The sequence below is a fragment of the Diadema antillarum genome, unplaced genomic scaffold (genome assembly GCF_040938485.1).
Source record: "Diadema antillarum isolate AM-2024a unplaced genomic scaffold, OU_Dant_1.0 seq00001138_RagTag, whole genome shotgun sequence".
In the NCBI taxonomy this organism is placed as follows: Eukaryota; Metazoa; Echinodermata; class Echinoidea; order Diadematoida; family Diadematidae; genus Diadema; species Diadema antillarum.
Genome location: NW_027271950.1, coordinates 13,225 through 145,728, shown reverse-complemented (window position 1 = coordinate 145,728; position 132,504 = coordinate 13,225). Strand labels below are relative to the sequence as shown.

Here is a 132,504-nt window from a genome sequence, read left to right as displayed (position 1 = left end):
GGGGGATATCCCCCTCCCACGTTAGGGACTTTTTTAAAAAACAGAGTATAAAAGCTGCGTTTATAGAGCATTTTAATTAAACATAGTAAAAAAATGCGAAGGAATTTGATCATAACTTATGAAAACTATTCATTTCACTACTAGCAGCACCCGTGGAAATCCACGGGTCTGAGGGGTTTTATTTTTTTTTTCTCATAATACGATTTTGCACATTTTTATTGAAGAAATAAAAAGAAAAGTCTTCTCATTCTTTCGTTAATTGTTCTGTCTTCTAAATGACCACCCTTCCCAGAAATTTTATAATACATTTTTGTAGTATATGCCAGGCGATCCGGTCCATTGGTAGGGATCATTCCCGCCACTACTTGCTTTTATTATAGAACTTGAGTTTCGAGGGGTTATTTGCACCCGTTGAAGTCCAACAGTTGTCTTGTTGCCCCTCACCCCTCCCCCCACCCCCTCACGCACACACACATTTCCACCTCCGCAGGGCAAAAACCAAAAACATTCAGGGAAAAATTACCAAAAACGCAAATGAGATTCCCCGAAAGTTCTGCCCACAGGTTGTTCCCGTCGAAACGGGAAGATATTAACACTATGACTTTGATTACCCCCTGCTCTTGCATCCACGCGGGCACCCGCGGGAATCCACGGCTGGTCTCAAGGCCTCGGTTTTTTTTTTTTTTTTTCATGTTTCTTTTCCCCACGTAATGAGAGAAAAATAAGATATTTTCGTCTTCATAATTTTGCTCCATCCTTTTTGTTTTTAATCACCAAAACTTGGCTTGATATATCATATTAATATAGAACTACATTTGCTTCAGATTGTACATTATCATAATTAATATTAGGCCTACAATTATTGCTCCTATTATTGTTATTATTATATCATTACTATCATTATCCTTATCATTATTATTATCATTATTATTATTATCATCATCATTGTTATTATTTGGGGAGGGGGAGATCATAGTCATCAGGTTTAATAGGCACCCGTGGGAGTAGGTTCTCACGACCTCGTATTGTTTTCTTTAATATTTTTCCCATGTTATGGAAGAAAGAAGAATATATACATCACTGCATTCGTCTTCATTTGCTCCCTCTTTTTTTTTTTTTTTTGTCACCAAAACTTGGTTTAATAGACCATAGAACCACACATTCTATTTCCACTTGCAATTTTAAAAATAGGCGGTCGGCAAAGCGAGGTTTTCCTCTACGTCCGCTCATCTTATGAATATGTATGATTACAGCTACAGGGCAGCAGCTCTGCAGTAAACGAATGGACACAGCTGCGCGTGTAATCTGATATGTAAGGGTACGATCGGCAAATATATTTAGCCGCGTCCTAAACAGTCTGCGTACAATGACACCGGACTTGAGAGCAAACGGCGAGCAAACTAAATGACGTACCTGAGCTGCATATAGTATTCTGCAGTTGTGCAAAATACAATTACATAACCAACGTTCGTTGTTTTCATTTGGGGACGCCAATAATGGCGAACTGTACGTAAATGCCCTTGTAGTCCATATCACGTACACACGTACACAGATTCGTGTAACCATCGTCAATACATTCAGTACACGTAACAGGCGGAGGCAAAGGTACATCACAGAACTATATACACACAGTGTAGAGTGTGTATAGAGTTCTGCGAGGTACATTCACAGAACTCGCAGAGTTCTGTGGGTACATTGTGTGTGTGCGTGCGCGTCCGCCGGAAGATGTCAGAGATTTCGCTGCACCATCATCTTTAGTATCCCCCAGTGTCTCTGCAAGCTAAAAGATGGAAGATCGAGAAAGCAGGAGGCCAGCGCAGGTTCTGTGAATATTGAAACGCTCGGCTCTTTCGTCACGCACAAAAATGCATTATGCATGTAGCTAATTAATTTTTCTTTTTCGTCCTCGACGTCGACACGGAGGCGGAGAGGGGACGAAAGCCGCGCCATTCGATGTAGGATACTCTCCTGCGGCCGACGGCACCGGTCGCAACTGCCCGGAGCCGACGGCTCGGGAGGAGATAGAGAAACCAGCAACGCCGAAATAAAACAGGAAATACATAAGGCCGCGACAACAACAACAACTTCGAGTATTATAGTATAGGACTAGCAGCACCCGTGGAAATCCACGGGTCTGAGGGGTTTTATTTTTTTTCTCATAATACGATTTTGCACATTTTTATTGAAGAAATAAAAAGAAAAGTCTTCTCATTCTTTCGTTAATTGTGCTGTCTTCTAAATGACCACCCTTCCCAGAAATTTTATAATATATTTTTGTAGTATATGCCAGGCGATCCGGTCCATTGGTAGGGATCATTCCCGCCACTACTTGCTTTTATTATAGAACTTGAGTTTCGAGGGGTTATTTGCACCCGTTGAAGTCCAACAGTTGTCTTGTTGCCCCTCACCCCTCCCCCCCCCTCACGCACACACACATTTCCACCTCCGCAGGGCAAAAAACAAAAACATTCAGGGAAAAATTACCAAAAACGCAAATGAGATTCCCCGAAAGTTCTGCCCACAGGTTGTTCCCGTTGAAACGGGAAGATATTAACACTATGACTTTGATTACCCCCTGCTCTTGCATCCACGCGGGCACCCGCGGGAATCCACGGCTGGTCTCAAGGCCTCGGTTTGTTTTGTGGTTTTTTTTCATGTTTTTTTTTCCCCACGTTATGAGAGAAAAATAAGATATTTTCGTCTTCATAATTTTGCTCCCTCCTTGTTGTTTTTAATCACCAAAACTTGGCTTGATATATCATATCAATATAGAACTACATCTGCTTCAGATTGTACATTATCGTAATTAATATTAGGCCTACAATTATTGCTCCTATTATTGTTATTATTATATCATTATTATCATTATCCTTATCATTATTATTATTATTATTATCATCATTGTTATTATTTGGGGAGGGGGAGATCATAGTCATCAGGTTTAATAGGCACCCGTGGGAGTAGGTTCTCACGACCTCGTATTTTTTTTTCTTTAATATTTTTCCCATGTTATGGAAGAAAGAAGAATATATACATCGCTGCATTCGTCTTCATTTGCTCCCTCTTTTTTTGTCACCAAAACTTGGTTTGATAAACCATAGAACCACACATTCTATTTCCACTTGCAATTTTAAAAATAGGCGGTCGGCAAAGCGAGGTTTTCCTCTACGTCCGCTCATTTATGAATATGTATGATTACAGCAGCTCTGCAGTAAACGAATGGACACAGCTGCGCGTGTAATCTGATATGTAAGGGTACGATCGGCAAATATTATTTAGCCGCGTCCTAAACAGTCTGCGTACAATGACACCGGACTTGAGAGCAAACGGCGAGCAAACTAAATGACCTACCTGAGCTGCATATAGTATTCTGCAGTTGTGCAAAATACAATTACATAACCAACGTTCGTTGTTTTCATTTGGGGACGCCAATAATGGCGAACTGTACGTAAATGCCCTTGTAGTCCATGTCACGCACACACAGATTCGTGAAACCATCGTCAATACATTCAGTACACGTAACAGGCGGAGGCAAAGGTACATCACAGAACTATATACACACAGTGTAGAGTGTGTATAGAGTTCTGCGAGGTACATTGTGTGTGTGCGTGCGCGTCCGCCGGAAGATGTCAGAGATTTCGCTGCACCATCATCTTTAGTATCCCCCAGTGTCTCTGCAAGCTAAAAGATGGAAGATCGAGAAAGCAGGAGGCCAGCGCAGGTTCCGTGAATATTGAAACGCTCGGCTCTTTCGTCACGCACAAAAATGCATTATGCATGTAGCTAATTAATTTTTCTTTTTCGTCCTCGACGTCGACACGGAGGCGGAGAGGGGACGAAACCCACGCCATTCGATGTAGGATACTCTCCTGCGGCCGACGGCACCGGTCGCAACTGCCCGGAGCCGACGGCTCGGGAGGAGATAGAGAAACCAGCAACGCCGAAATAAAACAGGAAATACATAAGGCCGCGACAGCAACAACAACTTCGAGTATTATAGTATAGGATAGTATACTATATAGCAGAGAGAGCGAGCGACTTTCACGTCTTATCAACTAAATCTTTTATTACGCTGTATATAGTTATTCACTCAAAATAACGCTTACAGTTACACACGGTCGGGTCACAAGACGGATTTGATCCGAGTGAAAATGAGCCGGATTAGTCCCGGAATGGAGGGTATATGCCATGGGCGTAAATCCCGGGGGGATGGGGGGGGGGGGGGGAATATATCCCCCCCCCCCCCTGAAATGGAGGAGGGGGGGATGGCCTGTACAATCATCCCCCCTGACTTTTGAGGAAAAAATGGAGGAAGCAGAAATGTGATTGTAACAATTTTGACATAATTATTGCATGACGTTTGTACGCCGGCCTTCAGACAGGTAACATAGCTGAACAGTATTCTATCTTGTAGGAAAATGTATACATAATTTTCTCAAGCGCTCGCTCGCTTCGCTCGCTCGCGAAGAAAGTAACATCGACATACAGTCACTGTAAGGTATGGCTCAGACGTTGACAACGTCAAATAGTATAGGCAGGGCTCGACACTAACGGTGGCCCGGTGGCCTCGGGCCACCAAAAACGCACGTCGGGCCACCAAAATTTCAGAAATGAAGCATTTGGTGGCCTGATCGGGCCACCAAAAAAGGTCGGATGTTTGCCTTTGGGCCACCAAAAGTAAAAGTTAGTGTGGAGCCCTGGTATAGGCCTACATGTAAACATGCTATGACGCGAGTAACTGGGGACCATCTGCAAAATATGTACGAAAACAAACAAACAAACAAACAAACAAACAAACAATAACAAAAACTATATCGTAAGAACCCCCTCCATTTCCTGAATCATTCCTGAGAAACGACAGTGACTGATTACTCAATCAGGATATAAGGGGCATTTGCCCCGCCCCTTTGGAAGTGTTTAGGCAGACAAATCATTTATCCCCCAAGCAATTCCCGAGATGAGGACAAATCTCGAACTTTCTTAATGGAAAATTGTCCAAATATCCCCAGAACTATGCACCAGATCGTTGTATTGCAATCATAAGCATGCAAAAGCTCCGCTATACAGGATCCCTTTCGATAAACTTTGTACACTTTTGACATTGACGTATATATCCCTAATTCAACAAAGAGTGTGCAGCAGATCTTTCACTTAACAAAAGCACCCTCATATGCAGAGGCGTCGATCGGGGGGGGGGGGGGGGGAATGGTTCTCCCATAAAAGTGGGACAAACAAAAGCGAAAAATATAGCTACAAACGGCAGTTTTTGGAGTGTAAAATATCAAAATTTTAAAGCTCGCTCGCTCCGCTCGCTCGCATTCAACCATAATGCCATTCTCCTGATGTTGCTGCCAGTGACTGACAGCAGTTTTCGCCCGGTGCGCCCCCCTTAATTTCCAAAGCGAAAAATACAACGGCAGTTTTGGGACTGTCAAATGTGAAAATTTTGAAGCTTGCTCGCATTCAATCATCATGCCATTCTCCTGATGTTGCTGCCAGTGATTGACAGCAGTTGCGCCCGGTGCGGTCCCCCTTAATTTCCAAAGCGAAAAATATAACTACGAACGGTAGTTTTTGGACTGTAAAATGTGAAAATTTTGAAGCTCGCTCGCTTCGCTCGCTCGCATTTAATCATTATGCCATTCTCCTGATGTTGCTGCCAGTAATTGCCAGCAGTTTTCGCCCGGTGCGCCCCCTTTATTTCCCAAGCAAAAAAATACATCCACAAAGGACAGTTTGGGGGACTGTAAAATATCAAAATTTTCAAGCTCACTCGCTTCGCTCGCTCGCATTAATCGTTTATTCGTTATGCCATTCTCCTGATGTTGCTGCCAGTAATTGCCGGCAATTTTGCCCGGTGTGTCCCCCTTAATTTCCAAAGCGAAAAAATACAGCCACAAACGGCAGTCTTTGGACTGTAAATGTCAAAACTTTCAAGCTCGCTCGCTCCGCTCGCTCGCATTTGACCGCTATATGCCATTCTCCTGATGTTGCTGCGAGTGATTGACAGCAGTTGCGCCCCGCGCGGCCCCCCTTAATTTCCAAAGCGAAAAAGTATAGCGACAAACGGCAGTTTTTAGACTGAAGAATGTCAAAATTTTCAAGCTCGCTCGCATTTAATCGCTATCAAATAGCGGCCATTCTCCTGATGTTGCTGCCAGTGATTGACAGCAGTTGCACCCGGTGTGCCCCCCTTAATTTCCAAAGCGAAAAATATAGCTACAAACGGCAGTTTTTGGACTGTAAAATGTCAAAATTTTCAATGCAAAAAGATTTATACCCCCCCCCCGTTTGCTTCACTCCCTCACATAACCGCTCCTCCTATAGGTCAAATCCTGTCTACGCCGGTGATAGGCCCCATTATGTAGTAGGCCTTCACAGTGATGTCGCACAGGCGGAGCAAGAGCTGAAATACCACGATTTAGTCTTTCAATAATATATTGTGATTATTTCATTTTCTTATTTTTCTTTTAAGAAAAGAAAAGAAAATTTTCACCAAAAGTGTGCACCAGATCGCTGAATGTCAGGTCTGAAAATGCAAAATCTTCCTCGTGTGGGAGAGGGATACCCCCCCCCCCTACACACCCTCCCCCCCGTTCGGTCGCTCCGCTCCCTCTCACAGGTATTCTAAAAAACAAAAAAAAAAATGTCTTCATACTTTTAAGGTCTGATTTTCCGCCGAAAGTCATCTGACAAGCAAAAAAAAAAAGCAACAAGAACAAAAAGTCTTCATATTTTTGCTGCCACTTTCCTCCCACTTTATATTTCATGCGAAAGAGTGGGACATCCGATCCCTGTAAAGTGTGTGTGTGTGTGTGGGGGGGGGGGGGGGGGGGCACAAGCTTCTCTCCCCCCCCCCCCCTCCCCCCCAAGGCTGCGCCGGTCCGGTTATGGGTTTGTAATTGTGGTGATGGTGACCATCCCCCCCCCCCCACTCCTCAGTACTGATTTACGCCGTTGGTATATGCTACAGTCACACACGGCCGGATTTCGAACGGGGTCCATAAGGAATTAAAACCGTATTGGCCCGGTTCGAGTCGTAGAGACCCGTATCGAACCGTATAAAAATCTGCTTTTAAATCCTCAACTGATTCCTTTTCGACCCCTATCGACCCGTGTCAACCCGCTTCAACCCGTATTGACCCGGATGTAAACCTTGTCGTCATCATCCGTTGCAGGAAGGCAATGCGGTATACGGCAAGGGTCCATACGGTTTTACGCCGGGTTGCAGCAGGTCGATGCGAGTCAATGCGGTTCGAACCGGGTCAGTTCGGATATCCATACGGAACTGAAATCCGTGAGAAAATTTTGAACATGACCAAAAATTTTTCACCGCCGTATCGTAGCCCCTGGAAGCCATCAGGAATTGACACTGGTTACGATGCGGGTCAATGCGGGTCTCTACGGCTCGAACCGGGTCGATACGGTATTAATCCCTTATAGACCAGGTTCGAAATCCGGCCGTGTGTGACTGTAGCATAACAGAAGTCACATTTGTCATGCAATATCCTTTCAGAAACATATATTTACACACATTTATATGCGCGAACGACGAGAGCGAAAGCTCAGAATCATCGTAAATTTTCGTTCCTCATGAACTTACGTACACACTGATAGCTGCTTCAAACGATACACTGTAATCCATTATTAATGAGCTGAAACTGTTGGAAATGTTCATGGTATCACTCAAGTCACTAGAGTGTTACTCGTTCACTATCTTGGGATTTGCCATCACCTCTCAGATTTTTTAATGCAGACGAGCCGCTGGGTGCATTGCGTGCATTCTGTATGCTAGGTCAGCACCAGCATGCATTGCTGAGCCACTTTCACTTTGCCATTCGGTTTTAGTCTGAAATGTAGTCATTAAAAGTTCAAACGTGATCGCATTGTTCGAGCAATGGAAATTATTCTTATATTGCTAGAAAGCATAGAAGAAAAGGAATAACGAAAGGGTTGAGGCTACCATTTTTTTATGCACTAGATTTATTTATAAGTGAATATTGATGTACGGATAAAATAATGTAGACTATTAGTGTATTATAATTTTCAGTTTTGAAATAACTGATTACTTATTTCTTACGGGGGCACATGGGGGGGGGGAGTGCCTCCTCTGCACCTCCTCCCCCCCCCCCCCCCCCCCCCGCTTTCGGCGCCCTTGCTCTCATATCAATTAGAAAAGCGTACAAATGGCTCAATAATTATTCCAGAATATTACGTTAAAGATTAAGAAGAAACGAAATATAGGCCCTATAGAATGTTATTAATAAATATTAAAATATTAAAAACCACGAAATAGAAATTTGGATAAAAAAAACTAAATGAAAAATTGATATGAATAAATGGGGGAGATTTAACTTAGTGCAACATAATATCTTTATGTTAATTGAATTCGAACGTCAAATTGCGAAAGTGTGTCCCAATAAATAAAGTTAAAATTGTATTTGGGACGAAATTAAACGTCCATTTTGACAGCAGCTGGCGCTAGCTAACATCGAACGACATATTCGCGTCATTAAATTTGATAAATTTCTTTCAAGTTTGATCACATTATTTCTGCATATTGCAAATGCGTAATACATACTATTTTCCCTATATTGTGAAAGGACTGGCCTTTACTAGCCTGTTTGCTATTGCTGTTTTGTTTTTGTTTTGTTTTTAACCGTAATTTTCTTTTACTTTTTTTAATTGTTTTATGTTTGTCATCAATGTTTTCATTGCAACTGATTGACGAATTGCCCTACATCGACGTTCGAATCCTGCTCGAGTATGTGCGCCCATGATTTTTTATCATGGCTACTACTAAAACACTGATCAATAATTCAGTGCTTATTTACGTCGATGTAGGGCAATTTTGTCAATCAGCTCTGCAATGAAAACATCTCGACGGAGGAATTTCATGAATTTGAATAATTACGCAGTACCTGCTGCATGCTATAAGGATTAGAACCAACACTTGCTTTCGGGCGAAAGCTCGGTGGTCTGGTGGAGATGACGCCTGTCCGGTGATCAGGAGGTCGTATAGGTTCGAATCCTGCTCGAGTATGTACGCCCATGATTTTTTATCATGGCTACTACTAAAACACTGATCATGCAATATTCAGTGCTTATTTACGTCGACGTATAAAGGGCAATTTGTCAATCAGCTCTGCAATGAAAACTTCTCGACGGAAGAATTTCATGAATTTGAATAATTACGCAGTACCCGCTGCATAATACGGATTAGAACCAACACTTGCTTTCGGACGAAAGCTCGGTGGTCTAGTGGAGATGACGCCTGTCCGGTGATCAGGAGGTCGTAGGTTCGAATCCTGCTCGAGTATAACTTTTTATCATGGTTACTGTATACTAAAACACTGATCAATTCAGTGCTTATTTACGTCGATGGAGGGCAATTTGCCAATCAGTTGCAATGAAAACATCTCTACGGAAGAATTTTATGAATTTGTCATCAGTGTTATTGTTTGGTACATAGATTATCGGAGAACATAAATTTCGAAAGTGAGAAGCGTCGGAATGACGAACTTTCCTTCGGAATAATACAACAAGTACTCTGTCCAACAAACCCTATTTCATTTTGAAAACTTTTGATTGTTTTATGCTTGTTCTTGATGTTACCGTAAGTTCAGCAAATTATTATTTTCTTTTCATTTCATTTCATTATCGGAGATCATGATTTTCAGAATGGGAAGACGCCGGAATAACGGACCTTCGACCTTCGGATTAATACAACATAATAAGTACTCGGATCGATCTTGTACAACACCTCGTACCTGCGTGTACCATATGTTCGTCAATCCTGAATGGTCCTCTAAAAACTATGACTGAAAGTTTAACTTGGGGTATGACGAGAGTGGAGTTTAAACAACCTCGTAGTTTTACTTGTTTTTGAAATGCAGATTTGAAAGTCATACTGGGTTTGATGTCCACAGTATTATGTTTGGGGAGATCATTCCAGAGTTTCACAACTTATGGGAGATGGCAGGGGCGGAATTCCGTAAGGGGAGGCGCCTTTACAAAATCAAAAGGGGCGCGCTGCGCCCCACCCCCGGATTTTTTCTTTTATTTCTTTTGTTGTAACAAAAAAACAATAATAATAAAGGGGGCGCTCGCCCGGTGCGCCCCCGCTTGGATCCGCCAATGGATGGGTTGTGTAAATGATACTAAATGAGCACGGGAAACAGCTAACTTATTGTCATGTGTTCGCCTACTTCTTTAGCTTTTCCTCTGCATGGAGATAGTCTTCTAGAGGGAGATCCAGTTCTTGAGTATCGTGTGAAGTGTAGTTAGCCTTTGTAGGACCTATTAGGCGTCTCGTCTCTGGAAGCGTTCTTGTTATACATTGGACTGAGGAGTGAGGTCTCCAAGGACAAAAACTCCTGCCCTCCGCTGTACTTTCTGCGGGAGATCCCTGGTTTTCTTGGTTCCGGTGTTCCATGATGCCAAGCTGCTGGCATATTCCAGATGGGGTTGAACTAAGGACTTAAGTGGAGGTTTCTTTTTCTTTCGCTCTTTTGTTTGGAATAACGAACATTGTCGAAATAACGAGCATCATCCATTCCTAGTTCATTGTGTATCTTTATGATGCAGTGCAGTGTGCTGAGATGGCGTTTTTGCTTGCACATAAAATTGGTTTCAACAACTTTTGAGGCAGAACAGACAAAATACCTGGTCGACGTTTTAGACATTGATCACCACAAAAAAAAAAAAAAAATCAAAATAGACATTCTAAAGCTAGGTATAGTCGAATAATCAGAGACGGACAGGTTGATTGCCAGACACTGATTACAGAGAGACAGGAATAGATAAATAGGTATGAATAAATACAAAGATTTACATAGATGGATGTGTAGATAATAGGATACACAGATTTGGAGGAAGATCGAATGTTTTCCTTTTTATGCTTCCAGGGGGTGTTTAACGAAGAATTTAAAGGGATAGTACAGTATTGGTAGTGATGCGAATTGGGCTTTTAACTTTTTGCGAGATACCAAGAAAACACTTATGATATAGTACAGAGCATACCACTTCAAGAGGAATTCAAAGTTTATTTGATGGAAATCGGGTTTGGAATGAATGAAACATCCAAAAACAAAGTAAAACAAAGCGATCGTAATAAAGTGTGGGTCCCACACTTTATTAGAATCGCTCTTTTTTGGATATCTCAGCCATTTCAAAACCAATTTTCGTCGAATAAACGTTGAATTCCTCATAGAATTACATACTCTTTCATATTTCATAACAGGTTTCTCATTATCTCACCAAAAAATGTTAGAAACCTGAAATTATGTCTCAACCAAAACTGTACGATCCCTTTAAGTCGAACTTAGAATTTAAGATTGACTAACTATTATGGTATGCTGTGTGCGTCTTCAATGCTGCCCAACTTTCTAATGAAAATGAAGATTTTGGAGACTTTTTTGATGTAGCTACTACAAGATGAAATAAATAATAATGGAATTATTCTTTAAACATTAATGATAATTAATTTTGAAGTGGATTTTACTGTTGATTAGGCTAATGAAATTGAACAGGGAAACCAGCGGCATACCATAATTTTTGGTATCTTGAATTAAGTTCGACTTCGTGAAACACCCCCAGTTCTGTTTTCTGACAACCTGCTGGTCGAAACTTGCATGGGATTACATTCCCATAGTGACAGAAAATAACAGATTTATAGTGATGATGAGCGTCTCAGAGCCTCCTGAGTCTGCTGGAGCGTCTATCGACAGCGCCATCTCTTGTCGATATTTGCCAACGCTAGTGATCGGACATGTACGAATAAATGCGTCGTCTCAGACCGTAAGTCGATCGCCGTCTTGTTTTTATTTTATTCGCGGAGAGGAGAGAATTATACGGAGGTTCAGTGGCGAGTGGTAAAGGTAGAATCGGACATGCATCTTCGGTACTAAATTGTGGCTGGTATGTGTGGTGACCAAGCACTGTTGCATGCATATGTACAGGTTTCATGAACGGTCGATTGGCTAGCTGTCTACAATAGTGATACGTTCGGCTGCTGAAGATTTCGCGGCATTTCACCCGTACTGTACCGGTGTACATCCTGTGCTCTGCTCCTACCAGTCCTCGCCTAGTATTATACGCATGTGCCATACTGATTGTCCAATTTAGCTACCGCAGCTCTCGCTGCTCCTATTCCCCATGCACCGAGCTAGCTGGTAAACTCGACTTGTATGATTATAGGAGGGACTGATGATTTGATAGCGTCGCCTCACGACTGAGTTGAACTAGCAGTTTTCACACCGTTTTGTTAATAACGAGGATACCTGACAAGCTTGACGAATGATTGATATGAGAATGGATATCGGAGTAGATTAACGTTGGAAGCTCCATACAGCAAAAATGGCTCTTACCGGAAAAGAAGGTAAGTTTGGATGTCCACTCTAGTGATACGGTCACCATCAACATTCCTTTCCTGCTGAATCAATGGGTCGATATTGACCCGGTGATAATGGATACGTTATGTTTCAACAACAGACGGCATGGACACACGGCTAGCTAGCAAGGAGACAGCTGTGTTTTGCTTTTGAGCAGGAATCCGTAGAACTGTAACGTAGACTAACATGTTTAACTCTAAGAGCAGAGGAAGGAGAAAGAAGAGGGAACTGAACGCGTATATGCGTGACTTTTTCTAGGCTTATGGCTCTAAACGTTCAGTGTTACTGGTAACTGTACACAGCCCTGTCGCTGTACACAAGTGTCGCGACAGGGCTCTACCGACTGGAGGCCGCGTAATCTTTAAATTCTGAATTTACTACACCATACTCAGACTATGTGAAATGAAAACTTTTACCTATTTAGCTTCCGTCTTTAGCTATCGATATTGACAAGCAGATATCACAACTTACCGAAAATGAAGCCTTTTTTATTGCATACACCGCAGAAATCATAGAAATCACAGAAATGATTCGAAATGCCGGCACAGCACTGCAAAATGGTGGGCAAAGGGGGCGCTGTTGACCGTCCGGGCGTACAAACTCTAGCAGCGCAAGTTGCATTGTTAAATCGCCCAGCGATGATCACAGCACTCCAGCCAACGCCTCCGGGTTAAGATTGGACTTTTTGCTCAGTGTACACGTTGTATGTTGCATGAGGGCTCACTACAATGGACTGGCCTATAAAATAGCCAGCGGATTTCAAGCATGGTAATTGGTCAAAACGCGTCACGTGGCATTCAACTTTTTCGCCGCACTGCACGGGAGTGATATACCACACTCGTGAAGTTGCGTTGCATTCCATCGCATCTAACGTAGTGTACAGTACAGTACGTGAGTATTACTGAACGCTTGCGATGCTACATGCATCGCAGTGTGAGGCGGCCTTTAGACTGCTGTTACCTGGCGTTATCGCGTTGCTGAAATTTGTCTATTAATAAACAATTCATTGCGTACAATGCTGTTTTTAAAATTTTTGTGGGGGGGGGTCATTCATAAAAACACGCTATTTAATAAAAGAAATAGCGCACTTTAATAAAAGAAATAGCGCACTTGTTCCGTTGTGAGACAATGTAAGTGCAGTGGACGCTCGGTTTCTTCAGATGGTGCGCACTGCGTACTCGCCTAGCGGCTCGTACGCAGAGGCGGCACCTATCTAAAGAAACCTCGCGTGCACTGCACTTACACTATCGCACTCTGAGCCGTGCGCTATTTCTATGATATACCATGCTCATAGTCCAAGCATTTCAATTCACGTGAGTGATTCATAAAATTTGTGATAAGAATGTAGAAATTTTCAACAGTTCTGTTGTTGTGTGGCCGTGTTCGAGGGTCTTTAGTAGATTGGTGTATCACAGTCCGTCTGGTTGGGCTATGTTACTGGAAGCTTACTGGCCCTAGCAGTAGTGTTTACTTGAGCGCGAGCTAGCACAGCCAAGCCTCTGCTGCACTCTCTCCCTGTAATGGTTACAGATTAACAGCAAAGGTTCACATGAGCGTACACTTGCTTGGGGAGGATAACATTGATTGGGGCCTGTCTGTACAGCTGTAGTATTGTTACATGTAAAGTCTACAGCTTACAGCCAACAGTTAACAGAAAATAGGTGCTGTAACAAATTGTACAGTCTGCAGTTTCTATAGATTTTACAACAGCTGTACAAATGCATGTATGGTTTGTTGTGTAAAATGAAGTCTAGAACCGCCTTAACTATTCGTATTACATAGTAAAAATCGCAAGACTCTATCTGGCTGTAAAATATCAGTGTTTTCCTTTTGTTTACCAACATGTTGCTATCATTAAAAAACAAAAATCTAATCTAGACCCTGAGCAGACAGCTATAATTTACAATTGATAAACTATTTTACTTTTACTTCTCCCAGGCCATAAAAAGTACCAAAAAATTACAGCATAGACTACAGTATGCTGAAATTTGCCCCTTGGGAAATCGTTTATGCAGTAGTGGCTTTCAATACTATTGAACTGTGATTAGTGTGAATGAAGTCAGACGTTTCTCCTTGATAATACTTTTTTTTTGGTCATTCTGACAGAGGGACCATGGAAACGGGTCATATCAATGTACTGTATATGCCTCTTAATTAAACAGTCTCTGTGGTGAATAGTTTTGATGAATGAGAATGAAAAATTATTAAAATGATTTAAACAACTCGTGGCTTCAAGTATCTATAATTTTCTTGACCTATTTACATTCAATACAAACTTAATTTCAGAGAGAGAAATTTAATTCTTGTCAAGTTGTAAACACTTGCTGGCAGTTCTTCATTCAAAGAAGAAATGAATAACAACTCTATCATATGCACATAACAAAATCCTTACATAAAGAAAGAATTGAGGTATATGTCAATGCCAGACCACCTGTGAAACTAGAGCCTGTGGAAGAGTCATTTGGCATGTCATACAGCTTGCTAGAGAGCTACTGTATGTACATTGTTTAATATACTCATTGATTTAGTGTAAATAGTACTTAATCAGTTGGCTTGTTTTGCCTGAGCAGCCACAATATTTTGTGTAAACAACTGAGTTGTTCTATTAGTGTAAATTTATGCCATTTGTGCTAGAATTGGATTGCAACAATTTAGAATCAAGGAAGTGGCTTATATTTGTCATTTTGAGAGATTATTAAAAATGTGTAGTTTATTCTCTACAATTAATATACTGTATACTATATCATTCAATATCAAGTAATCATCAATAGTGGAAAAGCGCTGGGACATACAATTGAAGAAAAAGTGAAAAATTACTGGAAAGGATGAAAACAATATCTCACTCTGACAGTATACTTCATTTGTAATAGCTTTGATGATCCCTGTCATTCAGAGATGGTAGCCAGTGAATATTAAAGACTGAAGGAACTTTAAATAAAGTTTCAAAGGTCAGGAAAGAAGTTGCACTCATCTTGTGAAAGTTGTGCTGAATAATATCCTTAAAAAACCAATAACAATAACAACAACAACAACAAAACATAACATGTCACTACGGTTAAAGTGCAATGCATGTATCTTACATATGCATGTTAAAGTTCTCAGACTCAGCAACACCAAAACTCATTCTTTTCTAGAACAGTTAGGTCTTGGAATGCTTTCCCAGACAATGTTGTGATGACCCTCTCAGTCAATGTCTTTCGTCACCTGCTAACGGAGGGAACCCAGCAGCAGCAGCAGCAGTACTCTACATGCAGTAGTTCTGAGGCGCTTTTCACTAGCACCTTATATAAAATTATTGGCACATTGTTATCCTACAGCTGCCCCTATGACAGACACTATACAATTTGTATGATCACCAAGTTCTACAAGAATCTTCAATGTTGAAGGAAGCAGACTACCAAGAAGAAGAAAGAAGAAGAAGAAGAAGAAGAAAAAGAAGAAGAAGAAGAAGAAGAAGAAGAAGAAGAAGAAGAAGAAGAAGAAAAAGAAGAAGAAGAATAGGAGCTACAACGTGTACAACAACAAAGTAGTGGTCTGGTTACATTACTGTGATATGATTTGTGGTGCAAACAGGATGTTCAGAATTGATTTGACCAAGAATGTAAATTTGCCCACTTTGAAGCCTAACTTGTGTTCTTAGTACTCGACTAATTTTTTTATCAACCTGAGAAGCCTGCGCAGCATGCTGTGTAAAGTTACGGTTGTGCAAGCATAGATTGTTATGAATGTCACAGATCACATTACAAACAAATTTGTGAATTTCGGGATCTGAAATACGTAGCTTGCATACCGAGTAAAAACCTTTGAGATAAGCTCACACTTTTTAGTTGATGTTAGATTTGTTTGTGTTTTTTTTTTTTAATTCTAGTGAAATTGCATACATCATAGTCCATTGTTTTTTTCTTGGGTAAATTATCGTCCAATTTATATTTCAGTGAATATAACGCAGAAAGTACGGAAAAGGCTGTTTCCTGTTTTGAGGTACAGGTAATAATTTTCCTGGGGTCGCTTCACAATTTGCAATGCATTTTAACTGCTGTAGACCAACTGTCTTTTATATAGCAGTTTTCTGCCATACGAGTGTACAGGATACCATTTTGAAATACATTGTATAATTCATCAGCTGAAATTGTTAATCAAATTCAGGTTGGAAAATTTTTCCCTGGGGGCACATACATTACAGCTGTAGCTTGTAGTAATACAAGCCTGTTGATTCATTTCCTTCATAGGCCAGTGGCTTACAAAGTACAGTTAGAAGAGTTTAGATATTATGCAAATAAAAAAATACAAACCAATTTTGTCGATTTGAGATACGTACAAATGTAATCAGCTGAAAACAAAGAAAAATAATATGTGATGACTTACACCCATTGAAGATGAGTCCCAAGAATACTCGGGCAGGTGTCTATGGGAAATGCGTGTAATAGCAAAATCAGTCCGTCCTCATCAGGTTAATTGTGTTTTACTTGGGTGTTTGTTATGACATGAGTATACACACCCATGTAGTGTCATTAGAAAGATTGTATTTTTCACTTTTTGATGATGATCTTCCCTTCAAAAATTTAAAAATGGCATTTAAATCTTTTCTTGCTTTCAAACTCTTCAGTTGTGCCATGTAATCCTCTAGAGACTTGTCATATCCTCATTGTTTTCAGCAACTGAATCAGTCACTTGCTAGTTGTCTTTGATTCCAATACAGTGTGCTGTGACTGAGGCCAGTATAAAACTATCATTAAGTGTTACCGATCTTTCACTAATGATGATAATATTGATTAAAAACGCACCAACCACCATCAAATAGTGCTCATCATGTGCAAAACAAATCATGCCATTGTGCATTATCTATTTTTGCAGCAATGTACAACTCTATATTTGAGTTGTGTTCTGAGACTTGTGTTTGATTGTAAATGTCAGAAACTACAGTGTATTATGCAACAGTGCCCTGATGATAATAATTGTAATAGATATCAAATGATGAGAATAATGATAATGATAATAATAATAATAATGATAATGATAATGATGATAATAATAATAATAATAATACACAGTAACTTACACTTTTACCACACTTACGTTGTACTATAGAGTTTATCATTGTACGTATACAATGTACAGTACCATCATACATTTGTATTACCATAACATGCATGCAGACACAGTGTAGTCTACATTACTAAACGTAACTACAATAATGATAATAATGGTAATGATAATACATTGAATTGTTATTATAATGATTTATCAAAGACAAGTATTGTACAGCTGTAGATCACCATTGCTATCGTATGTACATTATTGTACATGTACCTTACAGTACCATCATGCTCAAAATCTCTGTGGATGATACTGATTTGATTGTATTATGTGGCTTTTGATAATAATCATTGCACCATTTTCATGAATGAAATGCTCAAGGCACACAATGATGCCATTTTTTTTTTTTTTTTTTTTGGGGGGGGGGGGGGGGGGAAGGTCATAGCAGTGATAATCAGGGCCTGCGACACAAAGTTGACATTTTTCCTAGAAGGAAATTCACCAGACTAAGGAAATAGGTTTGCATTATAATGGTTATTTGGAAATGAACATTCTTCAAAAATTTACTGAATTCAAGCAAACACAAGGAAATTCATGGTTATTTCATTGCTAGTTAACCATTAAAGATTGCTTCCATACATGACCTTTAATCACTGTTTCAAGTAACAATGAATTTCTGTAGATTACATTGTACTTGCGCCTATCCTGAATTCTTATTCAACATGACTTGATGTACATGTAGTCTTTTCTATGATAGGTTTTAAAACAAACAAAGAATTGTGTGTGTGTGTGTGTGTGTGTGTGTGTGTGTGTGCATGTGTTTAAATACATGTGAAAGTTTCATAATTTTTTTTCATGAGAAAGAATGGAAGTGAAAGGATATTCTTTTTGAACGCGGTCGTGACAGGAATTTCAAAGAGGTAGAAGGACATTCAAAATATACTTTTACTTTGTCATTGCTCTGTAGGAGAGACAGTTAGATTTCAGAATCTAGTATCTTTTTTTTGGGGGGGGGCATGTAAATGTATTATCAGGGTCCTCTATTAAAACCGTGATTTTAATAAAGAAGCTACAATGTACCATGGATAGATGATCAATAGATTTATGCACTTGGAAATGAATGCACAGAACTGCATGTATTAAGCGCTTTATGAATTTATGTTTATAAATCATAATTATTGTGGTTACAGTTGTAAATTTATCTGTATTATCATTACGAAATTGTTGTATAAAAGTAATATTATCAATTTGTGGTTTTTGTCCGAAGGTTAAATTCATGGAAGCTGTGAGAGGCTGTAGAAATTGGGACCTTTAAAGCCAACCTCGGGAGCAACCTCTGCTTCCTCTTCCGTGTTTAGACTACATTGTTGGTCGGTAACCATGACAACTAGGAAGACTTGGGGGGGGGGGGAGATGGAGGATAGACCATATGACCGTGAGCACTTAATGAACAAGAGTTAGCTGTGGGGAGAGAGAAGGAAATTTATAATGCGTTGAGTGCATCAGGCTGGCTTACAGTTTGTGTCACTTAAATATGATCAAATACTGAGGTCACAGTAATCCCTGTTACAAGGATTCATATGAAATTAGGACACCTGACCCAAGAAGATCCACATGTCCTTCATTGTTTTGTTTTGCTTTCTTTTCATATCTTTTTTTTAAAACTCGAGATTATCTTTCATTTTCTTTCTCTGAGCAAGTTTTATTGCACTCTCCAGATACTGTAAGTTAACCATTTGATGTGCAGTCCATCATGGGTACAGATGACCGATAAATCAGCCTCTCGTTCGGTGGCCTCTTGTAAACTGTACTGTTGGCAATATGGTCAGCCCCTCACAACAGACTGAAATATATCTTCTACTCACTCTGCTGTGCTGTGCAGACTGTGTGATCTATCTGTGCACATGTGATTTCAGCGGTTTGAACGCAACTGCTGTGTCTTGTAGGCAGAGTTCGAAGGTCGTTACCCGATAAAGCACGCAAAATGTTGTATTTATAAGAGAAATTGTTCCTCAAGTGTATAAACATATTCATGCCAAGTTTTGTGATTTCTTATAACAGAAAAAGATAATTCTACCCCATTTCGTACTTGCTGTCATGAGGCAAGTAAGTCTGCACAGCAGAGTGAATGGAAGATATGCATCTGTGGTGTAAAGGGCCAACCGTATTACTGACAGTTCAGTTCGCCAGAGGCCAAAGAACAAGAGGCAGATATATCGGTGTAGGGTCCAGTGAAGAAGTTCTTTGCCATGAAATGAGTGTGCACGGAATGAACATTTGTTTGTGTGCTTGACTACAAATACATTTAGAACTGTACTTCTGCATGAAATTTGGGAATGATAACTTACTGTATGGGAATTGCATCCAGTTCCTGTTAACATACTATCATGACTATAAAAGAAAAAGAATGAAAGTAAGTTTCATGCTCTCAGTTGTATACAAGTAGGCATACATGTATATGTTGCATTTTGTGATATCACACTAGGCATGGTCTACAAACTGGTTGGTGGTTGGTCACAATGGTCATTCATGTGACTAATGCAGTGAGGATCGCAACTGTTATATTATTGGCAGCATTAACATCACATCTGGGCCCTGTTTTATCAAAAGATATGATTGATATTGTAAATTCCCTTACCACACAGGCTGCCGTAGACTTATGATAGAAATCAACTATATCATCAATTATAACTCTTCATAACACAGTGCCCAGGTGACATACAAAGTCTGTAATTCCAGAATTTGACCAGCTGCTGACAGGGCTAGAGTGTAATCATGTGCATTTGATATAGCAAGATTGCCTTGTCTATCATTGTAATACATAACACTCGACAGTCCCTTGCGAGATATACAATGTACCTTGTGACAATATTTGTTAACTTTCGGGGAATTTGTAACCTCTAATGGGGATGTCAAGTATTAACAAATATTGTAATACACTGCTAAACAGACAAAGATTTTGCATAAAATGTTGGATTTGGCTGTAACTAGATTTGATCAAAGAAGAGCTGCTAAATGGTTCATATTCTTCATCAGCTGTGGCCATATTGTACACTGTGTTTCACCATAAAGTATTTTAGATACACTCACATTTAAGCAAAATGGCCATGGTTAAATGGTATTAAACACATACATACAATTGAGGGGGTCGGTGCAATATAGTGCTAACCCACACAATAGTCATTTTGAGATAATCGCTGTTGAATGTTTGGAAAGTCCATACATTGTACATTAATAAAACATGAATGATTGCATTTTTTACCATCTTATTGGTTGAATTCAAATAATAATATTTTCACAGAGGTTAGAGTGAAGGATAAGGATTATGAGAATGCATGTAACTCAATTTTGACAAAAGTGTGGGTTACGTAGCACTATATTGCACCGACCCCCTCAATTGTATTTCTTACATGTGTTCTCTCTAAGAAAGTGGATTTTTCTGGTTGCACTTCACAGCATACCTTTCCCCCCCCCCCCTGTAATATGGTAATGAAAGTAGCATGATGAAAACAACAAAGTGAATGCTTTGAATACAATTCTATGTGTACTTTCCAATACAAAATGTGGTTTTTGTCAAACAATGCATTTGAAGTAGATTTCCTTTCTCTATCTCCAGTGATAGAAGAGACGCATCAGTCAATAAATCGCTCATTCAGTGGCTGTTAAAAATCAATCCGTGATTGTATTCTATACAGACAATCCGCAGCGGAAGGTGACCCTGCCCAAGGCACTCCATGACCTGGAGAAAGTGACCGTCCTTCCCAAGAAACAGGACCGATGGAACACCAATGAGGTAAGGAAGTCATAGCCCTAGAAATTTCGGTTACAGCTCGTTATTCCGAAGGTTCGTTATTCCGAATTTCATTTTCAGATTAATGAATCTCCGGAATAACGGCACACATGTTCGGATTAACAAACCCTTTTTCATTTTCGGATTAACGAACCTCTAGGTATAGGGAATTTGCGTGTTTCCGATTAACGAACCTTCGGAATAACGAACCTTCGGAATAGCGAACCTTCGGAATAACGAACAGCACCTGAAATTTCCTTGATCCTTCATAACCTTAGGGCCCCCCCCCAAGTTTAAAAAAAAAAAAGAAGAAGAAAAAAGGTTGAATCGGCGTAACAGGCCATATGAAAATAGGGATGGTAGGTTGATCTTTTTTTCTTTTCTTTTTTTTTTACCGCCGCACTTTTGCAGTGAAGCGAACAGTGTAGGACTCCATATGGTGAAGCAAAAATGAAACAACTTTAATAAGAAAACAACCCACTGTTCTAAGAAAAGAAATCATGCTACTACACATGCGGATTAAACAAGTGGATAAATCACAAAAAAGAAGAAGAAGAAGACTGTGCCGAAGCGATAGCGATTGCAGTATTGGTATCGAAATATTGTGCTATCATGATCGCGATAGCAAAGAATTTTTCTGGGAACTCTAGGGTCAGGGACATTTTTAGGGTCGGTCGCGTTACACCAATACTACCTTTTTTTTTCCTGGCCTTATGAATGAACGAGCAGCCTGCCCTAACACTAACAGTCTAGAAATGGTGGACAGGGAAACATCACCATTATGTTGGAATTCATGTTTCAAACTTCTCTAAATGACATGTCAGCCATGGAAATTTATCTGCAGTCTCGCTGTTAGGCTCCTTGGTAGCTCTCCCCAGATCAAGAGTTGAATACTCCGTGCATATTTTGGCTGCGTTTATACAATTCTCCCATGTTTAAAATGTGTTTCAATACCCACTTTCAAGATGCGTTTGCAATCGCCTTTCAGATCACGTTTATCAAGTTGTTGCGTTTGCCAACTCTGTCGTGAGCCAGTTGGGAGGCCTTGTCACTGCACAGCTCCATTGCGCAGTTTGACCCAAGGAGTAGAGATGTGTACGTGTAGTTAATAGTGGTTGCCATGGGCAGGTTTGATTTTATTATGATTTTAATTCACCACTGTGTGCATAAAATGCTATTCACACCATTGAACATAAAATCTTATGGACTAGAGATGACATGTGAGATTTATGACCCTAGAATACTTCAGATTTTCAGGACAATAATTCACATTAACTCACCATGAGTAGCAGCTTATACAGTACCAGAATAAAATTCTGCAAAACAGTTGTAATTACTATCATTGCAATTGTCATTGTTTTTGTTATTATTTTTATTAAATATTGTTGCTGTTGTTATGATGATGGTTCTTATCGTTAATATCATCAATACTCGTTACAAAATTTATTTTTGTCTCTTTTTAATCATAATTATCAACACGATTGTTGATAAAGATGCTATTGTCATTACAATTATGAGTAAAAGATTGGCTTAAATCTTGTTTTTGTCAAACATTCCTGCAATTCTTAGGTATTTATTTATTTCTTTCTTTTTTATCCAAGGACAAGAGATAATCATCTTATTTCAGAGTGCCAGACTGCTCTTTCCTCCCACCAAACTTTTGCAGATGATGTTTAGATTGATAATATTCGGAGATGTGAAGCACATTATTATTTCCATTTTTTTTTTTTACCGTATGGAGATGTCATCGCACGGTGTGGTACAGTCGTGACGGTAATTTGCAACAAAAAAAGTGAGATGGGGCTTGTATTGTGCTTGTGTGCCTATACTACTGGAGGCCTGGCGGCAAGAGAATGCAAGACGACGGGGGATAATGAGTAATGACATAAACACAGCGGCTGTAGATTACCCCAAAATTTGCTCTTCAGGAGGAGTTGATGAGATTCCTCTTGGACGGTTTTCGGGGAGTTAGAGCTGCATGCGAGTTCATGGAGTCTGCCATTATGACAGGCATCTATGCTGAAAGAAGATGCCAGTGGTATTTCATTGTAAATATCATTATTTTCGCTCCAAGCGGCTTAAAAGCATATTCGAGGGTTCTTGAATTCAAACTGCACAATCGCCTTAGAATTGCAAATTTACCAAAAACAATTTGTTTTGAGATTTTTATGTATGGAAATTAATGTACATTTACTATTTAGTACTGTGCAACATGCATACCAATGTACACATACCCACGCTTCAATTGCACAAATACACACATTTGACAGAACGTACACAAATGATCCATCACAGAAAGCTACTACATGTAGCATGTGTATACACATACAATGTTGTACCTGTAGTTACGATTTTATTGGCTGGCAAAATTCAGGATTCTACTCGTTCAAAATGTATAGATTTGGAAATTCTGAAGATATGTCCACTAGTTTTAGAATTTATGCTCGCCAAAAGTAGCACAAAATCCATGAATATCTCTGCATGTACGAACAGTATAATGGCTGTGATCGACTGATAAGTTTAATACGAGCAAGGTATAGTAGCTCACCTAAAGTTTACCTCGCTGCACTTATCTTTCTTGGGGTGGGGGGAGGGGGGATGATAAATCTTGTGTGGTCTGAAGACCTTCCGTATTTACTGTGAGTAATTCATTTGAGCTATGTAAAAAGTGAGAAATTATGCATTGTGGGATTCTTTTTGACAAAATGATGTAGGTAAGGTGTCTTGCTCTTGTTGTTGTTGTTGTTGTTGTTGCTATTCCTGGCAACCAAAGTTTGGATTGATTTGTTTTGTTGTTGTATTTTCAGCCAGAGTTATAAGGTAATCTTGAATAATGTGTATGGTCACCCGTCGTCAGGGAAAATGAAGCAAACTTCTATCATTGGTGGTTTATCTATAATACACGTTGAGCTATGCACTCTGGGCGCAGCGTAGTCTCTTGCTCACATTGCCTTAAATTCTCGTAACGACACTTATTTAATACAAAGCAACCAGCCTGTGTATATCATACCCAGCATTCCTTGTTAATGAGATCACTTGAAGAATCTGAGGGGACGGCACTTCTTGCACAACCGGGTTCGTTCATCAAAGCGTGCCGGACAGACGTCAGAATGTTAATATTTACCCGCTGGTGTCGAGACGGGGGAGCTGATGAAGATGAGTTGACGGCACGCGCGGCGTTGACGCTCGCGGGCTGGGGACCTCTTCACAGTGTACGCATGTTCCAGGAACAATTTGTCAGAGGGTGAAATGATTTCCTTGGAGACACAATCATCCAAACAAAGGAATGGAAGAAAATAGTTCTTTTTTCTCTCTCTCTCTTTTTCTTTGTTACCTTGAATATGCATTTTGGTCCAGTGCATTGCATGTGTTCTGTCTATCGTTGTGTTCAAATTTTTCAAAGTTGTGATGGAAAACGATAAATGTCATGGGGTGAAATGATTTCCTTGGAGACATGATGATTCTTGCAAAAGAGTTGAAAACAAAGTTTTCTTTTGCAACCCTGTTTTCAAACAAAGTGTACATGTATGGTCCAGTGCGTGCCCTTTCTGGTTTTGTGCCTAACATTTACAAAGTGGTGATGGAAAATGATAGCGTTCTGATTTTTTTTTTTTTTTTTTTAGATACACAAATATTATTCTTTCAGATTATGCTGTATGTTATAGATTTCCGAAAAAAAGTTTCACACTATTCTATAGCCATAGTCTTTGGAAAAGAATTTCTGCCTAATCTTAAAAAAACAAATAAATCATTGCCTCTCAGCATGGGTGTAATGCATTAGCATTATATTTGGTTTTAAATTTGTCTTTTTTTTTTTTTTGCATTTCTAGAAAAGATGCAAAGATCAGGTTTTCTCTACCTTCGTAAGTGGTCTGCATCTGATGTCCCCAAGTAGAAGGCTGTTTTTCAAGAAAATGCCTGGCCTTAAAGTGATAGGTTCCAATTATATTCTTTTAGATCTTGTGACAGCAGCCAGGTTTAATATGAATTGATTATTTGAATATCATAATATAAATGCTGTAAATTTCATTGCTGTGTGATGCAGTATAGTGGCCTCTGCTTAATTAATGGGCTACCACTTAAATGGTCACTCCTGATATTGTATTGGTCGGATTGTCCATAAACATCTTCAGTGAATTTAATAGTGCTTATTGTGACCTTTTCTGGTACATGTACTTCATGCTACATTGTGAATCAATGAAAATCTTCTATAGATGTGTAAACTGTACAAGTGTAATTCAATCAAGTGGAAAGTACTGTGCTTTAAGGCATCACTGATGATAGCACCCATCTGATGCTGTGTGTGCCAGCTAGTTAATCAGTTGTCAAATGAAAAACTTTGTCAAACTCATTTAGTAAATCTGCATAATGTGCACTCCACCAACCATATGCATCAGAACTTGATATGCATGCAGGATAGCATGCTACCGTCTGTGAGTAATAGATTAAAAGCACTTGCAGGGGGGCGTAGAATTTCTGCGAATTGTGAACTGTGTTTATTTTGATGTGAAAAGGAAATTAAACATTCCTTAATGGCAACTGATAAATTAGACACATATAAGAGATATTTATTGTACCAACGCAATTACAGTAGTTTGATTTAGGTACAATGTTCGTCGGTGCGAATTAGAAACGAGAGACACTTGACAAAAAAGTGATAAACATCATTGTATACGATATGCCATTGCTTATGGAAGAGATTTAAAAGTAGAACTAATGATAAATGGAACATCTTTTCAGGCAGAGGCATGTCTGTTACAAATGATGTCTTTTGTTTTTGTTTTTTACATTGAATCATTTGAAGGTATTCTCGCAACAACTACAGTAATAATCAATGGTAGATTAAGAGCCTTGGTGATACAATTTTCTTAGCATACCACAGAGGGAAGAACACCCCTAATGGTATCATATTGCTGCTTCGGTCCAGAATTAGATCTGTGATGAACTTGACCCAAAATTACTCCAGTAATCGGACGGCAACAATCAATGAGCGTGCACTCCGGCTTGACTACCAGAGCCAAGGAAACGAGCCGATGCGCAGCGTGCGGTCAGCCAAGGCTGACACGTGAGCTCACGGGGATTACTAATTGTGACCCACTCACGTTCAGCTTTTTGCCGGCCATGCGAACATTTCGTCATGCGACCTGGGGATTAATTGCTTGTGCTCATTGCATGTCGTCCCCCGAGCATATGGTGCATTGACTGCCCATGTCTGGGCACAGCCGTATGCATATTATGTACATTGTGTACACCTCATGAAGTAAAAAGTAATCAGCGTAATGTGATTTTAACACAAGGGCACATTTCAGCATTGCTGCAAATGAAAATGTCCATTGATCTTATATTGGCCCATCAATACTTTTATGTGAAAATGGAACAGTAATCAAACAGCTGCTTTCAACTGTGTGTGTGTGTGAGTGTGTGTGAGTGTGTGTGTGTGTGTGTGTGTGTGTGTATGTGTGTGTGTGGGTGTGTTTTTCAATTTGCTCTTTTATAGGGGTACCTTGTGCTGTAGTTTCTACAAGCATACATATTTGTTGTTTTTGTGTTGACATTTAGTATGTATTGACGTTGAATTATAGACTTGTTAATCTTATGATTAGAGGGGAACAGCAAGAGAGGGAAAAGAAGACAGAATGAAAAAAAAAATAAGAGAACTTGGATACAGAGAAGAAAGGGGTGGGCTGGGGAGCCCAACTTCTATTTGATTATCTACATTTACTTCCCCATTTTTGTCTGTTGTGATCATGAGTAGTTGACTCTTGTAGCTTTTTGTAAATTATCTACATTTACTCCACCACCTTTTATCTCTTTCGATTATGAATTATCAACTCTTGTAGCTTCTGCTGAATAATCTACATTTTCACCTCATTTTCTGTCTGTTTTGACCATGAATGATAAACTATTGGGCATACAGCATGTAGCTTTTGGTGAATTACATGTAGGTATGCACAGAATGATACGTCGTGTCCTAATTTCTTGTAACTTCAAGAATTCTAGTCTATTTACAGTATAAATGACGTGCAAAGATAGTGTCACTGCACATACCTTAATTCAGGTACAGGTATGTCATTGAAATAATCAACATTTGATTCTGAATTAACATACAATGTCATGAGGTAGTGTTCTTGAAACTTTATTATCATTTTCTGCTATTGAAGGTCTGGGTCAGATGGAGGATTCAGTTTTGAATTTGATTGCTCCCTGTTGAGTTGCTTCATGTTATTGCCTGGCCCTTTGATTGCCATTGGCGACTGGCTTGTATAGAAAGACAATGACATTTTGGGGATGATGGTCCCGTGAGAGTTAATCAGAAAATGAGCTGCTTGGAAGAATGGCTAGCGTGCATTAAAGGTACCCTCCTTAGGGCCCAATCATCAGGTGGTGTGCCCTGAATTTTGAGGGACTTCATTTGTTCTCTCCTATTTTTTATTTTTACCACCAGCAGAATGGTGTTCATTAGGATGCCACACGAAGGATGCCATGCAACAGTAGAGCGGGCTGCGAGATAGGCCCATGGGACGTACTGTTGCAATTTTAACACGAAGCTGCCAGGCCTACTTTCGGCCGTCAGTCTTATGACACAATGTACATGGGGGAGGGGGATGTGCGGAACTCTTTGCAATGGAATGGGTTGACGCTGTGACATTCACGACGTGCCGTAATGATTAAAACACCTTTCATCTCTCTGCCCATGTTCTCTGGTGAGCCGATCTGTTCATGTTGGTTCTCGTTCCATTGCTAATTATACCAGTGAATGCAGCCAGACACCGATTATATACAGAATACAGTCTTATCAGACAGATACACCGAGTACATGTATTTGGGACTCTTGAGACAATTTCACAAGTTATTATATTGATGGTCAATAACCATGGAGATAAAATGAGAAACAAACTTACTCCTTTTTAAGATGCAAAGATTGCAATTTCTCACCGTCGCAATGATGGTCAAGGCAGTGGTGTTGTGGGACCCACACGATGTTTATGTATTGTGATTTTATTCTATTTTCTTAATACTATCAGTCAACTTCTGAAAATTGTGAAAACGAAACTGCTTTGAAATGTTTTGTATTGATATTGCCTTTTTGGAGGTGTAGCATAATGCAATCACATGAGTAATGCAGCTAGGATTGACATCTTTATCTACATACAATTTTGTATTTCAAGCAGTGATGTCACATCAGATAATATAAGAATTTGACTGATTTTATCATTTATTTTTGGAAATCCTGCGAGAATGCATACTTTCCCATTTTTCGTAATTTTTGTAGAAGGATATGTGTACATAAAGCAAAGAATCCAATTCAAGATTCCTATTTCATTAAAGATAAAAGTTGATTCCATGTCTGAGTCTACTCATATTAGTGCAAAATCAATGAGGCAGGTTTATAGTAGAAGTTTCATGAGTATTGGATCTTAAGTAAGGACAATTTTTGTTTTTAATTGTAACCTATCTATTGACTTTCCCTTTCTACTCATTCTTGCCCCTTCAGACTTTTTCTGTCGTCTTTCATTCAATTTCAGCCCTTCAAATGCCCTGCATGTCCTTCCATTCCCTTCCCTGCCCCAATCACCCCTTTCCTTCTATATACAGTTGAACCTCTCGTATCCGGACAAGTCGGGACCGGGGCTCATCCGGATAAGGGATTTGGCCGGATACGGGAGACTCAATGCTTTATACATGTACATATACATACACATGTACTGATGTAGCCCATTGTAGTACCACATGTAGTAATGTGTATACTGCAACCTTTTCATTGTTACATTTGGGGATGTTTGGGGATGTTAAAATGTCTGAAGGTAAGCAATTTGGGAGGAAATTTGATGTAATGTATGTTAATCATGTTGGAAGTAATATGTAATTCTTGTGTGTTTGTGTAGGAGTTCTCAAGGAGTTGGGAATCCCCCTTTCCTCCCGTAATTATGTAAAAAAAATCACGGCGAGATTGCGTCCGCATAATAGAGAGATCCGGATAAAGGGAGGCCGGATAAGAGAGGTTCAACTGTATGTACATTCCCCTTTCCCTCTCCCTTCCTACAATTTTTGTATCTCTTTTGAACTCTATCCCTTTCCACCCCTTTCCCCACTTTCCTCTCTCTTCTTATTTTGTTTCTTTCTCTCCTATTAAAACTTTCCCATCATTTCCCCTTCATTTCTACCTCATTCTATCCCTGCAATCCTCTCTATCCCGTACACCCTATCTCCACCCCTTCTATGCCCCTTTCTGCCCCTGTCTAGCCCCCTTTTACCCTTTGCTTGCCCCTTTTCACCCCTGCTTGCCCCTCTTCCCACTCCTCCTTTATCTCTCTCCTACCGCCCTTTTCTTACCCTTCCAACCCTTTCTTGCCCTTCCCAGACATCCTCCACTTTTTCCCAAAATAGCAAGCTATTTCGAGGGTAGGGGGAACCCTTCTTGGAGGCTCTGTTCCAAATTGTGCACATGTACAGTACATCGCAATTATATCCACAGCCAGGAAAGTGTATGTACAGCATGTGTGTGTGTGTGCGGGTGTGCAAGAATGCTGATAGAAACAAATTGGGCTGTAATTACCCTGTTAATGACAGTGTCGGTGTTGCTGGCCATCAGAGAGTTGCCAACAGCCCAGGCCCAAGCCATCAGGGCCGCCGTCTGCTCCCGTGCATGAGTTCAAGATGCCAAGTCACAGACGTAATAGCACTCAATATTAGGTGTTGAAGAATTTTGAAGACATCTGCGTGAGAGACAACACGTCGGAACATGTATTAAAGGGAATTGAAGAACTAAAACATTGTAATCGCGCAGCAGAACAGTATGCATTAAATGCTATTGAACAAGTAAGACTTTGCAGCGAAAACAAGAATCCAAACAAAATCACTATTGTACAAAAGGCATGACCATATGAATTTCACCGGTTATAATCACACGTTTTTCATGGGCATATCCAGATGGTATCTTTCTTCTTTGGAATACCGCCTTGAAGTGTCTATCTAGGAAGAAATGAAAAAAAAAAGAAAGATAGATTCGTCATATGCATTCATTTTTTTTCCTATTTAAAGGTGAAGCTTCTATAAACATATAGGATTCAGCACATGCTGAATAATTAGTAGAACACTTTTATTCAGTTTGAGAAAATCTGAACTGCCTGGTCAGAAGTTTGGGAAGTTTTACATTTTTGGTTCAAATTCCACATGCTGCGTTTGGATCTTCAATTTGTAATGTTACAGTAGTATAGCGGTATAAAGAGACTGAAAAAACAACAACAACTTCACAATGTTGTAATCGTGTCTTAATTTTTAAACAAGAACAAACCAAAGCACATGCTAACATATGCCAGGTCCATGTTCCTATTCTGGACACATTGCAGGGGTGTACAAATACCAACAGTGAACAAGTTATAGTATATGTACAACAAAATATGGTGATTGGCAAAACTATAAGACAAAAATCTAATTAATCGCCATATATTTTTTCAATATACATATTACATAAACAGTGTAATTGTCTAAGTATCAATCCAACTGTACTAATTTTTATGTTTACCCAGGATACATATTAGATAATCTTTGATGTTTAAGTGTCTATAGAACCAATAAATCATCACAATATTTGTCCAGGATACAAACTGTACTTTCTAATTGTCAGGTGCTGCTCCAATTACTCGTTATAATTGTCTGGGATACAAATTGCATTTCCAAGTATTTAAAGGGGGTGGCTAGTAACCGATCAGTGGGAATCAGTGGGAATGCTGAGGGATGATTGTTCCAATCCTTGTGGGATTCATTTAAGAGTACATTATATATCTACTGTTGTGCGAAAATTATTTGCTTCAGAACGGTCTCATATTCAAGTAATGTGCAGATTAATGCCCCGTCACTGACCAGGCACGCTAACCTGGAAACATTAAACTGCACATTACTTGAATATGAGACCATTCTGGAGCAAATAATTTTCACACAACAATAGATATATAATGTACTCTTAAATGAATCCCACAGGGATTGGAACAATCATCCTCAGGCATTCCCACTGATTCCCACTGATCAGTTAATAGCCATCCCCTTTAAGTGCCAATCTAACTAGTATTTAATATATTTGTCCAGGATATGTATTACTTCATTTTTAAGTATTTAAATGTCAAACCAATTAATCATTATAATTGACCAGAATATTAAATTTTCTAAGTGTCAAAGGTCAATCCAGTAAATCATTATTTTTCTCCAGGATACATAATTATTACATTACTAGGTATCTTACATTCTTACATATTACATTTCTAAGTTGTTAACGCCCCCAATTCTGTTCTATTCTTGCATAGAATATTATGAAGGATGACACTTGCATGATTACTACTAATGTTTTTATTTCTTTATTATGAAAACTACACTTTTTTTAACCTGTTACTGAGACAAGTTTGCACAAATATTGTTCCACCTGTCTTCTGTAGGAGCTAGGTCATGTGCCCTGTCAATGTCCTAGAAAAATTTATCTTTGAAACTGCAATGGCATTTCAGTTTGAGACATGTGAGGCCATGGGGTGAGCTCCAGCATTCTGCCACAAAAGTTCAAGCAGCCTGGGGCTTGTATTGAGTTCATATAACATTATTGGCTGTTCCTATGAAGCAGTCTGTCCTTGTTCTTCTATCCAATGGAATTTTGTAGTTTGAAACACCAAAATGAGTTTGTAAATATTACACAGAAGACCAGTTGAAGATTAACTTGACCCTGCCACTACTATTCCCTTGAGAACAATCAAGCAATGCTTGTCTGATATACTGATTTTGAATACTTTTCATTTTGTTTGAACCAGTACGTGCCTAGTGAGGGCATAGACCTCTCTCTGTCGAGGCAACTCATTTCCCCCCAAATGTCATGCAACTACATTGTATAGTAGCAAATTTTTTTGCAAACCTAATAAATTCAACTGTTCCAGTTTTATACTCAAACCATATTATTTCCAATATCAAAATCAGAGTTGTGGTACTGTAGAACTTGTTATGATGTTGCTCTATTTTTATTCATTTTTTGTCAAACCAAGAACTCTGGGCATTCTTGGAGGAGGTACATTAGCCATATTTACCCAATCACGCTATCATTGAGAATGTGGGCAAGTTAGCTCCTCACTACGAGTTGCGTTCACACAGTGCTTATCATCATTGATCTGAATCTTAATTAACTATCAGCAACACGCTGCACTCGATGAAATAATCTGTGAGTGCAATGTATTGCATGTAATGACCCCCATTTCAGGCATGCCTATCTTCTGTGGGTGGGTGTTAATTTACGGCAAGTAATTCAACGGCTCACAGGGGTCAGGCCTAACAGCAAACTTGTTGTAAAATGCATGCACATGGGCCAGCAAACTATGATGCTTTGCAAGTGGTTGTCCTTATTTTTAATATGTGCGCATTCAATAAACTATAGCACTCTTTGTGAGTAGGATTGTCAAGCTATTAAAGTGAAAACTAAGTTTCGGTAAGTGCTTGAGAATCCGTCTAGCACCATTTCATTTTTTCTTGCAATATATCGAAAGAGTCCACTAAGTAACTTACCTGGCTGATGCGGTTTGCCGGAATGATGAGTCGGTTTGGAGTATTTTGAGAAAAATAATAATAGTAGGAAAACCGACTTTTATTCCAGAAGGCTCCAGACTAACTCGATCTCGGGAAAAATTCGACCCTACTTCAGACAATTCACACGAAGTTCAGGATCGCCACATTCTACTGGCCACTGCATAATACCAAATGAGGCCTAACTGAATGGACAGGAAAGTGCGTGCTAACATAATCCTGTACAAAACAAAACAAAAATGACAGCGCGCGGTCCTCAGTTGCTGAGACGCGCGGTCTTTGGAGTTTTTGTTGTTGTTTATCAAGCTTTTTGATTGTTTTAGAGGTGCTTGATCGGCGCACACTAATTCTGCATGCGCGCAAAAGAGGTTTTTGATGCGCGCGTTGTAACAACTCGGACCATTACTGCGAGTAGCCAGAACACGAAGCGCTAATTTATACAGGCCGCTCCCATAGGACAACACTGTACAATCAGAGGGACAACCTTTAAAACTCATCCCGCCGTCAAAGCGAAGCCGAGTTATCCCCGAATCCGAGTTTAGCCTGACCCCGTTCGGGTAAGTGCTGAGACTGAACTTTTTTGGTTAATATTTCGCATTTTCGTCGTTACCCATCGAATATCTTGTAATAACATCGTTATCCTGCAAATTTCCTAAGCATACGTTCACATTTGGGAGCGAAATTAGACAACTTTTGCAGGCGTACCAGAACTTAGTTTGGGCTTTAACCGTTAAGATACATTTTAGTTTAATGCCAGTTCCATTAACCCGGACCTACAACTGTATTCCAACCTTCCCTGCAATTTTTATTTTTCTAAATGTACTCACAACTTTTTTCAAAATTGCGAACAACCAATGCTCATATGGGCTTGTAAACAAACAGAGGCACCAACACCAGCATAATAGAAGAAAAAAGAAGTAAACCCTTTTGGTGTCGATAATGATTGAGATTATGACCAGGCGTATAATCACACCTGACTGTTTTAACACACACACACACACACACACACACTGTTTTTTAACCAGTCTTGATCACTTGATCTTGCCTAGTCTGGATATTGTATCATACCAATTACAACGAGTTGTACTGTTTAGAAGGTTTTATTATCAAAACTGTGTGTGAGTCAATGCCAAAATATTGCCTCCTGCAGCACAAAATGCAAAGTTTTTCATCTCTTTAGATGGGGAGTCTGTAATTTTGCTTTATTTCCTTTTTTAAAAAAAAAGAAAGAGGTAATCAGCATTTCTCATTCATTTCCTGTGTAGTTCTCAATCACAGAGTCAACCGCTTGTGAAATTGTCTCTGAGTCCCGATTCGCAAAGTACTTTGATGGCAAAATCTGCGGTTCACATGGTAAACTGTTGCAATTGGTTGTGGTGGGAGAAGGAATTACTTCTAACTGACTTCCCATAGGTGGCAAATTGAAATGGCGTAATCACTTCACCCCTTTTGTTCATCATGTGTTGACATTTGTATCAAGTGTCAATTTAGAATTGTGGCTGCATAATTGTGGTCGAGTAGAACTTTGTTTCAGTGGAAAATTGTCTTTTATTTGAGTACAACTTCATGACTCTGTTTACCCTGGTATTTCCTCTTTTCATGGTAAACTGATTTGAGCTGCATTGGTCAACTTAACCTAGTTACAGATTGCTTTATAATTACATGGGCCAAACTTACAATTTTTTTTCAGAACCAAAATGACTCTTTTCATAGTATGGAGCTCTGAATACTTGCACTGGTAATCAGCCCAAATTCCACCAGGCTTACAAATACTGTACTCGATGATGAGTCCATGAAAGCAAAAATGACACCAACAAAAATCTGCCCTGTGTGTGAGGCGAGAAAAATAATACACACCCGGGATGACCCTGTTGTCAGTAATGCTCTCTCGCGGGGAGGCTGCTCCCCCCGCATTGCATGCTGATCTGTCATCGCAGGAACTCGCGGCGGATCAGACACGGAACCTGACGGGAGAGAAGTGACAGGCGCACAAATTTGACTCGCTGGCTCTCTCTCTCCCGCCAATCGCTCAAATGGACCCGCTCTGCAATCAGAGTGTAGACTGACCTGCCATCTCAATTCGATGCTCCTCTGTCACCGGGAACAGTCTTGAAGATGTTTTAAAGGGAAACTTCATCCTGCTAACATTATGTTGCTTCGTATGAAAACGGGAAAATCAGAGACAAAGATCAAAGAAAATTTGGGGGGAAAAAAATTGGATGCAGAAACAAGAGTTATGTGTTGCTTGAATGCTTGCGTTGCTTGAAGCTTCGTAACAAGAGTTATGGAGTGTTCAAGTTTAGAGAACCAGGCAAATTGGCAGCTCTGTGCAACATAGGTGTTGAGCAGTTTTCCATCTGGTTTATATACAAAAAGTCACCAATTTTCATTTTTCTCCCAAGAAATATTTTCTTCCAAGAATGATTTTTCTCCAGACCTATTGTTGGTATATGATTTAAAGAATAATACTGTATGTTTTTGCATGTCCTCAGCATTTAAGTTCTGTCTCCCCAAATGTTTGAGAAAAATCAAGATGAGTGAAATTTTGTGTCCAAAACAAATGGAGAGCTGCTCAATGTTTATGTCACATGGTTGCCAATTTGCCTTAACACTCTCTATCAAAACTTTAACAGTTTATACCTTTTTCTGTGTGTCTGATTTTTATACTCCATTATTTCCATGATCTACTTCTCTGATTTTTCTGTTTTCATACAAAGTAACATTGTATCAGGATGGAATTTTCATTTGAAGCTAGGTATAAGCTGATTTTTTTTTTCTTTTAAAGGTGGTAGCACTTTCTTGCAAGCCTTTTTCTGGGGGGGGGGGGGGGGGAGGAGGGGAAGAACTCTGCTGCGTTACCGAAATGACGTTATTATATCTAGAACAGTGTAGTTGAAGAAACGCATCAGTGAAACTTTCATGTACATTTGGCTATTTGAAACAGACAGAAAGTTATGTCATTTGAAAGTGTCATATCAGTGACATAGTTATTTTTTCTCAAAACACTGATGTCCATCGCAACCATATGTATGCAGATTACATAAGGTTATAATGTTTTTGCCTCAAAATATCCCAATATTTTGTCTGTGAATACATTGAAAAATTACTTTTGTTGGCATTTGAGCAATCACAACCCCCTTCCATTTGAAAGTCAGCCTTTGGCAAACTTGTTTTATTCAATGCTGCTGGATTCATGTCTTAAAGAAAAGTTTGTGAAGATTCGTCTGGAAGCAAATTAGAAACTTGTTATGCCTTGATGTCATCAATTCATCTTATTTTCATTTTTGTGTAAATATGACCAGTATCATTATCCTGATAAACCATATGAAACCACACAAAAATTCAACGTCTTATCTATTTTTTGTGTGATTTGATTGAAGTTGTTGGTACTTACTTGTTATTTTTTTTTTCTAGTTGTGTACATCAAATAAACATGAGAGTTGGATAATTTTGTGTTCTTTCTTTTTCTTTTCTTTTCTTTCTTTTAAATCAATTCCTGTGTAGTCTGTTATCCATGTGAGTGCATATAAGACATGAGTGAATTTATTCAGGTCACATGCCTCCAAGATTGTCAATGAGAAAAAAAAAATGTGAATGAAAATTCCTGCAGATTTTGTGCGTGTGCATTACATCATCTTGCCGTATTTTCTTGTATGCGAGAACATGACTTTGTATCGATCTGAGGAATCGCTGGAGAAATTGCTTGCATTCTGCCATACTTCTGGATCTTTTCATTGAGTGGAGCTCATTGCTACCCCCCCCCCCCCCTGCCAAAAAAAGAAAAGAAAAAAGAAAGAAACTAGAGATTTAGAACTGATGATAAGTACCATATGAATGAGCTCATATTCAAGGAGCCATTTAACCTTTCATAGATGGTAGCTCTCATCAGAGGCGGCTGTCTTCGATGGTAAAAGTTTGCACGTGGACATACCTTTCGTCATTACCACTGGCGACACTACTTCAGAGGATGTCAGTAGTGTACATGGAAGCACCGGCCCTCGGGAGTTTAATTGGCAATGCTGTCCATGATACTCTGTTGACAGTATTGGGTTATTGTGATTTAAATGAACAGCCTCATCAATTTAGCTGTCAAATCATTGCCTTCATGAGCATAATGTGACATTTATGGAAGAAAAATGAACCCTCTATTGTGTTTCTTCCCAGCCAAAATTGACAACGCCCACTTCAATTTTTTTTTTCTAGTCCCTGTTATGCCTTAAAGGTCGCATATTACAGAGTTACCTGGACTGTGCACTTTGTGTCTTATTTTGCAGTAATGGTTTATTGTGGGAGCTTTGTTACGCTCTGTTCTCTGGCTTAAGCATGCCTTGACTGGGTTTGTTTGTTTTCACAATGCCTGAATGATGTTGGTAATATGATTAACTTTGAGAGAATCTGTCAAACATGTTTCCCAAGAGTTTGATAATGTTTGGATATCTAAACATTCAAAGTTAAAAAGCTGGTGAGAGGTATAGGATGCCTCAATCACTATCATTGACATCATCAGATTGAAAGGAAAGTACAGTTGAGCTTTTGTCTTTTAAATGAATATTTTTCTTGCTGCAATATTTTGATCGTTGAAATATTTTTCATGTAGCTTTCTTTACTAATTTATCCATTCCGTCTCAGCATGTTGCCTCTTTTTTTTTTTTCATGTCATTTTGAAGATAGATTAAAAGCCTTGCAAGAAAATGTTACTGTTTCCCTCAACAGTGAGCAGCCTACACAGGGACCTGATTTAAAAGCACAAAGAAAGAGAGAGAGAACAAAATATATATAAATTCTCTACCAGTTTAATCCTTTTAACCTTTTCTATGCCAGGGACTGAGGACAGTGTGTACAATTGTATGGGATTTCTGTATCAATCAGCACCCAAAAGCACACAAAGGATTAATACTGCTTGTACTACATTGAGAGAGGTACAGTGTAGGTAGTGGTGTTGCCCAGAGTGATACACACATGAAAGATTGTAGAGCTTGTAATGGGTGTTAGTAAATTATGCATGCAGTCCTTACACAGGTCAGATAATTGATGAGGCTTTTTGATAGAACTTGCACAGATTACACGTGTAGTCTGTGCATATTGTGCCCTCTGTTTCTTTGTGTTCATATGATATCTGTCTAACATAAAAAAGTATGAATTCATCCAACTTCAATCTCAGTTTGTAGGGCATCATTTGTTTGGAATTGTAGGAAAGATGTAAAGTCATTTGTTTTTGTTGGACATTTTAGAGCTGTGCAACTCAGAATATCAAAAATGAATCAACCTTGTACGCTCATTTACCATACACAATCTGTCATATAGTTTTTGATACAATGATAGTATTCTCAAGTTTGAGAGGAATTAGTACAAGAATTTGCCTCCAAAATATCAGAAAGCAATGGAAACTGTGCTATGCTGTTGTTGAGGTATATTTGTAGAGCTGTGTGCTATTATATACATGTTAGTAAATCATAATCAATGACATCAATTTTGTTTTGAAATTACCACCAATTTGTATCTCTGTCCTGCCCTGGATCGTGGTATGTGTGAAGTTTTGTTTTATTTTCATTTAGAAAATGAACATTGTTGCTGTTGTTGTTTAATAGCCCAGTCCCAAGTAATGCTCCAGTGGAGCTTGAAGCGGTTCCGGGTTGAAGTAGATGAGCTGCGACCAAGGACACGTGGCAGATGCTTTGAAACATTGATGAGATAGCAAATCAAGCTTCAGCAAGAGAATCGGCGCCCAGTTGTTGCATGGATACTGTACATCATAGCCTAGGCTTGCTTCTCTGGGTGTGCTTAATTGTATTTTTGTGTAAAATTCTCTTTAATCATTTGTTTGTTTAACGCGTTTAACTTTTCTCGCATGATAAAAGAGCACTTGATCTGCCTGTTTCAGAGAGCTGCAGGGGGAATGATATTACCCTTAACAGACATCAGTAACAAGTGGAGGGAATGTGTACTTTAAAAAAAAATTGTGGAATTTTCTTTGTATTTTCTTTATATCATTCTATGCATGTGACATCACAAACTGTAGTACAAATAGTCCTCTCATCCAGCTATGGTGGCACTTAAACTTCAAAAATTAATAACTTCTGAATGGATTGTCTAATATTCCTCAAACTGTCAGAGATGGTTTCTACTAATTTTGCTGTATGCACTCAATTCACACACGTATTAAGTAAGGTGAACTTGTCCTGTAAGTGGCTGCCCTGTGCAATTCGAGCTTGATGTATCATGGGAGTCTTGTAGAAATCCATTGTCCCTATTTATGGACTTCACAACGTAGCTCTCGATAGCCTGATGGAAGGGGTCGCATTCTAGGTTGAGTTATTGGTTGCATCAAATTGATGAGAACTAGGCTGGTTCATTGTGATGTCACACATACATCATAATGATTGACAGATTAATATTAATTGAAAATTGTTGTTGCTTGTTGTCTTGAAAGCAATGTCATTTCACATCGTCAATCTTCAAATGGGAGTCCTTTCTTTTTGTTTAACAACAATCATTCAGAGAGTGGAGGGATCATTGCTGAGATGCTCCTATGCAGTGGGTCTTCATCTGTTTCCATGGCAACAAGCATCTGATCCGCTGTAGATGTGAACGTAGTGGTATTGTCTGACTTTTTTCAGGGTAGCTCAATACAAAGGCAGTATACCGTCTAGTCAAAATTGTACCTCAAGTTTATCGAGTGCTTGATATATGTAGAGAAAGTCAGTCCTTTCTGTACCTTTGTTGATGCTCTGAAAAAGCAGTTTGAAGTGGTAAGGTTGTGAAAACATGCTACAATTAATGTGATGACAGGGTATCAAACATTAACTTTTAGCACACTATGTTTGCTGATTGACATGTCCACTAGAACGCTTCATGCTCCGATTGGCGCTGATGTATGGAAACTAAGTTCCAATGAATAGGGATTACCTAATCCCCTTCTAATCCCTATTACATCACCATGGCCTTCCTGTTAGACTCTAGAGGGAACATCAATACACCTGAATGAGCTTGCTAGCTTACATGTACAATTAGGTCTAGATTGGAGGGATTAACTGAAGGCTGATTGAGAAAGCTTGGCAAGTTATAGCCAAGTACCTGGGCACATAGTACAGAGTTCAAATTACATGGTTGCCAGCTTAACCCATTAAGGACGGACTGATTTGGCTATAACACGCATTTCCCATAGAGACCTGCTTGAGTACTCTCAGACTTGTCTTGTTTCTGTTAAAGAACAACAAAATACAAAAAGGAAGGAGGCAGAATCCCAAGTTATTAGTTGACATCACTGTTTCTGTTGATATTTTCTATTCTTACGGAAAGCCTCCTCACCACCTTGATAGCAAGACAACAACAACAGCAGCAACAACAAAAATGATAGCAGAATACTAGAAAAATGGAAAAGAAGAACAGAAATTAGAGACTTATCCAAATTCTGGTGATTGAATGAACAACCCTTGCTAGCCCATATGACATTTTTTTTTTTTTTAAAGTGAAGTATGCTCCCCAAGCTTGTTAGAGGGACAACATCACAGCCCCACATATTGTTGATGAGTAGATGCATTATGTACATTGTGAAAGAAAGTGGGGAGGGAGGGGGTTGGCTATCTCATGAATTAACATTACTTTGCCACAGGTATAATACAGAGAAGGTTTGCCTGTACTTTGTGCCCGAGGGGGCAGAGAAATTCCTGGTAGTCATGAACTATAGAAGAGTTCCTCCATGTCCTGGCGGCAGCTGGAATATGCATTAGATCGAGGTGATGCGGTCTCATAGAGTTGTGGTTGCATCATGATTGAAATGGAAATTGTTTTTCCCCCTCCCCCCTCTCCAAATGAGGAGGCTCCTACACGGATGGTCGCCGTGCTTTGGACTGCATGAAGCGGAGCACCGAACGAGATCTTGTTGAGCTGCGGCAGTCCAGTATTTCCCAGTCTAACCGGGGGACCCCGATGACAGGCTTGGATTCAAGTCTGGAGGAGCAGAATTCCTGATCGGTAGAACGGGGCATAACATTGTTTGTTCATCAGCTTGGCACAGTTTCATCCCATCAAGAATAATCTCTCTTAGATGTGAAATTTGTCTGTAAATGTCAGTATGAAGGGTGGAGATTGTAGTAACGGAAAGACATCGCTAGGCATTAGGAATGGGGATTTCAAAGTTTTGAAAGTGGAATAATAGGGATGTGGATTTTTTTCATCAATTTAATAGTCTGTGTACTTATTGCAGCTTGATGATAGTTATCTGATCGGCAGTCAGAAAATATGTCTGGACATGATGAAGAAAAAACAAATAGTCCACCACTGCCCAAGAATGTCAGTAGAAGGTGGAGATTGGTAACTTGTTGAGATAAGACACAGAGTTTGTTTGCCTTGAATTTGAATGAGAGCATGTTGCTCTGCATATTTGCATATTTGGACCTTGTCTCTTGTCATAATCAATTAATGGGGGGGGGGGGGTCCTTTATGCTCTGCAGACATGGAAGATGAAGACTGCTGTTTCTGTCGCTGCATGTATGCTTTGTGTGAGTGTGAAAGTGGTGGGTGGCCGCGCAGCGAGCGAACCACAAGCTTAAGATTGTCTCGTTCACATACAGGTGCAATAACAGACTCATGCGTGATGTTGCATTCCAATGACAGTGCCTCAGGCAAGCCTCCATTTCCTTTCTCTCTCTCTCTCCTATTCCGCTGCTTGTTTGTGAAAACTTGCCTACGATGATTATATACGCAGACATGGAATGGGCTTAAATGAAAGGAAGGCTGTTCTGTTGATATGCCCGTTCCCCCACCCAATTGTTTTTCTCTTTTATTCATGCTGCGATCTTCATTTGTCACGCAATAAATTACCTGAGCTGAAAGGCTGTAGACAACAGGTCTTTCACTGTCTTGCATGAAAGGCTGCTTTTTTCTGAGATGTTTCTCCCCCCCCCCCCCCCAGAATCTTCCTGTCATTATTGTCATGGCAAACTTTTATCATTGATAATTGCATCCGGACCCAGACACGACACAATATCAAAAGTGGTGATCTGTTTTTAGAGGCGTCACATCACCAGCTCTGGATTGTTGAGATCAGCCGAAGAACGAGAGGGAACTGATGCAGACAATTTGTTGTTACGTGTTCTGCAGGGTGATCTACGAAGGTTTCAGCATGTTACATTGTCACATGTTTGTGTGTGTGCTAATTTTGTGTCTGTGTGTGTGTATGAGACTCACAAGCTTACACATATGAGTCAAATGTGTCTGTTAATGAATAACAAATTTTTACCAAAGATTTCATTTCAGTCTTATAGCACATCCAGTGCTGGCAAATGTTAAACACCCCATCCCCCCAAAAAACAACAACAAACAAACAAACAAATAAACAAACAAACAAACCACATACACAAGGCTTTTAGAAGAAAGGGAATGCTGGAGAAAGACTTAGTAATTACCTGTACCCCCGTACACCTTGTGGACATGTTTCACTACGTTCAAAGGTGCATATTTGTACGAGAAACTTTAAGTGTGTTTACTAAAGTGACTTTGCCATTATAGATTCCGTCAAGCCTATTGTATCTGTTAATGGTTTTTCTTTTGGCATGATGTCATTTGGGAAGTAAACTTAAGATCGATGCAAATATGTTTGATAGTTAGAATTTTTGGACTAAAAGCTTGCTACAGAAGACTGAAGATATACATTAATCAGAGCTTTCAGGTTTCCAAGATTCTGCAGGGGGCTCCCTGAAAAAAAAAAAAATCTTTATCTTCTGACAAAAGAATGTTTAAGAACCTTTCTTATTGGGAAAAAAGATTATTATTAAAAGATCTTGTCTGTTGAGATACATTTCACACAAAAATATATCTCTGGTTGCTCTGAGAAATCTCTCTAATTTCAATGTCAGAATTTTGGCAGCCCTGTGTTTGTTGCTGGGGTGACAAGACCATGTATCTCAAATTTTGGTGAAAATCAATTTTGTAAATTGAATTGTCAGATAATCAGTTAAGTGATGTCCTGTCCAAATCCTAGCTGTCTTACCCCCAAAATGAAGGGACCATGGTATGTCAAAGGAAACGTGATCCCATTCCTAAAGTGCTTTGGCTATCATGTTTTTTCGCTCTTGTGAACAATTGACATTTTTGATATATGAGGTTCTGTCACCCCAACAGTGATATAAGTGTGTGAGTGTGTGCTCAAGATCTTAATTAATTGTACCATTGTATGTCATTATCTTTTTCTCTACAGATATTGATACTATCTTATATCAACTGAACATGTTGCTAGTAAAATTGAAAATGGCAGAGGAGAATTACTGGCACTGTACCCCTAACCAATAGAGTTTAGAGTGTGAAGATTAATTCCAAGTGCAAGGGAGGTTATTGTTTCATCCGAGAAGTTTTTGAATATTGTCAATAACGAGTAGGCCAGGGACCTCTCATGTATGCGTTTTCTCCCATCTGTATTCGTTCTTCTCTGTCTGTCCCTCCACCTCTGTTCATCTCCCTCTCCCTCTTTTCCGCTCTCTCACTTTTGTGGAAACGCTTTGGCAGCGGTCCTGGCAGCAGCATGGCCAGACCCGAGGAATGTGATATGCATACTGGCCATGCCTGGCATATCTCCTTAGAGTGTGGAGTCTCGCTCTATGCTTCTCCGATGTGTGTGAAACACAAACAGAGCGAGAGCCAGGGGGGCCGGGCCCGGCGGTCGGACCGGCGCCCGCAAGAGAAGGGGGAAAAACAGTGGACTGTCATACTCAGCTAGTGTGGAGACTACTCTCTCTCTCCCCTCTTCCCCCTTTGTCTTAATCTGCCTGTTTCTTTACTTTGTTTCACCTTGTCTCACTCTGTCTCATCCTGTATCTGTCTCCTTTTGTTATTTTCCCTTTGTGTCTGTCTGTCCTTCTATCTCTACCTATACCTTGTTTGTTCTTTCCTTCCTTTCCTCCATCTCTCCCTCTTGATCTATCTTTCTCTCCTTTTCTCTGCCTCTCTATCTTTTTCTCTTCACTACATCTCTTGCCATGTTATATCTCCCTCTATCTATCTTTCTCTCTGTGTCTCTATCATATCTCTTACTATGTTTCTCCCTCCATTTCTCTTTCACATATCTTGCTATGTACCTCCCTCTCTCTATCTTATTTTTCTCTTTCTCTATCACATATCTTGCTATGTACCTCCCTCTATCTATCTATTTTTCTCTTTCTCTATCACATATCTTGATGTGTACCTCCCTCTCTATATTTTCTCTGTCTCTATCACATCTCTTGCTATGTACCTCCCTCTATCTATTTTTCTCTTTCTCTATCACATATCTTGCTATATACCTCCCTCTCTATATTTTCTCTTTCTCTATCACATCTCTTGCTATGTACCTCCCTCTATCTATATATTTTCTCTTTCTCTATCACATATCTTGCTATGTACCTCCCTCTATCTATCTATTTTTTTCTGTCTCTATCACATATCTTGCTATGTACCTCCCTCTATATGTTTTTTTTTTCTGTCTCTATCACATCTCTTGCTATAGTATGTATCTGCTTTTATCATTCTTTCTGTTTGTATCATATCTCTTGATATGTACCTTCCTCTGTCTTTCTTTCTCTATATCTCTCTATTATATTTCTTGCTATGTATTTCTCTTATTCCCTGTATATTTCTCTCTATCACATTTCTCTCTATATATTTCTCTTATTTCCCATACATCTTCTCTCTATTGCACCTCTTGCTATGCATCTATATCTTTCTACCTCTATTCCCATCTCTATCACATCTCTCACTATGTACCTCCCTCTTTTTTATCTGTCTCTCTGTTTATATCCCTTCCCTTGCTTTGTTTCTCTTTCTCCCCTTTTCCTCTCGCAGATGACAAAGCTGTTGATTTTATCTCTTTGTGTTTCTTGTCTACGCCTGCCAACATTAGTGTAATCATCTCGCAGACCGCCCACTAGTGATGGACTTGGCCGCACGAGAATTTTCCTGTGGTGAAAGCGAAAGGAAAAACAATTGCTGCCCCAGTACACATATTATATTATGAACACTATAGGTGGAAGAGTCAACATTCAAAGAGATATACACATGGTTTGTGGTTTTGCCAAACATCTCTTTAGCTGAATTCAATACTAGACATTGGGATATTTCTGTTTTTCTGATGTTGTTGTTGTGGCTTTGTCTTCATGTGGAACTTTTTAAGTGTTCTAAATGAAAACAAAGAAAGGAGTAAAATTGGAAATGAAGGGTATGTAAGTCATTCTCATTCCGCATTTAAGAAAGGGAGAGAAGTGTTTCATCACATCATAAAACATAACAATCTCTAAAATTGGTGTTAAACTTTTGATCTCAATATAAGATATTTACCTCTGGGTCATTCGGCTAATGAAGGCTGTAGTGTTGACAGCTGAAAATTCCAGAGGTAAATATCTTGTATTGAGATCAAAGTTTAACACCAAATTCAGTTGAATTTCCAATACAGATGAACTTCTACTCTAATAACAATCTCTAGGTTTTCTTTTTTTTTTATTATGACTCTGCCTTATCCACTTCTAATTCTAATGAATTTAGAATTCCTGCTGTAGACTCAATTATGCTTTTAGTTTTCCTACAAAAATAGAACCTTGTACATTGGAAGCATTGTGACAAAATATTAAAACATTCTGTTCGTATGTTACCCATTAAATACACGAGAAAAGTAGCTCTGGCATTATTAAATAGTATTATTTTTAGGCTCTGTGTTACATGCAATATGCATTTCCCTAGTTCAAGCTACTCTGAAGTATATACGCACTGTTCATGTATTGAGAGTATCTTGTACCTCTGGGATGGGCATTTAGAATGCAGATTTTGACCTTTTTGTTTGTTTGTTTGTTTTTTGCTCAAACAGGCATTCAAAATCATGTGAGGTATTTTGACTGAAAAAAAAAATCCTCAAGCTCTTGTTAATCTATGGTAGATGTAGACATAGTGGAAGATATGTCAATCCATGCCTCTGCAGGTAGGTAGAACCAACCAAAAACAAACGAACCAAGAAAATGCACAGTTGTTGCTTTTGGTCCTTTAATTGCATGCTCCATTGGTCAGTCTTTAACACGCATTTACTTCAGGTTAATTGTGTGATTATAATGGCACAACTGTGTATGTGACTAAGGCTGCAGAGTTCCCTTTAAACTCTGAGATGCATCTTCACACTTTACTTGGCTGGGTTTATTCGCTTTGCATTTTGGTCGGATCATCTTGGAGCATTCATCCAAATTTCAAAGCACTTCATCTTCCCATCTTCCCTGCTGATATAGTATGTGGCAATGGTCTGAGTATGCAACAATATTGATGTTTCTGTCAAAAAAAGGGTATTGAAAATTGATTGAACAGTATTCATCTATAGTCTTTGTCGATATGGAACCTCACTAACTTAGCACTTGTCCCATTAAACATTTTATTCAGGATAACTGTGATCTTGTGGTATCTAGCAATCAATTCTCATATGGTATCAGAAGTGCAATGAAATGCAGTAAACTAATATGTTAAACAAAACACTGTACTCCCATAACATATGACTTGCTGTGTGCAGAGTGAACATAAAAATTCTTTTCAAGAACCATTACAGTCATGTAGTCAAGACAGCTGCGTTAACATTCCTCACAGATAGCGCTTTTGACGTTATAGTGAAACGTGAGCGAGTCACATCTTTTGTGTCATTCATCAAACTCTGTTCGAGTCTCATTTCTGATTTGTTACCCACTGTATCACCGTCCGTGTTCCAAACAAACTTTTGTTGCTGTAGGGTAGGAGAGCTGGCAAGTCTCCCTGATGGCTCCCAGGAGGCTCCTGGAGAACATGAGATATCTCTTCATGTACGGATAGCAGAATATATTACAGGAATATCCAAAAATCTCCATGAATCAGGGCTTATTTGGGTTCATTGAGATGCATGTAACTCACAAGTTTCTCCCTCGTTCCTCCTTGGAATCTTCATGATTCTAATGGGTGAATGTTTGCAGCCCTGGGGTAGACTCTCCATCAAATACATGAATATGATTCAAGTCAAATACATGAATATGATTCAAATCAAATACATGTGCCCAGACAGTTGTTTGAACACTCATGTATTGTGGAATCTGCTGGGCGTTCAGTACAATCAAATATTCATTTGCATAAATTTGCATAAATTTGCATAATTTTGCATAACAATACCAGATGTATGCTTGTGGTAAGCTTTTGTGTAAAAATAGATCCATGCACACTTTTATTGCCCTGTCATTTTGTGTGTCTAGCTAGCTCTATGGTTAGACATTTGATACAACAATGTTGAATTCCGAATTGAAAAGGTAACTTGTTCCACAAAGTTGGTGCTACACAATCAAAATGTAATGCACAATCTTCTGTTGCCGTCTTTCCTTTTATGCCATTAAGTTTGCCGAAGTAATGTATCTTGGGAGCCGTTGATTCATTAAGGGACTTAATGGCGTGCATTGAAGAAAGAAAGGGAAAACGCTCGCGGCGTGCTAATCAGCCCGCCCTCCCCAGTTATACGCACCATTACATGCCAGATGAAGCCATGCCATGATGGAATGTACAATCTGAGCCATTTTAGTACCATTTAGAGTGCGGCATTTTATACCGCTTCGCTGATTGCCCAGATGACTCCTAACAGGGTGAAGAAGATAACTCACCCCCATTAGTACCCCGCCATTGAAATCATTAAAGTATTTAATTTCTGGCATCATTGAAGGAAAAGATTTTGCTCTTAGGGGTTTATTTGCCATTCCGTGTTGGTTTGTGTTACATCAGAGGATGGTATGCATAGTTTGAGTGGCTCATAGACAAATTTATAATGCTTTTTGTTTTTTCTCGCCGTGAAAACTAATGCATGCCAGCAAGTACCTCAGAGCTTCCAAAAGTGATTTTAAAAAAGTTCCTTCTCTTTCCTGTTTCGCTTTTAAGAAGTTAGCACGTATCAATTCTGTCTTTCAAAAATGAAGACACAGGAAACACAAGATGCAGTAGCCCAAACGATTGATTTGACAGGCGGAATGGTTGTATCACTGGAAAGAATGCCTCGGCAGCATCAGCAGCATATTCAACAGCTGGCTGTCCGTACACTTGTATGTGTGTGTGTGTGTGTGTGTGTGTGTGTGTGTGTGTGTGAGGGAGGGTTGTTATCAAGAGGTAACTAATTTGGCCCCTGGGTGACGTTCGGCCGGGGCACAGCTGCACGCGAGACCTCCCCTGCCCTCCATTGCTTGTGAACTCTCGGTACGCGGAATGCAGCGACCCTGCTAATTCGCGTGCGACACACACCAAGTGCGTGCAGGGTGTCGTAAAACCCTCCATGGTCATAGAGTGCAAATGTAATGTGATTTGTCTATGGTGGACAACCCTCAAGTGTGAACAATTTGAACTGTGTATAAGCCCTGTTGCTCTACTTACATGTTCTTTCCACAGTATGAAGGAGTTTAGGTTTCAAATTTGTACAGTGTTTGGTAAAGAAATCCCTTGTGCACGTGCAACAGAATGCACACAACGAAGGGATTTTGACCAGTGGTAGATTCATGTAGAAAACCATTTTCATGAGAACACTGAAGTGTTTGATTTAGTACCTGTACAAATTTTTAGAATCATGCAAACCTTGACTAGGACTTTTTCCTTTTATTTTGTCTTTTAAGGGAATAATTATGCCTGCAAAATGATAGAGGCGCAAGTTACTATCAAGAATCAGAATCTACATCCTAAACAATGAGTGTAAACACTTCTGAAAGGATGTTATGAAGTCAAATCCTAAAAATAAATATATAACAGAAAAGTCTCTGAAGCTGAAATTTGAGGTCAAAATCTGTAGTTGTATTGTTTGCACCATCCAGATTACTACGAGTAACATTTGATGATGGTCAATAAATTGAGGTGCAGTGATAATTTAAAACAGGTCAATTTACTATTGTAATGTAGACATCAGTCTGGTGAAGTTAGGATTGACTGTCAAGATCAAATGATCAACTTTGCTATAAATTGACCTTTTTTTACGCTCAGATTTGTCAAATGATGGATGTAATATTTCTAGGCAGTGAAGAGATCATAATTTGGACAATATGTTTTGATGGCTATACTCTGATATATGCATAACTAAAAAGAAAAAAAATATTAAGTTCACTGGCATAGTATTTGTGAGCATTGTAGTCATCACATCAAAGGGATATTGAGTGTTATGTCGCAGTGAAGTTTGACTCATAGGATACGTGTGCATTTGTGTGTTTGTGCATGTGTTTGATGCTGCTTTCAGTTAAAGCCACCTCCGTTTGGTGCTCTGCTTGCCTTTAAAGTTTGTCACCGCTCAGTTGATAATGCTGATTGTCACGAAATCTGTAACGCAGGGATCCCGTGTGAGGTGAGTTACAATCTACCTGCACATTGATGACAGTGATTAATCTCCATAGGAAGGAATCAAGACACCCAGCCGTGTTTGTTCATCTTTGAATTGGTATCAAGCCAGGATAACTTCACAGAGATTTATGCTCTAGAGTTAGACCAGAATTGCAATTTAGGATGAGTGGCTGCTCCCACCACTGGTACGCCAAAACATGCGCAGAATTTTGCCCAATGGAAGAGGCATTGGGCTATTGCAAGGCTCTGATCCTCATTTCCAAAAGACCATCATCGTTTGGGTGAGGGGAGGGGTCTCAAAGAAAGATGGGCTGATTACAGTGCTCAGATGACACACGTCGAGTAGAGTCCTTAAAGACTATTTGTCAGTATATGTGACATGGTGTTTACTGTGACAAAACCTTACCGCATACATCTTTTAGACAGTTTGTAGACCTTTTTTAGGCCTTTGTAGGCATTAAAAAGTGAATGCGTGAAATCAGAGGTAAAGTGTTCTTTTTATTTTGAAGCTCAACACACTGGGCTAAAAATTGGCGCCTGCTGTTTTGACTCCAAACGCCATCTCTTAAAAAAGGCATCAATAACTTCAACTGAGAATGAGTGCTTGCTATTCTTGCACAGAATATCATATACTTGGGCAATCTTAGCCAGGGCTTAAATTTGATACCTCCCATTCTGGCTGGTGTTCTTTGTGCAGAAGAGTTCTGGCTAATATTACACTAAATATTATTCTTGCGATGATGCAGTTTAAACTCCCAAATTAAGTGTCACCCATTTCCATGTATACATGGGCAAAACAGAAATAAAGTGAGATTCATGTTTTTCTGTAATTGTTTTCTTTAATTTGGTATTGATACTTGACTGTATTATCCAGCTCTTGTAGAAACATGATTTTCTTTTGTAAGGAGCAATAACTTTTTAAGTATTCATGCTGCATTTTAAGCCACTTTTGTTTGTACAATTTTTTGGTGTAAACCCAACAAGCGCACACTAAGAAATTAAATGTAGCAGTACAATCAGAAGGATACAAATCATTTCAGTATTTTTGCTTGGAATCAGTCTTCATTTTTCTCATTTTTTATCATCAATGTTTATCTCTTAGTTCATGGAAGTGATCTGATATAACCCAAGACATATCCTAGCATTGACATTGTGCACTTGGTACAGTATTTGGTAAAATCGTCTACCCCAGGTTCTCTTTCCACCAGGGCACACAAATTGTTGTTTCTGCAGCTGGCACTATGCATGCCGTTCTGCACTCCAGTTTTGAAAAATAAGGCCTCATATGAATCATGCATATTCATGTACAGTGGGGACCATCACTGTGTACTTGTGTAACCGGGCACCATGAAATATTGATTTCTCGACTGTGGTATTTTTAGATGCTCCAGACTCTACACTTCCTTGTTAAATGTGTTTTTTCCACTTTACCTCCAGAAACTGTGACAGGAGCAGATAGAAAGCTGGCTACCAGATAAACACCCTTCTGGGGAAATCGGCTTTAAAGTTGTGCAGTCAAAATTGCAGAAAGTAAAGTGAACGAGCAAGTTGCTGTCTACACACTGTATTGAATGCCAGTGACAATTTGCGAAAGTTTCATGCAGCTAAAAATGCTGTTGCCTCTAATTCTTGAATGTGTCTGGTTTAACAGTACATACATCAATTAAAATCATCTTACTGACATTCAACATTAAGAACATAAAGAAACTCAAAATGATTCTAGGCTATTATATTTGAACAGGGTGTCAATAGCTTATCATTTTGTTTTAATGAAGAGAAAAGCTTTTTTGCATAAATGCAGGTTTCTCGGCTTTAACAAGACCTGCAGCGTCATCAGAGTGACATGGTGGCTGGGTCCGTGCATTAGAATGTAGGACTCATGCATATTCATACAAATGTAGTGTATGAAGGCCTGTAGCTGTGAGTTCAAGGAAGAACTCTGGAATACTCTGAGCATCACAATTACAGAGAAATACCGTATTTCACCTGATACAAAAATTGTAATGTGAATGCAAATTATACCCTGCAAAAGACTGTGGTATGCATGTATCATGTATGGGACATAGAATATAAATCCTGTCATAAAATACTGTAAAAGTGGAAGTTTTCACGTAATTGAAATTTTCGTGCATTTTGCACAACCAGAAAATAGGGCAAAGACAAAAGTATGCAAATATTTTTGCTTGCAATATGTTCCAGTAGTTGATGTCTCGATTCCATGGAATTAAAAACACGCAAAACTTGTCTTATCCAGCCAAGCACAGACAATTACTCATGTGAAAATATCCACTTTTACAGTACCCCATACTTGCATGACCCGACACATTCCCTGCTTCTCCTAGTATGCGTATTTGCAGTGATATACCTCAAAGAGATGGACTTTCGGGCCAGAAATACTGCTGTATTTCTTGAATGAGAACAGTACCAATTGAAATAGCAAGGTATCTATTTCTGTGGTATTTCTCCAGTGAGAACAGTGACAACAAGCTACATGTACATTGGTAGTTAATACCATGAAAATTCCAGTGTGAACGCACCCAGTGAGAACAAAACTGCAAGGAAGTGTGCCGGAGAGATATGAAGAGAGGAGCACGAGGATGTGAATCCTATGGCATACATGAATTCAACGATGAAACAACAGGGCATATTTAGCCCATATTTCAATAAATGCAGAACGATTGCAGTTTCACAATGCTGCTGCCCCCGCTCTTGTGAAAGCGCGACTGCATTTTGTAATATGACCTGCCTGGGTTGACTGTGAAGTCATGAGTTTTTGTTTCATATAATCATAGTGGGATTATATTCTACCCTTACAAAAGGCAAGAAAAGTCACACACACACACACACATACGCCAAGCACAGCAAAAGGAAACTAAGACATTTAGCATCTTTCCTTTATGTGATATTAATGTCGGAGGACTTGTACCGTGTGAGATGCAGACAAGTATTGATTAGGAGTAATGGATTTTTATGTTTTACGACATCAATATAACAGGCAGTTTCACTTAAAGAGTATAAATTCATGGTGAAATATCTTTCCCTAAGGTCGCACAAAGTAGTCGCAGAGGAATCATTTCTGTCTGTACACTGTTGCATACATGTCCACTGCACTTTTGCATGCATTTAACTAACTGCCTTGTAGGGCAAGCTGTGGGCAAGTCGTGGGCAAGCAGTGGGCAAGCCACAAGCAGGCTTCCTGGGGGCGTTTCATCAACGAGTTCGTCGGAGGTTCTCACCGACAAATTTGCTATCAGCCAATCAAACGCAAGGATTTCAGTAGCTTTTAACAGTTGTCAGTGTAAATCACTGACAAAAAGTTTTATGAAACGGTCCCCTGATTGTCAGGGACAACATCTCTTACAAAGAAATGTATGCGTGCATTAGTTGTTGCTATGTCAGGCTAATCTTTGGATATGTTTCCTGGCTGTCAGGAATATCATAAATTTGTGATAGAAAGGCATGCATAAAAGTTCAGTGTATGTGTGTGTGCTTTTTTTTTGGGGGGGGGGGGGTAATAACTCACCTATTTGTAGAAAGTCTTGTTATGGCAATGCTTTCCTTCCAGCAAATGATGTCTGATACATGATGGTCTTTTTTTTTTAATGTGTGTGTTTTATACTTGTGATATTTTCTACGATTATAATGGTGTCATACAACTCCAAAGTTAAAGTATGTGTTCTTTTCCACGTTATTCTTTTCAGGAGCTTGCTTCCTGGTTGACTCAGTTTGACAACCACTCACAATGGCTCTCATCTACAGTCAAGATAAGGTGAGATATAGCACATAATACCAATAAGGCTTATGACAGTGAAAACAATGACAATAATAAAAGTGGTAGTAGTAGAAGTAGTAGTTATTGTCATGATTGTTGTCACATCATTGTTAGAAGTTTTGTCATCATAATATTAAAAAGTGATGATAATATTAATAATGATACAGTAATATAATGTGTATGATATTCATTGCAAATAGCATCATTATCATGTTAATTTCTGTTAATTCTATTCTGTATATAAAATGGATACGCTGTAAATTGCTTTCATTTGGGGCATTGCTGATATTATTTTTCCATTTAGGGATCTCAACTCCATGCTATGACCCTTGGAACAAGCTTTTTGAGTCGTAGTATGGCACTGAGATCCCTCAGGCTGGCCAGTAATATTAACGATGCCCCCCAAAGTGGTCCATATCCAACACTGCACACTGGCACTGGTCCAACGGTCCAGGACCAGTAAAAATCACTGTTGGACTAGTAACTTTTTCAGCAATGGAACAGTAAAAAAAAAAATGAAGAACTGGTAGCCTACTGACTAGAGACAGGCTGGACCAGTAAAACAAATGGGTTTAGTGTGCAGCCCTGCATATCTGTACATTCTTTTAAGAAATGGGGCAAAGAGAGAGAGAGAGAGAGAGGGGGGGGGGTAATGGGGGGGGGGAGATGGAAAGCAAGCAAGGGTATACTGGTACAGTGAAAGATGCAAGAAGACAACAAAGAAAAGGATGTTGAGAAATTGAGAAATTGCGTGCTTTCGTATATCCCCTCGTTTACTTCCGTACTTCGGCTGTGTTTGTTTGAAAGTATTAGAAGTGAAAGTTGATAATTTCTCACAAGGGAAAGCAGCGGTGAGCCCCAGAGAGTATTTCTGTGTGTTTAGATTAAAGGTTAGTCCTGGCGAGAGAGATCATCTACTTCAGACTTATGAGATCATAATACTGCTCACTTTTCCTCCCCTTTCTCTCCCAACTGTAAGAATGTGACTTGTAATTGATATATACACATTGTACATATCACCAAGATAGAATTCAGATCTAAGAGAGGCATAGTCAATGTAGATGTATCTGTATGTCTATGTCTATATCTATATCTCTATCTCTATCTATATCTATATCTCTATCTATATCTAGAAATAGTAATAATAATGTCACAATAGAGGAATGCATTAAATGCCAATTGCCTTGATTTTGATTTAAGGCAATTGAATTGAATTCAATTAAATCTAATTAAATTTAATTCAATTCAATTAAATTTAATTTAATTCAATCAAAATCAAGGCAATTGGCATTTAATGCATTCCTCTATTGTGACATTACTACTATTTCTAGTACTACCAATACGCGGAGCAAATACAATGTTTATATCTATATCTATATTTCTACATTTTCATATACATATACACCTATCTGTCTATCTACCTGTCTATCTATCTATCTATCTATCTAAAACATTAATTCACCTTGGAGCCACTAAAGCATAGATATCAGACGTAGACCTGTGCTTCACTCATGTTACTACGGTACACTCATTATATACCTCCCTTTTTTCTTAAATTAGTCTTTGACGTCCTGTTTGCCTAAATACCGGAAGGATAATGATCGTCGATAATGATGGGTTGTTGCACCTGTGATCTCAAGTATTCCATGAAACCAGAAGGCATTTATGGGATATGTGCATGATGCTCATCTATCTACGTGATGCATGATATTGACTACATGGGAAAAAGACTTATTTTCTTAATTTCCCCCTTTTTCCCCCTCATCTACATGATTAATTGGTAGGAAAACTGGGGATTGAAAATAAGAATACATTGTATGCGTAAATTTCATCATTATCGGACAAGATGTGTACTTTTTTTGTGGCTGGGGTGTTTTCTGTACAATAATGGACAAGGAAGTTATTCCAAAACAGTGTGCTAAATATCGCATTTCTCATTTCCATGCATGATTTGATCCACTTGCATTTTACTCAAACATGCACACACACAGACACACACCTTGTACACCTGTACACACTTGGCTAGCAAAGTGGTGCGCTAATCTCGGCGATCTTCGCTATGCAGTGGCTCGGAAACCATATGCCATGATTGGAAAATTGCCGCGGCCATTTACAGTGCTGGCGAGGAGCATCGGGGAATAGGGCAAGAAGATGCTGGAGATAGATCCAAGCGAGTCGATCCTCACGAACCAGTCAATTTTGCCTCTTGAAGACGTCAAGAGCATCACAAAGCCCAGAGCGGAAGGGTCATTTCACGCTTTAGTGCCCAGGATATGATATGACATTAACGCTTCAAAGCAGCATGTGAAGTGGCACATTGAAATTTTTTGTCTTCTGCAATGCAGTGTGTCAAGAATGTGAAGAAGTAGCGGATATAAGTACTTTGCTGATTGAAGATAAACAGTGCAGTAAGGCTTCAGGATCTAGTCAGTGTTCTCATGGGCAAAGAAATGGTATATAGCCTCAACCAATATTGCTTCCATTCGGTGATCAAAAGTATTACCTTTACCGGTATCATTGTCTTTGTCATTCCAATCCTTGATGTTGTAGTTGCATTCTGAATTCTCATTATTGCGATCAATCATGAAACCATCGTAGCCATCCATGGTCACTGTCATTGCCATTCCCCTTTTCATGCACGATCACCTTCGATATCATTGATATCATGTCCGTGATGCTCGGAAGGGCATGATATGATATCAAGATGTACAAACGTAGGTGTTTATATTAATTTTTTTATTTCCTTTCTGACACATTGACAGCAAGGTGATAAGCCATTAAGATAACCATCAATTATTTTATATATTTTATTTTATTTTTTTTAATTTTTTTTTTTTGAGGGGGGGGGGGTTCCCACATGATCACAAACAATGTAGCGAAGTGTGGTTTCAACTGCTTGCCAAAAGGTGACAGATTTCATGATTACCTTTTTCGACTGAATTTGGTGTATCATAAGTCACATGAAGTATTATCATTACTAGCAGTAAATAATTGTAGCAATAATCGGATCTCCCTTCCCGCTCGCCCAAACAACCCCCTCCCACATTCCTTATCCACAAGAGTTCAGAGGTACTGATGTGCATCCATGTAAACCTCTCATAGACCTGCAGTTTATCCGGCTCATGAAGATGATGAACACGGATAGAAGGCCTGCCCCTCCCCCCCCCCCCCCCCAAAGTAGACTTGCCATTTGGAGGTGGGATTAACGGAAATGCATTATGGTCTGGCGGGGATCACATCTCTTCCCATGTGTTCTCCATGTCACGCCTCGACGAAGGTACTGACCCCCGAGGAGGGAGTGAGGGAGGAAGGGAGGGAGGTAAGGGGTACACGGTGGAGCGTGCCCTGGCATACAAAGTTGGTTTGTGGTTAACTCAATAAGTGGAGGACCCTCCCAGGGGAGAACATGACATTTTACAAGTCATCAGTCAGCGCACATTGAGAGAGGGAGGAGAAAAAAGGAAGGAGAAGATGGAAGAGCTTTCAGACTTGAAAAGAACTTTCTTTGCAGTTATTTTTCTGACATGTGGTAGTAAATGTGTTCAGACAGTACTTTAATACTCCATTTAAACGGTGCATTTAGAGTACTCAAAGAACACTCTTCAGAACCCTCTTAATTCCGAATGAACAGACAATTTGGCCCTGGAGTGCTCTAAAGTTCTGCCCCTCTCGAGGCTGGGTTCAGGAGTGCTCCTGAAGCACGCTAAACTTTGTATAAATGGTCACTAATGTTCAGAGCACTCTGTAAGTGGTATGTGGCATATACTGTACATTACAGTTTGGATGTTCAAATTCCTCGCGTTCAGAGAGGTTACCATGGCAATTTACATGCTCTTCTTAGCCACTTCGCGTGTGGTCTCAGTGGGCAGTGTTTCTCTGTATGAACAAACTTAAAGAGGCATTAAGTCTAGATTCTTCAGGAGTGCCCCTGTGCTCAGCTATGTGTATAACAGGGTGTTCAGACGCAAAAAAATGTATACTCGAACGGTATAGCTATACCAAAACGGTATAGCTGTACAATGAATTTATATGTCTGAATGCCGACTAACGAAAAGATGTATAATGAAACAACGGTCAGAGCATCGTTTCGAACTAGAACTTGATAACGAATCAGCATTCTATCGTGTCCATTGTGCATCTGAACATATGGCGACCATAGAACGGTATAACTGGGCGTGGCTTAATGGGAGCGTGCACGGAAAGTGACCCCATAGCTGTCACTCATGACCATAATAGCATGCGCAGTGGGAAACTGCACATCTATACGACGTTTTCCAGAACAGTCGAGATTAGCGTATGAACGGTCTGTCGGCTATAAGATGATTCTTTATATGTTGTTTTTTTTATCGAGTTTTGGTATAAACTGACTTGTGTCTGAACAGGGGGAAAGTGGGATATAAGCCTGCTCGCTAATACGAGTAATACGAGTTACCAAAAGTGAAATGCAGCATTGATATCATGATGTCACTCCATTAGTTGCACCCATCTTCTTTCTCTTCTTTATTTTTCTTCTGAATCGGGTGCTGAAATTGCACTGCGACGCAGAGGGGGTTAGGAGATGAGGGGAAGGGAAGGAATGGGATGGCCCGCAGATCTACATGGGTACTGCTGTCAATAAACCTTACTTATGAGCCTGCATTACCCTGGCACATACCCCTAGTCTGCTACCACAGACCCTTTTGCAATGTAGGCACAGGGGGTACAAAGCCTGTTCACAGTGGGGGTGCCTTTGGTGTCACCGATTATTGGATGCAATTCGTAAACGAATATTGTTTAAGATTCTGTTGATTGCAGACAAGTCACTCATCGGTCAAGCCCCCAGTTAATTTTTGAATTATTAGTGCTTAAATCTCACAAGCACACTCATAATCTGCGCAGTTTTAATAAGGACACTCTTCTCTTACAAATTTCAACACGCAAAACAAACATAACATAGGGAGACTGAGCATATATAATGCCTGTGCAGCTCCCAAACTTTAGAATTACTTACCATTAGAAGTCAAGATATCCCCAATTGTAGCAGTCTTTAAATCACGACTTAAAACACATCTTTTGATTTAACTGTCTATTATCATCAAGTACATCAGAAGCTTTTGCAGCACAGAATATATGTCCATAGGTTTTGCGCTTTATAAATTGATTTATTATTATTCTGCAATTCATCCCTTGTAAGCGTAAATTGGCACCGTGTCTCCCCAAGGCTCCCTACTGCTCATGACTACAGGGTGGGAACTGGAACGAGTTTTAGGCTGCGAGCTTGCGTCCAGTATTCGTGACCACAAGGGAGAGCCAAAACTCGTTACCCCCCTGCATCGACATGGAAAGATTGGATTGGATTTATCATCCAGTGCACAGGTGCAGATTTATACAGGTGCCAGGGATGATGTATTCCTCTCATCTTCGTATCTACTCCACCTGACAGTGGACGACTCTGCTTTACAAGCAGGATCTGGGCAAAATGAAAGTTTTGATCTGAAAAATAAAGTAAATTAGACACTCATTTTCACTTTGAATGTTCACAGCAATGAAGAGAAGGCTCATGGAAATTTTGTGACAATGATGGTGTAAATTAGAACATATGGATGATATACGTGTGCAATCATACCACCGTAAAATGCGAACATGTTGTGTACCACCTAATTCACAGGAAATCATTTAAATTTTGTATTTGTTAATCATTGGCATGGGTCTGATACCATATGCCTCTTACTTATAATCCCCACATCAGTGTGGTCATTCAAGTGATAATATTGATAAAGTGGTTCTAATGACAGACTGTCGCTGTGTAAACTCTACGGACTCAAGATGGTCCACGAGGGGATTTATGGCATGTCCTGTATTACATGTCCCTAGTCCTAGTGTAGCATGAGTCAATATGCTGTCGTAGTTAAGACCAGTTACCGTATACTGTAATGTGCTGCCAAAACCTTATAATGCCATGGCAATGCAGAGTTGTTTGAAGTGCTCACTTGATCGTCATATCCAACTGTGGAATGAAAAAGTGCACAAAATTCGTCTTACCCAGCTGAGCGTGAAAAATTACTCATGCGAAAATTTCCATGGTTACAGTGATTGGTTTAATGTCTCAACTAAAAAACTTGTACATTGGATAGAATTTGAACTTGTTATTCCAAGTGGAAGAGTCCAAAGCAGCATCAAGCAATGATGGGAAGAATGGTATATGAGGTGTGTTCACATTGGAACTATTGTGGTATCAAACACCACAGTAATTTGTTGGCATCGTTACCATTGGTGAAATAACATGATAATACATAATGTAGATAAATTTATTCACATGGTACTGTTCTAATTCATGAAATACAGTGGTATTTCTGGGCTCTGTTTTATGAAGAGTTGAAATTGATTATAAAATTGATTTCTATTATAAGTCTGGCAGCCTGTGTGTTAAGGAAATTGAAAATCGATTATATCTTATGATAAAACAGGGCCCCGGTTACCATTGTGTGTCTGCATATCTCCTATGGGAAAATACTCATAAGTGCCAGGCAATGTGAGAAATATGTAATAGTGTTCACTACTTTATGGTTGATGTTTTTTTGTGACACGATTCATACTCACATCTCATATTCATAATACCAATTTCATCCAAAGTTTGAACTACCACCCTAAACACCGCAGTATTTTGCAACATATTTGGTATCACATTCTATAATTCTGTGTGAAATACTGCAGTATTTCACCTGAAGTGTGCATTTTACTATGATCAGGTGTAATTCAGTATTGGTCTGGGTTTTGTTGTTTTCTTTTTTCCTTCTGATGCAAGTACAATGTGCTTTCATAAGACCAAACAAGCAAATGAGCTAAGCATCTTCATACATTTATACATCCTATTCAATTCACTGATACTTAGCTGCCAAGAATCAGCCATTTGTTGTAGACTTGATTGAGTTGAGTAAGACAGATTCGTGCGATTTAGAAGGAAGAGGCTTGAAATCCGAGAGATGGGTGGAATTGATCAACTCGAAATTTGCATTATCTCAGCAGAACGGCAAAGCTATTGGAGCCGTCTGTATTTGTTCAGTGTGACATGGACAGCCCAGAAACCTGTTCTTCCTCCATGCCTCCCCACGCTCCGCTAGACATTATGAAATGTATATTTGATATTGCTGTCGTGATTGCAGTTTTATTACTTTAGCTGTCCAAAATTTGAGAAAGAGAGAGAGGTTTAGTGATACAAACCAACACACACTCACACACACACACACACACACACACACACACACACATGCATGGAGAGCAAGGGAGATGTATCTATATTGATAGAGAAGGGAAGAGTTAGTGAGAATAAAAAACAAAAGAAAACAAGAGAGGAAAGAGTAGAAAGTGAAATGGGATGATGAAGAAGCAAGAAATGCCCTGGAGTAAAAGCTGACATTTATCATACAACCAAGGATTGGGGTAGATTTTCTGATTTTCCTTTATCAAACATCATGGAATGGAATTATAGGAACAGTGTCTGTCTGCTGAGTAGTAGTTTTTTTTCTGTCAAGATGTGCTATATGAGTCAGGCAAGTATATCTTACTTAATTTGATGGTTTTTATTGAAGAATATTGCATTGTTTACTTTTTGTACACTCTCTCTCAGAAAAATACAGTTTCAACTTTGCACCTTTTGTTCCACTGGGAGCACCTTTAGGGGTGCAACTTTGGGTTTTTCAGACCAGAAAGGTACAAAGTTGCACCTTTAAAGGTGCGAAGTGGTCTGAAAGGGGCCGAGTTACACCTGTAAAGGCGCCCAGCATGACGCTGGTAAAGGTGCAAAGTTGAACCTATTTTACTTAGAGTGTAGCACTGTTATCATTATTGTCATATTACAACTGTGATTGATACAGGTGATAGAAGTTGTAGTTGTAGCAGTATCTGCAGTGTTAGTGCAAACTGAACTACGTATTCTGTGAGCATGGGAGTGTCATATTATATGGATAAATAAATCAATGATAACTCTAACCCTAGCAGTACTTTTTTTTTTAAAGAATATAGGCAAAATCCACCAAGTAGAGGCAAGTTTAATTGTTTGTCTTTTATCGCATTTTCTCCACAGAATATACCCATTTGTTTCTTGTGGTGATTCGTTAGGAAGGGTGTATAAATAATGCAAATTTATGGGGTATTGAAATTTGATGAGATATGATGAAAAAAAATGATTGCATGCATATCTGCTACAATTTTTGCCAAAGGTGGTGTGTTTTTGTTGGACACCATCCTTGGAGCATTGTCATGAATAGTGAATGTACTCATGACAGGGCACATTCCCATCAAGTCCTATGTTTTCTCTGCAAAACTGTTAATGGAATTTCTCGGGATGGGAATTCACAGCCCCGCGGACGGGAACGGGATACTCAGAAAATGTACAGGGGGAAATATACAATTTGTGTGTGTTGATGAAAGAAATGTACACCGTGGAATGCCATAGCCGATGGGAAGGAGAAGTATCTGCCAGCAAGTCGTGGGGTTCCCCCTCCCTCCCCCCCCCCCCCCCCACCCACACACAATTTAAAACACATGCTGAAAACATTCATGACATTTCTTTGCGTGTTGATTGTCTCCTTCAGGAGTGTAGCACTGGTATTGTCCATGTCCATCTGTCTGTATTCATGTTGTCTGAAAGAATTTCATGAAACCGATCCAATTTTTGCTTTTTCTGAAGGAACTCTTATACCATTGGAGTGCTTCCTTGTCATTGCAGGTATAGCCCATTGTCATCCTGACTGTTAAACAATTTTATAGGGTTATAGTTTTCATCACTGAATTGAGTAATATAGTAATAGTAGTAGAGGTTATGATAATGAGTATGGTATTGATTGTGAGTTATACATGTAAAGCACACAGTGATTATAACATATTTCTCTGTGCACATGTAATGTATGTAACATGTAATAAAAATGTAATGATTGCCTAGTGCTGGGTAAAAATTGATCATGGCAATGTGATCATTTGTCACATTCCTATTACTATTCGGAGGTGTACATTGTATGCCACATTATGTAGTACTTTACATTGATAGTAATGAATTATGAAAGAAAGATGTTATTCAGAGGGGTGAAGGTTCAGGTGTGAGTTTCTTCAGTTTGTCTCCCTCTACAAATTAAAGTTGTTAAGATCACAACTGCTGATTTGTAAATTAACAACCATGTCGGGGAAAAGGAATTATGTTGTGTGTATGTCATAAACGTGCAGTATATTTCAGCTTTGGTGGCGGCTTCTGGTAGCAAGAAACAAACAAACAACCAACCAACCCTCAAATGCTGAGGGGAGGGGAGGGAAGGGGAGGAGAAGAAACGTAATACCAGCAATTTCATCTTTCCACTCAACTTGTTGGATGGGAGAGACCCTGACATTTCACATTTTTTAGCGGAAAATTGACCTTTTACTTTCCACCATGCAGAATGTCAGATCCCGCCGTGTTTTGTGAAAGATGCTGTATACCAGCGTCGACTGCATTATCCATTACTCGGACATCCGAGATGGCATTGTATGGCAGTAAACATAAACAAACGCAAATGAAGACACACTTTCGGCAGCATTTCCACACCCCAGGATGTTACTATGGGTAATTTTGAATGATAACAAAATGATGTTTGTAATGAGAAACTCTGTGTGCTTTTTATTAGTGTTGTCATGCTTGACATGGATTTGGCATGGCAATTTAAAAAAAAAAAGGCAGATGGTGATATGTCATGTTAAAGGTGTCAGTCATCTATTCTAAAATGCATTTACAGGAATATTTGTATACATTAAAGGTATTTACATTAAAGGCACCATTTAACAGCGTTTCCAGTTTGAAAAAATCTGAGCTTTATGGACCTACAGCTACAATACATGCTACCAGTATCTCTGATATTGTGTATAAATATGAAGCTCATAAATATTACGGTTGAAAACCAATACTACCAAAGATACTCTTCAAGTACTGTTCAGAATTTAAGTGCCGTAGGACATAGTTTGACAGTTGTAGTGATTGCAGTTAAAGCTTTTGTGTTTAGCCATAATGTAAACAATATAACCTATGCCTACTCCCACACATGCACCCATGCTTTTGCTGGTAGTTGGTACAGATAGCCATTGAAAACAAGAGAATACTTGTATTAAGCAGAGGGATGAAAGTTGAGGTTGCAACTGCTGATCTGTAGATAGCCATTCTTGGCCAATTTTGGTCATTTTGTAAAACATGTACTTGCTGGCGTGATGCTGCACAGTAGGGCATTTGAGAATAAACACTATTTTATATCCCCAATTACGGTCTTTGCTATAAAGGCAGCATTATGTCCACATCTGGAATGTTGTCATATCTGTACTCCAGATGTAATTGTTGTATTACATATTTTTCAGTCCACCATCTACAATGTATAAAGTATTTAAAAATACAGTAGGTGTCATGCTATGTTGCTAATGGAAGACACTTGACCGCTATGTGGCGTGAATGACGTGAAGCAAACCTCTAATTTGGATTCCTGAACATTGTAGATGGCAGGTGCATGGTGACATAATATTCAATGGTCAAGTGTCCAAGGATTACAATCTCATTCTGCCCTTGGCTAGTCAATGGCTTGACCATCACCAAATCATGAAATCAATAATTGCTGCGTGTAATGTATGATGAATTAATCTTTTTTTTTTTCCACTTGACCCCTTGATTAGTGGGTTAGCGCCCTCACCCATCATTAAAACCCAATCAACGGTAGCAGATTAAGAGGCTCTCTGGTCCCCCTACCCTTCCCCGAGTATCAGATATAGTGGTCCTAAAGCCCTTTGCTGGAAGGCACTTCATGGATTTTTAATAGCAAAAGAGGGATAATGGAACCAGACAACTCTCTGTATGGGGGATTAATTTATTTCATCATGAAATATCAAATTCACAATTTTTCTTGCATGCCATACCATTATTTACCTGAACAAATGTGGAAGATAATTTGGAGGTTGACATTATCATTATTTCTATCATTATTTTTACTATGACTTCTTTCTTTTGTCATGCCATCCACAAACTAACAATTTTTGTCCGAATATATAGCAAGTAAAATAGTGTAAGTAAATTCGCAGCTTAACCCAGGTAATTTTGAGTTGAGAGAATGTTCATTAAGTTCTGTCTCTCCAGAATGTAAATCTGTCCACTAGCTTTTTTTGTGTGTGGAATGACCTGATAGGAGAATAAAATGAAAATGAAACAAAATGATGTAATATTATTCAGTGCAACTTGTTAATTTGCTGGTCATCACTACCAATCGATTATTCTTAGGCAGTTAAAAAAAGGAAACAAAAAAGAAACAAACTTGGGGGAAATAATGTTTCATACTTATTATTTTAGTGGTTCTTATTTACTTGTCTTTGAGACACTCTCTTTCAGAAATATATTGCTTACTTCTAATGTGGCTGTTTCATGAATACATGTGAAACTTTTAAAATCTTACTCTTCTCTTGTTTTATGTCTTTGGCGACTCAAGGCATTTTAGCCATTTGTGCTTCACTCGTGGGCATTTAACCGGGTTGGAAGCGCGAGGAGGAGGTTGTTTACTCTAGAATTGTTCAAGCTGATGATGTCAACTCCGGGAGTGAGCTTAACGGAGCCCAGATCTCGCAGGTCGAGTGTTTCCGTAGTTACAGATCGATACGCAAAGCGCATTAAGGGCAAGTTCCTATTTATGGCTGCAGCTGCATGTACTTGTTTTCAGTTGCAACTTCTTATTAAAGGAAAACTACTGTCATTATGTTAGAAAAAGATGACAACACTATTCATAAGAAATATCTAAATGTGGCATTACTGCATGCATGCAGTTCTGTATCTCAATATAAGCAATGAAAAAAAATGTGCTAGTATTTATGAATAATAGAACTTACAATTTGTGAATGCGTGTTTGTAAATTCTTAATCTTCTTCCTTTTTTGAAATTCATCTGTTCCTAAGAAATATAAAGTACCTCAGTTCATATGTTAGTTCCTAAAAATATGAAATCACATGACTGTTACAACAAGAAGATGATGGGGAAGATAAGAAAACATGGGCGTGTGTCACATGCAGATCTATTTGCCACAAATAGAAGAAATCAGTGCTGCACATCATTGTAACCATGACAACGTGATGAACTCCTCAGAGCAATAAGCGGTATGGCTATATATTATCACTTCTTGATTACAGAGTGATAGGAATATTCATGAATAAAAGAGTAGGGCATCAATAATGGTAGATATCATGGGTCTGTGTTGTTTGTATGGAGGCCCTGAGCATCTCCAGAAATTGTAAATTTCTTTAAAGCCCCTGTTTGATTTTAATTTTTGTTTCCATTTTCTTTGTTGTTGTTTTTTTTTGGGGGGGGAAGGAGGGGAGGGGATGGAGGGGCATTGGCATGGGAAAGTGGGGGAGGGCTCCGATTCTGTGCCCGCTCCCAAGGGGTTCTCGCTGCCTCGTTATCCTAAGTGTTGTCATGGCAACAGTGATGCCGTGGAAGTTGTAAACAACATCAGGGGTAGGTGTGGACGTGAGTGTCAAGAACTTTGAGGGTGTGGAAGGGAGGGGGGAGGGCTGGTATGGAGGAGAGATGTAAAGGCATCTCATTTCTTTCTTAAGGTTACTAAAAACAGCTCTTTTAGCAGATAATGTACACATATTTACATTTCTCGATTGATTGATATGAGAAAAAAATGTTCCCGCTAATCCAAATAGACACAAATTCATGTACAAATGATACATACATGTATGCATTGTCTATCACCTATCTATCTATACAGATATGTATGTGTTTGTGTGTGTGTGTGTGTGTGTGTGTGTATGTGTGTTTATTTCATGTAAAAAAAAAATTAGTGTATTACTATGGTAGATATCATTATGTAGTCACAGGTGTAATTGTATTGAAATTTGATGAAAGCCCATGTTTGGTTGCAAAAAAGCGATAGAAAACCAATTAAATACATCATTCCCTGCAGCACAAACTGTTGAATGAACTGGTCATATCAATTGTTAAAGTTGAGCCAAGGTAATTGCCTTTAATGAGAAACTCAGGACGATATGATGACAACCCATTAGTGAAATGATTCCATTTATAGCAATCTGTGTTTGTGTGTATTTTATTATTTTTTTAGCATACACTGAATACAGTGGTCTTCTAGTCTTCATTAATTTGCTGCAATGTACTTGTAGAAAGTACTCATGATCAGACACTGTAATAGAATTTGTGTAATCACCCTCATGGAACAAATTCATCCAGTTTCCGTGCTTACTAACTGTCACCGTCAAAACTTGCGCTGGGGCTTTAACTGAGCGTCTGGCATTTCTGACGTCAAAAGATTTATCGGTTGCAATCCTCTATAAGAAGAGGGCTAGGTAAAAGATAGATTAACAACTGCACTCTTGTAGGAAACCTAACTCTACCTGAGCAATCATTGTAGTCGTAGCCCACCTGTGTGTACCGGTGCATTTGCCTCTTGTATTTACCGGAGCTGCGGTTTGTTGGGAACCCGTCCCCCTTTTCTTGTCTCCTTTTGTTCTTTTTTTTCTTTCTTTCTCTCTTTCTTCCTTTTCACTGCGCTGAATGTTGTAGAGTTCATGTAATGCAAATTGGAATTTAATGCCTGCCAATACAGGCATAAGTACGGCTGACATTTAGGGCCTTCCGATAAAATGGATTGCATTGAAGCTAGGAGTAAAAAAGATGAAAGATACGGGGGGGGGGGGGGGGAGTTTGCATCGGTTTTGCATTAATGATGTTATGCTGCCACAACCAACATTTTCTATAGTGTCCTCCTTTCTGCGGTGTTTAAGTATATTCGAAGGGGAAGAGCTTTTTAACTGACCAGTAGCAAATATATTATTGGCTTGTGTGATTTTTTAACATTTTTAACAATCCTGAATATTTGAGGACTGTCATCCCATGGCAATTGTGCAACCTTGTCATAATGCTGAATAGTCTGAAGGCTCAAATGTAGCAACAAATTCTCATGAACAGACTTTTCTGTCAGAAACGTGGGTATTTCATTATTCAGCTGCTAAATTTAGCTAGTTTATCACAAAATAGAATCTGTCATTCTCCACTTCCCCCAACCCCACCCCCCCCCCAAAAAAAGAAATCATCAGTCTTTCCAGGAGAAATAAACAACTGGGGGGTGTTTCATAAAGCTGTTCGTACGACTTACGAGCGACTGGTGATCAGTTCTTGTGCTGAATTATGGAAATTTTGATAAGTATAGCATATCAGAACTGATCACCAGTCGCTCGTAAGTTGTTCGTAACTTTACGAACAGCTTTGTGAAACACGGTCCTGGTGTCTTTGTTGAAATGATATAAAATTATCATGTAATGCTTAAGATGCTGACACGATACATCTAAAGAGATGTAAGAATCATTTACTTTGAAAAGTAAACAAGGTTGTATTTTCCCGTAATAATTTGAGTGTCTTAGCATATCAAGTCACATGAATTTCTCATCTGTGGTTTGAAGATGTGGCTTTATACTGTGAGTTTTACTGATTATTGTTTGTTTTTTTGTGAGGAAGAGTAAAAGACTCTGTGAAATACATAAAGAAAAGTCTTCCAAAGCCTCTTAATTGATAAATCTGAAACCAAGACATATATTGGCAACACATTTTCAAAAGAAAAGAATTTCTTTCTATCTCTCGAATTGAATTTTTTTCTTTGTAAATGTGAAGTAGTTTATGATTAGTTTATAGATTCAGTGACCTGTGATGATTTTCAGATAATCTTTCTCTAATACAGTGAAATTTGTAGGTTCTAATATGATAATAGCAAAGTGATAAAGTTCTGCAGCAAAATCACTGTGGGACGTGATGGTTTAATGCTCTTCCCTATTGGACTGACTGTAGCATTTGCTATCAGAGCCATTTAATGATTATGAGAAAAGGATGGTACGTACTTGTAGTCGTGGTGTTTATTCAATGTAACTGTGTAACCACTGTTTCAGGCATTCAGTATGATGTGGTAGAGAGTAGACGGAGATCGTTTTCATTTCTCGTTCGGAGATGCTGAGGTATCAGAATTGACAACCGCATGTGTCTAATCCCGAACGAGATCCCCGCGCATGGATTGTTATTCACAGGGATTGGCAAAAAGCTCCCTAGACAACGGGCTGTGGGACTGGTGGGGTGGGGGGGGGGATGGTGGTTGTTGAGGGGGATAGGAATTCGAGGGAGATGATGAAAGTGAAAATTGATATCCACCAACTTTTGACCCGGTTTACCCTGCGAAGGATGTTACCATATTTTGAAGGCCTCTTCTCTCCTTCCGCACCCATCCCGATGGCTTTGGATGGATTCTCGTTGAAGGCTTGGGAGGTGATTGCAGCAGATGCTGTCAGGCGCGAAAATTGCTAATGAGCAGAAATCTCCTAGCTTGTTCATCAGCAGAATTTGCACCTGTTGTAGGCGGCATTTAGTTACTCACAATTAAAATCGGTATTTTTTTTCAGGTGGGGGGGGGGGTAAAAGGTATTGGATGTTTATCATGATAGACAATGAATCATCTAGAATGAATTAGTATACACTGTTATGCTGTAAAGTGTGAAGATATGACAATCATTTACGTAAAGTTTCAGATATAGAAAAGAGTCTATTTCCAAGTTATGCAACTTCTCTATTACATCACTGGATTTCGTGAAGGTCAGCAGACAATTCTTGAATTGATTTTTATTTGTGCTCCATTTCCAAGTGAAGTGATTATTGCTGCGAATTGCATTTAATGAGGATAACAATCTATTCCAGATTGGAAGTAGATTACACAGCTGCCAAGTTTCACTGATTCTGGTAGAGGCCTTTCTGCAAACTTCATTTTAATATCCTGGTGTTTAGATAGGAAAATTCAAAAATCTCCATGATTCAAGAAATATTTTACCTTTGGAGATGTGGTTATAACTCTGAGGCAACTTCATAATTGCTCTTGAGAATCTTCCTTATTTTGCTGTTGCAATTTTGGCAGCCTGAAATTGCACTACATAAGTTACATGTGTTACATAATCAATCATATTAAAAAAAAAGTTTTAACAGACAGATATGCTGTTATGATTCTATTTTTTTTTGAGGGGGGGGGGAGGGATGAATTAAACCTTTGTGAAAACTATGTTGAATTAAAATCGTGTTAACTTTGCACAACCCGTCCTTTTCAATATCCGCAATGATATACATGCAGAGGACAAAATGTCCTACGTTGAGATTTGATGTCTGTGTTTGCAAATGCAATTATCAGAAATCGTGTTCAAAGAAAAAAAGAGAAGGGCTGTTGGATGCTAAAAAGACATTCACATGCTTTGCAGTTGATCAAACACTAGCTGTGAGTCATAACTTGTGTGTTATGATGTAACTATCTTCTTTAGATGTAGACTTATCAAAGGCTTGGTGTCTCTTCTTATGCGTCTATTGGTTCAAGGCTAAGATTGTTAGATTCAAGGATGCTTTTTCAAAATAAGGAAGCTGATTTTTAAAAATTACCTCTTAAAAGAGGAATGACATCCTCAATGTCTTTAAGTAGAGGTCTACTGGTTTCCATAGTGTGTATTCAATGAGTAGGTTCAGGGTTCGTTACCCGACAAAGGACTTACGTTTCTGGAGCAAGACAATTTACCTGCAATGACTGATACATATCCATACTCAGATGTAGAAATGGATAATTTTTCTAGAAGGTAGAGTTTGGTTGTAAGGTTTAGTGTGTTTGCCAGGACATTTGTGGCCTGGCTGGACCACCCCTCCCCTACAAAAAAAAAAAGGAGTGAGTACAAGATAGCTACAGGTTTGACTTCATACAGGAAGATGATATATTGTAAAGTGCCTTGAGCACTGCAACCAAATAAAAAAGACCCTTTGTAAAGAAAGTCTACATTGTACCATTATTACTCCTGCAGCTGCCAAGGAGGTTAAATTACAAGCTTGTGTGTATGTGTGTGTGTTGGGGGGGGGGGGGGAGGTTTCATTGTCTGTTAGCAATATTACTTGAAAAGTTATAAGAGGATTTTGATGAAATGTTCAGGATTGTTCTGTTCTGGTAAAACAAATAGCTGATTAGGTTTTAGTGGTGATCTGGATCATGATCCAGATACAGGACTTGAGTTCACCTTTTTTCTTTTTTCTTTTTTGTCCTGGCACGTGGCTCAGTTCGCCAAGCCTTTTCATCAGCATTCAGTAACCCATCCAAACTTGACCTCATTGTAGATTAGCAATCCACACTTGGGTGTAGCACTGTGCCTTGGTCCATCAGGAAGGCCATGGTGTCATGATGGGGATTAGAGGGATTAGGTAATCCCTATTATAGGTTTCCAGACATCTGTTACAGTTGGTGAAGAAGGTGCACTAGCGTGCATGCCATTTGGTGAAGAAAGCACAGTATGGCTTAAAGAAAGCGTACGCAATTCTATCACTCTCTATAGTTACCCTGTGGCCTCATTTGGAGGTTTGTGCTCTCTGGTTGCTGCTTCAAGCCGTGATTATTATAGATGGCAGCAATGTCGGCAAGAAAGGTCATATTTAATGACAATAATAATAATGATGATAATAATGGAAATGATTATGGCAAGGATGTTGATCATTATGTCAGTGATAACATCTACTACAAAATACATGTAAGCCTTTTATGTACATGTATATGATACCGTAGTCAGCTTTCCCCTTGCTTATCACAAGGATGTTGATCATTATGTCAGTGGTATTAAACATCTAGTATACAGAGTTAGCCTTTTCAGGGAATAATTTTCCTGGCATCGCGTGGCAATTTGCTATGTATTTTTCATGTCACTTAGCTCTACGCAAACAATCTTTTGTGTAGCAGTTTTCTGACATAGCAGTGTACAGGCTACCAATTGAAATATTATTTATCACTAATATCAGATGAAATTGCCAATCAAATTTAAGTTTGAAAAACTATTCCCTGCTTTTAAGTACCTGATACCAGAGTTATTTTCCTGTAAGCATGAAAAACAGAAAACCCCAGTCGGATACAGTCTATCACCAGTCCAAATGCTTTATAAATGTCAAACAGAGAGACACGTGTATGAGATGTATTGGAGATAGTGGACAGATCCTGCAAGTGTAGCTAGCACGTGATTTGTCAAGTGATGGTCCGTTTTGTTATTGGTCATGCAAATTACAACAGCTGACAGCAATGATATTTTTCCTTTAAACCCCCTCCAGGATCATACAGTCATTGGACCAGTCTCAGAATACTTGAAAATGTCTGCCTTATTCTTCGATTAAACTTCAAGGTTAAGGTTAACTAGAATAGAAATAGTGACTAAAGTGAAAACTTTTTTGACATATCTTTTGATTATATTAATGTTGGTACATTTTCATCTATAATCACACCAAAAGAACAAAAATAATGTAACTGAGTCTAATCTGTGCATGATACTATCAGCTGGATGGTATGCAATGGAATAAAACTCCAGTTTAAAGCTAGCCGTAACAGAAGAAAGTGAAATAGTCTAGGACATTTAGAGTTTGTAGGGAACCTGAGATGAGATGATTGTTATTGCTAATGTAATCACTCACCAAGTCATTTGCTCTATCACACCTCACGGCGAGGCTGCATTCAAACCAGGCGATAACAGACTCGTTAGCTGCAGCGAATCATGCAAGGTGCGTGTTCCCAAGGTCCAGGGGTTGGGGTCTGCAAGGGTGATTGTGGGTATGCGCCCGTAGCGTCCTGGTGCTCCTCAAGGCTCCAGCTTCATTAAAAATTTCCATTAGCTGAAGTGAGGACTTGTTGCCGTACGCCACTGCAGCATCATTGTTGTGATGCTGCGTCACTTGTGTGCTATCAGCAATCATCTCTTGTCAAACAATGATAGCATATTTTAAGAGAGCAAGAGTTTTGGTTCTGGGTCCACTCAGTGTGGTCACCACACTCCTGGATGAGTGTCTAGTCGATATAGAGTACCAAAGTGTGATGTCATAGCCATTCATCACCATGGAAACTGGTTCTAAACAACCTCACCTGGCAAGAATATCTGTGAACTCTATTGTTGCTAACCATCCTTACACCTGGTTCCCACCCAGGCTATAACAAAAGACTGTGACATCATCACTTTGGTATTCTATACACCTGTTGATGGAAGTGAAATTATTTTGCTACAATAGTAGCCGGGTTCACACGTACAAATTAGCGGGATAGCGATCGCGATCGGTATCCCTATTTATATCTGTGGTATCCCGCTAATTTGGCAAGCGTCCACACGTACCGAATTATCCCGCTAATTGCCGATAGGCATAACAGCAAAGCCTGCAAACTGGGTCACGCAGCGCCCTTCTCTATCACTGCCTGCGCGCACTTACCTTTGTCCATTGTCTTTTACGCGTCAGTGGTGTGGTTCGCGCGCTGTTGTTGTTGTGCTCCAAAGAGGTGTGAAGGACCTCTTCGCAGAGGCCTCGCTGTTGTGATGTGCGCATTGCATGATGGGATATAAAAACTCGAGATTCTAATCCCGACCGTTCACACGTACCAGCGCGGGGCCAATTATCCCGCTAATTGACGAACCAGCGCAAGATTTCTTGGGATTAGCATCGCGATGCTTATCCCGCTAATTTTCGGGTTTTTTCTGTCCACACGTGCAAAAAACTCGGGATGACGATCGCGATGCAAATCTCGAGATTTGTATCCCGCTAATTGATGTACGTGTGAACCCGGCTAGTGAGATTCACATGTGTGCGAATTATTTGTGGTATTGATGAAATACCCTAAGAGATTTTTTTTTTTTTTTTTTTTTTGGTCAGATCAAACCAAGACAAAAACTGGTGGTAATGGCAAAAGTATCAAATGTTATGTTGTTGTGATTTCCAATTGATATGGCAGAAACCAGTCGTGATGTGATTTTGTTTATTTCTCAGACAGACGCTGTGTTTGCTCACATAAAAAAAAAGCAAAAAAGAAAAAATGGCAGGTTGCAAACACAGCATTGAAAGCAGACAAGACACAGAATGAGAAATACTGATTAAATGTCAGCATGTTTAATACTTGATATGGTGTATGATGGCCTTTTCAATCATAACCATCGGATTCATTTTGCATTGACAGGGGAAAAAATCAAACTACAATAGCAGATCTACTGCACAAAAAGAATTGACTGCTATTATCATGGATGATGTTGAAGAGCATAATGTTTCACGTAAAGGTTTTGAATAGAATTGTTGAAAATTGCTCTTTTCTTCGCAGAAGAGTGGGGAATGGTAATTTCTCATGAGAAAAAAAGAATGAAGCAGGATTGCACAAAAGCCTGCATAGAAGTTGTAAGCAAGCTGACCTTTTTCAGATGCTGCTTGTTCACTATGCTACCAGCTTTAACCCTTCAGTATCCAAAGGTTTTTCACAATGCCAATCTCTGTTAACTACCTGAAGGAAAGCAGAAAGAATGGTTTAGAGGGAAAAAAATATCATGTATGTGAGAATAATGAAAATATATAAGATAAGGGCAAAATGGGGATGACATTGGCAAGGCAATGAAATGTGCATACTTTTAAACAGAGCACCCTACACTCACCCACATTATAAGGGAGTCTGCAGGCAGATTAAATGATTTTAAGGACGCAGCTTCTGATGATTTGGAAGGGTTAAGATCCTTTAATTGTTGTATAATCATAATTTTTCAGGAAGCCTTGTTGTTTTTGGGAAGCGTTTTCTTTCATAATTTCTCTGAGATTATTATTATGTTTTCATTAGGAATGCCATTGGATGGTGGTATTGTTAAATGGTGATTCCTTGGTTCTAAGAAGTAAAAGAAACAAAAAAGTTGACTAAATGCAAATGAAAAAAAAAAATTAAATCTGTTTCTATGTTACCAATATCATAAACAAAAAATATTGCTGCAGAGAAACATTCAAGTTATGATTGATATAGGGGATAGTGCATTTCAGTGTCTTTTTTGATTGTTTAAGTCCTTTAGTAATGATAAGCAGATATCATTGGCTGAATCTTGGTTTGAATTTTTTTTTGTAGCCATATCCATGTAATCTGAAAAAAAAATAGAAATAATATTGTAAGATTTATGGCACTTATTTAGATATTCATTTGTAAGTGGTATTGAGGGCATCATAAATCATCACAAGTCAACATGCATATATATGCATTTCATAGTTCCTTTAAGCTGGGTGAATGCAATGTTTTACCTTGTCATGTGCTGCAAAGTGGCTACGTGGTGTTTGCAGAGATTGAAATTGGAGCGTCAGGGCAGAGAAGGGATTAATTGCAGTGTCCTTGCGTGGAGACTACACCACCTTATGAAGGACTGTGTGTAATTACTCTGCAGCTGATCTCACCACTGACGTTTGGAGGGGACGCCCCACCCCCAACCACCCCTTGACATGAGCGATGGCGCTAATTAGAACACACACCTCTCACGACAGATTTCTGGTTGGGAGATGCACGCGGACAATCCGCCAGGATTGGCGTTGAGATGATTTTAATCTCCGCGTGACAACAAAATAAAGAAGAGAAAGGGAGGAAAGGTCGCCTCCATGACACTTGAGTGTATTTGATTTGTAAATGCATGCTGAGTCTTCGCCGGGCAATCAGGGAATATTTCATGGTGGCTTGCAATTAGTCAAGCCATGCATGATGTACATTGTAATTGTAATTTGGCTGTGATCAACAAGTATATGATGTTCAGTACTTCAGCTGTTTGATTTCCTGTCATTAGCATATCTGCTTGGGCATTGTGACTTTAAAAATTATCAAAAAGTATTTTTTTCTAATTCGTCAGCAACAAATGGAAATGGCCAAATGCGTGTTTAACAACACAAAATACTCAAATTTGAGGTTTTGGTGTAATCTATTAGTAGAAGGTGTGGTCTATGTTGTGACAAAATTTTAGGCTGAAATTTGTTGGAGTTTCAGAGAAAAAGTGGCTTCGCTGGTTCACAGTTGATGATTAATCGTGCAGAACACGAAACTTCAAATGTGTATTTTTTGAAAGTATACTTTTGCGATCTCTGTGGGGGACTTTGGCCATTTTGATTTATCACTGATGAATTATATAATCTTTCTAACTCTACCGACACCATTGAGACATTGACTCTCTACAAGAGGGAGGAATTCTCAAGATAAACACACACAAACACACACACACACACACACTCACACACATACTACCCTATGTCTTTACTTTTGAGGACAGTCACTGTGCTGTATTGTCCTGTGAAGGATAGCCCAACCAGAAGTTCATGTGCATTGGACTTCTTGATTTTTTTTTTTTTTTTTTTTTTTTTAGACAGATGGGTTTAAAGAATCTCTCCTCACACATTTTGCCCTTTAAAGGGAAAGGCTAGTAACTGATCAGTGGGATTCAGTGGAAATGCTGGGAGATGATTGTTGCAATCCTTATGGGATTCATTCAAGAGTTCATTGTATATTTATTGTTGTGTGAAAATGATTTGCTTCAGAATGGTCTCATATTCAAGTAATGTGCAGTTTAATGCTTCCAGGTTAGCGTCCCTGGTCAGTGACGGAGCATTAATCTGCACATTACTTGAATATGTGACCGTTCTGAAGCAAATCATTTTCACACAACAATAGATATGTACAATGAACTCTTGAATGAATCCCATAAGGATTGGAACAATCATCTCCCAGCATTTCCACTGATTCCCACTGATCAGTTACTAGCCTCCCCTTTAAAGTTAAGCCAAGGAAATCACAGACATACACTGTACACATTATTATGTGCCCCAGATGCACATAGTAATGTGCCACAAACCTCTCACATTTTTTTTTCAGTAATCTATGTCTGATTTCATTAAATGCATGATTATTGCATGAATTGCAAGTGTTCACTTGAATATGTATAAAACGGGCAAATTAACAATTTTAGTATAATTATTAATCATTTGAAAACAAATGTACATACATTGTATACCTCATGATGCGAGGATCATTATAAGAAATGAAAGCAGTAATTTATTTAAAATGAAATCATGTGCACACTTTCACTCAATTCACTCCCTTCTTACACTCACCCACACACTTGCATTAAAGGGCATTTTGCAGATAGATTAGTAATTTTCAGGAAATTTCATTGATATGCTAGACACATACATCAGTGCAGGCACACACACACACACACACACACACACACACACACACACACACACACACACACACACACACACGCACACACCACCACCACCACACACCACACACCACACACCACAAGAGCACTCCACAAGCACACAGATGCGCAAACTCACTGTTCTCCATCTAATGGAAGGGGACTCGTGGTGATCTATCATGCAGTCGGAGAGCGTTTTGTGCAGATGATTCAAGGCATTAATCTAAGATGTGCTCATATTCATAGTCGAAGACTTGGTTACGGTTTGCGGTAATACCTTGTTTTCACGAAATCTGTATATAGTAGCCGCATCGTCCCCCGCAGCAAATGCATCGGAAATCCAATCTATCCCATACGGCGATCAATAAATTCATCTTCAGTCCCGTATACGGTTACATTTTTATCCATTCCAGGTGACATACTATCGCCGAGCAGTTCTAGGCCGCCGGCAATCGGATAAATAGGAGGCTCAATCTGTGTTTTGTTTTCTCTATGTCATTTTTTTTCTCTCTTAGTTTAGGGGGGGGGGATGAAAATGGCTAGCAACAAAATTTTTCAATGCACACATTGTTGTTTATGCAGTACAGATAATCCCCAGTATTACAGTGTTTTTTATTTTATTTTTTTAAGCTAAGAATTTCTTATCTCAGCTGCAGCTGTCACAAGTATTGATTGGCAGTAAAGAATTGATAGTGATGTCCATCAAAACGTGTTTGTTGTACTCACCATTCTGCTGTTGTCAAGATCTGTTTATACAGTGTTCGGATGTTTGTGAAATTATATTCCAGAGCAGTGTACTGATTGACATGATTTCTTGCAATAAAAGCATTTTTTAACAAGTTATTTTGTATTCCTGTATAAAGGAACATACTATTAAAAAAAATGAGAAGAACATTAACAATTTTGTACTATTTATGTCATTGATGTGCTACATTTACATTATTGAGTGAATGCAAGCACTGTTCGCAACTGATCAAAATAATGAGCTTTTATGTTTTACTTGTATCCTATGGCAGATATGCAGATATGCTATAGCAACCTATTATACATACATATACCTATTATGTTTCTGCAAGCATGCACTTGAATACATATGTTTATATAAATAATTTATAGAGTGTTGTGTTAGAATTGGAAGGTCACTAAATCATCATTCATATGTACATGAATGCATGAAACATATTTTTTTTTTTAGATTTTAATTCAGCATGGTTAAGTATGTGCAATTGTACCATATTTGAACCTGTGTATGTTTTTCAGAGCATTTTTTTTTTCACTGTGCATCACTATGTGTCTTGTTTTGTTTTGTTTTGTTTTTCTTTTTGGAGGGGAGCTGTCTTCAGAAGTTGGGATGTATGTAATATGATAGGTTAGGTTAGGCAATAGCTCCCAGTTGTTAAAAGAATATGCAGGAAAGAAATGCAGTTCAAATGAACTGAGTACCTATGAACTACCATTCCAGATGCCTGACATCAAAATGACATCACTGGTTAGGAACGAACTCGGGCAATGTGAGATAATTTGCAAATCCCATGACTGTTTGAGAAAACGCATTTGTGGCTTTATTGCTTGCTTTTTCTCTCTCTCCCTCTCTCTTTTTAAAAATAAAAATCACATTTTCTCAGTATCTTTACTCCCCAACGCGCCCCCCCCCCCCCCAATTTTCCATGTCTGGTTCGGGAATGGTAGAAGAATGAATGAGCACGGATGTGAATTGTTGCGTCTGTTAATGTGACACGCTCCCGCCATTTAACCTGGATTGAGGCAGACTCGAATGGGGGCAGAGTTATGCCTCCCATGAATCCCTTCATTGGATGAAAAGGATCTCGTCTGTGCAGTCAATTTTTATTGGCTAATAAAAAAAAGTATGTTAGTGTGTTTTCTGTAAAATTAGCATTGTAGTCATGAACAACAACCAGACCAATAAACATGTTTTAGTTTAATTCATGAGTCATAACCTCACAGCAGCAAAGAGGGAAAAGAAAGAGAAAAAAAAAATATATATATATTAGGGATGCCCAATTTTGCTTATTTTTTTGTTCTTTACATCAATGAAAAACAAATTCTGAAATGTAGTGTAGTTTCAGAGGAGTTGAGACAAGGCGTAACAATTAATTTGAAGAATCCTCTCAATATTTTACTGTATTTCATTATCATTGTCCTGCAGTGATGTTACCAACTGTTGCAGTCTTCTCATCCAGCGATGGCGGCACTGAAACTGTAAAAATGTGTAACTTTTGAACAGATTGTCTGATCTTCCTCAAACTTTTACTGATGTGTTCTACTAAATATTGCTGCATTCACTCAATCCACACATATATTTGTATTTAACCTGTCCTGTAAAATAAGGCAAGTCAAGAAACACCTGTACAACTGGCAATGCACTTTCTTTAAAAGGAAGAAAATGGGGTGGGGGATGATGGTTCAGAAAGAGGAGGATGTGGAATGCTGATAGTGGAAAAATATATCATTAAAATCATCAGTTGCATAAAAGTAGCGAAGAAGGCACGATCTGGGCCGACATGAACGCATTGCAGCAATTACAAGCGTCAACAAAGAGGATAAATGAGTGCAGTAAGTGTGCATACATAAATGGATGAAATGCAGTCGGAATGCGTGGAAGTGCCCGGGAGACAACGTGACGAGGAGATGGAGAGAGAAGGAGAGCATGCATAAATGTATGAACGCGATTGTATCACATCCTTGTCGCAGGATGGATGGGGAACGCGGCCACCAGGAGGTCATTTCTGTTTGGTGGTTTATGAAGGTTTTTGTTTATTTGTTTGTTTGTTTGTTTTTTGGGGGGGATACTTTGGGGCACTTCCATTCAGCTGAGTGCATTGCTCATTTGCAATAAAGTGTAACATTTATGAAAACCCATAATATGTGCTCAGTGCATCATGTCCTATAGTTTGAGATTTTTTTTTTTCAATATATGCCATGATACAGCGTTATAGTTAATCAACATAACTGTAAAACGAGGAATGTTTGCACTTATTTTAACTTCACGAATTTCACAAGAGCCAAGATTTGCGTAATTAAAATGCATGTGAATATTCTTGTCTATTCTATATGCATTGAATGTTACAGGCAACTTGCAAAAATTTAATGTCGAGAAAAGGCCGTCGGCTCCAATTAGTAAAAATATCTAGCTTTACAGTAACTTATAGTGCGACAAGTGTACTGTATCTGCAGAAAGTGTGAGGAAAAAGTTATATAAAAATTGAAGAGTCTCCTGATGCATTATTTGATTTGGAGGATCTGTGAGCGGATTTTGAAACAATATTTTGTGAAGTTGAAACAAGGTATGACAGAAGTGGAATATAAACAATGAAATTTCAGAGTTCCTCCAGTAGAATGTGAGGAGATTAAAAAGAAAAAAAGCAGCAGTGGAAGTAATATTTGATCAAGGAATTTGTTGTGGTTGTTGAGTCATTCTTGAGCTCTGCAAGAAGCCTCTGTGATGAATATTCGGTGTTGGAGCAGAAGGCGCATTTGAAAATCAAACATTGGCGGGGGCGGTGGGGGGGGGGGAGGGGTGGAGGTCTTCTGATGCCAGGGGAATTTGAATTGGGGTAAAATTTGCAGTTAATGGTTTGAATGTCCCCATAATGCATGTGCCCTTGGGTAGGAAGAAGTAATGTGCACAAGACAGTAAGGGATTGTGTATATATAATATATATATATATATATATATCTTTTTTTTTTAAGAGTAGTTTGGGACATCTTGGCATTTGAGGAGTTAAAGTGGACGAGCCTCATCTCAAAATATCACAGGCAAGAATTACTGTTCAGTATTGGTTTCTTTTTGTTTAAGTCCAGCTATGGTGCTTTATTAGTGAATAAGGGTTAGACCCAATGTCGGATACAGAATGGGAGAGTCGCAAAGTACCACCCTCTGTACAGTGGTGTATTTTTCCCACATTACCATGGTATTTTGCCACTGAGAACAGTGACAACACATTACCATGCTATTTAATACCATAATGATTTTAATGTGAATGTACCTTCTGTCTGTTTCTGTCTCACCGTGTATATTGTTATTAATATAAGCTCATTTATTTTATCTTTCTCTTCATTGGGCCAATTCCTTATAGGACAAAGTCAGCCACAGTTAATTTTGTGCTTACAGCGTGATCAAGCGCATGACAGAAAGCCACCATTATTTGCTGTGAATGGTGCCTCAGTGGTGTGAATAGGATCAAAGGCAGTTAAAATCAGTTATCTGTTAATACCTTGTACTATGTTGTAATTGCATCATTGCTCGTCGTTTATCATCGATAAAGTCCAATGGCATTTGCAGTGGATGCTTACACTGTGTTATGATTAGCCGGTTAATGATAGGACCCTATCATTTGTAATTTCTATTAGAAGAGATAATTAGATTGAACACAAGTTATCAGTCACTGCGTTATTATACACAAGAGATTGATGCCAATTTTTCATTCTGTTTGATTTTTCATTTCTATACTTTTATTGTTATTTGGTCTCGATTTTCAATATTTACCTGCAGTGGTCTTTTGTTGACATATGAAATATTAGGTAAAAAGAGATCACCAATTGATTAAAAAACAAAACAAAATGGAAGTTAAGTCTGTTATTGTTGTTGGTATCCTTGTAATACATGAAATCATAACCATTTTGAAGCACTGTTATGTGCAGTGTATTTTGTGAACATTTAGTTTCAAAAATTTTGTTAGTCAACTGATGTGCTGAAAATGAGCAACTCACGAAAACATTGCCTGCAAGTGCATTGTAGTATGTATTGCCTCCAAGATTGGAAGTCATTAAGTTTTCTCCTAAATAGTACTGTAAAACACGATATATTCACGGCATGAAATTTTGAGAATTGGAGCCGATGGCCTTTCTCACTGCATTAAATTTTCGCCAATTGCAACTGGCATCCCATGTATATGGTATTGGCAAGAACCTTGGCGTGCATTTTAATTTTGCGAATGTCGGCGCTCGCGAAATTCACGAAATTAAAATGCACGCAAACATTCCTGGTTTTACAGTATGGTTGCCATGGCATCTTTTATCCAAAATATCACAATATTTCTAATATTGCGACTTTTCACTGGCAGTGTGAATGCTCCTTGATCCAGTTTAGGAAGACAAGATGTAGAGGTCAGCATTGTCACTGCACAAAGAGCACTTAGGTCTTGTTTAGACCTGAGGCTACGACAGTGAGGAGCTTTCGATGACGACAAAAATATGCACGTCAGGACGGCAGGATCGAATGTGTCCCTAGCCCTCTAAAAACAAGTGTTGGTACTTTAGACAAACTCCACTGATTATATCAAATGCTGCATAGTCGCCAGTGGTAATTCAAGGAGATACAAAATGTATGTATATGCCCGCGGTGCGGGGGGGGGGGGGGGAGGGGGTGGGGGAACAAGTCCAATCAGCATGCAAGGAAGAGGTTTATGTTCCGTCTGATCCTTGCAGTAACTACTTGGGAGCAAGACCCAACATTTGTTGTTCGGCTGCTCCCCAAGTTTGCTCAAAGTCTCGCCCTTGTTGACAGACCAAACAGCGATAAGGAATAATCAAGAATCATTTATCTTACATGTGACAGGTTTAGGGGAAGGAAATAAGTGAAGACCAGAGATTTGCACACACAAACAAGTCCAGACCTTGGACTTACTTCGGTTGCATTCGACCTCATTCCTAGGATTACGAGAAGTAATCAAAATTTGTTTTCGTACTTGTCTCACCAAGAATTGAAATGTCAAATGTACTATTGTCATGTCATGCGTCAAGCTACATTGTCAAGCATGTGATAAGAAAGTTGTATTTTGACAAACTGTAAAACGGAGGCAGTGTTGAATTTATGATATACTTTGACATGCTAGAAACATACACTGAGTGTGTTTTTGTGACTTAACTGGCATAACAAAGCAATTTATCAGGTCTTATGTTTGCTGTTTTGTCGCATTCCATCACTTCCTTATTTGTATTTCACATAGCAGAAGTTTGAGGTACCAAAGCAATTTCCGCACCCTACAAAGGTCAACAACAAGAGATAACCCAACGAAAAATGAATCCCACGGTCCTTACATCAACACACACGCAGATGCAAATTATGCTTAAGCATTGATCTTACTGCAAAGAAGATATCAGCAATCCAATCAGACCAAATTTATGCGTAACTACAATTGTAGGTGTATTGTGAAATTAGGACTCTGCACTCCACCCAGAACCATATTGTAATATGTCATGGACATTGTACATAACATTAAGCTCACGGAACTGATTAGAGTTAAAGAGGAATTACAGACCAGTTTGAAGTGAGTGTGAAAAGAAAGATTAAAATTTTTAATCACAACAGTTATTGATTTTATCAAAGTCAGATTAAAAGTGAGGAAGTTGTGAAATTTTTAGGATTAGTTGCTTCTTCAAAACAATTCTTGAACCAACACTTGCTGTTGGGCGAAAGCTCGGTGGTCTAGTGGAGATGACGCCTGTCCGATGATCAGGAGGTCATAGGTTCGAATCCTGCTCGAGTATGTACGCCCATGATTTTTTATCATGGCTACTACTAAAACACTGATCAATTCAGTGCTTATTTACGTCGATGTAGGGCAGTTTGTCAATCAGTTGCAATGAAAACACCTCGACAGAAGAATTTCATGAATTTGAATTCTCAAACAGTTGATATAAACACAGTGTAACTGTTAGCTTATGATGTCATCACCTCACAAATGTCCATTGACTCTTTAAAAAAATGATAAAAATTTAATTTTTCTGCTATAAAAGTGTCAAACATAATGATATTTCTGGCTGAATAACTTGAAGTTACGATCAGTCAGATATATTAGGACTTGAGACTGGCATGTAAGTGTTGTGAGAACAAAAAAAATAAAAAATAAAAATAGTAAATGGAAATTTCAAGATATTATGCACAAGCTGTATGGCAAGTTCTGACATGATGTCATCAACTCACGATTTGCTTATACTCATATTGACTTTTCAGTTACTGTTTCATGAAAAATAGAAAAATTTCAGAATTTCATAACTTCCCTAATTTTCATCCAGGGCGGGAGAAATCAAATCTCAAACGGGAGAACGGGAGATTGCGCAAAAATGGGCTTTCGGCGGGAGATCTCCCGTCGAAAACGGGAGAGTTGGAGTCTCTGCATGAGGGCGCTGCGGTTAATGTGTTCCATTCATCTTCTCTCTCTGTGAACTACATGAGTGGGCTGGTCTCAGTTATGCGTGCTTTGCATATCACCATGGCAACTTGATCAGCAGATTGCTCTCTCTTCACCACATAGGATATGTCTTGCTCTGCACTGATGGTTGCAAAGATCTTGTCTTGCTGCTGCTCTTTGTTTGCTAGTTTCTTTGTTTTGTTTAGCCTAGAGTGTTTACAGATGGTAAAGCCTAGGAGTATTTTAAGCGTGACAGAAATAGCCCATTGAATGTGCTGATCATGATTTATGGATGTGGTAACTTAGCTGTGCTCGTCCAGTGCTTTTATGCTATTAATGGCTTGAGATAACGTACAAAGACTACACTTGTACATGTCACTAATACAAACTGTACATGATAATACATGTATCTCTCTAAGACTCACTATGCCATTAAGTCATTGTCATAAGTAATTGCTGATAAATGGCTTTAATATACAAGAGAACTTGTGCAGCATTTTACTTGCTGACCCCCCAGAATAATTTGTTAAAAGGAGAAATTTGTGTTGTCAAAAATGTTGGCATGTTCTTTAGTGACAAACTTGAAATCCTGGCTTTCTTCATGAACGATTTCCCTCAGATAAGAGATGTCATGTGTATGAGAGTTGCAGCCCACATATGTTTAAAAGACTCCGCCTCATCCATTCATTCATTCATCTCAAAGAGCAGGGTTTATAACCTATAGATGAAGTGGCCCACCCCAAGTACTCACAGCTGAACCCAAGGGAAGACCTGCTAGTGCAGCTGAATATGGGCTATCCAGCCATCTTGTCAAGATAGAAAATGAAAATCAATCACTCAATCAATAAAACCAGGATTTGGACAGTTTGTGCAAGAGTGTGGCAATCAACGATGTGAGTGCGTGGAGTGTTTGGATGCGACCAAGAGTGTTAATTGCAACCTTCGTGGCCACATCACGTTTGCATGATTAGTGGTAACCCTTTCAGAAGCAGCATCTCACCATGTCGCTGAACTTAATATTTAAAGGAAAAATTCATCCTGATGTGTAAGCAGAAAATCTGAGAAGTAGATCAGGAAAAGTCTGGGATAAAGATTTGACTATCTAACATTTTATGAACAAATGGAATGGACAGCTGCTCAACACTCTAGAACACACAGCGTTGCCACTTTGTCTTGCTCACCTAAAGTGTATTATTCAAAACTTTTTCATGTATCATTTTTCCCCAAACATTTTATGTGATCTATTTCTCTGATTTTTGTGTTCTCATACAAATCAAGATAATATCAGGGTGGATTTTCCCTGTAAACATGTCTCCAGTAGTAATTACAAAGTGAAAGACAACATATACTGCAAGGCAAATGGGGGAGGGAGGAGCATGATTTTTGTGGAATGGGCTGTGAATCATCAAAAGATTCAGTTTTGAGTTTCAGCACCATGAAGACACCTCCCTAGCAACTGGAGAAGAGTGGAAGTGAAATGAGGGGACCCTTTTGCCAGTCACAGTGATGTTTAATATCAAAAGTTTTGATATGAGCTCTTCTTCAATCATTAAGTCCATACAAATATTGCTGCCCCCCCCCCCCCCCCCAAAAGAAGAGAAAGGGGGAAAAAATGGCAGTCGCTGTAATATATGACTGAGACGTGAGAATCCTGTTTGCTTTACACTTGAGAATTGCAAAGTGAGAATTGATGTCACATTTCATGAGGCCAGGTCTCTTATCGTATCTTTGCTGCAAATGAAATGTCAATAAAGTTGGCAGTCGCCCAAGTCAGAAACTTTGGCCATCCCCTGCCCCCGGAATAGAGCATCGGGGGATGCCTTTTGGGGAGTCATCAACTGGGTTGATGCGCCGACTTTGTGATGCTTCAGGGGTATTTAGGTCAGTCCATTTCGTGTCAACGGTGTTAATGGATCTTAAATTGCAGACGACTTCGGCCGTGGCTGTAGGGCGCTTTTAATTGCGTCTCTCTCGCAAAATTTCCAAAAGTCATTTTCTCCCCATCACTGTCAAATGCCTGCAATGAAAACAAAGTACTGGAAGTCTTATGCGTGCATCCTGTGGACATTTAAAGATGTTAGTAATTCTGTTCATCGTATCTTAAAGGGGGTGCTTCTGTACATCTTTGTACCTAAATGAACTTGTTTCCAGAACCAATGTTGTGGAGACAGAAAATGCAAATTTGCATGTGCAAATCTGTGTCGCTTTCAAGTTGACTGTAGTAAACAGAATAAAATGAAATGAAGATAAGAATGTAAGTTTCATTGAAATTGTACAGAGATGATAGAACACTGTGATACCGGTTACAACCACATCTATGCAAATTAGATGAGGTGATGATGGGAACTACATCCAATTCTGTCATCAGTTTTTGCATGGAAAAAAAATGCAAAAGGTTAGATTTCTGGTCAGTGATTTTAAGCAACAGCAGTCCCCTGACCTCAAATGTCAATATTGCTGAGTTATTGTAACACTTTTGTAATAATTTGATTCAAAGGATGCAATTTATTTTTTTTTTTCATTCTTGGAGAAGGGAATTTAGTGAATTTTTTCTTGCAGATAAATTTGGGAGATGTATGAAGTAATGACATCACATCTCCTAATTTGCATAATGATGTGATCAGTATCACCATTTCATAACACAAAACAACTCTTAAGATTTTTATAGGCTCATAACTATTTGTCGGATATTACTGAATATGAATACCTCTTTTGTTTGAATTTACTCTATTCATTCATCAATCAAAGTCAGTTCAAAAATAGATAGTGACATTTCATTCTAAGTGTTGTGGCTTTGAATGACTCTTTAACATATGAGAAGCGTTCCCCTCTTTAAGTCTCGCTTCACAAAACCTCAGCAGACAACGTGGATGTTGTCCTGCACAGCGAAAAGACGTCCAAGTGTGATGCCCCCACCACCGTCATTATTCAGATGCAACCTTTTGACTCGGTGGTCGAGGGAATTTGTCAACATGGTCAAGTTGTTGGGAGTCGCTTGATTTATTCATAGGTGACATACGCACGCTGGACGAAGACAGTATTTCACTCTTTTTCTCCCCCCCCCCCCCTCCCCCACCAGAAATAGAGTAAAGGGCAAGATCAGATTTGCCAACTGTTACTTGTGTGCAGTATTTAGTACTGCTGTTCTTCTTTTTTTTTTGTGCCAAAAATACTGCAGCTTTCATGGGAGATACTGTTTTCCCGAATTGTATTGTTACATGTATCTATTGCAGGAAAGGTAGAAATTCTGTTAAAAAAAAAAAAAAAACTTTTCAGCCCTCAAAATACAGCAATGCTGTGTACAAGGTTGGTATCAAAGACGCTTAACTAATAAGACACGAAAGTGCGCGCTAATCCTGTACAAAACAAATGGACAGCGCGCGGTCCTCAAGCGTATCACGCACATCAACTGAGACGCGCTGCCTTGACGCTTGATAAACAGCAGCAGCAGCTTCGGGGACAGCGCGTCTCAGGTGATGTGTGTCTTTGCCTGAGATGCACTGTCGTTGAAGATGTTGTTGTTGTTGTTTATCAAGCATTTTTTGATTGTGAGTTGCCAAACTTTTACCTCCACGAAATAATCCTTGTTACTCTAAAATCTCGTTCTTCAAAATAATCCCCTTAATCGAAAAAAAGCTACGACTATAATTTTTAAATCTTTTTAAGATAATAAAAATACCACGACCTTTGGAAATGAATGATGTTTCCGGGTGTACTGAGTTTGTACTTAGCTCTCTTTTGTATCGTCATGTAGGGTAGCCATTTTGTGTCCATTTTTATCGCGCGCCTTCGTATCTTGTTATCTACTGTCTTTGGTTGGTATCCCTGTTAGATTAGGTGGGCAAGAAAACAAATGCTAATAAAAGAGATTAAACAAATGTGTTTGAGTGTTCATTAATAGAGTTAAATAATGCAACAATGTAACAAAACTGAGCTTTTATTCATAGTGCTGGGTTGAAAACAGGGGCTGTGATTTTCCAAGTGTCATTAGGGAATAGGTAGGACTAAGAGGCAGGTTTTACAATGATAAGAAAAATTATTGTATCTTGTTTGGTGGAGAGTGCCTCAACATCTAGTTTATTGTTACAACATAACATATCATAACAGTTAACATGGTGTTTCAAATCTTGTTGTCTCCTCTGCAGGGTAATTATACAACTCACGTTAGGGTCAGTGAAATGAGCGTGCACTTGCCCTATAAAAGGCATGGGACCCTTGCTAGTATTCCCAATCAAAGAAGTTTGGAGAAGTATGCATTGTATTTCCCAGTGATATGGTTATTCCTTTATCTTACGAGATTTGAAGTCACCTTTTTTTTAAAGAAAGAGAGAGAGAGAGAGAGAGAGAATATTAGTTGCAAGTGCACTAATGAAGATAACAAACCAGTCAGTCATGTGATATTATAAGGCCTTGTGTCAGGAACCTTTTTTTACTTGAGTGTGCAGATCATTATATTTACATTTCCTGTTTTGTAGTTACAATAAGTATAATCGCATCATCGTACTTGAACAAACTTGCCTATTAAACCGCAAGGCTCCACATTCTCCACGATGCCGTTGTACCTAATGTTTCCACTTTTGCAAGAGCAATTTACAAGTGCATGCTTGCACAATGTCTGATCGTAATTTCAATTATAAGCAATTGATCTACAATTAAAGTGTACTCGTACTTCATTTAGGTTTGTGTATTTGATATCTTTTGTGAATGTTTGAATAATAGTACTCTCAATGATGCCCTTAAATGTACATAACATGCAGTTTGCAGTTTGGCAGGTGCAGTGCTCAACTCCATGCACATGATCTCTTCTCATAACCTCAATTATAAGCAATTAATTTGCAATTAAAGTGTATGTATACTTCATTTTAGGTTCATGCATTTGATATCTTTCACAAACGTTTGAGTGATATGGAATTTGAAGAGAGTGCGGCGAACTCATGTTGATGTTTTTGTTTCCTCTTTGTTAAAATCTTCCAGGCCAGAGAGTGGGAGCATGTTTCTGTACAACCGGAAGATCGTCAAGTACCGGAACGACGGCTACCTGTGGAAGAAGCGCAAGGATTGCAAAACGACCCGCGAGGACCACATGAAGCTCAAGATCAAGGGAGTCGAGGTGAGAAAGAGGGTCATAGGTCATGTTCACATTTGCGAATTTCTGTTTCTTCGTGATACATTTGTTCATCTTTCAGTGAAAGTATACTCTGTACTGGTACCTCGTGCCTATTGTAAAACCAGAAATTTTTGCGTGCACGCAAAGATTCACAAAAGAAAAATATGCACAGCAAAGTGTTCGTCAACACGATGTATCGAATGCTGACGGCGACTCGCAAAAAACTTCATGTCTCGAAAAAAGGCCGTTGGCTCCAATTCACAAAAGTTTCATGTCGTGAATGTTTCTGGTTTAATAGTAACTCGTGTGACATTATGTCAAACTTACTGTGATGAATCTGAAGGCAGAGTCCTGTTTAATTACAAAAAGGCCTCAACGAGAGATGGTTTGCAACACATATCAAAATGTTTGATATTTGACCAAAGTTGCATAAAATATATAAGCATTCAAATGTTCATGTGAACTGAAATGATATTTTTTCTTACACCCATTAGGCCCATGAGGTATTTGCTGCTGAAATTACTATTTTGCCATTGGTAAATTGTCACATCTGTAGTTTGTGGCATATTTAGAGAACATTAGCTAGGACTATTTTACACCCATAAAATTTGCACATAAATTAGCTGGGACTATTTACACTCATGAAATGTGCACATAATCATAAAGAAATAGACAAAAAAAATTGGCCAATTTCACAGACAAACAGGAAATTTGGCATATATCGTGTGCTGTCAATGTAAGATCATGCATGAAGTTTAAGCAATGAAGAGGCTTTTGAAAATGTTACAACTGAAATAAATGTTACATATGACAGGGGGCTGTGGAAGTTATATGTAAGTTGGGGTGCCCTAAGGGCAAGGGTTAATGGTACTTTTGTTTATTTCTTGTTTTACAGACCCACAAAATTTGTGTGTGGGGCCGGTGTCCGCATCCCCTGTATGAACAATGGAGGCTCAAGTGAATGAGAATATAAAAAATGCTGTGGAGTATGTCTCACCAGTAAACGATGATATACACTGTAATGAAAAAGATACATATCTAAACCACAGCTATGGCCACAATCACACTGTGGGAATCTGCAATGTATGTGTAATTTCACTACCAGGCATTTTGCCTTGCATGCAAACATTGTAGTTTGGGCAGTCTGACCGCAAACTTCTCGAGAAGTACCAATCGAAACTTCGAGCAAAACTTCATGCATGCACTCGGAAAGTTTCTCATTTCCCATGAAGCTATGTATGGTTTTGTGTAGTCTAACAGGGCATGACTGAAACTTTGAGAAATCTATCACATGATCAGATCGATTTAGTGTTGTTTACACACTTTGCGCATCATATTGCGTGCCATTGCGCATTTACATTAAAAAAAAAAAAACATTTGAGGAGGGCGTGCGGTTTTTGCCTATGTAGAGCATTTGTGTTACAGACCAAAGCAAAGAATGGTTTCGCATCACTCAAACTACGCATTGGTTTTTGGTAGTGTCATTGCGTGCTTAAACTTCCAGAATTGATAGGGAAGTAAACTATGCTCATTATTACATAGTATGAACATGACCTATGTGGTTTTTTGGTCTCGATGGGTTAAGCACTTGAAGTCATTATAGGGATTTTTATAAGAGTTAACATTGGCCTTGTTAGCGGATTATACAGTTTCACTTTCAGGACTCACTCCCTCACGCTATCAACTTTTTTATACCCCCGCCAAACGAAGTTTGAAGGGGGTATATAGGAATCAGCGGACGGTCGGGCGGTCGGGCGGTCGGTCGGGCGGTCGGTCCATTGCAAATCTTGCGTCGCGAACTACTTCCTCAGTTTTCAACCGATTCCCATAAAACTTGGCACAGATGTGTGCCTTGGGTTGTAGATGTGCAAGACGTATTTTTTGACAGTACCCAAAAGTACGTTGCCATGGTAACGGCATATTATGGGCAAAAATGGGTACAAATCTTGCGTCGCGAACTCCTCCCACAGTTTTTGATCAATTTTTATGAAATTAGGTACAGATGTTCATCTGAATATGTTAATGTGCAAGACACATATTTCCGCAGTGGCAAAAAGTGCGTTGCCATGGTAACGGCATGTTATTGGTAAAATATAGGGCAAAATGCTTCATGGCAAAACTGCTTCATCAGTGTTCTTCCAATTCTCATGGAATTCATATTGAATGTTTGTCTTAGGATATAGGTCAGCATGACACATTTCTTGACAGTGACAAAAAGTATGTTGCCATGGTAACAGCTCACATATTATGAGCCAAAATGATGGAAAATTTTGTGTTGCAAACTACTTCCTCAGTTTTTGCCCAATTTCCATGAAACTTGGTACAGACGTGTGCCTTTGGTTGTAGATGTGCAAGACGCATTTTTCGACAGTACCCGAAAGTACGTTGCCGTGGTAACGGCATATTAATGGCAGAAGATCAAGGAAAGATCTTGCGGATTTAACTACTTCCTCAGTTTTTTGACCAAAGTTTATCAAATGTTGTTTTGACCAAAGCTTATGAAATGTTGTTTTGACCAAAGCTTATGAAATGTTGTTTGGCGGGGGTATAACCAGTCACTGTACATAGCGACATTTCTAGTTTTTAATGAAAAAGGTGTGTGGGTTGCAATTTGGATGATCATGTAGTTATTTCTTCCATGATAAAAAGAAATAACCTATTAAAGCAGGGTGAACGCTGCTACTTGATAGGAAATTTTCATCTTCGTAAATTCATGAAAGTCAACTCCTCTGTGTTTATGTAGGTACATTTATTTCATAGGACTACAAGTCATAACAGTGCATAAAAGATTGCAGATCAGTACATGCCATGTCAGCTCTACTCTCATACAGCAGATGAAATCCACTTTGGAGTATTATCGGCCCGTCGAGTGTCCCTGAATCCGTGAGAATCGTCCTGAAAGACACTAAATATCATTTCATGTCTTGATGAGGGAATACAGAAGCCCTGACCAGTTTGGAAATCAATCGAAGTGTTTTAATCGCAAAATGAGTCAACTCCATTCTTTAAAAAATGTGAGATATTTGCGATAAAAGCTGCTTAAAGACTAAGGAAGTAATAAGAAATTATTTTTTAATTAACTTATTTATTCATTTATTCAATATTCTCTACCCAGAGTAGCCCATCAGTGGTTTAAACAATGTTATTCCTGGTGCCCAGGAAAAAATATAACATTTAAGTAACAATAAATCATGGGATATTCTAAATCATAACATCATGAATAATCCCTATTATGTAACAATTAAGATATCACTTATAAAGCTTTTTTATTATTGCTCTATCTAATGATGAACTCACTTAAAAAGTATATTGTATCCACCATATTTTTAGTGAGTCTAAATTTTCGTGAATCAGGACTTCCCGACAATTTCGTGAGTGGTTAAATTCGCGATGGTGGAGTGCAGTACTGAATGGAGAAATGTACTCGTATGTCACATTCATATTGGGATCAGAGTCAATAATTTAACTTGACTTTAAATTTGTGAATAGTTCCTGCCTCACGAAATTCATGAAAATCAAAACAGTGCAAAATATTTGGCATATATACAGTAATTGAATTTACTTTTTTTTTTTCAATGGCACGTAATCCATTATGCAGTTAAATTTTTCAATTTACACCCATTAAAATAGGTGAGAAATACAGCTGACACCCTGATTACTCCTCTGAAACTCTCTGAATGTGATGGAGGAATGGTGGCAGCCGTGATGTCATGGATAACAACTATTTTAGGCTAAAATATTAATATTTTCATATTGTAGATGATCTTGACAAGATCATAGCTGTAGACTTGCTGAAGAGTGAGAAAGACATTGCACAACATCACTGTCATTGGATCAATATAGAGAAATTTTTGGCATACGAGGCAAGAGCTCATTGTAGCGGCGAACTGTCAAAGTATGTTTACCGTCTTGGGTAGAGTACATTGATGCAGCACAAAAAATGCAGCTGTGTTTGCTCCATAAATTTCAATTATTGTAGTCAAGGTTGCAGCCCTGGTTAGGAGGGCGAGGGGTTGCCTTCAATTTCAGGTGATGGAATAAACCTCAAGCATTTCTCAATGCCTCTGTTAATGTGATTTTTCATGACTTGATTCAATTCATTTCCGGCATCATTATTGGTATTTCTTTTATCGTTATCGCAGTATAAAAGAAATCTGTCTTTACGATCATGCCGTTGCATTACCACCAAGCCTCTAATTTGCCTGGCCTCTTTTCGGAAAAAAAGATCATTGACTTTCCATCCTTAATCATCTTTCCTCTCTGTTTCTCCTTGTCTGCTCCTCTCATCTTCTGCTGGGCATCATCCGGTAGTGTCTCTATGGCAACTACGTGCATTCAGCCATCATCCCGACATTCCATCGACGCTGCTACTGGCTGCTGCAGGTAAGAGGTGCTGCATGTGGTGCGGGTCTCAAGGAGCAGTTGCCATGTTACCTAATGTCTTTTAAACTAATTGATGAGCTATGCAATTGATTATGTAATCATCGTTATCGTCCTCACAAATTTCTTTAACCAGCTGAACCAACGATGCAACCTTTCATCTTTGCTAGCTATTAAAGGTGGTTTTTGTTACCAGTGAGAAAATTGTTCTTCTTTTCTTTTCTTTCTTTCTTTCTTTCTTTCTTTTTTTTTCTTTCTTTCTTTCTTTCTTTCTTTCTTTCTTTCTTTCTTTCTTTCTTTCTTTCTTTCTTTTCTTTTTTTTTTTGGGGGGGGGGGGTCTGTGTACATGATTATGGCACAATTTCAGCTCATTGCATCACTATGACTTTAAAGGGATTGTACAGTTATGGTTGAGACCTAATTTCAGGTTTCTAACAATTTTTGGTGAGATAATGAGAAACCTCTTATAGAATGTGAAAGAGCATGTAATTCTATGAGGAATTCAACGTTTATTTGATGAAAATTGGTTTTGAAATGACTGAGATATCAAAAAAGAGCAATTCTAATAAAGTGTGGGACCCACACTTTATTACGATCGCTTTGTTTTACTTTGTTTTTTGATGTTTCAGTCATTCCAAACCCGATCTTCGTCAAATAAACTTTGAATTCCTCTTAAAATGGTATGTTCTGTACTATATCATAAGTGTTTTCTTGGTATCTCGCAAAAAGTTAAAAACCCAATTCTCATCTGCACCAAAACTGTACTATCCCTTTAAAAAGAATGAATAGGATGTTAGTTGCAGAACTTTTTAAATACTGTCCATTTGATCCTCCCCTGTGACTTTTAAATTAGAAAGAGATGGGTGAGGATGTTTTTTTTTTTTTTTTTCAAATTTGGCTTTGCTCAGTCGGTGCAATGACTAAATAGCGCCCTCCGAGTTTATCTTCAGAGGCCATTGCCTGCCTGTTCTCTCATGTACGCACACTTATCACCCAGTTAATAAGGGAGAGCAGTGAGGAGTTAAAGATCCGGGGGTGTTTCATAAAGCTGTTCGTAAAGTTACGAACGACTTACGAACGACTGGTGATCAGTTCTTGTGCTAAATTATTGAAATTCTGATAAGTATAGCACGTCAGAACTGATCACCAGTTGTTCGTATGAAAGTTGTTTGTAACTTTACGAACAACTTTATGAAGCAGGACCCTGGTAGCGTGGGGATTCATGGGTGGCGTGGGGATTCATTCGCTGCCTACCAGGGTTCATTAGAATACCATGAACAACACCGGTCAAGAAATATGTGCATTGAAGCGTATGCTTACTGGTAATGGTAGACTCCAGGAAAGATTCTTCGGCTGTGTGTGTACTTTATACACAGGGATCAGTGATAAAGCTGTACACATTTCATTACAGGGATTCTCAAATATTGTATCCAAGCCAGGCCAGCCTTACCACTCCATGTTATCTCCACACTACCAGGGGGGTGTTTCATCAACGAGTTCGTCGGAGGTTTTCACCGACAAATTTGCTATCAGCCAATTAGATGCAAGAATTTCAGTAGCTTTTAACAGTTGTGAGTGTAAATCACTGACAAAAAGTTTCATGAAATGGTCCCCTAGGTCTTTAATGTTGGGTTGGAAGAGTTAACTCAGGCCCGTTTACACTGAGTACGGTATAGGCAATGAGCCAGGGTTTTTGCTATGGTGGGCCAAAAGGGACCATGTCTGGTTCTGTGACAAAAGCACTTCCCTGCTAATAATTTTGCTACAAAATTTATCATCTACTGTTGATTTTGTTGCTCTTGATTTCGACATAAGAATAACATTTTAGGTGATTTTGTACCGAATTACTGATTCTTTTTCAACGGAGCCAGACATGGTTCCTTTTGGCGCACCATAGCAAAAACCGGGACCATTGCCCGTACCTTGCTTGGTGTAAACGGGCCTTTAAAGGGCAATAAGGCATGCCAGAGCCATGGTGGAGGCAAGCATTGCTACAGACCAGCTGGTGGTAGTTGGTGTGCCCCAAAACTCTGGGAAGAAAGAAGAGAGGGAACAGACTAACAAGCCATCAGCATTGGCTACGTGGAATCATTAAAACCAACCGTGATTGGCATCAATTAGCATTGCGCTGGAATGCCAAATGTTTTTATTTAAATGTGTAGCGATTACACATTGTATACACTATATGCATTTATGAATACAATGTATCATCGCACATTCATACATACATTGTATTTACATATACACACGTATGCTTGGTAAATACATACAATCACCATACCATATAGGAGTGGTACACACACATACACACACATACATATGGACAGACATACAAACAGATATATGTATGCACATATACAAGCATTCATACATTAACATAGATGTACACACACACAGACATTGTACATAATATACTGATAGCATATCAGTAGTTACACATTCTGACATGCAGGCATGCAGGCATGCGTGAGGCACTGTAGATATGCATATAAGTAGTCAACATGCAAATCTGAAATGCGGACACACTGCTGTGGTAATGCCTTGTCTTTCTTCAGCTTACCTTGGATAAAGTCCTCCACCCCCACAGTTTCATTTCTTTTAAAGATTGTTTTACTATATGGGGGTAGATTTTAATCAAGTTTATCAGGAATCTTAACATAACTTTGTATTTTGCCGGTATGCAAGTATAATTTTATTTTATAACCATTATCTATCATGTAAAGTTAAATGCATGCCTATGTTATAATTCCTAATTTATTCTCTGTTATGTTTTGCTGGAAAAAAAAAGAGAATGAAAAACAGCTGAAATGAAATGAAATGAAATGAAATCGTTCCCGGGGGAATGAGTTTCAATACTGTCCAATAGGAATCATGGGGTTGGTACTCAATGGCAGCAGAAAAAAGAAAGAAAGAAAGAAAGCTCATTTTCAAATTAGTCCTATCAGAGCTGAGACTGCATAGAAGGTTGGGGCCTCAATAACTGCAGGTGAGGAATAAGAGTTGTCCACAAATGGTTGCAGGGTGGTCCCATTTGGTCCTACAGTTCGACCTCGATTATCCGGCCTCCATTTATCCGGAAATCTCTATTATGCAGACGCGTTCACGCAGTGAAGGACTTTTTTTTTTCGTCCAAAAATTGAGAAAAAACAGTGATTTTGAAACATCTTTTCATAGATCTATTTCACTAATTTCATAAGATGTGCATAATAGGTTTCTCAATATCTAATGAGGTAAAACATGTATGATTTTCACATAAAGATATACTTTATTTTTGTGAAGAAGGGACTACAATTTTGCGCAGGCTAGCATAGATTACACCACCGTTGCGGGGTATGCTACCTGCCTAGCTGCCAGTGCACTGGGACGGCAGCTATATACATTAACATTGTGTCTCCCATATCCAGCCAATTCGCTTATCCGGATGAGCGCCGGTCCCGACATGGCCGGATAATTGAGGTCGAACTGTATTTGGTTTCTTAGGGGGCAACAGAAAATTTACCCTAGGAGTAGGCGGCATCAGTGGAAATATTATATTTTTTGCATTATCTGCAGAATGCACAGGTATGTGCAGAGGTAAGCAATATTGTCAAGAGTTTTCCATGGAGTTTGTAGATATCAGGAAAGGAGGGGGCATATGGCAATAACTGTAACACCAGCAAATCTTCCTAGTTGACATTTGCTGCCTTTAAAACTGTCCTGGTCAATAAAAAGGTTTGAAATATTGTGTTATATTGGAGTGCGGTCTTTTATTTGTTTACCCTAACAACAGTGGTAGACAGAATTTTTTAGGAGCCCATATTGTGTAAACAGGATTTTTACAATTACAGAATAATTTCTGACATTTCTCCCTCCCCCTTTTCAGTCAATCTCTCTCTCCAATGATATTTGCATTGTTATTTAATTCATTTCCTCAGCAAATTGAATCTTCAGACAGAAAAGTGTGTGTGTGATGAATACATACACATAAGGGTAAAATGTTTGTGGGGCATTGGCAGCATATTAGCCATGGGTGAACAGCACAGCCCCCCCCCCCCCCCCCCCCTTGCAGTCCCTGTTCTGTCTATGTTTTCATCAGTCAAGAAATTCCGACTCGGAGTTGCGGCAGAGTTTATTACCATATGATTCCACTGATGCAGCCATGCTTTTAGGGCATAATGGCCTTAATTTTGTTTTCCATGAAGAACAGAATTTAGGTATTTTAGATCCGGGGAAAAAAAAAGATTGCACAGTGGAAAGAAAAAAAATTGGAGATGCAGACGTAGTAAACAATGCATTAGTTCTTCCATTAGGCCCAAATGAAAGGGGAAACTCGGCAAATTCTTTCACCTCTGTTACCACGGACAAAATCATCGCAACCTGGTCTGCTGGTGTTTATCTGTGGCCCGATTGCGGGATGACCTTTCCGATGGGATGGAAAGCGTTAAGGAGTGTCCCATTTCTGTATGTGCACGTCGAGTCCATTAACCCCTTGCATTTGAGCATCATTACCGTGAAAAAAGCTTGGCGCATTGGATTTGGCAGGCCACGAATGGGGGGGCTTGTACTCGCGTAATTCTCGCTGGCAGTCGGAATTCGCCGTGATGAATTTAATGTCGGATTCGATGAAGCTATGGCGAGATTGATGGTGGGATTGTGTTTATGCTGAAAATGTATGTGGCCGAGGGGAACGGGAGTTGGAGATGGCAACGTTTGCGGCTCGATAAAGTTTGTCGGTTGAGAATTGCCGAGATTGTGGCATTCTATCATTAAAGACAAAATGAAGTGACCATGCAAAATCAAACCAAAGACTGCTATGCATTCCTATCATTGTTAGAGTGAGGTTGTTGACTTGTTCTTAAAGTTTGTGGGTGGTCTCCAAAGCCAGAGAAAGGTCATATACAGGTATCCAAGAAACTTGTGGTACCACAAGACTCGGTTACTCTGACAGATTTCCATTATGCGGCCGTGTTTGCCTTTGCTGTAGTCATCCAGGATGAGAAGCCGAGAGTGAAGAAATCTGTACTTCCCTGCAGCTTTGAAAGATGTACTTAGCTTCCAGGAAGCCTAAATGTCACAATTGAGTCACGATGAAAATGTTAGGTCTGGATGAGGTTTACCTGTAGATACTGACTTTATTAAAGGACAAGTTCACCTTCATAAACATAAGGATTGAGAGAATGTAGCAATATTAGTAGAACACATCATTGAAAGTTTGAGGAAAATCAGACAATCCGTTCATAAGTTATGCATTTTTGAAGTTTTTGTGCAGTACCAGCTGGATGAGAAGACTACTGCAGTGTATGAATAACTTAGATGTCACATGCGTACAACAATATAAGGAAAATATAAAGAGAATTTCACAAAATTCCATCTTTTGAAAAAAGTACACATTCCCCTGACTCGATACTGACAAATGTAATGGGTAATATTATTCCCCCTGCCTTTAGAAAGAGGCAAGTCAAGTGCACTTTTATTATGCGAAAAGAGTGAAAATATGTTGAATTTTCTTTTACATTTTCTTTATACTGTTGTACGCATATGACTCACAAGCTGTAGTAGTCTCCTCATCCAGCGGTTCCAACACAAAAATTTAAAAAAATCATAACTTTTGCATCGATTGTCCAATTTTCCTCAAACTTTCACTGATGTGTTCTACTAATATTGTTGCATTTTCTCAATCCTTATGTTTATGAAGGTGAACTTGTCCTTTAACCCATTGAGGACGAGCTGATTTTGCTGTAACATACATTTCCTGTAGACGCTTGCCCGAGTATACTCGGCACGATAATCTTCATCAGGTTAATATCAATAATAGACGAAGAGAGGTGTTTTAACGGAAACCCAAACCCAAAGAGAAATGTGGATTGAGTGAGAGTAGCAACGAATAGTAAAACATATCAGTGAAAGTTTGAGGAAAATTGGACAGTCGATGCAAAAGTTATGAATATTTAAAGTTTTGGTGTTGGAACTACTGGATTAGGAGACTACTATAGGTTATGGTTGACGTATCTGTGTGGATAACAATATAAAGAAAATATAAAGGGAATTCCACAAAAATTCATTTTTCATGAAAATTACACATTCATCAACTTGATACTAACATATGTTAAGGGTAGCAATTATTCCCCCTGCTTTCTGAAAGCGGTTAGTCAAGTGCTCTTTCATTATGCTAGAAAAGTGAATGTTTGTGGAATTTTCTTTGTATTTTCTTTATATTGTTGTCCACACATACGTCATAACCTCTGGTAGTCTCCTCATCCAGCGGTTTCAACACCAAAACCGTAAAAATTCAGAACTTTTGCATCGATTGTCTGATTTTCCTCAAACTCTTACTGATGTGTTTGACTACTAATGTTGCTGCCTCCACTCAATCCACATTGCCCTTTGGGTTTGGGTTCCCTAATAAGAATAAAGAGGGAGGAAGAGAGATCAATAAACTGATTGGTAGTGAGGGGGGGGGGTGATTGGAGAAGAGACTTAACCGTGTAATGTGACTCACAGTCATGGTACAGAAAAATAACAAGTGTTCACTTTTCTGGAAGTCATACGCATGTACCTCTTCAGCTCAAATTTATTGCAAAGAGCAGGGTGTTTAATCCGGTGAAGTGGTCCGACCTTACATCCAGCTGGACCCCTTGGAAGATCAGCTATTGCAGCTGAATATGGGCTATCCAGCCAAAACAGAATCTCTATTTTTCTTTCTCCTTAATATTGTAAAGAAAGGGATGTGCAAGAAATTGTAATGTGTGTATTGTTGGTCACTCGTGGTGTAGTCCCATACATTCCTTTCTGTGTGTGCAACACTTTGTTCACTTTATATGAAAAGAGGAGGGCTGTTGCAAACATGTATGAATGAAAAACATGATTACATCAAAAGCTCTTATAGAGCCACTGAACTGCCCTGTGGCCACCCATGTGTGTGTGTGTGTGTGTGTGTGTGTGTGTGAAAGTGTGTGTGTCTGTACCTGTTTCATATCAGCCATGTAATACCATAGATGCCAAGTTCAAAAAATTTTTGTGAGTGAGATTTTCATGACTTGGCATCTCGGCGTGCCGGCATGTACACTGTATGTGAGCGAGGGACCGAAGCGACTGAGCGAGGGGAGGGTGTGGGAGAGGAGTGTCCGCCCTCCCATGGTAGGGAGCTTTTTCAATTTTTAGCTTTTAAATGGTGCGATACAGGAGTGACTATTTTTTACCTATTTTGAAAGACAAAAGGGAAATATGCCTTCAATCGCAACTCTCACTTTAAGCTATGCTCCCGATGCGTGAGAAAAATGTGTGCCGTGCGTGAGATTGTGAGACGGACTCTAAATGCTTGAGTCTCACGCAGAATGCGTGAGACTTGGTAGCTCTGTAATACCCTCATATATTGATCACGCATCTCTGCAATTTAATTTCCATGAGTGCATAGCCAATCCATCTACTAAAACCATACAAAAATATCATGAAATTTGATGCTTTCTTCAAGTGGGTAGAGGTTTCTACAGCAAGAGCTAGATTTGTGGGTGCCAAATGGTTATACTGTAAGCCTGTGGCTCACTTTATGTACTTTGGGTGTGGCTGTGTGTAATGAGTCACATTAGCTTTCGACATTAGCTGTCTAAAGCATGAAACGAACTAATGTTTTGGATCATACTACCATGCTGGTGTGATTGATTTTTTAATCACATCTCAAAAGTTCAGACTGATTTAGCGTGTCCCCATCTACTGAGCCCCCACCCCCCATCACATAATCCATCAAATATTCATGTAATCTCCCCAGTGAATGCGTGACTGTTTACAGAGTGTACTTCCGTATCCATTCACACAGTCTTTTCCCCTTTCAGAAGTAGCAAAACATTTACAAATGAATATAGACAAGCCTTGCAGTGAGCAGTCCTCAGCTGACCTTCTAAGAGTAGACACTATGGTATTTTTCAATTCAGTTCAATTCGATTTAATTCAATTCATTCCACATGCTAAATAGAATACACAAATGCACCTACACATATTGCACATCACGTTTACATGGAAAACCGAAGAATGAGACAAAGATATTCATACATAGTATGTGAGGCAATCAGATAAGGCCATAATGAGACCTATCGAGACCAATTCCTTTACAGATGAATAGGATTAATTGCATTCAAGGGAGATACATTTTCAGAGTAGACTATACTCATTTTTTTTTTTAAGTACAGAAACCAAAATATCAGCTTTTGGGCATGAAAAAGTGATTTACACTGATATCCTAGGCTGCACATTCATGGTTAGTTTTCTCCAGAGAAATGAAAAAACAAAAACAAAAGACAAACTCAGAACATCAAAAAGTGAAGAAAGTCTGGTATGAATGGTTCATTATGTGGCTGGATTGACTGCTCTGATGTGCTGATGATCTCATGGAGCAGCTTGTCATTAACCCTTTGAAGACGAGTCTGGAGTATAGTCTGGCAGGTGTCTATGGGAAATGTATGATATAGCCAAATCAGCCCATCCTCATTGGGTTAAAGGAATTATATGCATTGCAAATGTATGTTGACTTGTGATGATTCATGATATCCTCAACATCACTGTGACCATATGTGTATTTGATATGTGCCATATATTTCATGTTTTTTTTTATCATTATTTTTCTTTAGATTACCTGGATATGCCCACAAAAAGACAACTTCTAAATCAAGATTCTGCCAGTGGCATAATCTGTCCATCATTGCTTTAAAGGACATGATTAACAAAAGACATTAGGATGCACCTTTCCCTAGGTTGAGCATAGCTTGCATGTTTCCGTAATACTAATACGATAAACAAAAGATGATGCAGGGAAACATGCAAGTTACCCTCTGATTCCAATACATGTCTTTTGTTAATCATGGACCGATAATGTCACAGGCAGAATCTTGGCTTGAAAGATTTTTGTAGTTGTTGTTGCTGTTGTTGTTGGCATTTCCAATCAATCTGAAGCAAAATAGTAAAAAAATTGTTATGAAATATGTGGCTCATATTTAGATATTCTTGTGGCCACGTAAGTGATGATCAGGGTATTATGAATCAATACAACACATGCAGTTGCATAATTCCTTTAAATGGCAGGGAAAAAAAAAGACCAGCAAAAGTCCTTTTTTTACCATGTAGCTCCCTCTCTGCCATGATAATCTGTTAATTAGGGCCGCCACTTTAATGGATAGCAACACTAATCTCATGTTTGCATTTGGGTGAATGTAGAACTGAATCTCAACGAATCGTGGCCCGTGATCTCCAGAGAGGCAAAGCGGCTTGCATCGTTTGCAGACCAAATCCAGCTGTTAGGCAATGTTTTATCCGCAACGTGATTGTGGATACCACGCTTGCACGCGTGTGTGACTTGAATAGATCTCGATGTACGAGGCACGGTGATCAGGTTTTGATCTCTCCTGGCTGTTTTTGTCACATTCTTGTTTTTGGCGGGGGATCACGTTCCCAACTCGTCTATTTTAATTTTTGTTCTTCTCTCTTGTCTCTCTGCAGCAAGCCATGTAAAATCTGTTTGTAGAAACTGTGAAGTATATATAGATGTTTTTTTGTACCTAGCAATGGGTATTTCAGGTAAAGAGCGTTTGCAAGTGAACCGGAATTTCCAGGTCCATTCAAGTTTTGTTAATTTATTTCATTTCAATTTTTTTTTCTTGCATCATGACATTTGATGCACGCGTCGTCGCTTTCATTGATTTACTCTTTGCCGTCATGACAGCTAGCCTTGCACGGCTCAGACGTCGATGCCCGATGAATCAAAAGTTCCGCCGAATTCTCGGCATTTGTCGATGGCAGAGACATGGTGGAGACATTGCATTGTCCCCCAGCTTTTCAGATGGGTTAAAGTGAGGGCTCAGAATTGATTGTCTTCAGAAAAACAGAGGAAATGAAAATGTCAATGAATTCAAGTGATAATATGTTCTTTTACCAGTAATTTGATTTAATCTTATGGAGGTGGTGCATGCTTCTGTACAGGACATTCTGTTTGGAAGAGATTTTATGGTCAGATGTTGCCAGAAGACAAGAGTGAAATGTATCATTAGTGCTGTCTCCATGGTAATGCCATTTTCATGAATTGATCTTACACTTGTGCTTGTTAAAGTGAATACATCTTTGCTATCAAATTGACAAATGTGTTTATTATCAAAATATATGCTGAGCATGGTTGGGCTCGAGATTAGGAGAATATGTATGATTATGTAAATTCTGTGTTACAAATTAGCTTGCAGAAGGTATCTAGAGAATTTGATTAATTTGGGAAAAAAAGAAATACCCAGTAATATTTTAAGAAACAGACCAAATAGTAATGATAGAGAGATTAGAATTGTGTGTACCTACTAATCTTTTCCTCATGTATTGGATTATATTTGGCAGTTGTACTATGTTAAAGTCATATTATGTAAGAGATGACAATCTACACAATTAGGAATTACATGACTATTGTGTAAATGGGTTTACTTTTCCTCAGCCACAAGCAGCACAGTAGTGAAAGAGTTTTAACAGGATACAACAGCAACTACAACAGCAGCAACTATAACGACAATAGCAACAATAACAGTTGAGTCAAAGTTGCATCACAATACCTTCAACACTGTGACAGAAATCCAGACCTTTGCATCAAAAAGCTTGCATTGCTAAGCGTGCAAAGGTATTCAACAATTGTACACTTCCTGGCAGTTACAATGCCAAGTGTTATGATGAGAGGCTCCAACCCCAAGCACCTTCTGATCTTTGATTCTCCCACCTGAAACCCCTAGCAAACTGGAGACTCCGACTTGATGTGTGCTTTGCGCACATCACGAGCACGAAGTCTCGTGCGGCTTGGGTCCAGGGCCCACGTAAGGGCCCAGGAAGCTCTAGGGTATAGATGCTCTCTCATGCTATATCATGCTATCTCAGGTTTATTTTTCAACAAAGTATACGATGGCACTAAGTAGGAGATCATTTCAAGTGGGAGAAAATAACATCGTAAGCGGGAGACACAGAGCCAGGGCGGGAGAAATTAGATCTCAAGGGGGAGAATGGGAGATTTTGCGAAAATGTGCTTTCGGCGGGAGGTCTCCCGTCGAAAGCGGGAAAGTCGGAGTCTCTGTATGATGTTGGTCGTTATACTCGGTTTTGTGTGTTTGTGTCTCTGTTACAGAATCCAGACATTGTGCTCGTCCACTACCTGAACGTGCCGGTCACTGAGGACCGCAAGCTGACCCTGGAGTCGCTGACCAATGGGTCCCTCATTGACCTGCCCCAGCGGGATGGCAAGACCTGGTCAACGGAGGACATCATCAAGCAGATCACCCCCATGTGTGAGTGGTTGAGCCCCAGACAATACTGTTTGAATCAGTGTGACAAGTTTTCGAAATTGACTGCATAGAATGATCCATTATCTTGCAGGGGATTGGGGAGGAAAGTGAAAAATATTGCTTAATTTCAATGTGATCCAACATAACTCTACCATGGAATCATTACTAATGAAGTGCTTCTTGATTTTCCATTATCTTTAAAACCAGACATAATCACAGCACACTGAAGTGATCATAATTATGTGGATTACTTTTGAATGGATCAACGGATTTTCCTCAAACTTTACTGTTCCGTTTTTTTTCCGAATATTTTTTGCATTTACTGACTCCACGTACAGTGAACATTTTGGGGGTAAGTTCTCCTTTATAGAGTAAGTCCATTGCAACTACTTCCTACTGGTAGAATAAGATCTTGGCTTTCTGTAATCAGTCTGAGTCTTTTCCATATATCATAGTTTATTGCTTTTTACTGATGGATTGATATTCCTGATTGATTTATCGTCTTCTTTAGCAGCTTGAATGTTTATATCTGTTGCTTGGAGATGAGTAGTTAACATCAGGTCATTGGGCATATGAAAGTAGTCATCAAAAGCATAATTAATATGAAACTACTGTGCCATAAGGTGATGTCTTATTTGATTACCAGTGAAACAGGGGCTCTTGTGCCAATGTTTTATAGGTGATTGAAAAATAGTTCCGTGTGTGTGTGTGTGTGTTGTGTGTGTATATGTGTATTTTCTATAACCTGAAATATGAAATAGGAGAGAAAATGACAATGGAAATTTACATCTGTAGGAATGATTCATGTACTAAAGTGTGTTTGCTTGTGTGTGTGTGTGTGTCTGTCTGTCTGTCTGTGTGTCTGTCTGTCTGTGTATACATCTGTATACAACATGTGTGAAAAACAGAGCTGCCAAGTCTCCTTGACTGTGCAGGAGGCTCTCTAAAATCTCTTTATGCTCTGGCAAGCACGTATTAAAGGGGCGGTATAGTTTCGGTTGAGATGGGGATTGAGGTGTTAACTTTTTGCAAGATAATTAGAAACCACTTATATGAAATATTAAAGAGCGTACAATTAATAAAGAGGAATTGAAACTTTATTTTGTAGAAAATCGGTATTTGAAATGGCTGAGATGTCCAGCTTTTAATTCCTCATAGAATTCTATGTTCTTTACTATTTCATATAAGTGGCTTCTAATTATCTCGCAAACAGTTAAAATCTAAATCCCCATCTCAACTAAAACTATGCCATCCCTTTAAGTGCCTCCTGATTTTGGAATCATTTTTTACCTATTTGGTCACATTTTGATAAAGCACAAGTATTTCCCTGATCGCTCATTGGAAACTCCCTAGTCTGATGTCTGAAAGTTGGTGGTTCTGGAGAGAGAGTGTGTTTGTGTGTTTGACATGTTTTTTTTATCAAATCATCAATAAATCATTGGTGAAGAATACTAACTGCATTCTCTGATTTCACTTTCAGTGCACGGGTACCAAATTCAGCTGAATGGATCGACAGAATTGACAGTAAGTGTTCTAAAATACCAGTATATCACTCCTACTTTGTGACCTTTGGGAGGGATGCCCCCGACCCCACCCATGCCCCCATGGTTCTTGGTATCGCCAATATGCAAAAAGATTCTGCACACGCTGCAGAGCCACGTCACAGATGCACTGTGGGATTCCTCGCGAGCATTATCACTTCCAGTTGTCTTGCGCTTTTCTCAATTCCCACGCGATTCAATGCAAGTTTTGTCTGCTTTTGTGTGGTTGCTGCTTTTTTCTTCAGTTAGAATTAAGCTAAAAAAGAGATTACAACATCTAAATTTCACTGATTTGCAATCACTAGCATCATGGTTCGCTACTGCAAGGCTTCAATGTGCTGGTCACATGATGGAAAGCAAAGAAATATTCAACAAAAGGTACCCCTGGATAAAGACAGAACGTGACCTGCGTGCATATGCACCAAAACCGGTTGCAAGTTTGTTCCCTGCGCTATCCCATAATGCAGCTAAAAATGATGCTCACCACACGGCACCCAGGTATTGGCGATACAGAGAATTGAGCTAATCACAGTTTTATAAAGTAGGAAACGGCAGCATTAGTGATTGTGTGAGTAAACTGATGTTGGCCCACAAGCAGCGACATTGACAAGTGTTTCAAGAGAGAGCTAATTACATTGTTATTATCTTTTTTATTATTATTATTACGAGACTGAAATGTATATGAACCAGGAAGTATATGACAGAAAAGTGCAATGAGATGATGAGATTTCATCCCTCCGTTTGATAATTAACTGTCTCTGCCAACTGCAATTTTGATTACTTTTCAAGCGTTTACGCTTTTGACTGAAGCTGTCGACACCCATGCAAGGACAAACGGGTAGTGGTGCATACAAACATGGTCTTCGTGGAAAGAGACAGGATTTCCCCATGAATAATAAACCCCTTAACTTGTCTGTCCAGCTAATCTTGTGCTTTTTTCTCAACATGAAATAGACATCACTAGCTTGAAACACTGACAATAATATCTACCTCTTCTCTTGGATCTGCCATTGATTTTGGGAGCAAAATTTCAGCAAATAACTTTTCTCAGAAAAAAACCCAAAACAAAGTAATGCTCAACCCTACATCCTGTATAGCAAAGAGTGGAAAATGTGTCATCTATCTAGGATACATACTTGTGATAGCTGTGAGAATGCTATTCACATCTTAACCCTTAAAGTGTCATGTTGATTAACCTGTTGATGACAAGATGACTTTCCTATAACAAGCATTTTTCATAGACACCTGCCCAATTTTACTCAGAACTAGTCCTCAGTGGGTTAATGCTGACACAAGCCCTACCAAAAGGTCACATTCTTCAGTGCGATATTTGACAAAGCCAAGTGCTGTAAATGCTGATTGTACAGTGTGTATGGTATTCATTAAAAAAACAACATTGTTTGCCCTCGGAATGTTTCCCTCATGTGGTTGCGTAGCTAATGAGAGGAATTACAAAGCAAGAGATAAAAAGCAGATACTTAAATATTATGCTCAAAATAGAAACCAGACGAATACAAATGAGCATTTCTGCTCACATGGTGCTACTTTCTAAGTGTGTTTTAGGTTTAGAAATAATCCAGCCTTTGCCCAAAGTGGTGATAAAAGTCATCTCAAATATAGTGTTACATGTTGCCAATAGTGTGTTCATCAGGGCAAGTGGTACAATGTATATGATTACTGCAAAACCAGAAATGGTCATGTGCATGTAAGTTTCATGAATTTTGTAAGAGCCAAGATTCGCAACATTAAAATGCACGCCAAAGTTCTTGTCTACACTTTATGCATTGAATGCCAGTAGCAATTCTCAAAAATTTCATGCTGCGAAAGAGGCCGTAGGCTCCAACTTGCAAAAATGTCATGCTGCGAAAATATCTTGCTTTACAGTAAATCTCTGTACAGCAAGAGAGCAAACCATCCAAGTCATTAAATCCAGTTCTCTTGTCATCCGTGGTCAGAAAGAAATTAGAACACTGACCCAGTATTCTGTTGCATGCGTTATTCATACTTGTGCAATATTGCTAGAACTATTACCCTGTATTTTTCCTCACTCTTTCCACTATTTACAACAACTGTCAATCACATCTATCATTCCTTGACAAGAATAACTAAGACTGAGGTTAATTTGTGATTTTTTCTCCAAGTAATTGACTGCAAGTTAATTTGCCTAAAGTTTGATGATTACATTGAGAAATGATATGCTGAAGTCAAAGAATCTCGCTTAACCCCTTCATGGCCAGAGATTAGGCTGTTGTGTATGCCATAAATAGATGGTCAGAGTCAATGCAGAGCTGCTGTGTTTCCCTGATATTGCAGGAGGCTCTTGTAAAACTGTAATACCCCTTTCCCGTCCTGACAGATAAATGCTGTGTATGCCATATATTTTATGAGATTTTTCTTTTGGCTGGGAGCTATTTGCGGATGTTACAACACAGGCGTGAGGTTTCCAACGGTTTTTTGGTGATGATTTTTTTAGATAATGAGAAACCTCTTATGACATATGAAGGAGCACACAATTCTAAGAGGAATTCAAAGTTTATTTGAAGAAAATTGGTTTTGAAATGGCTGAGATATCCAAAGCAAAGCAATCTTAATTAAAGGTAGGCTCCATGTTTTATTAGGATCGCTTTGTTTTACTTTGTTGTTGGATGTCTCAGCCATGTCAAAAGTGATTTTCATCAAATAAACTTTGAATTCCTCTAGAATTGTATGCTCGCAAACATTTCATAAAGTGGTTTCTAAGTATCTAAAAAGTTAAAAGCTGAATCCTCATCTCCACCCATACTGAACTATCCCTTTAACTCTGATTCTGAAATGAATGTGACGTGTATACATACGTACATTTCCCCGTTCATAACTGTACTCTATGATTGCAAAGTCAACCACTCGCAAAATTGTCGGGGAGTCCCAATTTTGAAAAAAAGATATGCAGTATGAAAGTCACCCTAAGCTGGAAATTATTTTGCCTACTGAGGTGCTTGTAACATACAGACATCTCCCTGGTTCTCTTTGGAACTTCTCTGAGTTTGATGTGTGGATATTGGTATCCCTGTCAGTATCCCTTTAAGGTTTAAAATCTTTACTTAAAGAAGGTTTTAACCCTGTCTGTGCCAGGGACTTTGGACAGTGTGTACAATGCTATGGGGTTTTCTGTGCCAATCAGCAGTCCAAGCATGCAAAGGGTTGAAGTTCATAGAGGCAAGTCTCACAGCAAGGAAACCCAGTTAAGACGTGTCCAAATGAAAGATTCCAAACCAGTAAACTCTTGATTGTCCTGTGCAGCCCTCAGATTCGGCCAAGGTCATTGCCCAGTACCTCCTGCACGGTCAGCGTCAGGCCAACACCGATTCGAGGAACTGCAACTGCCTGGATTGTACCACGCTCAGGATCATGGCCCAGGTTCCACCCAGTCCCGCCGGTGAGCCGCCTTCTCTTGTTTGAACTGCATTCCCTTGAGCTGCCTTCTCTTGAGCTCTGTGCAGGGAAATATTGTAATTTGGGTACCAAAAGTTTCCATAATTGCTGACAAACCTCTGATGTGAACAAGTCTTTGGTATTAAAGGGACTGTATAGTTTTGGTTGAGACCTAACTTCAGGTTTCTAACTTTTTTGGTGAGATAATGACAAATTTCTCATGGAATCTGAAAGAGCATATAATTCCAAGAGAAATTCAATGTTTATTTGATGAAAATTGGTTTTGAAATGGCTGAGATATCTAAAACAGAGCAATCCTAATAAAAGGTGAGACCCAACTTTTATTACGATCGCTTTGTTTCACTTTGTTTTTGGATGTCTCAGCCATTCCAAAACAGATTTTCATCAAATAAACTTTGAATTCCTCTTAGAATGGTATGCTCTGTACTATTTCATAAGTGGTTTCTTGGTATCTCGTAAAAAGTTAAAAGCTCAATCTTCATCTCCACCAATACTATACCATCCCTTTAAGTGGCTGTTCATTTGATTGAAAAATAATAAGTTTAGTTGATTGCAATCTATTCTTATATTTGAGAGCATCATGAATTACAGTTTAGGTGAAGAAAAAAAAATATTGAAGAAGTTGTTGGATGCCATCTCCATAGAGTAACAAAGTGTGATGTCATAGCCATTCATTGCCATGGAAACTGGTTCCAAACAACCTCACCTGGCCTGAATATCTGTAAACACTATTGTTGCTATAACCATGCTCGCACCTGGTTAAAACCCAAAGCTATAGCAGACCTTGACATCATTGCCTCTGTACTGTACATCTCCTCAAACTTTGGAAAAAAAAAAGCTCAGACAAGATATGACCGCTTCTGTCAATATTGCTTGCCTTTTCTGACACTCCTGTTATTCTTAACATTCAATGAAACGAGCCATATATTTTGAGAGTACAATAGTTTTTATTATTCAAACCTAATCCCACCAAAAGGTGATATAAAGTTAGAAAAATTGATGCAGTTTTAGGTTAAGAGAGTAATTCTGTTTACAATGAACACTTCCATAGGAAAAGAAGCTGTGACTTTGTAATCCTTTATAATTAACATATCTATTTAAAGTCTAATTGCCCAATATTTCTCTCCTTGAGTTTGATTTCTTTCAAACTTACAAAAAAGCAGATTACATGAAAACAAATTAGGCATGTTTAAGCCAGACAATGAGAGTGTAGCCTATTGAAGTGGAGAGCATTAAAACTGTATAGTGTGTCATCAAGAGAGGGCAGCAGAGCTCATCTGTATGTAGGCAGATCACTTTCAATGGAATGTATCAGCAGGGTAAGGTTGGAGGTTACTGATGTATGAGGTTTTAATTGGCATGTCATTTCTTACATGCAGTTAACATTTTTATGTGTGTGCAGTGATACTCGTTACTCGTATTAATATTTGATTGCTTGACTCGGTTCTGAAATGGTTAAATCACTAATTCATATTGGATTAGTTGTGGATAGAATTTCAAAACTGGTTTTAAGTACAGTCCCATGCTTAGGCATTGATGTCATGCAACCCTGCCCGACTGACAGTGCACTATTTTTCTGCTGAGTAAGCATACCCAAGGAGATTGGGTGCCAGTAGATAGCACATGGGTGTGGTATGGTAAAATTTTGAGCCTATGGTATGCTGAGTAAGCATACCAGTACCCAAAAAGACTGGGTGCCAGGAGATAGCACATGGGTGAGGTATGGTAAAATTTTGAGCCTATACTTGCAAATTTTTTGATGGGGTCAAGGGGGAGCCTTATCCCCACCAATAGTACTAGACTTTCCTTGGCCCACTTTCTGTGTACACTCATTGATTGCCTCCGTGGGTAGCCCAACTGAAAATCCTGCACTAGCTGGCCCTGCAAAACAGCAGGGTTAGCACTGCATTTGTGGTACTAACCCAGCAATTGCGGTGCCAAGCAAGCCAATGTAAACAGGACCGAAAAGTAGTCTGGAGTTAAGTGAATGAGATAATGCCTGAAAACCACTAACCAATCAGAAACAAGTTATTGATGAAGATGCATTCTTGTGAATGCTTATCAGTGAAATGAAGGATTAGGTGATTTGTACAGTTTGCAGGGTAATTGTGAACATTCGTGTACTTCTGGAAGTACGGGATTAAAGATATGCAAAAGTTAAAATGCTGGTTTTCTTCTTGGCCCAGGACAGGTGCAATTTGTGAGTGTAAATAGCAAAACAAATTGGTGCAGGATTCATAGTAGTCTTTGCCCAAGGAAAAATACAGGTCAAGAAAAGCAAGTGTAAAAAGGGTGTAGGTTAATCATCTTAACAGTTCTGTGTATAATGAGAATTTCTCGTCTTTTTGCGTCAGGTTCCTGCAGCAGTCATGGTACTTGCCAGTCAGGGGCGTCCACCAGCAAAGGCCCCACCCATATCACGGAGGACAAGAACCGGTCTTGCAACACCCAGAGCACTCTGTCCACGGCAGTGACCAACACAGTCAAGATGGACGAAAGTGGCAACATCAACTTGCTGATTGTGGTAGCCAACCAGAACAATGCGGGGAACAAGCTGCAGGTGAAGAGTATCGCCCCTGTGGATTCCTCCCAGAATATCTCTGAGGTCCTCAAGGGACTCAGTGGTAATGTGCAATGCGTGAGTGAACCTGACGTGAATGTCAGCAGTGGTACCAACGGTGTCCAGGAGAGTGTTTTGAGCAATGCCCAGCACAGAGGACTCTCAGGAACACCCGTCCCACCATCACCTATGGTGTCTCAAGATGGACGTATCAACGGTGTTCTGCCATTTGTTGCCCAGCAAGCCCCAGGATCTGTCCTACAGGACTCCCTACATCAGAGCCACCATCTCCCCTCTACCAGTCATCAAATCCACCATCAGCAGCAGGTGGGAAGTGAGGAATCACAAACTGGTGTGCACAGATCGCAAGAACTGACCCTCCATTCCCAGGGACATCACCCCAAGCACATAGGAAATATTAACCAGCCTGCGCGGAATATTCACGACTGTATGCCCCATACTTCGCCCCAGGGGATCTCGGGACGTAGCATCCTCAGATCCCCACAGCTGGTTGTGTCTTCCCCACAACCAATGCCCACTCCTGAGGGTCATCAACTTCCCTTGCTCCTGACTTCGGGGACTCAGCAATGTAACCCTTTTGGTCTATCTCAAGAAATGATGCAATCAATTCATGCCGGCAATCAAAACAATCCTGGATCACTTAATCAGGGACATCAAGCAATCACACCTTCCGCAACATCAGAACAACTCAATACTTTCAAAATGCCTGGTGTGAGGTTACCCACAGATAATCTGCCCACAGTTTCCATGAATCCCCCGCAATTGATCCTTCAACCAGCTCCTTCAAATACAACTAAGCCTGCGCAGTTCATTCTGAAAGCATCTGAAGCAAAGGAAGGTGAAGCTCCAAAGTTTATCCTCAAGCCAGCTGATGGTCAGGACAATCTAAGCTCCCAAGGAGTTGCGCCTCGGCAGTTCATCCTCAAAGCTGTAACGTCATCAGACTTACAAGGTCCTCAAATGAATCCTGTAGGTCACCATGTGGCCAACAGTACATTACCAGCTCCAGCTCTCGGCAGTTCCCACAACATGCATGGTTCAGTTTCACATCCTGCACTTCAACAGATGGTTACAGATGCCAACATAGTGGCTGCTGAAGCCAAGAGTGCATCACACTTTGTCAGGACGGAAGGTTCTCCAGGTCAGCACTCTGGTCTTGGTCAATCCACTGCTACTTTGACAGAGCGCAACAAGATTCAGGCACAAATGGCTCAGGTGCCATCAAAGGAGGTCAGCGGACAGTTGAAGATTACTGGTCAGGAGTCAGCTGAACTACGCCAGATGGTGAATGGTGACCCCAAACTAAAGACCCTTGAAAATCGTTTCAAAGACCACCGCAGTGATCTGGTTATGCTACCTGAAAGAGTGCAGGAGCACTACTTGCAAATGCAAGCTGTTGGAAGGATAACCAAAGATGGCCCTCATGCAACTGCAGACACTAGCATGCATCATGGCACTTCAGAAATAATGGCCCAACCAGACACCCCAGTGTCCATGATTGGCATCAGCTCTGCAGAAAATACTCCCCCAGAAACTGGCATCATGGCTCAAAGAACTAGCCCGGGACGGATTGATTTGACCTACCAACACTCCGTGAACAGCAGCCATGGCTATTGCTCAGAGAATTCTGAATTCCCCACCCTGTCCGAGTTCAACTCCATTGACCATGATGGCAACTTCACGTCCCAAGAGCAGAATTCCCTTCTCTCCGATATACTCTCTGCAGGACCCGGTTCCTTCCAGGAGGACACTCCGAGTGATTCCAACCTTGGCTTCTCCAAGGGTGTCCACAGCACCTCAGATCTTGGTTCCCTTCCAAGTCCTAGCAATATTGAGCTAGACTTTGATTCATTCGACCTGATGGAAAGCCCTCTGCCAGAGTTAGGGGCCTCACTCCTGGCAGCATCAAGTCCGCACTCAAGTATCGGTGACTTTGGCCAGGAAGAGAGCCAGAGGACACCTTCTGCAGAGCAGGGTGATGGCAGCTCAGCTCCAGGAACAAGTGCCGAGGAACATTCCCAACAGCTCTGTGACATCACAGACTTTTCACCGGAATGGTCCTATACAGAGGTAGGTCATGGGAGATTACTGTCTTGTGATTATAGGTGTCATCTAGAATTAGCCCTTGTATGGAGCTACAATGTAGCTATGCCTCATGACTTGGCTTTTAGCTTTATATAAAATTGTAAGATGTTAGAGTTCTTATAATCTCTGCGTACTGGGAAAACACAGGTTGTGAGAAAAGATTAAGTTCTGTGGAGAATTTGCAAGAATGTTACTTGACTTCTCATCTCATTCCTTTTCTGTGTGGCATGTGCTCATTACAATTTTAGGAGATGAAAGCTCAATATCTTCACGATTGAAAAAAAAATACTTTCCTGCTATGATTCTGGCTTAAAAAGATTGCAGTGTGAAGAAGACACTATCATTGACGTAGAATATCACACTTTGTACTGTAGAGTTTCAATAGAGCAAAATGTTTGGGAGAACTGAGGTGTTTGTGTAAGAAAATATGAAGAGTGGGTTTAGAGTAAAATGTGAATGTGTGGCAGTACTCCTTTGTTGGGTATACTGGAAGATTGTTGGCAGAGAAAGGTCTCTTGCAATCAGTGCAATCAATACTTCCATCATGTTTGTGGAGAAGGAACTCTGATGTGAAGTCTTTCTTTCTTCCTTTGTTTCTTAGGGTGGTGTGAAAGTCTTGGTGACAGGACCATGGCACTCTGCTGATGACGTTTACAGCTGTGTTTTTGATCAAACCAGTGTGGCTGCCTCCCTTATCCAGACTGGTGTCCTACGATGTTACTGCCCAGGTGAGTGCAGAACGCTTGAAATGCATGTGACTGAGAAATAAGTTTTTTCTCTGTGTGCGTTACGTCCTACCTCATCAGTGAATAGGGATATCTCTGTTGGTGTTTTTGACTCAGATGCGTCCAGGAGAAGTAGTGAATAACTGTATTGTTTACTGAGCTGTAAGTGACATTTCAATGTTCATATTTTCCAAATTCAAACTCGTCCATGTTAAGTGCCTTCAATCTTCGAACATGAAACAGATATAGACAATCAATCAATCTGATCTATCTATTTATCTATCTATCCATCTATCTATCTATCAATCCATCAATCAATCAATCCTTTCTGTCTTTCTTTGTGGCAGCACATGATGAAGGGAAGTGCGAACTCAACGTGACATGCAATGGTGCTCTGATCTCCAAGCCCAGGACCTTCGAGTACAAGGCCAGGGACAGACAGTCAATGGCAGGGACACACGACTGGCTCTCCTTTGATGGTAAAGGGTCCATGTGGTGGCAGTCATAGACTGTGGTGTAGATGATAAGGTGTTGACTCTAACACAGAGGATCCTGAGTTTGAGTCCTGTCTGGTGATAGTCTTTGTCAAAGACCCTCTTGCTGGAGTAATTGCAAGAGAAGCTAGCAGGGAATGACAGAATCAAGCCACCAGTGGGAATGCCTTTTAGACAAACTCCCAAATTTCGAACTTCGCCCATGAATGACTAAATTTTGCCACCAGGGTGTGGCAGCTAATTTCACAACTAACAGGCAGAGCTCCATTCAGGGGTGGATGGGCAAATCCAGCAATTCCATTGGTCAAAGTGACTAACTCAATTAATGCTGAATTAGTCAGTAGGATGGGTAGCAGGTTAGTGTTTGTGTTAGTGTTTTGTTAATCACAGATCTCAAAAGGATATGATGCAGACACGCCTGGCTCTCTTCTCCCTTGACTCGGGTGCAAAAGGGAGTACTGGGCAATATTTGGGTGATGAGAACTGCAAAACCCTCTGGGAGAACATTGCTAATGCACGATATTCCTAGTTAAACAAGACCACATGACACTTGCAATTAGCCTTTTGTTACTCATCTGTTACCAGATTATATTGTGAGATGCAAGAACAGACAAGTGTCTGTGAGGACTGTCATAGATTTAGCAGTGAGTTATTAGATCTATAAGTATCCTTTATTTCTCTTGGTCTCCCGATATGACTGTGACTTTCTCCCGCTGTGTATCTCTTGTTTTGAATGTCATTTATCTTTTCCCTGAAATGCATGTGATACCTGACAATTATTTGAAACAGTTTTACTCTGTTTTTGATAATGATTGCCCTGTGACATTTCATAAAGAAGTATAATCGATATGTATGTATGTTGGGATTTCATCTACTCTTCTCAGAAAACCGTTTCAAGATGGCAATCCTGGAACGGCTGGAGCAAATAGAGCAGAGGCTTGGTATGAAAGGATCTTCTGGAAGTCAGGTAAGGTGCTCCTCACCTGCTCAATTTGTGTGTGTGTGTCTCCTTGACAACTCATATCATTTCATTACTGTTAAGAGTATTTGATTTTAACAATGATGTCCTGTGCAAATTATTTCTTCTCTCTGTGAATTTGCGAGTGAGGTTGTGTGTGAGTCTCAAACTTAATGGACTTTATTTGATCAACACATCATAATACTCAATCCAGAGTCATAATTATGCAAGTCTTGTCAAGACATGCTCTGTGTGGTACAAATAACAGCTATTTCGAACTTTTTACCAAGCAAATTTTGTGTGGAACCAGTAAAGAATGAAACCACTTGCTGAATTGGCAAAATGACTCCCATGCAACTTGGTTTTCCTCCTTGCTCCTTGGATCTTTTCATCCATCCTTCTTCACTTGGAACAGGTCACCGGCGGCAACCAGGCTGCTGGTTCCTTTGAGGACAGAGTGGTCAGCATCTGCCAGGACCTGATGCGTAGGCGGGACCCGGCTACGTCCCCCCAGATCCAGGCCCTGCACACACCCCAGCGGGGCATGACCCTCCTCCACTTGGCTGCCGCTCTGGGCTATAGCCGCCTCATCTCCGCCCTCATTGTATGGAGGTAAGCTGGTCAACTTGGATCGCTTAACCACCCACTTCGTAAAGTGATGAAGCAGATGACAATCAAATGATTAGTTGAGAGCATACACTTGACCTGGGGATGTTTCATAAAGCTGTTCTTAAAGTTACGAACAACTTACCAGTGTCTGGTGATCAGTTCTTGTGCTGAATTATTGAAATTCTGATAAATATAGCACATCACAACTGATCATCAGTCGCTCGTAAGTTGTTCGTAACTTTAAGAACAGCTGTATGAAACACCCCCAGGACCCAGTTACATGATATTTGAGATCAAACATAAGTCACAAAATCAAGCATAAGTCTGTAAATACTCAACTCTGATTGGCTGATACCTGACTTATCTTTGATTTTGTGCCTTATCTTTGATTGTGTCGTCTTATGCAACAGGGTCCAGGCATGTCTTTTGCCTAACACGTAATTTGGCTTTATATGACCAGTCATAAGTGAATTATAGTGACCAGTCAGTAGCAGTTTCACATCACAGTGGTGACCAGCCACCCGTTGCATAAAACTCCAACCGGATTTTTTTCCAGTTGAAATCACAAAATTCCGGTTGGAAGCTCCCAACCAGAGTTTTTATGCAACGGATTTTACGTTCTTAGGTTAGCAACCTTAAAAAAATGTTATGCAACGGGACCCAGGCAAGATTTAATGGTTTATTTACTTACAATAATGGCTGCCTCAGAATTTGAAATTTTATTAGAGTTAGACCCATTTTGCTGTCTTGCCTGGTGTAAGATCTACATTGTAACATTAGAATTAGATGAAAATTCCTGCTGATGTGTAAGGTTTCAACAATAGTTTTTCACATGAAACCATCATTTTCACAGTTATATAACTTTGCTGTAGCTCAATTGAAAATATAGTGAATATTTCTGTTTTGTTTTGTTGGTTGTTTTTTTTTTTTGCTGTTAAGACCATTGTTTACAAACTTTCAGTAGTTACTGCAGGAACATTTGTTTCTTTGTTTGTTTTTCTTATATTTGAAAAAAAGAAAGAATATTGTACTCTTATCCACTTACATCAGATTGTGTAGGGCTGACCTTGCATCGTAGACTTAGGTTGACCGTTGACCTTATGACGTTCTATTCCTGATCTTTATTTAGGAGAGATCACAACAGTATTGTGGCAGAGCTGGAGTTGGATCCGATGAACAAGGACCATGCCTCCTGCACACCTCTGGTGAGTCCAATGCAGTCTGAGCTCTGTTGGGACGAGTGACACAGCTGATTACATTTAACCCTTTGTGTGCTTTGAAGGCAGATTGAAGCAGAAAATGCCATAGCATTGTACATACTGTCCAAAGTCCCTGACACGACACAGAAAGAGTTAAGAAGCATGTAAAAATTTAATTGTTTTCATAGTGGTGCATACCAATTTCAAATGCTTCCCCTTCCTTGATACTGCTGTGAAATGTAAAAACAATCATTTGATATCATTGTGTTGAAGCGAACTAAAATTTGCACTATTACAAAACAAAAAAGCTCTTCCCTTGTCAAACAAGATAATCATGCACAATATCCTGCTTTGCTCATTCATTGCCAAGAGTAGCATGTCACTCGGTAAAGTGGTCGTCCCGAGATACACAGGAGAAATGGGTGGGGAATGCTGACCCCTCATGGTCTGCCTCAGGTGACTAGCAGAAGTCAACAAATGGTATCACCCAGATATGTGATACCACCCAAGATAAAAGATAATTGTGAAGAGAAGATTAATCATACATGATATTACCTTACGAAATTTGTGATATCTAATTGGTGTACAAATGTACATAGAAGATAGGGCAAGTCATTGGGAGTAGGATCATGCCTGGATAGTGGGTTTATTGGAAATTTTGACTCTATGATATTATATACAGTCTGAATTTGTGGAAAAGAAACTGATTTTAAAGCTATATGATTGTCTCTCTCACCAGATGTGGGCCTGTGCATTGGGTCACTTGGAATCTGCCTTGCTCCTCTATCGCTGGCGACCACACTGCCTCAAGATCAGCGACTCCATTGGACGCCTGCCCTTGGATGTGGCCAAGTCTCGTGGGCATGCATCACTAGCCGAGGGTCTCACCCAGGCCAGTCAGGAGGGCCAGAGGGCCTGGGGGCCGCCGGGCACGTCACCGCCCAGCGACCCCATCCAGATTCCACGAGCCAGGAACCACCACAATGTCCCCGCCTTCATGGTGTCGTCACCGACTACCAACACCCCCAGCTCATCCCTGTCCGACGACTCCGCCCCTCTCTTTGAGGCTCAGTCACCTTCCTCTGGCTGCCTGTCCAACCTTTCCGTTAGTCCCAGCTCCCAGGGTCTGGTGACACCAAACTCGGCTGTCTCGCCGCAGCTGTCGCCCCGCCTCACCGACACACTCGCTGGACATGGCAGCACACTCAACGTCCAGCAGGGGTTCCTTCGGAGGGACAGCAGCGGTAGCGGCAAGTCTCAGAGTCCCCACCACCTCCTGGGCGCATCCAGCCCCCAGGCACCCGGCTCCGGCGCCATGCCGATCCCCCCTCCCATCTCCCAGGCCACGCTCAACGCCTTCCTGAGTGGCTCGCAGTTGCTAGGAGACCTTGATGCGGTGGAGCTGATGGGTCTCCAGACCAAAGGGGACCGTGAGCAGGCCGACCAGAGGGAGATGTGGGAGAGCTTCGTCAAGGAGCTCCAGACCGCCGCCCAGCAACAGGAGATGAGAGGGACAGGGGAGGATGATGGGATGCAGAGGCGCTGTGACTCCCCAATGCAGACTGACGACTACATCCCTCTCCTTCACCCCAGAGCATCAAGTGGCAACAAGGTAGCATCCAATAGAGGCCATTTCAAAAGGATACTTTGAAAGCCTGGTTTAATCATAGGATATTTATTGAAATGACTCAACTACATGATCAAGAAATGTAGTATGATTTTCCTTCCTTTTTAGCTATGACAGATATATTCATGGAAAGGACAAAAGAGCATCTTGAGAAAATGTGCCCAAAGTTGTCAGAACATGCCTGGTTTGGTTTCATGAAATTGATATTTTCTGATTTTCTTGTAGTAGAAGCATATCTCAGTTGCCTCTTGATATAAACAGTCTTCTTTTTTATTTTGATTCATAACCTGAATTGATTGCTTGTTTGTATGTACATGATATCAAATTGTTTCAAACAACAAGTTAGAAAACCTGACTCCAGCTAAGCCTGTCTTATTTTTGGAGCAGGGCATTTTCAAGGTAATGGGACCCCCCGACGTTACATTTGGTGTTTCGGACATATCCACAGTGCTTTACATTCTAAATGAAATACAATGGCTTTAAGTGATTCCTGAATAATATTTTTTTCTTTAAATGAGTCACTTATATATTTTCTTATTTCTGCAAATTGAAGATGAAAATTTCATGTGAACGTATGTAACAGGTGGACAGACATTGGTGTACTAATGTATGACAGTCAAATTAAGTATCTTCCATGGAAAATGATCCTTTCTTTACTAAATGAACTGATATGGATGATAAGAGATAACATCATCCAAAGAAATTAAATTACCTGTGCATTAAGGTACATTTCTAGAGTTTAGGCTGAACGTATGTAACATGGACGGACAAAAATGTAACGTCCACGTCTGTCCACATGTTACATACATTCGTTTTTTCTACAAGTGTACTATAGTGCACAGTTAATTTAAATTTTGGGGGTGATATTGTATCTTCTTATCCATATCAGTTGTTTTAGTAAAGAAAAGCTCATTTACCGTAGAAGGTATTTAATTTGACTGTCATGCATTAGTACACAAATGTCTGTCCACCTGTTACATACGTTCACTATTTTTATGTTTTTTAAAATAAATTTTTATAAATAGCCTGCTTGGAGCAAAATCTGGACAAAGTTATCTCGCCTAGGTGAGCTTTATACAGTGCTAAAGTGTTTGGTGGGTTATTCACATTGGAAACATAAGATTACCTAGTGTCTTTGAAATGGACCCCATTACTGTGAAAATGCCCAGCAATTCTTTAAGGACGCTGCTATGCAAATGACTGCTACTACTGTGTGATTCATGTTTCGTCTTTCTCAACTGTGATCTCACAACAGGAGCAATTATGCTCAATTGAAAAGAAATAGTTACGACATAATTGTCACCCTTTAATTCTCAACACTTGCAGTCTTCCTTGTTCTGTAATACAAGTGTCAATCTGTCCCCCATCTTAACTTTTTTTTCACAGGAGCAGTACCTCTCCCTGGCCGAACAGATCCTGGATGCCCTGCCGGACCACATCAAGCTGGAGTCCTCCCGGGGTAGCCTGCAGGGCTCCTCCATGGAGGCGGAGGGGGTCCTCTCGCAGGCCGACCAGGAGTCGATGCAGGACACCCTGAGCTCCATGGCTAGCTCCTTCTCCAGTCCCGGGGTGGTGGAGGACACCCTCTATAGGTGAGTGTCAGGGTAGCTAGGGGGCTGGTGTGATAAGTCTTAAAGGGTCTCTGCAATCCAAATGTATGTTAATCTCTATTGATGCCTTTTGGTCTGTACATTACCGAATCACTAAATACCTCATGAAAATATGCATCATATTTTTTTTTTTTTTTCTTAATTTTTCTGCACCCTCTTCTCTCCCACCTAAAAAAAAAAAAAAATCCTCCAGATCATTTGTATTCATATTCCAGCTGTGACATCATCCCCTCCAGTAAATCTTCGCCTGAATAATAGACACAATTTTGCGCCTTATCATTCATTGCTACATCAAACTTTGTTAGAGCGTGTGAATCTGTTATGAGTAAGTGCAGGTAGAAATAGCAATGAATGAATGTGTTTGAATGAAATATGTCTAGGAAATGGCAGAATGAAGATTAAATGTCTTATCCTGGAATCCCAATGATAACAACGCTGATGATAGTGGTAGTATCACCACCGTAAGATCTTGCCTCCAGCTAAATCCTGGGTTTTATTCTTGCTTTTATAATGTTTTCATCTTTCAGGCCGGGCCTGGACAACTCCCCGGCCAGTTCCTACAGTGGGGCGGAGTCCTCTTGCCACACCAGTAGCCCCAGCAACATCAGCTTCGATGAGGAGAATCCTCCGGCGGACTGGAGTGAGTTCCTCCAGGGACCGGGCCACGCCCTCCAGTGGGCCTTCTCCATCCTCACGCTGTCAGGTGGGTCTTCCAGAGGAGATGGTCAGACTCATATTTGGCATCTCTCCTTCTGTCTTCATTGAGTTTTCCCAAACCCAAGCACCCAAATCTGTGCATCCGTGATTAAATTTCATTTACCCACAAACATTGTTTCTTTATGAATGTCTTTGACATCTCGTATGGGAGTGCACAAAACTGTATTATCAATATGAAGATATTGATGATGATGATGATGATGATGATGATGATGATGATGATGATGGTAGTGATGGTGATGATGATGATGATGATGGTGATGATAATGGTGATGGTGTTGATGATAATGGTGATGATGATGATAGTCATGATAACAACACAGCTTGCAGGAGCTGGTTCAAAGGAGCTACAAAAACAAGAACCTTGGACAGCTCATTGACTACAACCTTCTTTCAATGAGTAGTGTGTATGATTTAGCGAACTTATATTTTATGCTGTCTCACAAAATTTGGCTGCAAGTTTTATGATGCAAATAGTTTTGCAAGAAGCAGTCTTATTGAGCCGTGTGCAATCTCTTTATACAATAAATGTAGATGAAAGGGAATTGATGATGATTCAGACGTGTCTGTCTGATTATTATGCCCTGTCCACTTTGCTCTCCATTGTACATATGAATATCATATATGAATTACCATGATTACAGGTAATCAGAAATGTTCGGTGTATATTAGAACTTACTATGCTTGTCAATTAGTCAGTGCATTGTAATATCTGTGTGAAAGCTTTGAAACATGTTTCGTGTCCCCCAGCTTGGAGTGAAGTATCAATTTTTCATACTTCTTTTCTTTTTGCTGTTAGATGAAGAACAGAGGCAGTTGTACCAGGCTGCCTTGGTGATACAGAATGCATTCCGGCAGTACAAAGTGAGTCAACACAACTTTAAGTATCATATGAATCTTTTTTTTTTCTAATAAAAGACTGTTACTTTTGGTCTAAACATGGTCTTAACTTTTAATGCATGCAATGATGATTAATGCATTTGGTCAAGGTAGACTATCATAAATATAGTGCAAATTGTTTGATACTTGATAGATATTACCTTTCTTTCACTTTAGGGTTGCCTGTCCACAGGCAGAATTACACATCAGCAGAAAAATTGTGGACAAAAGCGTGTGAAGCAAAGAAATATTTTCCACACAGCATAAGCACACACCATTTATGCCATGATGAATACTTTTAATTGTCAGATTTTCAATATTTGATTTAGAAGTTGCTATGAGAGTCTAAAATTTGGCAATATGTACATGGTATTATAGATTTTTTTGAGATGATTCTAAATAGAGTATTGAACTCGCCTTTGTCCTTTCGTTGGTTCATCCCACATTATGAAAGAATATTGAAACTACCTTTTGTTACCACTCTGACATTCTCGCCTCAAACAGGGAAGGCAGCAGCAAAAGCAACAGGAACTGGAGGCAGCCGTCATCATACAGAGCTACTACAGGCGATACAAACAGGTATTTCATCTTCATCTTCTTCTACTCCGTATCGTCCCTCCTTTCTTGGTCTTCTTCTCCTCCTTTTTCTCCTCATCCCTCTCCTCTTCATCGTCCCTTTCCTCTTCTCTGCCTCCTCACCTTCCCTTTCCTCTTCCATATTCTTCTGCCTGCCTTTCCACCACCTCCAGGGGGGTCACTTTCATCAGCAACATCATCCTCATCTTCTTCTACTACTCCTCCATCCCCTCATCTTCTTTCTCTCATCTTCATTATCATCTTCTTCTTCTTCTTCTTCTTCTTCTGTATCTTCATCCTCTTCTTCTTCTTCTCTGTCTTCTTCAACTTCTTTGTCTCCTCCTCCTCCTCTTTCTTCTTCTGCTGTTTCTTTTTTATTTCTTCATCTTCTTCTAATCTTCTGCTTCTCTGCCTCCTTCCCTTCCCTGTTCCACTCGTTCTGTCTCCTATTTTTTCTTTACCTCCATCATTATTCTTGATTCACCACCAATGTATTTCCACACAGACCTCTAATAAATTCTGTCTTCACCCCACACACTTTGTTTTCTGCCCTTGTCTTGCATCCAGTACATCTGCTACAAGTCCATGTCGGAGGCGGCTCGAGTCATTCAGAACAAGTTCCGCTCCTTCCAGAGTTACCGGCAGTTCCAGCGCAGCCGGCGGGCCGCCATCATCATCCAGAACAGCTACCGGACCTACCGGGCCCAGGAGCAGTTCAGAAAGAGCCGGGATGCCGCCATCCTCATACAGCAGAGGTTCAGGTGAGAGTGACCATGAGGTCATTTTTATAAGGTCTTAACCCATTGAGGACGGGTTTGATTTTGCTACAACACGCTTTTCCCATGAACGCTTGCCCGAGTATACTCGGGACTCATCCTCAACGGAAGCAGGTTTAATAGCTGGTACAGAGATGGGTGGTAGAAGAATGGAGGAGTGGTTAGGATAGAACTAAGGTGGGACACTTGTTTCTTTTTTTAATGAAATGTTAGATTTTGCTTACCCTGTGTTCAGAAGAGCTTTCTAAGGTTATTTTATGGTGGTCTGAGCACATAGGCCAGAACAGAAAAAGATGGTGGAAGGATGTAGTAGTGGGCAGAATCGGTGGTAAGAATTTAGGGTGAGGCATTCTTGTGCAACATCCAAGTACAAACCTTATATTCAGAGTGGTGTCAGTGGCCATCTGAGCATGTTGACTGGAGCAATGATAAATAGGGGAATGGTGAGATACGAGTTAGGTTGGGTGATGAGATTTCAGGGTGGAGCACTCTTTAGCAACACAGGTTTTACCGTAGGTGTTCAGCTGAGATAACTTATACCATGGTGAGTGGGCTCTACGACTTCAGATTTATACTTTATTTATCACCCGCTTCAGATTGAGTCTAACTGGTAGCAGTGGATGTTTGGAAGGAATTGAGAAGGGGAATGAAAACAGAAGGCTTATCTTGGTGTAGCATATTGAGCTGTTTAGATTTAACCATATTGATTTGCTCTGTACTTCCAGGGATAAGCGCAAGGCCAGGATGAAGCGAGAGCAGGAGGCGGCGAGGAAGATCCAAAGATTCCTGAGGCGCTACCATAACAGGTGAGCAAGGAAAATAATGTGATCTCAAAGAGCTAATGCAGTGAAGACACTAATACAGTCCACCTCTGGTTAATCCACATCTAACCTAGATATATTTCTGTATTCAAACCAATATGATAACATTGAATCAGCATAACTGATTGACCAACCTTATATGTGTTAATTAACTCAGACCTAATAATCGCTGCACTTCGTGGGCACCCACAGATTATCAACTAATCGACTCTTGTGTTCTCTAGGAGACAGTGCACTTTGCTTTACTCCCATAGTGGTGCTAGCAAACATCTACATACTAAACCGAACCACTCGTAATAAAAAATAAACGCATGCTCAAGTACCTTGTTGCTAATCATTTTTTAACACAGTCATTGCAGACATTTAGAACAAACAATGCTTTCGAGTGGCATTGTGTGGCAGTGTCAGGTTGTTTATCCAACCAATGCTGGAGGAATGGCATTAGATACCGGGGGGGATGCTTGTCGAGATTAATGACAAAGCTTATGAAATTCATAAGTATAATGGAATGCCTTTTACAGAAATAAAGATAATGGATCCTCCTAATTTTTTAAACTAATTTTTTCCTTGACTATTGATGATCATTTAAAAAGAAAAGCAACGATAGAAAACGGCTTTGTATTTTGATAGCACATAGAAAAAGAAAAAAACAAGCTAAATTGAAGACTTTTTATTTTCACACTTCATGTTACTCGTCTCTCTTTTTTTTTTTTAATTTATGATTATGTTGAATTGAGATTTTCCAACTCATATATGTGACCCTGCACCTCAAAACAAACAAAAAGTTGCCAGACATGAATATTTAGTTAAGACCATATTCTGAAAGAGCAGACTTTAAGCTTTAAAATGATGTATAACTCAAATCAAATGGACTCTCCTAACCTATCTAAATATTGGAAAGAAAGCACAAACTCAGGAAAAGTGTGAACTGAGAAAAGAGGCTCTGAAGTACAGTGTCTATTCAAGCACTTAATCTTTACCAAACCGTGCTGGCTGTGCGATGAATGGGACAAAAAACAGGAAGTAAACCACCAGAGGAACAACAATGAAGGGATTATCAGATTAAACTGAAATTAAGCATGCCTCATTAACACATTCTGTCCATAATCAATGCCATTTTTCAAACCAGTAGCACTATCCTTTCAAAAGTTATTTGAGTTGAAAGTGAAGAATGTAGACAAGGTTTTTCAGAAATGAAAAAGGGATTCTAAAGACACACCTAATCACACTATTCTACCAAAAATGTTCGAGATAAACTGCTAAAAAAACACACTTTCCTGCCCGTTTTATGATACCAAATTTTAGCATATTGTAAAAGAAGACCCGCTCTTTCAGAATATATGTAAAAGTCAAGTTCGGCTAGGTTGACCCATTTCACTTATTTTCAGTCCTCACACAATATCAATGTGTGTGACTTTATGTTCGTTTTGAGGTGCACGGTCACATATTGTCAGTCTCTATATAAATATCCTCCATTTGACTAACACTCATGTTTGCATTTCACCTTGGTTGCTAATCAAAGAGTTTTCTGGGATGTTTGCTAAATTTTCTGACCCGTGGTGAGTGTAATATTTATCTAACATTCTTACTCTGTCTTAATGTCTGTTATAACCATTGTGAAGCTGTCATAAGTTTGTGTAGCTGAATGTATTCTGATTGTATTAAAGGACAAGTCCACCTTCATATACATGTGGATTGAGTGAATGCAGCGATATTAGTAGAACACATCAGTGAAAGTTTGGGGAAAATCGGACAATCAGTTCAAAAGTTATGAATTTTTAAGTATCTGCGTAGTCACTGCTGGATGAGAAGACTACTATAGTGTATGATGTCATATGCGTACAACTATATAAAGAAAATAAAAAGAGAATTTCACAAAATTTTACTTTTTGAATTAAGTGAACATTTCTTCGACTTGTTACTGACATATGTTAAGGGTAATATTATTTCCCCTGCCTTCTGAAAGAGAGAAGTCAAGTGTTCTTTTGTTATGCGAGAAAAGTGAGAATATGTTGAATTTTCTTTATTCTTTCTTTATATCATTGTACTCATGTGACATCACAAGCTAAAGTAGTCTTCTCATCCAGCCTTGAGTGAGCAGAAACTTCAAAGATTCATAACTTTTGAACGGATTGTCCGATTTTCCTCAAACTCTCAATGATGTGCTCTACTAATATTGCTGCATTCACTCAACCCACATGTCTATGAAGGTGAACTTGTCCTTTAAAGACAGATACCCTGTGTAGACCACACAAGTATAAACACAACACTCATAGATTTTATTTGAATGAGTGTACCACATGAAAAAGGCATGCAGAACTTCTGAGGACTTTGTGCAGTTCTTTTGTGCCTTTGCAGTATTGATATTGTGTGTGTCTCAAATGTTCCACTTGTATATCACGTAGTCTCCTGCCTTGGTGGCAGAACAACAGTACTATCTTTACATGAGACTTTGATTAAAGGACTACTTGAGATATTGTTCTGCACTGTATGCCACTGCCCGTGCCCTTTCCCACACCCCTTCCCTGCCCTTGCCCCTACCACCATTCTGCCCCTGCCCTTGCCCCCTACCACCATTCTGCCCCTCCCCCTGGCCCCTTCCACACCCTCCCTTGCCCCCGCTTGCTCACATGCTTACTTATCTGGGCAGGATAGGGTTACCGCTGTGATATATCCAAAGTTGCATGTTGCATAGGAACCTTTGTATGAAGTTTGTGATTAGTTTGAAAACCAACCCAAGAAGAATTGAGGTTGATGGCATCTGCTAGTTGTAGCCATGAAGATAAAATGGGTTCAATTATTTTTCGCTCTGTCAGTATTTGCATAGCTTTCCAAATAGAAAAAAAAAAAAATTGTTCGCTTCTATATTTACAGATACTAGATACAGCTGCAGTCTTGGACTTAGCTTGTTATAATATACCTCCGTATCAGATATGTGGAAATTTTGTGCTGCTATTTATGACATCTTTATTTTTGTTGTGCATGTTTGTGGATAGCATATAAAAGAAAATTTGTATTTCCTGGAATGAATTTGTCTTGCATGTGTGGCCTTACATCTATTGCCAAGATGAAAAAAGAATAAACATCTTTCTGGTCACTTTTATTTCAGCAAACTTGTAGGGTGAAAGTTAACTGTGTGTTTATGGAAGAACATATAATTTCACTCAAGGGTAGCAATGCCTCCACGTCTAGCTTACATATCAAGTTTGTAATGTTAATTGTCCTCGGGTATGCTCTTTTCTTTTTGATGTGTTTTGTGCTTTGATGGATTTTTTTTTTCTTTCCAGTCAAGTTCAGATCCTAACCCTGTATTTGTGTCTTTCCATTCCATGTATGTGTATGATAACACTGCCTCGTATCTTTCATAAAATAGTAATGTCTACATATCAGCAGTGTGTCGGTTGCATGAAACACCATGTAAGCAGGTTTAACCAGCTTATTTTGAGCTGCTTGCAGTTGGTATGGGAAGATGAATGATTTACATTTTGTAGTCTGTACAGTCTGACAGGACATGTTGACAAAAAGGAACATGCTATGACTGTTCGAAGAAAGAGTGGCTGCAGTTACAACAATGACATTGTCTGTAAGATAGCTTGGCCATTTTAAAGCTCTTTGATGAAATGGAGAAGAATATCTAATGTTCTGAAGAGTTGTACAATACACATCCCACTTTTGTAAGACCTACTGATCTACCCTTCTGCAGCCTCCCATACAGGATTATCAAAGTTGACAGATGAATAATAGTGTCAACGATATATCATGGATGATAATGATAATATCAAAAAAAATAACAATTTCAAAGATGGCCCATGGAATTTCAGAGAATTCTAAAGAAACTCTCTGCCTAGGTATTGGTAGCAAATAAACCTTCTCATGATTGACATTTGGTCTGATAGAGAAATCATAGATATCACAAAATTATTGGCAATTAAACCAATTCAATTGAACCTTTCAGTTGCGGATGTCAATTTGGATCATGAAAATCGCCTAAATTTGTCTTATGATGGTCCTTTGCTACTGCTCTGTGTTTGTCTTAGGGCAAATCTTGTTCGTCTCTGTCCATCTTTCTTGCCATCCATTCTCACAAATTATTTTCTACCCTTTTCTCATTTCCCCCGCACCTGTCTCTCCTTCTGCAATCAGGGTGAGGACCTTGAAGCAGAGCCAAGACATGTGGGCCCAGCAGACCCCCTGAGGGAGACATCGCCATGGGCAACGGAGCGCATCACTGCTTGGCGGAGGAGAGAGAGATAGGATGGTGTCGTCAGAGTTTTGGGGAGAGGAGAGAAGAGATCTGCATGGCAGAGGTCAATGCCAGGTTTAGGCAAGGCTTACACTTTGAACAGGAGGGTCATCTTTGGTGTGAGGGAGTACATGATGGTGTTACCATGGTGATTGGAGGACGTAGAGAAATGCTGAGGAGGAGGAGGAGGAGACTTGCAAATGGGGAGGACATTTCATCAAGTGTTTCGTCAGTGTTTTTTTTTTTACTGACAAAATTTGCTCTCAGCCAATCAATCAGATGCAAGGATTTCAGTAGCTTAAAACAGTTGTCAGTTACTGACAAGATTCATAAAATGCTGCTCTGTTATGTCAAGGATTTGATTGACTGACACCTGAAATTCTTCACACCATCCAATGCACAATTGGTGTTCTGTTTTTGACTCCAGAAAATGTCCCCGATCTATGCAGCATGGTTTGTAGAGGAGAGAAGCCTTTTCACATTTTAGTGTACATGTGCAGGACACATAGTTTATTGTTACTTAAATGCTCACAAGGATTATCTGTAGGGTTCAAGTTTTTGCTCTCTATTCTGTAAAGGGTTGTTTAATGTAAACCTAATAATCCAGGCTTAATCCAGGAATTATGGTTACTTTACGGGAAGACAGAAAAATGCTGAATCTAGTTGTTTGTGGCTGATGATGTTCAGCTCTTTACAGTGGAATTTGCTGGTAACAACCAATCTTAGTAGAACAATGGTTTGAGTATTATTGAAACATACTGAGAGACTGCCAGATTTTCAGTCACACTTTACCAGGAAAATGTATGTGAGTTGTGACTTATTGTCAGCCGGAGCAAAGTGATGCACATAAAGCGCGCATACCATGCAACCATGTCTGTGCACATTTGATGAGATCGCGAAAGATCTCTGACTCTTTAAAATGTACCAGGTAACATTATATGTTTAATATTCAAAGAGCACCACATAGTATCTTGTTCACATCAGGTTTTATTTCCTGCCGGGGATGTTCACTACATTGTATCTCTTTCTCTGGGTGTAGAGTTGCACATGGTGTAGAGATTGCGCACTGGTGAAGAGATTGCACACATCGGTGTCGAGTTGCACACTGGTGTAGAGTTTGCACACTGGTGTAGAGATTGCACTCTGGTGAAGGGATTGCACACTGGTGTAGAGATTGGACATTGGTGTCAAGTTCCACACTGGTGTAAAGATGCACAGTGGTGTAGAGATTGCGTGAAGGACATCTTGCCTGAGGCCTTCTTTTGCTGTTGAATTCATGGTCACTGATAGGCTGTTGGGTCGGTTTGCTGTACCACAGGATCTCAGCAAGTTACGGTATCTGGTGTTGGACAAAAAGTCGATCATAAATAAGCGTCTGTCCAGGGAGTCTGAATGGAGTGGCTGTTGACAAGTGGGATGTTGACAACATTGTACACACACCACATCATGTTACCACTAACACTACTGCCACAACCACCAGTACTGTCACCACCACTGCCAGAGTTGGTTGCTGTATGGCAGGATCTTGGCAGTGCACAGTATCTAGTGGATGGACGGAAATTTAGTCTTAATTTTTATAGTCTCTTGAGTCTGGGTGGAATTGTGGTTGACAAGTGGATGTTGACAACCCTGTCCTCATTACCACTACCACCACTATCACCACTACTGCTATCATCACTTCCACCACAACCGCCCCCTGCCACCATCGTCACCATCACCACCCCTACCACCATCATCACCATCACCACCACCACCAACACCAACACCATCATCACTACCTCTGCAAGCACCGCTACCACCCCTACATCCACTGCCACCATCAGCACCACTACCATTATCACTACCACTACCTCTGCTTTGCTTCCACCTTCCACCACCACAACTCTCCCAAACAATGCCAATACACTGGCGAAGGGTGACATTTTCTGAGCTGCCTTACTCAAATCAGCTGGGCTGATTATTTACCTCCACTTGAGAGTGTTGCATCAACACATAGTCATAGTCACCACAGCCACTGTTTCAAATGGTCCCCTTTAATGTGTGGATCACATGGGATTATAAATGAGCCTGTTACAGAACTTCCTTCTCCGCTTTTCTTGCGTGTGGCCAGAGTGGTAACTTCAGTCAGTTTGCTGGGCTTGTACTGGCTGTTGTGTTTTATCACCAGTAGATGCTAGCTTCTCTTGACTGATGGGCGTGTCCCAACTACCATGTTTGTAGCCAATGGGGACGAGGGGGCGGTGGCTTTTCTCAATTGGTGGGCATGTCCTCCCTAGTGTAAATGGCCAGTGGTGAAGAGGGTATGGTGATTATTTCTACATTGGTGGGGTGTGTCCTGCCTCTAATGTATACAACCATTGGTTAAGGATGGTGTCTGTTGCCAGTGGGTGGGCGTGTCCCACATGTATTTACATCCAATGGTGAGGAGAGGGACATAACTGTTGCTATGGGTAGGTTTGTCCTACATAAGTATCACGTTTATAACCAGTGGGCAAAGAAAATGAGGGTTTTGATTTTCTTTAAATAAGTCTTGGCTCTTACATTCATGGCCTTTAGCAAAGAGGTGGGGTGAATTTAATTACAGAATGCAGGTGTGTCCTACATTACATTTTTTTATCGTTACCAGTGTTCAAAATCTTGGGGAGTGTACAAGGACTAGGGGCGACCGGAGCCCTGTTTCACGAGCGTGGGAACTATATCGAGCCGAAAACAGTGAACCCAAAGCTGGGGCAGATGCAGATTAAGCCCAGTTGGGAAGGATGCATAGACATTCAAGATGTATTCTAGAATGTGGCAAAGTGAGCGCAAGATATTGTTCCCAAATGGCTCAGTGAAATAGTTCCTAACTTTGGAGGACTAATTGATCCCAAAATTGTCCCTAAGATCAGTTGACTTGGAAGTTGGGATTCATTTTAGAGGTGAGTGAAACAGGCCCCAGGTAGAATAACCTGTCTACTAGTGTTCTTGAGTGGTGTCGAATGGAAGATTCTTACTTTGCCTTTTGTTGGACACTCACAACCAACAATACCTGCTTCTTGATGGCTTCTTTCTAGGCCCTGAATGCCACTTTGAGACAATTTCTGGAAATCAAAAGTGTTCAGTCGACGTACTCGGCAGCTGATTCCCACGTAGACAATGCAATTATCAACATTTTTTAATGTTGTTTGATTTAGTGTGTAATACATTAGCTTACTCTGTGCTCAGTTTGTAATCACTGTGCTGTGCATATATTTTAAGTATATCATATGACATCATTCTGGTATATATATTATTGTGATACCAGGATGATATTATCTTTGCCTTCATAGTTGAGATCGGGAATTGTTGGACGGAATGTTTCGTCTCTCACCGTATATGAGAATTCCTTTCGAATAGCACAACTGAAATAGTAGATAACTTAGTATAGCTTTTTCTGCACCCTATTTTGATGAAGATTGTTGCCCATGTACGTTACCACTGCCAAAGAGATGTGAATAATTTCAACAGTTGTATATTAAGAAAATAAAAAGATGATTCCTCCCAAAAATTTACTTAAGGAGAAAGAGGAGATGTAATGTAGAGAAAAGAGACGATGTGATGTTTTGTTTATGCTTTCTTTTGTAAGCCGTAAGAATGATTATTTGTACCAAGGCGATATTCCTGGGATTAGGTCAGTTTGCGCATGTGACTGCATGTGTATGATACCAGTGCCATACCCTCTACTGAACTCCTCTGCGAAAATATCGTAACCATGGAGATATCCAACATCCTTCCATTTTCCATTTGGAGGGTGTGAGGAGATAAGGAAAGGGGATGTTGAGGGATTCCGTGTTG

At 39.6% G+C, this 132,504-nt stretch overlaps 1 protein-coding gene across 1 annotated transcript; it reads left to right on the top strand.

Moving 5' to 3' along the window:
* Positions 1-11,885: 11,885 nt before the first annotated feature.
* On the top strand, positions 11,886-128,843 carry LOC139744127 (calmodulin-binding transcription activator 1-like). Its single transcript, XM_071654583.1, has 22 exons — positions 11,886-12,379; positions 21,125-21,222; positions 52,794-52,861; positions 88,036-88,171; positions 92,480-92,551; positions 103,662-103,821; positions 105,299-105,342; positions 108,639-108,774; positions 111,146-113,442; positions 114,059-114,185; positions 114,530-114,661; positions 115,561-115,643; positions 116,050-116,246; positions 117,373-117,448; positions 118,182-119,054; positions 120,456-120,661; positions 121,207-121,382; positions 122,196-122,260; positions 122,780-122,854; positions 123,419-123,612; positions 124,353-124,433; positions 128,592-128,843. The coding sequence occupies exons 1-22, from the start codon at positions 12,358-12,360 to the stop codon at positions 128,641-128,643; spliced, it is 5,370 nt and encodes a 1,789-aa protein (XP_071510684.1). The 5' UTR covers positions 11,886-12,357; the 3' UTR covers positions 128,644-128,843.
* Positions 128,844-132,504: the final 3,661 nt, after the last annotated feature.

Coding starts and splice junctions, on each gene's coding strand:
- LOC139744127 (XM_071654583.1), top strand. CDS start 12,358: ATGGCTCTTACCGGAAAAGAAG. Junction 108,775..111,145: donor GGTTCCACCCAGTCCCGCCG/GTGAGCCGCCTT, acceptor TTTTTGCGTCAG/GTTCCTGCAGCAGTCATGGT. Junction 119,055..120,455: donor GAGCATCAAGTGGCAACAAG/GTAGCATCCAAT, acceptor TTTTTTTCACAG/GAGCAGTACCTCTCCCTGGC.